The sequence below is a fragment of the Triturus cristatus genome, chromosome 8 (genome assembly GCF_964204655.1).
Source record: "Triturus cristatus chromosome 8, aTriCri1.1, whole genome shotgun sequence".
Classification (NCBI taxonomy): Eukaryota; Metazoa; Chordata; class Amphibia; order Caudata; family Salamandridae; genus Triturus; species Triturus cristatus.
This window is the reverse complement of record NC_140591.1, coordinates 1,662,267,019-1,662,411,197: the sequence shown is the minus strand read 5'-3', so window position 1 is coordinate 1,662,411,197 and position 144,179 is coordinate 1,662,267,019. Positions and strand designations below refer to the sequence as shown.

Here is a 144,179-nt window from a genome sequence, read left to right as displayed (position 1 = left end):
TGCTGTCACATGGTGCCTTTTTGCCTCCAGTATAGCATGTTGTGCGTGGTGTCATACCATCCCCTATCTGTGCTTCCGATGCCTACCCATTGTGAGTCTGCACTCCCTCTATTTGTGTATGGTACACTTCTGCCATGTCCCCTACTGACATGCAGTGGACTTCACTTTGATGTCAGCTCTCCCCTTGGTTTACATGTGTGTGTGCCTCCCCATCACTTCATTTGTGACACTGTGCTGTGTGGTGCAGTTCTTTGGCCAGGAGCAATGTGTCACTCAGGGCATTTCCCCAATGGGTTATATGTCATGATCTTGTGCTGTTTGGCAGTCATGATTGCTCATATGCAGTTCAACTGTGTGTGCTGCCCAGTCCTCTGGTCAAGTTGTTTCCACCTTTCTGTCCCAGACTTGTGCATCTGTTGGTGTTGTGTTGGATGTATGTGTGTTGGCTGTGGTACTGCTTCACTTCCTAGGTGTGATGTTGTCTTTGTGCTGTGGTGATTGGTGTTGTGTGGGTTAATGTTATGTCACTCATGTCTGTGTGGGGCTGGTATTCCTGGTGTGCACACACTGCTTGCTGTGCATGCAGTGCTGTGTGTGTATGTTGCCTTGTCATTGCCTGGTGTGCATCCCCTGATATCCTGCTGTGTTTGCTATGTGATGTATTTGCCTGTTCATCTGTTGTTTGTTTGATGTGGCTGTGTTGTTCTGTGATGGTGCACTTCTTGTCTGTGTTGTGGTATGTTGTCGGTGCATTGTTCTTGAGTGATGAGGTTGTGCCCTCCTGTTGTGTCTGTGCTCCCATTGCCTTTCCACAGTTTAGCTGCACAGGGCATGTCTGTTCTTGTTGTGGTTCTGTGTGTGTTTCTGTTGGATTATTTGTTTGTCTGTTGTTTTTGTGCAGACATTTGTTCTGGCATCCCTGTGTGTGTGTGTGATGTTTGTGGCTAACCCCAGGGTGTGTGATTGTTTGTTTGTGTATTGACTGTTTGTTTGTGTATTGACTGGCAAGTATTGCCAGCCTTCAGTGTGTTTGACACTGGGGTTGTGTGCTGCTGGTGTGAGGGGGGTATGTGTGCAGATTCCTACTAGTGTTTGGCAGTCATGGAGTGTGTCAATGGTCCCTGTGTGTTGTGCTGCTGGCGTACTCCTGTGAAGTAGTTGCATACATGTGTGGCTGTTCACAGTTTGACTTCAGGACCTTCCTTTCATCCTTGTGCCTATACATGGTTTGCCTTGCTGTCTCCCTGTGTTGTTGCACTGAGCTGTCTGTGGTTTGACTTCACTAACTGTGCCAGCCATATGTGCTTTGATGGGCTGAGGGTGTTGGTCTCTGTTCCTTGCCTTGCATGTGATGTACACATGCTTGTTGGTTGTCTCCATAGCCTTCCATTTGTGTGCACCCCACTTTGGCTTTCCTATTTGTTGTGCTCCATTGCTGTTGGCATGTGGTGTGTGTATGTGTCTATGTGTCAGTATGGGGTGTTTATGTGTGACTTGGCAGGCTGTTTGTCCAGTTGGATATTTGTTCCTTGTATGTGTGTGTGTTCATTTGGTGCTTCAACTAATTTTTATTGCCATGAGTGTGGTGGTGTTGTGGTGTGTGTGTTTCCTTGACCCTGTGCTTCTATGCTGTGTGTTCCTCTGCAGCCACTCCTGCTGTGGCTGTTTCCCTGGTTGTTTGTTGTGTGGTGCCGGGTGTTGATTCACCTGGCTTGTTGTTGGGCATGGGGGTGCACATGGCATGTGCCTTCAGGGGGGGTGCTAGTGTGTGGAGGGTAGAGGTGTGGCCCCTTGCTCTTTGTTCCCTGCCCATGCCTGGTGCTGTCCCTGCCTTCTGCATTGTGCGCATGTGTTCCATTGTCTTCACCGCTGCGGTGACGTGACCGGGACATAGCCGCATGATCGCGGAAAATGTTTGTCCAGGGTGCGGAGTGGTGACTTGGTGGCAGGTGGGTTATGTGTGGGTGCACTTGTGGATGTCTTCCTGTCCCCACCAGGGTGTCTGATGTTGATTTGGACCCTGTATTAGCCCATGAGTTGTGTTTTGTGGTTGTGTTATTGCGTACCTGCGGCGGCGTCCACGGCGGTCCATGAGTTGCTGGTGATGTAGCAGGTACAGCACCGGAAAAACGTGTAGGGCTGGGTCCATTGCGGTTGTGTCCGGGTGGTGTGGACCGGGACACTGGGTTCGCGCTCCGCTGTTGAGCTTCTGCCGTCTCTGGTTGGGCGGTTTCAACGCTGCGGTGCGACTGCTTGTTTGGGGCATCCTAATTTGTGGAGCGGGGCGGACATCATTCCGCATGGCAGTGAGTCTCCATTGGCTCCCACCGTCGCGGTGGCGGGTGCAGTTTGATGGCGGTTCGCGTCGCACCGCGGCGGACGGGAAATGGGCTATGTTTGGCCATACTAATAAGGCGGGCGTGGGGTCCGCTGCTTGCGGGCGGTAAAATGCATTTTTCCGCACCGCCATCCCCTTTGTTGTGTCTGTAGGTTGAGGCAAACAGGGAGAAGAAGTATAAATGTGTTGTTTTAATGGAGAAAAACTGCTATTCTAGAAGAGGAGGAGGTTCCGAAGGAGGCTAACAACTTTTCAGTATGAAAAGTAGTCCGTCTTGTACCTCAATATAAATCTCCCCCAACCACTGCATTTTGCACTTCAGCCCTAGCTCCGGGCTATCATTTCGGGGAGGAGAGGTGCGCTATATAAATTAATTAAACCAAATATATAAATAAAGTATGTCTTGTCTGTAGAATGGAATGTTGGACAGGGTCCTGAAGATGGCAAGAACATGGCACCTTATGGTAATTTGATCAATGGTGTTGCGCAGTAAGTAATGTCAGACTTTTAAAAATGTCTAGGTGACCATTAAAGAGAATCTAAGGTTACACCTTTCATATATGGGGGAAAAAGTAAATGTGGTGCGAGAATTTGAGGCTATGATAATATAGAAGCATAATAAAACTGATTTTTTCTGTCAAAGATTCATCTTAGATTGACAATAAACTGAGCTTTAGGGACCAGGTTAATCACGTTGCCTCTTCTACATCGTACATCCTCAAATCCTGCAAAAAAATAATTGCCTATTCTGCCGATGGACGCACAACAAACTGTAGTAACAGCTCTTATAATGTCCAGATTAGACTATTGCAACAGTCTGTACCTCATGATCAATAAAGGGTTGATGAATAAACTACGCTGACTCCTAACGGCCACACCGAGTCTATTTCAGCTAAAATTAAACAACTTGATTGGCTTACAGTCAGTAAACGGACTAAATTTAAGTCTCTTTGTCTGGTATTTAAAGTCCTTCATGGAACCGGAACAGAATTCTTAAAACACCGTTTCCACTGGTACCTACCAAAGAGAGCACTGCGGTCATCCAACGCAAAACTCGTAAATGTCCCGCGGGTGAAAAAAGCCAACTGGAGCGGCAGAAGTTTTACAGTCAACACGGCTAAATCATGGAATGCTTTACCACTAGCCCTTTGAAATATGTCCAATCCTTTGCCTTTTAGGTAAGCACTAAAAACATGGCTGTTTTCTAACTGATCCGGTGTCTCTTCCTTTCCACCTCCCAGCCATCAGCATGTATTCACATAGCGCCAGGACACCCTCGGGTATCAATTTGCGCTCTATAAGCATAACTAACATTAACATTAACATCTTGTCTTCAGAGATGGAGTGAGCACAAAGGTAACTGTATAATACAGGATCCCAGTCATCCTCATCAAGTATTGTGTAGCAATGTCCTAAGGAAGGTAGAACAAACAACAATTCCTTGCACACGCTAACAGTATGTATAGTATATCAATAACAGTGTAAAAAAAATGCTTGATTCTTTGCTGGAACAATCACTTCAGTTGAATCTCGAAAGCCTTAGCCAACACGTGTTTTGTCGCGCTTTACGGTTGTGACTTCTTCAGAGCTCAGAAACAGACAAATGTACAAAAATTGGAAATAAAATGTTTCCAGCAATAACATCTAATGTCAATTACCTTCTGTGACAGTAGCCTATTAAAGGATCTGCTCAAGTTGACTCCTTGAGCCTGTGGAAACCCATGCTGTTGTAAACATGTGACTTCTGCTGTCTAGTGACAGACTTGTGCGTTTAAAACTAATTCTTAGACAATGCAGTAAAGTCTGGAAAGAAAGACATGACTATTTCAATTGTGACATTCAATCTTAAACAGTCAATCGTGACTTTACTAAAGTGAGAAAAATGAAGCGACACCCCCTTAAATGTTGCCTAATAACCAATAAGTAGATATTCAAAGCCAAAAAACCTATAGTTTTTTCACATGAATCCTAGAAATGAAGAGAAGGGTAAAGAAAGAAAACAATGTCAAAGTTAAAACCCAGCACGGACTGGTAAAAAGTGCTAAAGGTAACCAAAGGCTGCAGGGAAATCAACCTTAATTCCGGTTGTATTTCTGTCCCAAAAGGGATTCAAGAAGTTCAGTATTGTGCACACAGTAAAATCTTTTAGGTATATTGTGCCCAAAAGTATTCACTACTATTCAGTGTAAATATGTCTCAGTAGTAATTCCTAGGGATAAATGAAAAGGAAGAGGTAAACGGCCCGATTATATTAGGAAAATACCCAAATCATGCAGGGACATATTCTGGCCTGATAGAGATTGTGGTCAGGATGCCCGACGTACCTTATATGTAAAATATGTGGTGTGCTAGTCACTCCTACATTAAGATAGAGAGTGGAGTGGTGCAGTAGAAACACTCCGGGGCCGATTCCGATCCGGGTCGGAAGGGCACCGAACGCGATCCGGCCAGAAAAACTACGCGCCATATGCATTTTTTCCGCCCGACTCGTACAGCTGTACGAGCGAGCAAGTACGATGCGAGCTACATGAAATTCACCGACCAACTCGTTTCCGAGTCCGAACCACTCCGTACGTCTCGGTTGTAAGCTAACCGTGGCGTTCAATGGATGCGATTCACGACCGAACCAGTACGATGCACGCGTCGGACAGCCTGTGCGAGCCGGAATGTCCGGCACGCAAATCGTCCAGGTGGTTGCCCACAGGGGGTTCGCGTCGGACCCCCTGTCACCCGCAGCCCTACGACTCGGACACAGGGGGAGACCCATGGGTCTCCCCAACACAGGCATGTACAGTGCAGATGGCACCGACGCTTACTCACTGTAGGGGGCGCACTTGTCCGCGACGTACCCATTCAGTCAATGGGAGCCCATGTACACGTCGTACGACCGGCTCCCATTGACTTCTATGGGAGTCCGACCGAACCGAGTCCGATAGCATACGGCCGCATCGTACTCGCTCGGTCGGACTGCAGGACTCCGGCTCGGTCGGAAAACACTCCGTATCCGGCTCGGTCGGAGTGCTTTCCAACCCGGATCGGAATCGGCCCCTCAGTAGGGGTTGGATCAGTCACATGTACCAGCGGTATAGAGTCATAATATTGATGTTTAAATATCGATATGCCATAATATCGATGTTTAAATATCGATGTGACACAATATCGACCTGCAGGATTATCGTCGACCAGAATATCGACATGCAGGTAAGAAATATTGTTTTTGTTAATTTCGAAGTTAGTAATATCGTTAGTCAAAATATCGTTGTTAATAATATCTAAATTTATTTTACTGTTCTGTGTTTTTGTATATGCGTTAAAAGTATAGTTTTTTTTTAATGTATGTAATTAATTAATTTTATGTTAAGTAATTTTTGCTTATTTTAGTTCCATAGCTGGTTTTGGGTTTATAGGGGAATAGGGTGGGAAGTAATTTAATTATAATATATTTATTATTACATTTTAGACGTTATCAATTTTATAAACATTAGATATTGCGTTTTAGTTCCGTAGAGGGTTGTGGGTTTATAGGGGAATAGGGTGGGAGGTAATTTAATTCTAATTAATTAATTAATAATTTAACTTCATTAATAGGTTTGCATTGAATAATTTATATTGTTAAGTGTGTTAATTAATTTGTTATTAATTCATTGTTAATTGGTTATTAATTATTAATTGGTAAATATGTTAATCGTGTCATTTTTTTAGGAGCGGGTTGTGGGTTTATGGGGGAGTAGGGTGGGAAGTAATTTAATTATAATTAAGTAATTCATAACTTTATTCATTAATATTTTTGTATGTAATAATTTATATTGTTAAGTGTGGTAATTAATTTGTTATTAATTGGTTATTGATTATTAATTATTAATTGATAAATGTGTTAATTGTGTCATTCTTATAGGAGCAGGTTGTAGGTTTATAGGGGAGTAGGGTGGGAAGTAATTTAATTATAATTAATTAAATAATTGTATTCATTAATATTTATGTGTTTACTATTTTATTTTGTTAAATGTGTTAAATAATTTGTTAATAATTAGTAATTAATTGGATATTAATTATTAATTATTAATGTTAATAGTCTTATTTTTTTAGCAGTGGGTTGTGTATTTATAAGGGAGTAGTGTGGGAAGTAATTGAAATTTAATATATTTTTTCATAATATTTAGTTATTGCTATTTTATAGTCTTAATAGTGCGAATTAATTTATTACTTATTGTTTTTAATTTTATTGTTCATTGTTATTAGTTAATTAGTTAACTGTTAAGCAATTCTGTTAATTGTGTCATATTTTACAATATTGGTGGTGTCATTTATAGAGGAATTTAGTGAGAGGTAAATAATTTTTTATTATTTAAGTATTATTATTATTATTATTAAGTTAATTAATGTTTATTATTTTGCTGAAGCGGGAATAGTAAATTATTCTACTCCGCTATCTAACACTTTCTCTACTGTTGCAATTGTTGGAGTGGGAATAGTAATTGTATCCCCTCCACTGTTCAACACTTTCCCTACTCTTGCACTCCATGGAGTGGGAATAGTTTAATTATTCCCCTCCGCTACACAACACTTTCCCTACTGTTGCACTTCCTGGAGTAGGAATAGTAATTTTATCCCCTCTGCTATTCAACACTTTCCCTACTTTTGGACTCTCTGGAGCGGGAATAGTAATTTTATCACCTCTGCTATCCAACACTTTCCCTAGTGTTGCACTTGCTGGAGTGGTAATAGTAATTTTATCCCCTCCGCTATCCGATACTTTCCCTACTGTTGCACTCCGTGGAGTGGGAATACTAAATTATTTCCCTCCGCTATCCAACACTTTCCCTACTCTTGCACTCCCTGGAGTGGGAATAGTATATTATTCCACTCCACTATCCAACACTTTCCCTACTGTTGCATTCCCTGGAGTGGGAATAGTATATTATTCCACTCTGCTATCCAACACTTTCCCTACTGTTGCACTCGCTGGAGTGGGAATAGTAATTTTATCCCCTTCGCTTTCCTACACTTTCCCTACTGTTGCACTTGCTGGAGTGGGAATAGTAAATTATTCCTCTCTGCCACCCAACACTTTTGTATAGTTGCACTTGCTGGAATGGGAATATTAAATTATTCCCCTCCGCTATCCAACACTTTCTTATTATTACACTTGCTGGAGTGGGAATAGTAATTTTATCCCCTCCACTATCCAACACTTTCCCTATTGTTGCACTCCGTGGAGTGGGAATAGTAAATTTTTATCCTCCGCTATCCAACACTTTCCCTACTGTTACTCTTGCTGGAGTGGGAATAGTAAATTATTCCCCTCCACTATCCAACACTTTCCCTAGTCTTGCACTTCCTGCAGTGGGAAAAGTAAATTATTCCACTCCGCTATCCAACACTTTCCCTACTTTTGCATTCCCTGGAGTGGGAATAGTAATTTCATCCTCTATGCTATCCAACATTTTCCCTACTGTTTTAGTTAATGTAGTGTAAAATTTTGTTTTTTAAATTAAATAAGTATTTTAATATTTTAATTTAATATGTATATATATTTTCTTTTTATATTTATGTTAGAGGTGTAAGTATATATATGTATTTATAGTTTTTATTATGTTTCTAACATTTTATAATGTAATAAAATAATTATTTATAATATTATTAAGTAAATATAAATATAATAATGTTTATATATGTATGTTTAATTGTTTTTATATTACATTTAATATTTTTTTATAATTCTAACTATGGGGTCTATTAGGATGGCGGTTGGAAAATCACCCCGACCACCATGGTAGTGGGAAAACACCGCCCGCTCGGACCGCGGCATAACCGCCGGTCCAATTAGTAAGCTCCACTGTCGAGATCCAATCGCGGCGGTACGATTGCGGCATTTAACATTGCGGCGGTTGCTGCTGCTAGCAGCAGCGCTGCGTTGTCAAAAGGAGCATGTCCTGCATATCCCTTCACTGCGTGGCAGGCACTGCACAGTGCCTGTCACCTGGTACAGGAACATGTAGGGGGGTACCATGGGTACGCTACAGTGCACCCACACACCCCCCTAACACATTGGGGGCCCGCAATGGGCCCCCGGAGAAATTCTCCGCATGCCTTTTCATAGCGGTTCCACCGCGGTGGAGAGGCTGGCTACCGCCGGTATCATAATCATGCTGGCGTAGCCTGGCCCTGCACCGGCACCATTGTAGCAGTCCAGTTCCGCACGCCAGGCAGGCGTGCAGACTGCTACCAGCGGAAAAGTGGCATCCTGAAAATCTCACCGCCGCGGTCATCACCGCCATGCTAATTTTCCGGGTTGCGGTATGTTTTTAATAATTTTGTTTATTACTTAATTTATTTTATATTATTTTTAAGAAATTGTTAAAAAACGATATTTTGAATAACGATATTTTAAACAATGATATTTTGGTTTCCATATTTTTGTACTTACCTTTGTAGAGAGAGGATGTTGATATTCTTGACATCGATATTCTGTACACAATATTTGTGTACCTCGATATTCCTGTCATCGATATTCTGTCAGTGATCTGTACCAGCAGCCAAATCCTTGCTGGCATCTGTGCAAGCTCTAAACGTAATACAGAGAACACAGGTAATTGTCAAAGTACATGTGTTAACAATCCCAGGGTGATATGTTGAAAACGTAGCCCCATAAGGAGGGGCTCGTTTCCAGAGTATTTAGTAATTTACAGCTAAGTGCTAAAGAGCGTCACGGGCGCTCAGTTTGGCCCGGTGGGGAACCCGCGTTAATAACGGCATGACTGAGGAAATAGTCATAGGACTTTTGCCCGCTTTGTCATAAAGAAACAGAGAAAGGGTGTCGGCCATCTCGAAATGGATACAGACCGCACACCGCTTCATCACAGAGATTTTTACAGGGGGCATAAAGTCATACTCAAGGCGTATTAAAAATTATACTATGGCCCACTGGGAATTGAAGGACATGAGGGCGAAAAGGCTGATAGGCCTTTGGCCAGATTTGTGTACATTGAAAGAAGACCATAACGGTATATTGACGGAGGTCGGCCATCTTGGAGTGGTGAATCTCTGTGTCCTGTTTCAAAACACAGTTTAGTAAAGGGGAGGAAATATTAAATGTTTGATAAGGTATCATGCTCTTGTCCATGCATGACACTGTATCCACATAATATAACGTTATGAGAAAGAAAGACTAATAGAAGGTACGAGGGGGCACCTACTATGATGGAAGGTACCGATCCAGAGAGGATTCAACAGTAACAGTGTACTAAGTTAATTAAAAACAATAGTAACCATTGATGAATAGAGGGGGCGGGATGAATCCCCTGCACGCAGAAGTGTAAGAAATGAATATAAAGAAAAAAGGGCAGGGGCCCATGTATCAAACCACACCGCCCCATGTAGTAACATGAACCATTTCGTAACATAGAATCTAAGACAACATTAAAGGAGAGTCGAGGGAAAAGACTCCACACTTCGGTGAGTGTGTGTCACACTTACAGCTGCCCTATGGCAAGGGTGCAGACAGTAGTTGTCATAAATCCAGATATCACATATTAGATACACACTGGATCTACAGACACAATCTTGTGAGTCGCGTTGAGAATGTAATTCTGTGCCAGAATAGAAGCAAAAGGTTATGACAGAATTAACATATACATATGGGACGTGTATTTGTAGATAGGTTCACACGTGTGAATGAGAGAGCAGATTCCAAGTTCTTTGTTTAGAACTTCAAAAGTGAGAAGTTGATAGTAAGAGAAAAAGGGTCGGTCAGCATGGGAGAGCCATAGTTGGAAATGGGAACACATCGAAGATTGTTGGGCCACCACAAGATTAATACAGTATTGAGTAGCTTAAGACTTTTTCTAAACTTGGTGACATTAACCCTCACATCTGGACCGTGAGTGCTAATCCCCCCAAAAATAATGTAATTTGTGGTCTGTGTTTAGGCCCCTTTCTACACTTCTCAAACGTATGACCCAAGTTGCCTCCCTTCTCCTCAACATAAGTTCTCTGTTGCCACCCCTTACGTCTCTGGGTACAGTATCAAATTCATAAAAGGAGAAGGATTTGTGGCTATCTTGAGCAGGACATTCTACTATGTGCACCGCTACGGGATATCTGGTGCCAGCCTGTTTGACCGCCCTGATGTGTTCCGCAATACAGTCTTTTAGAGCTCTGATGGTGCTGCCAATATATCTGCATTAGCATTTGCATACAACTGCTTAAACCACATAGTTGGTCTGGCAGTTAATGTTGGTATTTATCTTGTAGGTATGGTGATTTGTGTGTGTCAGAAACAGAGGGTTACCCCTAATTATTCTTCCTAAATCAGGGTAAGGCAAAATTCAATTGGAAAGAACATAGATTCAGGAATATAGATTAAATAAGAAATGTAAATTAAAGGACAGCGTAACTCTTGAATACAAAACTAGATAGTGCTAAAGTGCTTTTTATGCATTATTTTTATTTATATTTTTATAGATTTGTAGCAAAAATATATGTATATCACCTTATTTACAAATACATGTTTTGAATTTCATTTTCAATTGTAAATCAATTATAGGTAGTTTAACATGTTTTTTCACAAATGTTTAACAAAATTTACAAAAATTCTATTCAGTGTGACATAAAATACAGAAATAATAAACATAGTACACCGATATCTAAGCAATGATGTGCAGAGGATGAAGTATATATATGGCCTTAGGATGCTTCCACAATCCTACGCGCGTTTCGGCATGTGCCTTCATCAGGGGGCCATACAAAGGTTGTCACTGGAACCTGAATAAGAACATGTATAAAAAGTACTATCAAGAGTATGCTGTACAATGATGTGACCTATTACAGACCATAATTAACTATCGTGATTTCTATGGTCAGACAATTTACAACACTAGTCTATAACATCTTATTTGACATATTTGTGCTTGAAAATTGACTTTTCACCTTAATTAATCCCTTCACCAAAAGAGTGACTTTTTGCATTCTCGGAAATAACTTAATCAGGAAACGATTCTACGAACAACAATATTCACTGGGAGAAGGGAAGGGAAGAAAAAAGGGACAAGAGAAACTAGAAAACCTAATAGGATTTAACTGCTGGAAACCAAATTGTATGTGTTTGGCGTAAATTCTGATAACGGATAAAACGTGCTAACCTAGATGTTAATTACCTTCAAATAGGATTGCTAGGGGAACTGTGATGGAGAAGATCATTCCCCGATTACTCTATTGGGACTACAACTCTTTCAATAAAATGGAGATGACTACATGAAAGAGATTAGAGGGGGGTTCAGACAGATGTGCTAAAAAGAACCTGCAGATCTGTATTGCAACTGCATTTTGTTATATATAGCAGGACTCACATTATATTTGGTGGATCCGCTTTGTGCTGGATGTTACTTGTCCATAATTGGGGTCCAATGAAATCTGATAGTGTAAACAATAGGAAAATAGCTTTAAATTTATGTCAAGTAGTTAAGAAATTGGTGGCGAACAGCAACTAGAGTTGGCTAATGTCAGAACGCTTACTTTAAAATGTGTTTCCAGGTTCTCCCTGGTATTCGTAACGAAGGAAAACAAGAATGATTGCTCTTGTATCGTAAGCGTATTCGGCTGACGGTTTAAACTGTCGGCTAATTCGATGGACTTAAGCTGGTTGTCTGAAAAAAGTGGAAAATAGAACAGTTGCAGTGGAAACCAAATATGTTTCAACTGAATCAATCCACAGTTACGAATGCGATAATTATCTTACTTACATCTGTAGAAAAAATAAGAGTTCCACTAAATAATGTACTCTCAAGACCTCCGATCTTTGACTCGTGTCCGATCAAGGATGAACTAAAAAATGGAAGCGGAGTATGTGTGTTAATAATGACCTCTATCAAGTTAACTCTGTGATGGTAAGACTCGTGACTGAACGAGCGCGTACTTACTAAGCGTCCGAGGTGGTGTGTTTTCTACAGTGACGTCTTGATTATGCTGGATGTATCCTCATCGGAGCCTCGCCGTTCCTATTGTTAACTGGCGTATGGTTCCTTGAAAGTCTAACAAAGGAGGGAACAAGTATGATAATACCTGTCGTGGAGAAAACTGGTTAATTGTGATAAAACTAGTACACGAGTGTGGGCGTACTAACTCAGTGTCTTAAAGGTAGTTCATTCTAGCATAACGCCTCAAGCCGGCATGGCGTCCCCACGACGGCGTCTTGTTTCTCTCGTATTTTCGATCGGTTGAGGTTAGGGGTCATGACTACGACTTTTTGTATGGTTAACGTGTGTTTTGATTGGGCAGTCATTTGATTGAAGATGAAATTGAGAGTAATAGAAAGAGGACTGGCATTCACATGGCTTGTTGAAGACTGTGGGAATGGCGGCCATCTTAAAGTGGAGCTCAAGACCCAAGACTATTGGGTGTAGAGATCAAGTACACTGAAGGTGGAATCCATAGTATAGAATATTACATACTATGGGTGTTGATTTATTTAATGGCTTGTTCCCACGGTATTTCACTGTTCATACCTTTGAGATAAGTATTCAAATGGAAAATCCAAAACACTTCTCTTTTTTTGCGTATATTTGTACCTATATTTGTGGGATGATTTCTGATTTTTTCTAGAATAATCCACTTTATTTGATCAGGTGTATGATTGGATTCCACGTAGTGACGCACCATTGGGGCTTGAATTTTCTTGGTCCGTATTGCTGACCTGTGTTCAGTTAATCTAGTAGATAGCATGCGAGCTGTCTCTCCAACATAGCCTTGATTGCAAGGGCATATTAACAGATATACGACGTTGGTGGTCTTGCAATTAGTGAAACTTGTCAATGTAATATTCCTGTTATTAAAGGTGAATTCTTTGGTTTCTATTGCTAAATCGCATGCTGTACAGGACATGCATTTAAAGTTGCCTGCCAATCTGGTGAGACCTGTACTGCAGATTTGTGTTTGGATGTCTGTAGATATTGTTGTCAACCGCGATCTCACTACCAAATCTTTGAGGTTTTTATTTTTTCTGTATGCGTACAGAGGTTTTGGTAAGATTTGATCTCTTGGCTTGGTGGCATTTAGGATATGCCAATTCGAATTGATGACATGGCGTACTTTGGCATTCATTGTGGAATGTCTTGATATGAATACTAATCTAGAATTGGAAACTTTTTGGCGTGATGTTAACAGGTGTTGCCGGTCATAGAATCTTGCTCTCTTGTAGGAGTCTCGTATTAGGCGTTTGGGGTAGCCTCTTGTTAGAAATTTTTGTTTCATTTCATCCGCTCTTATGTCGAAATCTCTCAAATTCGTGCAATTCCGACGAAGACGCAAGAATTGACTAAACGGTATGCTGGTCTTTTGGGTAGATGGATGAAAGCTATCAAAGTGAAGAAGCGTGTTACGCGCTGTAGGTTTTACGTAAAGGTCCACTTCTAGATGATCGATGTTATTTTGAATTTGTATGTCTAAGAATTCTACTTTGGCATTACTGGAGTTAGCTGTAAAGAAAATATTATTGTCGCATAGATTCAACCAGGAGACAAATTGTGAAAGGTCTTCAGGTTCGGCTTCCCAGATGAAAAAAACATCATCTATATATCTAGACCATGTTGTTATGGACTCGCTGAAGGGTGCAACTTCGTTGTATATGAAACGTGTTTCATATAGGGCCATGTAGATGTTAGCTACTGTGGGAGCACATGATGCTCCCATGCTTACTCCCTTCGTTTGTTTGTACAGGGAGCCATTAAATTCAAAAGTGTTCTCTGTGAGTATCAGTTCTAAACATTCCAAGATGAATTGTCTGGGGCAGTCAATGTTAAACACCTCCATGAACCAAGCTGCTGCTTCTATAGCTCCTGTTTGTGGAATATTGGAGTATAGAGCTGTGATATCCATGGTAACCAAGCGTTGAGTATTTTCATTGAATGGTAGATTTTCTATTTTTCTGATGATGTCACTAGTGTCTCGAATGTGAGAAGGAATATGCGATACAAATGGTCTCAAGATGTTATCCACGTATTTCGAAAGCGGTTCCGTGACAGATCCTATGGTGGTCACTATTGGTCTATACGGTGGATTGGTGCTATCCTTGTGGATTTTTGGAATGCCATAGATGGCTGCCATTTTTGGTTCTTTGATGTTAAGAAATTCGTATTCTTTTTCACAGATGAGTTCTTGTTCAAGTGCTTGAGTGGTAAGTTGGAGTACGATATTTTGTACCCTTTTGGTGGGGTCCCTTGAGATCTTAGTATAATGACATGGGTCATTTAGCATTTGTTCCATTTTCTCAATATATTGGGATTTGTCAAAAATGACTATCCCTCCACCTTTATCACAGCTTTTGATAATGAGGTCTTTGTTGTGTTTTAGTGATTCCAAAGCTAGATGTTCTTCATACGTGATGTTGTATTGAGGTGGTGTAATGTATTTCGTAATAGCCGACAGTTTATTAAACACGACGTGTTCAAATACTGCAATTTCTGGGGCCACCTGTTCTAGAGATGGAAGGAAAGTTGAAATAGGTTTGAGGCCTGATCTATTTACTTCTGCTGTTTCTTCCTGATTGTCCTCAAAGTAATTTTGTAGTCTTATTTTGCGGAAGAAGACCATCATGTCTTTAAATAGTTCAAATTGGTTAGTCCTACTGTGTGGAACAAAAGAAAGACCCTTAGAAAGAAGAGTTTCAGTGATGTTGTCCAGGGGATGACTACTTAGGTTGAAAATTGGAATCTCTTTTAGTCGCGCCAGTACTGAGCATTTCTGGTAACCAGATACTGGTTCTGATTGTTGTATGTAGCAGGAGCTTGTTGGTAGTTCTGGGGCGGAGGATATTGTTGGTTTGGAAGTGAGGGGGCTTGTTGGTAATTTTGGGGTGTCGGGTATTGCTGATTCTGTGGTTGTTGGAAATTGCCCCTGTGTCTCGATTGGTATCGCGTTCTCCAACGGGGTTGGGAATTTCTGCGCCTGGATAAAAAAGGCGGAATATATGTACCTCTGCTATTAGTTGCTCTGTTTGGGCCCCCTGGTTGGTATTGATGAGGTGTCTCACTATCTGAATCTGTGGTGTCCGAGAAAGTTACTACTTTTTTGTGGGACCAGTTGGTGGTATATGATTCAAAAGAATCTCCACTTGGTTCTGGTTGGTAATAGTTCTCTGCCAGATAGGGGTATACTCTTTCTTGACTAAAGAACTTAATATCTCGATTAAGTTTATCTGTCTTTCTTTTGAGTAAATAGTCATTGTAGGAGTTCATTTCTTTTTCTACTTCCGTAAGTTTGGTTTTAGCCTCTTCTACAGCATAGCTGTCTTTTAATTTAGCTTCCAGGTCCGCGATTTCTGTAAGTAGTGTTTGGACTAGTTCTTTGGCTGTTTCTACGATTAAGATCATATAATCTCGTGAACATCTGTTAGAGATTAATGACCAACGTTCCAGAAATTTGCGTATTTGGACAAAAAGGCCTGGGATGTTGCGTACTCTGAGGCCCTGGGGTATGACCCCGGCCTTCAAATATTCTAGCATGAATCGTCCATGAAGTTCGATTCTCTTTGTTTTTTTCTTAAGTGCTAGGAGTTTTTGGGTATCTGTATTGCTCTGCCATGACGAAGTAGTAGAGGTCGTCATGTTTGATGTAGATTGTCCTACTAGAGACGCAAAATCATTGTCTGTGAAACCAAAGGTAGGTAGCTTATCCATATTGCTATAAGGAGTGAGGTCAATTAAAGATATGTGTTGTATGTAGCACACCAACCGTCTGAACAAAAGGGGGAGCTGGTATTTAAAAAGTGATAGAAGGAATTGATTTTTGGACGTTAAGACTAGTGTGAAGAAGTGCAGTAAATATTCAAAGAAAGATGTGGGTATGTTAAAAAAGAGACAAAAAATTCTTATGACAAGACCCTCGCACAGGCAGGCTGTGGAGTAAATGTGTGTGTCAGAAACAGAGGGTTACCCCTAATTATTCTTCCTAAATCAGGGTAAGGCAAAATTCAATTGGAAAGAACATAGATTCAGGAATATAGATTAAATAAGAAATGTAAATTAAAGAACAGCGTAACTCTTGAATACAAAACTAGATAGTGCTAAAGTGCTTTTTATGCATTATTTTTATTTATATTTTTATAGATTTGTAGCAAAAATATATGTATATCACCTTATTTACAAATACATGTTTTGAATTTCATTTTCAATTGTAAATCAATTATAGGTAGTTTAACATGTTTTTTCACAAATGTTTAACAAAATTTACAAAAATTCTATTCAGTGTGACATAAAATACAGAAATAATAAACATAGTACACCGATATCTAAGCAATGATGTGCAGAGGATGAAGTATATATATGGCCTTAGGATGCTTCCACAATCCTACGCGCGTTTCGGCATGTGCCTTCATCAGGGGGCCATACAAAGGTTGTCACTGGAACCTGAATAAGAACATGTATAAAAAGTACTATCAAGAGTATGCTGTACAATGATGTGACCTATTACAGACCATAATTAACTATCGTGATTTCTATGGTCAGACAATTTACAACACTAGTCTATAACATCTTATTTGACATATTTGTGCTTGAAAATTGACTTTTCACCTTAATTAATCCCTTCACCAAAAGAGTGACTTTTTGCATTCTCGGAAATAACTTAATCAGGAAACGATTCTACGAACTACAATATTCACTGGGAGAAGGGAAGGGAAGAAAAAAGGGACAAGAGAAACTAGAAAACCTAATAGGATTTAACTGCTGGAAACCAAATTGTATGTGTTTGGCGTAAATTCTGATAACGGATAAAACGTGCTAACCTAGATGTTAATTACCTTCAAATAGGATTGCTAGGGGAACTGTGATGGAGAAGATCATTCCCCGATTACTCTATTGGGACTACAACTCTTTCAATAAAATGGAGATGACTACATGAAAGAGATTAGAGGGGGGTTCAGACAGATGTGCTAAAAAGAACCTGCAGATCTGTATTGCAACTGCATTTTGTTATATATAGCAGGACTCACATTATATTTGGTGGATCCGCTTTGTGCTGGATGTTACTTGTCCATAATTGGGGTCCAATTAAATCTGATAGTGTAAACAATAGGAAAATAGCTTTAAATTTATGTCAAGTAGTTAAGAAATTGGTGGCGAACAGCAACTAGAGTTGGCTAATGTCAGAACGCTTACTTTAAAATGTGTTTCCAGGTTCTCCCTGGTATTCGTAACGAAGGAAAACAAGAATGATTGCTCTTGTATCGTAAGCGTATTCGGCTGACGGTTTAAACTGTCGGCTAATTCGATGGACTTAAGCTGGTTGTCTGAAAAAAGTGGAAAATAGAACAGTTGCAGTGGAAACCAAATATGTTTCAACTGAATCAATCCACAGTTACGAATGCGATAATTATCTTACTTACATCTGTAGAAAAAATAAGAGTTCCACTAAATAATGTACTCTCAAGACCTCCGATCTTTGACTCGTGTCCGATCAAGGATGAACTAAAAAATGGAAGCGGAGTATGTGTGTTAATAATGACCTCTATCAAGTTAACTCTGTGATGGTAAGACTTGTGACTGAACGAGCGCGTACTTACTAAGCGTCCGAGGTGGTGTGTTTTCTACAGTGACGTCTTGATTATGCTGGATGTATCCTCATCGGAGCCTCGCCGTTCCTATTGTTAACTGGCGTATGGTTCCTTGAAAGTCTAACAAAGGAGGGAACAAGTATGATAATACCTGTCGTGGAGAAAACTGGTTAATTGTGATAAAACTAGTACACGAGTGTGGGCGTACTTACTCAGTGTCTTAAAGGTAGTTCATTCTAGCATAACGCCTCGAGCCGGCATGGCGTCCCCACGACGGCGTCTTGTTTCTCTCGTATTTTCGATCGGTTGAGGTTAGGGGTCATGACTACGACTTTTTGTATGGTTAACGTGTGTTTTGATTGGGCAGTCATTTGATTGAAGATGAAATTGAGAGTAATAGAAAGAGGACTGGCATTCACATGGCTTGTTGAAGACTGTGGGAATGGCGGCCATCTTAAAGTGGAGCTCAAGACCCAAGACTATTGGGTGTAGAGATCAAGTACACTGAAGGTGGAATCCATAGTATAGAATATTACATACTATGGGTGTTGATTTATTTAATGGCTTGTTCCCACGGTATTTCACTGTTCATACCTTTGAGATAAGTATTCAAATGGAAAATCCAAAACACTTCTCTTTTTTTGCGTATATTTGTACCTATATTTGTGGGATGATTTCTGATTTTTTCTCGAATAATCCACTTTATTTGATCAGGTGTATGATTGGATTCCACGTAATGACGCACCATTGGGGCTTGAATTTTCTTGGTCCGTATTGCTGACCTGTGTTCAGTTAATCTAGTAGATAGCATGCGAGCTGTCTCTCCAACATAGCCTTGATTGCAAGGGCATATTAACAGATATACGACGTTGGTGGTCTTGCAATTAGTGAAACTTGTCAATGTAATATTCCTGTTATTAAAGGTGAATTCTTTGGTTTCTATTGCTAAATCGCATGCTGTACAGGACATGCATTTAAAGTTGCCTGCCAATCTGGTGAGACCTGTACTGCAGATTTGTGTTTGGATGTCTGTAGATATTGTTGTCAACCGCGATCTCACTACCAAATCTTTGAGGTTTTTATTTTTTCTGTATGCGTACAGAGGTTTTGGTAAGATTTGATCTCTTGGCTTGGTGGCATTTAGGATATGCCAATTCGAATTGATGACATGGCGTACTTTGGCATTCATTGTGGAATGTCTTGATATGAATACTAATCTAGAATTGGAAACTTTTTGGCGTGATGTTAACAGGTGTTGCCGGTCATAGAATCTTGCTCTCTTGTAGGAGTCTCGTATTAGGCGTTTGGGGTAGCCTCTTGTTAGAAATTTTTGTTTCATTTCATCCGCTCTTATGTCGAAATCTCTCAAATTCGTGCAATTCCGACGAAGACGCAAGAATTGACTAAACGGTATGCTGGTCTTTTGGGTAGATGGATGAAAGCTATCAAAGTGAAGAAGCGTGTTACGCGCTGTAGGTTTTACGTAAAGGTCCACTTCTAGATGATCGATGTTATTTTGAATTTGTATGTCTAAGAATTCTACTTTGGCATTACTGGAGTTAGCTGTAAAGAAAATATTATTGTCGCATAGATTCAACCAGGAGACAAATTGTGAAAAGTCTTCAGGTTCGGCTTCCCAGATGAAAAAAACATCATCTATATATCTAGACCATGTTGTTATGGACTCGCTGAAGGGTGCAACTTCGTTGTATATGAAACGTGTTTCATATAGGGCCATGTAGATGTTAGCTACTGTGGGAGCACATGATGCTCCCATGCTTACTCCCTTCGTTTGTTTGTACAGGGAGCCATTAAATTCAAAAGTGTTCTCTGTGAGTATCAGTTCTAAACATTCCAAGATGAATTGTCTGGGGCAGTCAATGTTAAACACCTCCATGAACCAAGCTGCTGCTTCTATAGCTCCTGTTTGTGGAATATTGGAGTATAGAGCTGTGATATCCATGGTAACCAAGCGTTGAGTATTTTCATTGAATGGTAGATTTTCTATTTTTCTGATGATGTCACTAGTGTCTCGAATGTGAGAAGGAATATGCGATACAAATGGTCTCAAGATGTTATCCACGTATTTCGAAAGCGGTTCCGTGACAGATCCTATGGTGGTCACTATTGGTCTATACGGTGGATTGGTGCTATCCTTGTGGATTTTTGGAATGCCATAGATGGCTGCCATTTTTGGTTCTTTGATGTTAAGAAATTCGTATTCTTTTTCACAGATGAGTTCTTGTTCAAGTGCTTGAGTGGTAAGTTGGAGTACGATATTTTGTACCCTTTTGGTGGGGTCCCTTGAGATCTTAGTATAATGACATGGGTCATTTAGCATTTGTTCCATTTTCTCAATATATTGGGATTTGTCAAAAATGACTATCCCTCCACCTTTATCACAGCTTTTGATAATGAGGTCTTTGTTGTGTTTTAGTGATTCCAAAGCTAGATGTTCTTCATACGTGATGTTGTATTGAGGTGGTGTAATGTATTTCGTAATAGCCGACAGTTTATTAAACACGACGTGTTCAAATACTGCAATTTCTGGGGCCACCTGTTCTAGAGATGGAAGGAAAGTTGAAATAGGTTTGAGGCCTGATCTATTTACTTCTGCTGTTTCTTCCTGATTGTCCTCAAAGTAATTTTGTAGTCTTATTTTGCGGAAGAAGACCATCATGTCTTTAAATAGTTCAAATTGGTTAGTCCTACTGTGTGGAACAAAAGAAAGACCCTTAGAAAGAAGAGTTTCAGTGATGTTGTCCAGGGGATGACTACTTAGGTTGAAAATTGGAATCTCTTTTAGTCGCGCCAGTACTGAGCATTTCTGGTAACCAGATACTGGTTCTGATTGTTGTATGTAGCAGGAGCTTGTTGGTAGTTCTGGGGCGGAGGATATTGTTGGTTTGGAAGTGAGGGGGCTTGTTGGTAATTTTGGGGTGTCGGGTATTGCTGATTCTGTGGTTGTTGGAAATTGCCCCTGTGTCTCGATTGGTATCGCGTTCTCCAACGGGGTTGGGAATTTCTGCGCCTGGATAAAAAAGGCGGAATATATGTACCTCTGCTATTAGTTGCTCTGTTTGGGCCCCCTGGTTGGTATTGATGAGGTGTCTCACTATCTGAATCTGTGGTGTCCGAGAAAGTTACTACTTTTTTGTGGGACCAGTTGGTGGTATATGATTCAAAAGAATCTCCACTTGGTTCTGGTTGGTAATAGTTCTCTGCCAGATAGGGGTATACTCTTTCTTGACTAAAGAACTTAATATCTCGATTAAGTTTATCTGTCTTTCTTTTGAGTAAATAGTCATTGTAGGAGTTCATTTCTTTTTCTACTTCCGTAAGTTTGGTTTTAGCCTCTTCTACAGCATAGCTGTCTTTTAATTTAGCTTCCAGGTCCGCGATTTCTGTAAGTAGTGTTTGGACTAGTTCTTTGGCTGTTTCTACGATTAAGATCATATAATCTCGTGAACATCTGTTAGAGATTAATGACCAACGTTCCAGAAATTTGCGTATTTGGACAAAAAGGCCTGGGATGTTGCGCACTCTGAGGCCCTGGGGTATGACCCCGGCCTTCAAATATTCTAGCATGAATCGTCCATGAAGTTCGATTCTCTTTGTTTTTTTCTTAAGTGCTAGGAGTTTTTGGGTATCTGTATTGCTCTGCCATGACGAAGTAGTAGAGGTCGTCATGTTTGATGTAGATTGTCCTACTAGAGACGCAAAATCATCGTCTGTGAAACCAAAGGTAGGTAGCTTATCCATATTGCTATAAGGAGTGAGGTCAATTAAAGATATGTGTTGTATGTAGCACACCAACCGTCTGAACAAAAGGGGGAGCTGGTATTTAAAAAGTGATAGAAGGAATCGATTTTTGGACGTTAAGACTAGTGTGAAGAAGTGCAGTAAATATTCAAAGAAAGATGTGGGTATGTTAAAAAAGAGACAAAAAATTCTTATGACAAGACCCTCGCACAGGCAGGCTGTGGAGTAAATGTGTGTGTCAGAAACAGAGGGTTACCCCTAATTATTCTTCCTAAATCAGGGTAAGGCAAAATTCAATTGGAAAGAACATAGATTCAGGAATATAGATTAAATAAGAAATGTAAATTAAAGAACAGCGTAACTCTTGAATACAAAACTAGATAGTGCTAAAGTGCTTTTTATGCATTATTTTTATTTATATTTTTATAGATTTGTAGCAAAAATATATGTATATCACCTTATTTACAAATACATGTTTTGAATTTCATTTTCAATTGTAAATCAATTATAGGTAGTTTAACATGTTTTTTCACAAATGTTTAACAAAATTTACAAAAATTCTATTCAGTGTGACATAAAATACAGAAATAATAAACATAGTACACCGATATCTAAGCAATGATGTGCAGAGGATGAAGTATATATATGGCCTTAGGATGCTTCCACAATCCTACGCGCGTTTCGGCATGTGCCTTCATCAGGGGGCCATACAAAGGTTGTCACTGGAACCTGAATAAGAACATGTATAAAAAGTACTATCAAGAGTATGCTGTACAATGATGTGACCTATTACAGACCATAATTAACTATCGTGATTTCTATGGTCAGACAATTTACAACACTAGTCTATAACATCTTATTTGACATATTTGTGCTTGAAAATTGACTTTTCACCTTAATTAATCCCTTCACCAAAAGAGTGACTTTTTGCATTCTCGGAAATAACTTAATCAGGAAACGATTCTACGAACTACAATATTCACTGGGAGAAGGGAAGGGAAGAAAAAAGGGACAAGAGAAACTAGAAAACCTAATAGGATTTAACTGCTGGAAACCAAATTGTATGTGTTTGGCGTAAATTCTGATAACGGATAAAACGTGCTAACCTAGATGTTAATTACCTTCAAATAGGATTGCTAGGGGAACTGTGATGGAGAAGATCATTCCCCGATTACTCTATTGGGACTACAACTCTTTCAATAAAATGGAGATGACTACATGAAAGAGATTAGAGGGGGGTTCAGACAGATGTGCTAAAAAGAACCTGCAGATCTGTATTGCAACTGCATTTTGTTATATATAGCAGGACTCACATTATATTTGGTGGATCCGCTTTGTGCTGGATGTTACTTGTCCATAATTGGGGTCCAATGAAATCTGATAGTGTAAACAATAGGAAAATAGCTTTAAATTTATGTCAAGTAGTTAAGAAATTGGTGGCGAACAGCAACTAGAGTTGGCTAATGTCAGAACGCTTACTTTAAAATGTGTTTCCAGGTTCTCCCTGGTATTCGTAACGAAGGAAAACAAGAATGATTGCTCTTGTATCGTAAGCGTATTCGGCTGACGGTTTAAACTGTCGGCTAATTCGATGGACTTAAGCTGGTTGTCTGAAAAAAGTGGAAAATAGAACAGTTGCAGTGGAAACCAAATATGTTTCAACTGAATCAATCCACAGTTACGAATGCGATAATTATCTTACTTACATCTGTAGAAAAAATAAGAGTTCCACTAAATAATGTACTCTCAAGACCTCCGATCTTTGACTCGTGTCCGATCAAGGATGAACTAAAAAATGGAAGCGGAGTATGTGTGTTAATAATGACCTCTATCAAGTTAACTCTGTGATGGTAAGACTCGTGACTGAACGAGCGCGTACTTACTAAGCGTCCGAGGTGGTGTGTTTTCTACAGTGACGTCTTGATTATGCTGGATGTATCCTCATCGGAGCCTCGCCGTTCCTATTGTTAACTGGCGTATGGTTCCTTGAAAGTCTAACAAAGGAGGGAACAAGTATGATAATACCTGTCGTGGAGAAAACTGGTTAATTGTGATAAAACTAGTACACGAGTGTGGGCGTACTTACTCAGTGTCTTAAAGGTAGTTCATTCTAGCATAACGCCTCGAGCCGGCATGGCGTCCCCACGACGGCGTCTTGTTTCTCTCGTATTTTCGATCGGTTGAGGTTAGGGGTCATGACTACGACTTTTTGTATGGTTAACGTGTGTTTTGATTGGGCAGTCATTTGATTGAAGATGAAATTGAGAGTAATAGAAAGAGGACTGGCATTCACATGGCTTGTTGAAGACTGTGGGAATGGCGGCCATCTTAAAGTGGAGCTCAAGACCCAAGACTATTGGGTGTAGAGATCAAGTACACTGAAGGTGGAATCCATAGTATAGAATATTACATACTATGGGTGTTGATTTATTTAATGGCTTGTTCCCACGGTATTTCACTGTTCATACCTTTGAGATAAGTATTCAAATGGAAAATCCAAAACACTTCTCTTTTTTTGCGTATATTTGTACCTATATTTGTGGGATGATTTCTGATTTTTTCTAGAATAATCCACTTTATTTGATCAGGTGTATGATTGGATTCCACGTAGTGACGCACCATTGGGGCTTGAATTTTCTTGGTCCGTATTGCTGACCTGTGTTCAGTTAATCTAGTAGATAGCATGCGAGCTGTCTCTCCAACATAGCCTTGATTGCAAGGGCATATTAACAGATATACGACGTTGGTGGTCTTGCAATTAGTGAAACTTGTCAATGTAATATTCCTGTTATTAAAGGTGAATTCTTTGGTTTCTATTGCTAAATCGCATGCTGTACAGGACATGCATTTAAAGTTGCCTGCCAATCTGGTGAGACCTGTACTGCAGATTTGTGTTTGGATGTCTGTAGATATTGTTGTCAACCGCGATCTCACTACCAAATCTTTGAGGTTTTTATTTTTTCTGTATGCGTACAGAGGTTTTGGTAAGATTTGATCTCTTGGCTTGGTGGCATTTAGGATATGCCAATTCGAATTGATGACATGGCGTACTTTGGCATTCATTGTGGAATGTCTTGATATGAATACTAATCTAGAATTGGAAACTTTTTGGCGTGATGTTAACAGGTGTTGCCGGTCATAGAATCTTGCTCTCTTGTAGGAGTCTCGTATTAGGCGTTTGGGGTAGCCTCTTGTTAGAAATTTTTGTTTCATTTCATCCGCTCTTATGTCGAAATCTCTCAAATTCGTGCAATTCCGACGAAGACGCAAGAATTGACTAAACGGTATGCTGGTCTTTTGGGTAAATGGATGAAAGCTATCAAAGTGAAGAAGCGTGTTACGCGCTGTAGGTTTTACGTAAAGGTCCACTTCTAGATGATCGATGTTATTTTGAATTTGTATGTCTAAGAATTCTACTTTGGCATTACTGGAGTTAGCTGTAAAGAAAATATTATTGTCGCATAGATTCAACCAGGAGACAAATTGTGAAAGGTCTTCAGGTTCGGCTTCCCAGATGAAAAAAACATCATCTATATATCTAGACCATGTTGTTATGGACTCGCTGAAGGGTGCAACTTCGTTGTATATGAAACGTGTTTCATATAGGGCCATGTAGATGTTAGCTACTGTGGGAGCACATGATGCTCCCATGCTTACTCCCTTCGTTTGTTTGTACAGGGAGCCATTAAATTCAAAAGTGTTCTCTGTGAGTATCAGTTCTAAACATTCCAAGATGAATTGTCTGGGGCAGTCAATGTTAAACACCTCCATGAACCAAGCTGCTGCTTCTATAGCTCCTGTTTGTGGAATATTGGAGTATAGAGCTGTGATATCCATGGTAACCAAGCGTTGAGTATTTTCATTGAATGGTAGATTTTCTATTTTTCTGATGATGTCACTAGTGTCTCGAATGTGAGAAGGAATATGCGATACAAATGGTCTCAAGATGTTATCCACGTATTTCGAAAGCGGTTCCGTGACAGATCCTATGGTGGTCACTATTGGTCTATACGGTGGATTGGTGCTATCCTTGTGGATTTTTGGAATGCCATAGATGGCTGCCATTTTTGGTTCTTTGATGTTAAGAAATTCGTATTCTTTTTCACAGATGAGTTCTTGTTCAAGTGCTTGAGTGGTAAGTTGGAGTACGATATTTTGTACCCTTTTGGTGGGGTCCCTTGAGATCTTAGTATAATGACATGGGTCATTTAGCATTTGTTCCATTTTCTCAATATATTGGGATTTGTCAAAAATGACTATCCCTCCACCTTTATCACAGCTTTTGATAATGAGGTCTTTGTTGTGTTTTAGTGATTCCAAAGCTAGATGTTCTTCATACGTGATGTTGTATTGAGGTGGTGTAATGTATTTCGTAATAGCCGACAGTTTATTAAACACGACGTGTTCAAATACTGCAATTTCTGGGGCCACCTGTTCTAGAGATGGAAGGAAAGTTGAAATAGGTTTGAGGCCTGATCTATTTACTTCTGCTGTTTCTTCCTGATTGTCCTCAAAGTAATTTTGTAGTCTTATTTTGCGGAAGAAGACCATCATGTCTTTAAATAGTTCAAATTGGTTAGTCCTACTGTGTGGAACAAAAGAAAGACCCTTAGAAAGAAGAGTTTCAGTGATGTTGTCCAGGGGATGACTACTTAGGTTGAAAATTGGAATCTCTTTTAGTCGCGCCAGTACTGAGCATTTCTGGTAACCAGATACTGGTTCTGATTGTTGTATGTAGCAGGAGCTTGTTGGTAGTTCTGGGGCGGAGGATATTGTTGGTTTGGAAGTGAGGGGGCTTGTTGGTAATTTTGGGGTGTCGGGTATTGCTGATTCTGTGGTTGTTGGAAATTGCCCCTGTGTCTCGATTGGTATCGCGTTCTCCAACGGGGTTGGGAATTTCTGCGCCTGGATAAAAAAGGCGGAATATATGTACCTCTGCTATTAGTTGCTCTGTTTGGGCCCCCTGGTTGGTATTGATGAGGTGTCTCACTATCTGAATCTGTGGTGTCCGAGAAAGTTACTACTTTTTTGTGGGACCAGTTGGTGGTATATGATTCAAAAGAATCTCCACTTGGTTCTGGTTGGTAATAGTTCTCTGCCAGATAGGGGTATACTCTTTCTTGACTAAAGAACTTAATATCTCGATTAAGTTTATCTGTCTTTCTTTTGAGTAAATAGTCATTGTAGGAGTTCATTTCTTTTTCTACTTCCGTAAGTTTGGTTTTAGCCTCTTCTACAGCATAGCTGTCTTTTAATTTAGCTTCCAGGTCCGCGATTTCTGTAAGTAGTGTTTGGACTAGTTCTTTGGCTGTTTCTACGATTAAGATCATATAATCTCGTGAACATCTGTTAGAGATTAATGACCAACGTTCCAGAAATTTGCGTATTTGGACAAAAAGGCCTGGGATGTTGCGTACTCTGAGGCCCTGGGGTATGACCCCGGCCTTCAAATATTCTAGCATGAATCGTCCATGAAGTTCGATTCTCTTAGTTTTTTTCATAAGTGCTAGGAGTTTTTGGGTATCTGTATTGCTCTGCCATGACGAAGTAGTAGAGGTCGTCATGTTTGATGTAGATTGTCCTACTAGAGACGCAAAATCATCGTCTGTGAAACCAAAGGTAGGTAGCTTATCCATATTGCTATAAGGAGTGAGGTTAATTAAAGATATGTGTTGTATGTAGCACACCAACCGTCTGAACAAAAGGGGGAGCTGGTATTTAAAAAGTGATAGAAGGAATCGATTTTTGGACGTTAAGACTAGTGTGAAGAAGTGCAGTAAATATTCAAAGAAAGATGTGGGTATGTTAAAAAAGAGACAAAAAATTCTTATGACAAGACCCTCGCACAGGCAGGCTGTGGAGTAAATGTGTGTGTCAGAAACAGAGGGTTACCCCTAATTATTCTTCCTAAATCAGGGTAAGGCAAAATTCAATTGGAAAGAACATAGATTCAGGAATATAGATTAAATAAGAAATGTAAATTAAAGAACAGCGTAACTCTTGAATACAAAACTAGATAGTGCTAAAGTGCTTTTTATGCATTATTTTTATTTATATTTTTATAGATTTGTAGCAAAAATATATGTATATCACCTTATTTACAAATACATGTTTTGAATTTCATTTTCAATTGTAAATCAATTATAGGTAGTTTAACATGTTTTTTCACAAATGTTTAACAAAATTTACAAAAATTCTATTCAGTGTGACATAAAATACAGAAATAATAAACATAGTACACCGATATCTAAGCAATGATGTGCAGAGGATGAAGTATATATATATGGCCTTAGGATGCTTCCACAATCCTACGCGCGTTTCGGCATGTGCCTTCATCAGGGGGCCATACAAAGGTTGTCACTGGAACCTGAATAAGAACATGTATAAAAAGTACTATCAAGAGTATGCTGTACAATGATGTGACCTATTACAGACCATAATTAACTATCGTGATTTCTATGGTCAGACAATTTACAACACTAGTCTATAACATCTTATTTGACATATTTGTGCTTGAAAATTGACTTTTCACCTTAATTAATCCCTTCACCAAAAGTGTGACTTTTTGCATTCTCGGAAATAACTTAATCAGGAAACGATTCTACGAACTACATGTGCTCCCACAGTAGCTAACATCTACATGGCCCTATATGAAACACGTTTCATATACAACGAAGTTGCACCCTTCAGCGAGTCCATAACAACATGGTCTAGATATATAGATGATGTTTTTTTCATCTGGGAAGCCGAACCTGAAGACCTTTCACAATTTGTCTCCTGGTTGAATCTATGCGACAATAATATTTTCTTTACAGCTAACTCCAGTAATGCCAAAGTAGAATTCTTAGACATACAAATTCAAAATAACATCGATCATCTAGAAGTGGACCTTTACGTAAAACCTACAGCGCGTAACACGCTTCTTCACTTTGATAGCTTTCATCCATCTACCCAAAAGACCAGCATACCGTTTAGTCAATTCTTGCGTCTTCGTCGGAATTGCACGAATTTGAGAGATTTCGACATAAGAGCGGATGAAATGAAACAAAAATTTCTAACAAGAGGCTACCCCAAACGCCTAATACGAGACTCCTACAAGAGAGCAAGATTCTATGACCGGCAACACCTGTTAACATCACGCCAAAAAGTTTCCAATTCTAGATTAGTATTCATATCAAGACATTCCACAATGAATGCCAAAGTACGCCATGTCATCAATTCGAATTGGCATATCCTAAATGCCACCAAGCCAAGAGATCAAATCTTACCAAAACCTCTGTACGCATACAGAAAAAATAAAAACCTCAAAGATTTGGTAGTGAGATCGCGGTTGACAACAATATCTACAGACATCCAAACACAAATCTGCAGTACAGGTCTCACCAGATTGGCAGGCAACTTTAAATGCATGTCCTGTACAGCATGCGATTTAGCAATAGAAACCAAAGAATTCACCTTTAATAACAGGAATATTACATTGACAAGTTTCACTAATTGCAAGACCACCAACGTCGTATATCTGTTAATATGCCCTTGCAATCAAGGCTATGTTGGAGAGACAGCTCGCATGCTATCTACTAGATTAACTGAACACAGGTCAGCAATACGGACCAAGAAAATTCAAGCCCCAATGGTGCGTCACTACGTGGAATCCAATCATACACCTGATCAAATAAAGTGGATTATTCTAGAAAAAATCAGAAATCATCCCACAAATATAGGTACAAATATACGCAAAAAAAGAGAAGTGTTTTGGATTTTCCATTTGAATACTTATCTCAAAGGTATGAACAGTGAAATACCGTGGGAACAAGCCATTAAATAAATCAACACCCATAGTATGTAATATTCTATACTATGGATTCCACCTTCAGTGTACTTGATCTCTACACCCAATAGTCTTGGGTCTTGAGCTCCACTTTAAGATGGCCGCCATTCCCACAGTCTTCAACAAGCCATGTGAATGCCAGTCCTCTTTCTATTACTCTCAATTTCATCTTCAATCAAATGACTGCCCAATCAAAACACACGTTAACCATACAAAAAGTCGTAGTCATGACCCCTAACCTCAACCGATCGAAAATACGAGAGAAACAAGACGCCGTCGTGGGGACGCCATGCCGGCTCGAGGCGTTATGCTAGAATGAACTACCTTTAAGACACTGAGTAAGTACGCCCACACTCGTGTACTAGTTTTATCACAATTAACCAGTTTTCTCCACGACAGGTATTATCATACTTGTTCCCTCCTTTGTTAGACTTTCAAGGAACCATACGCCAGTTAACAATAGGAACGGCGAGGCTCCGATGAGGATACATCCAGCATAATCAAGACGTCACTGTAGAAAACACACCACCTCGGACGCTTAGTAAGTACGCGCTCGTTCAGTCACGAGTCTTACCATCACAGAGTTAACTTGATAGAGGTCATTATTAACACACATACTCCGCTTCCATTTTTTAGTTCATCCTTGATCGGACACGAGTCAAAGATCGGAGGTCTTGAGAGTACATTATTTAGTGGAACTCTTATTTTTTCTACAGATGTAAGTAAGATAATTATCGCATTCGTAACTGTGGATTGATTCAGTTGAAACATATTTGGTTTCCACTGCAACTGTTCTATTTTCCACTTTTTTCAGACAACCAGCTTAAGTCCATCGAATTAGCCGACAGTTTAAACCGTCAGCCGAATACGCTTACGATACAAGAGCAATCATTCTTGTTTTCCTTCGTTACGAATACCAGGGAGAACCTGGAAACACATTTTAAAGTAAGCGTTCTGACATTAGCCAACTCTAGTTGCTGTTCGCCACCAATTTCTTAACTACTTGACATAAATTTAAAGCTATTTTCCTATTGTTTACACTATCAGATTTCATTGGACCCCAATTATGGATAAGTAACATCCAGCACAAAGCGGATCCACCAAATATAATGTGAGTCCTGCTATATATAACAAAATGCAGTTGCAATACAGATCTGCAGGTTCTTTTTAGCACATCTGTCTGAACCCCCCTCTAATCTCTTTCATGTAGTCATCTCCATTTTATTGAAAGAGTTGTAGTCCCAATAGAGTAATCGGGGAATGATCTTCTCCATCACAGTTCCCCTAGCAATCCTATTTGAAGGTAATTAACATCTAGGTTAGCACGTTTTATCCGTTATCAGAATTTACGCCAAACACATACAATTTGGTTTCCAGCAGTTAAATCCTATTAGGTTTTCTAGTTTCTCTTGTCCCTTTTTTCTTCCCTTCCCTTCTCCCAGTGAATATTGTAGTTCGTAGAATCGTTTCCTGATTAAGTTATTTCCGAGAATGCAAAAAGTCACTCTTTTGGTGAAGGGATTAATTAAGGTGAAAAGTCAATTTTCAAGCACAAATATGTCAAATAAGATGTTATAGACTAGTGTTGTAAATTGTCTGACCATAGAAATCACGATAGTTAATTATGGTCTGTAATAGGTCACATCATTGTACAGCATACTCTTGATAGTACTTTTTATACATGTTCTTATTCAGGTTCCAGTGACAACCTTTGTATGGCCCCCTGATGAAGGCACATGCCGAAACGCGCGTAGGATTGTGGAAGCATCCTAAGGCCATATATATACTTCATCCTCTGCACATCATTGCTTAGATATCGGTGTACTATGTTTATTATTTCTGTATTTTATGTCACACTGAATAGAATTTTTGTAAATTTTGTTAAACATTTGTGAAAAAACATGTTAAACTACCTATAATTGATTTACAATTGAAAATGAAATTCAAAACATGTATTTGTAAATAAGGTGATATACATATATTTTTGCTACAAATCTATAAAAATATAAATAAAAATAATGCATAAAAAGCACTTTAGCACTATCTAGTTTTGTATTCAAGAGTTACGCTGTTCTTTAATTTACATTTCTTATTTAATCTATATTCCTGAATCTATGTTCTTTCCAATTGGTATGGTGATTTGTGCCAGAAAATTCCTTCTTTTTAACCGTGGCCCATCTTCACACATCGTCCACATTTGAAAAAGCCCAGACCATGAGTCGAAAGCCAATGTGCCTGAGTACCCATATTTGGGTAACTAGGGCTCAATAGGTTTCTAAGGCTCTTGGCCTTACGAAATGTCACTTCTGGTCTGGATGAGATAAAAGGCTCCAATGTCTTATCAGCACATAGTAGGTGCCAAATGCTTCAGCTTGATTCTTGTGAGAGTCATATTAAGCACATTGTAGTCTGTGATAAGATGAATAGTGTTAGAATCCCCTCGTTTGCCTTTGTTCTGAAGAGTCTGTTGTCTCTCTACTCGTGAAATTCTGGTCAGTGCATTGTTTACCCCCTCCACTTAAATCTGTACCCCATGCTTTTGAGGCAACCAACAAAGTCTCTATCAGCACTGCAATTGTGCCGTGCACGTACAAATTCCACGTAGGTGATAGCATTAATCTGGTGTCTCGTGTGCGCACTTTTGGCATGTAACACACTATTGCACGCAGTGGTCTTCCTGTATAGCCTGCTTTCAATTTTGTTATTGGAGAGTTTCACATCTAAAAAAGTGACGGAGCTCTTGCTGTGACGGTGGGTGAACCTGATGTTGGCGTCATTACTATTGAGGTGTGTCACAAATTACGTCAATTTCTCAGTGTTGCCTGTCCAGATAAGGAGGCAGTCGTCTATGTACCTGCCCCAAAAAAGAATGGAATCACTGCCTTTGGTGCCCAATATCCAATTCTCCTCCAACAACCCCATGAATAGTTTGGCGTATGAAGGGGAAAATTTAGAGCCCATAGCTACTCCACATATCAGTCTTTACCATGTCCCTTTGAAAAGGAACTCATTGCTCTGCAGAATTATTTATGTCATTTCCAGTAACATGCCGGTATTTTCCCAGTGGCTAGCTGTGCGAGAGTTAAGTGTATGTCTTAATGCCTGTAAGCCCAAGTCAAGTTGGATGCTCGTATACAGAGCAGTAACATCCAGAGGGACCAGTGTCATAGTTTCGTACCAAGTGATGTCAATCAGCGTGCTAAGTATGTGTTTCGTGTCTCTGACATTGAAAGGTAGATTGACTACCAGCGGCTGGAGAAATATATCCACATACTCGGATAGTTTCTCAGTGGGTCCACCAGTTCCAGACAGTATAGGCCTGCCTGGTGGAAAGGGGAGATTCTTCTGCACCTTAGGTAGCGTATATGATCATGGCTGTCTAGGATGCTCTACTCTAAGGTAGGTGTAATCATTAAAGTGTAAGAGGCATAGATCGTGCCAACCTTTACATTTTTGAGATTAGTCAATGTCCAGATGGGATTCGAGGGTAGTTTCTCATAGTAGTCCATGTCACTCTGGGATCGATTCCGATCCGGGTTGGAAAGTACTCCGACCGAGCCGGATCCGGAGTGTTTTCCGACCGAGCCGGAGTCCTGCAGTCCGACCGAGCGAGTACGATGCGGCCGTATGCTGCCGGACTCGGTTCAGTCGGAAACCCATAGAAGTCAATGGGAGCCGGTCGTACGCCGTGTACATGGGCTTCCATTGACTGAATAGGTACGTCGCGGACGAGTGCGCCCCCTACAGTGGGTACGCGTCGGTGCCATCTGCACCGTACATGCCTGTGTTGGTGTCCGAGTCGTAGGGCTGGGGGTGACAGGGGGTCCGACGCAGACCTCCAAAGGCAACCACCCGGACGATTTGCGAGCCGGACACTCCAGCTCGCACAGGCTGTCCGACGCGTGCATCGTACTGGCTCAGTTGTGAATCGCGTCCAGTGCACGCCACGGTTAGCTTACGACCGAGACGTACGGAGCGGTTCGGACCCAGAAATGATTCGGTCAGTGAATTTCATGTAGCTCGCATTGTACTTCTCGCTCGTACAGCTGTATGAGTCGGCTGGAAAACACACGTACAGCTCGTAGTTTTTCTGGCCGGATCGCGTTCGGTGCCCTTCCGACCCAGATCGGAGTCGGCCCCTCAGTTGTGAGATAATCTCCCTGTCATAATGGACCTGGTTCATAAGCACCACATTACCACCCATGTCAGCCTTCCATATTGTAATGCTGTCATCTACCATCAATGGTCGTAGTGCTACCCTTTCTGTCTGGGTAAGGTTGTCTATCCACCTAAGATGTGAGTGTTGTGAGTCAACTGAGGCCCATAGGAATGAATGGGAACTGCATGCGCAATTTGTAAGTACCCTATAGGTACTCAATAATTGCGCATGCAATTTCAAGGGTGCAAGGGTGCCAAAAGGACACCCTGTTGCACCCCTAAAAAATGCATGTGTGCACATGTGGCGCACATACATGCCCTAAGGGCATGTATGTACTCCACATGGCACTTAGAAAATGCTGAAAAGTGCATTTTTCTAGGAATTTGCAAATTACCACCAACTAGAAGTTGGTGGTAATTTGCGATTCCTTAATGCTAAATCGCAATTTGCGATGGCCACAAGAATTGTGTTTAGGGAATCGCAAATTCTGATTCTCTAACTGTATTCGCAATTTAGGTAATCGCAAATAATTGTGAATACCCATATTGCGAAATCAAAATGTTTGATACATCGCAAAACACAATTTTGCAATCGCAAACGGGCCGATTCTATGAATCGGCCCGTTTGCAATCGCAAAAAGCGTTGATACATCTGGCCCTTATACCCTTCTGTAGTCATGATGTTGCAGCCAGGCTAATGTTTATCAGTAAGGTTGATAACTGTGGGGTCCTTTATTTTTTCTTGTTCCAAGATCTGGTTCTCATTCTGTCTTCCTCCCAAACCCCCTCTCTTTCCTCGCCTTGTCAGCCTGTGGTGGGAATGCATCCGTTTTGCTCCCGGTTCCCCTTCTTTATCCTTAAAACCTGCCTTAAAAATGGGTTATCTCTGCCTCCTGTCTCCTCCTGTTCACTCTCACTGGTCATCGGTGTGTCCAGTGAAGTAGAACTGGATCTGATCGAAGCAGCTGGTTCTTTAGTCTCTGTCTGTTGTTTAGGGATTAAATGGTCATATTTCTTGGCAAAGGTAAAGACCCTGCCATTGTTGTAGTCCTGTGTGTCCTTTTTAATTTCTTAGCTTTTCTTTGTTTTACCTCATTCAGGTGTCTCAATAGTACGCACCTCATTCAGGTGTCTCAATAGTATGCCCTCAAGAATTGCGTAATTCTTTTCGGTTGCCTCCGGTAGATTGAAATCTTTAATCTCTGCCTCCAGGGTGTCAATCTCCCTCAACAATTTGCTGACCTTCCTTTGAGAATTTTCAATCCGTATGTCCATCAGTTTATTTGAGTTTGCAGTCAATTCTCTCTCCCAAGCTACAAGTAAGTCATTCTCAAGGTCGTCGTAGGTGGGGATAATTTGCGACCTGAGGCCCATAGGAATTCTTCCTAATCTAAAGTCTTTCCAATCTAATGAATTTCTTTTGAGACTTTTGTTAGTAAGTGGGTTTCCACTCTTGGTTGCTAGTTCTACAGTCACTCTCTTAGCGAGTTTACTGAAGAGTTCCTCAGCTTCTTTGGCCCTATTCATCGTGTGCTACATTTGTGTTTTTAAATTACTGCGACCCGGGCAGCCCCCTGTAAACTCAATTGAAACTACTCAGTAGGTGGTTCTGTAGGGTTTTGGCACTCCTGGACAGTGCGCATGTGAGTATTTACTAATGATGTATTAGGACTGTGGTACAGAGTAGTTTCTACTGAGGAAGGTATCTCATGGAAGTGGCATTAATGATGAAAAAAGTACTAAAGATGGCAATAGCTCCATGGTGGGAGAAAAAAGTTCCCACAAGTTTTCAATGGAAAACCTAAAATAGCTCCAGCACAAGATTATGTTTAAGAAAAATGCATGCTCTGTGTTCACAAGGACTGGATGGTTCCATTTGGGCTGATGGGAGAACTCATGAAGGAGTTTGAAAAGTTATGTAAGTTAGGAATTTATGGGGAGATTGAAAGTTTAAAATGGCTGGTGCCCATTGTTCTGGTGTGCAAAGCCAATGGCATGCAGAGAATGTGTTTGAACTTGCATAACTTAAACATCAGAATCTGGCTGGACTGCCATGCGCTCCCAAAACATCGCAGAAATGCTGGATGGTATTGAAGGGTGCCAAGGTGTTTACAGTGCTGTAAATGTCTGTGGTGTACCATCGGATCAAACTTCAGAAGGATTCACAACACCTGACATTGGGTACAACACTAAAGGATGCCTACCATTTTAAGCTAATACAATTATTCTTAGCAGCAGCATCTGCTGTGTTTCTGAAAGAGATGGATAATCTAATTAAGGGAATTAGAGGTATAGTCTTTGCTCAAGATGACATCTTGTGTACATGGTCATGTGATGTGACTCTGAGGAAGGTACTCAAAATATTATGTATGGTGGAAAGACACTGAGAGGGAAGAAGAGGACTACTTGAGGCATCATTTCTCCACAGATTGGTAGAAACAAAAGGAAGCTATTAAAAAGCCCCATTTGGATGAGCACTAGGATCAACTGAGATACTTCCCTAGACTTGCCAAACTGTATTACTGAGTTGTGCATTATTTTGCCACCACTGGTGTTTTTTTTAAGAAGAATGAGAGTTTTAATTTGAGTGAAAAGTGTTTGAGCAAGTGAAGGCTGATATTATCAAGGCCAAACTGTTCGGAGGGTTATAAACTCATAATAGAAGCATCATAATGGAGATGGTGGATTTCAGTGGGTATGGCCAGGGTATGGCCTTTGCATCTAGGGCATTGAGAGGTACAGGAACCAGGCACTCAGTGATTTGTAGGATGTTTCATACTGATAGTGGGATGTACACAGTTTTAGAAAAAAATTCTGGGGCGCAGGGTTTAGACTGTCAATGAATCATAAGATATTAGCAGGTCATCTTAGCAATAAGGTTGCCAGGTGTACCACCAGGAGAATTACAAGATGGCAATATAGTTTGCAGGAGTACAATGAAAGGCTAGAGTATATTGTGGGTCTAACGAATGTACCTGCTGTACTGTACATGAATATTCCTGTACATTCTGATGATAGAATAGAACATTGGAACAGTGAAGATTATGAGTGTGTGTATACCTAGACTATTTTGGAGGGGCACCTCCTGAAGCATGGTGGGGAAATCGTTTGTAAGACGATCAAACAATTTTCAGGCTCAAGACATGCCTTAACAATGGCTGTCTTGGCTGTAATGTGTAAGATTAAAAGATTTGAAAGACTTGAACTTGGAAAATAGGTTGGTGAGAAACTGTATGTTTGTCATTGTCATGAGCCCAGTCCGTCAGATTAACCACCTATCTCTGCTACAGCAGTTGCCAGGACCATGACTCTTGCAACCACCTCAACCTCCCGACCCTTTCCTTGACACATCTTTCCAATGGAGTCTTAATTAACAGCCTCTGGGTGATCCTAGGTGATAGGATTTGAGAGTTTCCAGACCTCTCTTGGTTCTTTAAAGATGTAGTGGTACAGAACCGCAAACATAATTGTCATAAAGTTTCAATGTTCACACAGGATTCCTGGAAGTTGCTGAGAGATAGCGCTAGATATGTGGCTATTCCCATAGATCGTTTGTGATTTGTCAGTCATGTTGGACGCATCTGGCTTTTTAAGCCACACCAATTGTGGCATGCAGTGTTTATGTTTACGGACCTTTATAGAACCAGAAGCATCTGTTGGCATCAGCTGCTCTCTGTCTGCAGCACCACTGCATTGTCAGTTTGCCTATAATCTGGAACCAGCTATCCAGGGCTGCAGTTATCATCAAGTGTTTATTCATGTCCAGAAAAAAAAGGCAATATGTTTCTAAATTTGAACAAGTATCATGCTTGCACACACTTGACAACCTCCCTCCGCAGACAAGTTTTAAGGCATGGGCAAAGTGGCCAATTGATCAGGGTCCCCACCTTTTAAGGGGCTCCTGGTAAAGTGGTTTTTGAGTAAAGATGCTAATAGTTGTTTTTACTCATGTATTTTCTTCTACTTATACAGGATTGGCTCACATAGTGAATTTATCTTGTGTTATCTTTTATCATTGAGAGAATAGTCCCAGTGCCTTTCACTCAAAGTCTTGACTCAAAGTTAAGCGTGCACAAGTGCTGCTGATCTAAATCAAACTTTCTCACCAAGAGATTTAATCACTGTCTTATTTTGATCTAGCTTTAGTACCTCTGAAAGATCCATCATGTGACAAACCAGTCTTTCAAGCGACAAAATCATACTTAAGTAACAAAGTCAGTGGAATTGTTCTCTCTTTCTCGCTCTCATCACTTTCCCCAACTTGCATGAATCAATGATCACTCCCACTTGTGGTGAAGGGTTTAGGCAGGAGAGGATGCGGAAGAACTGCATTGGTAGTGCATGACCTCATGTAACCAATGGTACTGCATGACCTAGGGTAACCATCATTACTGCATGACCTCGGGTAACAATTGGTATTGATGACTTTGGGTATCCATTGGTACTGCATGATCTTGCATAACCATTGATAATACATGACCTCGGGTAACCATTGGTACTACATGACCTCGGGTAACCATTGGTACTGCATGAACTTGGATAACCATCAGTACTACATGACCTTGGATAACCATTGGTACTGCATGACCTCTGGTAACCATCGTTGTTGCATGACTTCGGGTAACCATTGTTACTGCATGAACTCGGGTAACCATCATTGTTGCATGCCCTTGGGTAACCATCATTACTGCATTCCCCGGGGTAATCATCGTTACTTCATGACTTGGGGCACTAAACAGTTTGGTTATATTCTGGAATACCTTCAAAAAAATATCGAGGGGCCTCAATATCGTGACCAAAATGTCAAAAGTCAAAATATTGGCAAGGTCATAGCACCAAGGAAGGTATGCATTTATAGTCATAATTCCACATCTTAAAGATATACGTATCACTTGCACCAGCCCCTGTGTCTTCATCCCTTGATGCACATGGCAACTCTGGCATTAGAATGTCTGTCTCTATCATTTAGTTCATGACAAATCTTGAATCAGCCTCAGAGTTTTCGTCCCTTGATGCTCAGCAATGTTTTTGTCTGCCTCTGTGTCTCCATCCCTTAGTTCTCAGCAACTCTTACACCAGTGGCTGTGTCTCCATCCCTTGGTGCTCTGCAACCATGGCATCAGCCCCTATGTCTTCATCCTTGCTTTGCAACATCCCTGGCAACACCCCGGTGTCTCCACTCTTAGTGCACTGCGACTCTGGCATCAGTCCCTGTGTCTCCACTCTTGGTTCACAGCAACTTTAGCATTAGCCTTTGTGTCTCCATCCCTTGGTGTGCAGCAATTCATTAGCCTGTGGTCTCCATCCCTTGGTGCACTGCAACCCTGGTATCAGCCCCGGGTCTCAAACCTTAGTTTGTGAAAAGTCTGGAAACAGCCTCTGTATCTCCATCTCTTGGTGCACTGCAACTTTGAAATCAGACCCTGTGTCTCTATCCCTTGCTTCATGACAACTCTGGCTTCAGCCTCTGTGTCTCCATCCGTTGGTGCGAGGCAATTCTGGGGCAGCCCCTGTATCTACACCCTTGGTTTGTGACAACTCTGGCATCGGCTTCTGTGTCTTCGCCCTTGGCTCGTGACAACTCTGGCATCAGCGTCTGTGTCTCTGCCCTTGGCTTGTGACAACTCTGGCATAAGCTTCTGTGTCTCCACCTTTGTTTTGGGACAACTCTGGCTTCATCCTCCCTGTCTCCATTCCTTGGTGCACATCAGCAAGGGGGGCATCAGCCTCTTTGTCACCATCCATTGGTGCACAACTCTGACATCAGAACTTGTGTTTCAATCCTTTGGTGCGTTGTCACTGTGGCATCAGAACTTGTGTTTCCATCCTTTGGTGAGCGGCCTTTGTGGCGTCAGACCTTGTGTTTCCATCCTTTGGTGCACGGCCACTGTGGTATCTGACCTTGTGTTTCCATCCTTTGGTGCACGGCCACTGTGGCATCAGACCTTTTGTTCCCATCCTTTGGTGTGCATCCACTGTGGCATCAGATCTTGTGTTTCCATCCTTTGGTGCACAGCCACTGTGGCATCAGACCTTGTGTTTCCATCCACTGGTGCATGGCCACTGTGGCATCAGCCTCTGTGTCTCCATCCTTTGGTGTGCTGCCACTGTGGCATCAGATCTTGTGTTTCCATCCTTTGGTGCGCCACCACTGTGGCATCAGCATACTTGCTGCTATCCCTTGGTGTGCAGCACCTCTTGCATAAGTCTCTGTGTCTCCCCATTGGTGTCTGACATCAGCCCTTGCCTTGTCCTGTGATAAAATTGGGTTGCAAGATGTCATTTAGAGTCTTCTACGTTGTTCTGCCTCCACTCTTCATGGCCGTGTTCAGTACAAACAATATCAGATCCTCCCAGTGTTAACAGTAGCACATTATTCCTATGTACTAAAAACACAAAATTAATATTCGTAAATAAAAACGTGTCATTACTATTAATTCACCCTATGTTGCCACGTACGTAAGAAAGACAACATGCTTGGTGTTGTGGTTGGGCATAATACCTGTGAGACTCCACTATATATTCATATATATTCACATTTCCAATAGATAATCTCTGTTCGTGGCCGCTGGAGACTGCTTGGAGACACCTGCCACCCTGCACCTCCCATCACGCATCACGTACCACGCATTACGGACTACGCGCAATGATCGGACGAGCGTTCAAGAGCACAAGCCGTGAAGCAGTAACGTGGTGAAAATGAGCTGCGAACTGCGAGTCGCGAATCTCGTGGTTTCGAAAGTGATTTAATTTCAGAAAAGCGGACTTTGCTCCAGAGTAGTGCTGTTTGCTGATTGTGGATTTTGGAGGACAGAGCACGGCCTTTGGGGCCCAACAGCCGAACGGCCCAATGGCGCAAATACTGTGTGACATCCTGTTTTGCCTGGCCCTCGTCTGGATGCTCGCATAAAGTGTTTGGCGGCAAAATGAGACGGGAGAGCAGTTTGAGAGCTGTTTGCTAGCAGGTCTCAGCTGGGTCTAAGAAGGTGCACTCACAAGTTGATGCCCTGGGAGTCACCGGTATAGTACCGGCATAGCAGGGACACAATAGTGGAACTGTAGCAGCAGGTGTACAGCAGTGGTGCAGCGGTGGTGGGGAGGGCGCACGTCCATTGAAACAGGGGTAAGTAGAATCAAGTTACCATGAGTTAAAAAGTTTAGGCAAGTGTACATGTAAGAGGAAGTAAAATAGTCTCAGACCCCAAATGGAGCTGTTGGTGTTAGCTATAAAGAGTTGCAAGGGAGGAAAAGGAAATTTGATGGTTTTGCTGCGTATCTGAAGAAAGGAGCCTTAGGGCGGTGGGTGCCTGTGGCAGAGGAAAAGAAGAAAGAAAAAAAAGTAAAGGTGATGGCTTTAGGGAAAGCTAAAGCTCGAAAAGCCCCAAGAAACACCAAAATGCCAGAAAATAAAGGACGGGGAACAGGATATGGCTGAAATGCAGAAAGAAAAGGGAGAGGTGAAAGGAGTTATAGGAGTATCTGCTGGAGAAACACCTAATCACTGAACTTAACCCCGCAGACAACAAAGACAGGAGGATTATCAGCCTCTAAGTCAATTAAGGACATCTTGGGGAAAAACTTCAAAGGGAAGGATGTGTCTGAAAAGGAGCTGAGTGTTGTCGAGATTCATCCAACTCCCGTTTATTCGGCAGCCCCGAGCTTGGACGCCCAATTCAAATAAATTTTAACATCTTAGGCATCTCCCTTGATCGACGGTTATCCTCTTCTCCAAGGCTATTTCAGCCCCTCGATTGACCACGAAATTGAGGCAGAGGAGGAAGAGGAAGTCTCATTTGGCAAGACTCAGTGTAAAGGGGACAATAGTTACACGAAAGACCACCTTAATGAGAAAGAAGGGTCGGAAAGTTCTTATGTAATAGGAAATCATTTAATGGATCCATCTATGCATAGCTTGGAAGTCACTGGAACCTCTAGTGCCTCTATGCTTGAAGATATGTTGAGCCTTCAAAAAACCCTGCAAGGTTTGAACAATGAAATTTTAAAAACTCAAAGTGTACAATTTAAAACTATGATTGGGGAGCTGGTACGAATTAAGGCCTAATGCCCACTTTAGTCAGGCCAGTCAGAGACCTTCAGGAAATGGATGGTGGTAGGGAGAAAGAAGTGGTTAGGGATATCCATTCACAGAAGGAGGAGCCTAGCGTATATATATATCTCGTCAGCTGATGATTGTAAAAAGACGGGGGGGAAAGGAGGAATTATAAGCAGCACAAAACCCTTGGCCAAGAAGGGGGGGAACCTTCCTAGCAAAGGCCAAACCCCAAGGCGTCAGGGTAGAGGGAAGGGTGTAGGGAAAGAACATGTGTCTATAGGTGAAAAAGTGCTCCCAGTAGCTAAAAAGCAAAGTATCCCTGAAAAAAGAATAACTGCCAGTAATCTTGAACAACAGAGTAGCCGGGTAAAAGGCAAAGGAGTCTCTAAGAGTAGCAAAGATAATTCTAGGAAAACCTTGGGGGAAGAAAATTGTGGTGATGAGGGAAGAGGGTTGGGAAAGATTATACTTGCAGGACTTAGTAACCTCAAAAGGAGTAGGGCCCTTAGAAAGAGATACAAGGAAGAGGAATACAGTGGAAGAAGGGAGGATGATATAGTGGGGGGCCCACCGGGAGGAGAGTTATAACGATATCAGGACCTATGGGTTTTTCTGGAGCCAACAGGGCAGGGTAAAGGTGGGAAAAAAACTAGGGAACTAAACCCCTTAAATCGCTCCCAACTCCTTTCCTCCTTATCAAAATGTGCAAGCCTACGTTATGTTAGTTCTGAGGACCTCAGAGAAGTAGGGTTTATGGTAAACAACAAAGGGGGCGGAGTAACTAAGGTCTTCCTCTACTCAGCATTAGTAAACGCAGCTTTAGAAAATGCAGAATATGAGCTGCTAAAGGAAGGCATTAGATTAATAAAAAGGGAGAAAATGCTGATTAATAAGCAGGGAAAGTAATTTCTTAGGAATCATGCTGGGCTGGGAGTACAACAAATAAGACTGATTAATTCCTGTTGGGATAATAAGGAAGAACTTGAAATGACTGTAGGAAATAGGGAGGGGTGAAGTAGATCTGTGAACCGGGAATAGATATAGAGCCCTAGCACATTAAGTGTATGAGGAAGATGGGTGCCTAAGTGATATTGACTAGGAGCAAGGGTCATCGCACAGCCTGTCTATACTGTCTTGGAATATAAATAGATATAATAGAATATCAACCCAAGAAAGCTTTAACAAGATTGAGAGCAATGACATCGTGTGCTTGCAGGAGACTTGGCTGTGCAACGAAACCCTAGTTATTGAAGGGTTTGCCCAACATCGGGAAATAGCTAGGAAGAATCCTTTCGGCAGACCCTCAGGAGGACAATTGACGTTGGTATCTACAAAAATTGCCAGGAAAATAGAACCCCTCGAATTTAAATTTAAATGGGCGCTAGGTAGTAGTGTTGCCACTGAATGTTCATCCATGCTTTGAAGGTATATGTATCATTAATGTGTATACCCAGAAGGGAAAGGAAGATTATTATAAGGTTGACCTGGGAAATTCAAAAAAGGATATGGAGACTATATGTGATACCTATCACAAGGATGTGTTCTTGTTGTTGGGCGACTTTAACCACAGATTAGATCCCCAAAGAATAGACCCATGGCGTAAGGAACAGCTAAGCACCTATAATATAGAGACAGCGATGTTTCCTAGAGGAGACATTTCATCCCAAGATCTGGCTCTTGGACAATTGTTGGGTTCCACAGGATTGCTATGTGCAAATGGTAGAATGGAAGCTGATCGGCCAGCTAGACATACATTTACAATAGGTCGGCAACCTTGCCCAATAGACTACGTGTTTACACATGCCTGGAGCTTTAAACTAATTAAGCACTTCGAGGTAGTAAGAGTGGAAGTAGCGATCACTACCCGTTCATGATATCATTATACGCAAAATGGGGTAATCCGAGAGAGATTGTTCTCCAAGTACATGTGGACTATCCAAAGCAGTTTACAACCCGTATTTCAGAAGAGCATGTTACAAAATTAAGTGCTGCCCAGCAGACTCTCTTCTTAGAAAAATCCACATTTGAGGACGACAATGCCTGGTATGAAAACACAATAAGTCAACTGGTAGAATTAAATGTGCAACACCTGGGGCAGCCAGCAATAATAGATCTCATACTAAAAACAAACCTTGGTTCGATGAAGAATGTCGCAAAGTAAAAGCTGTTATTAGGCAAAAGGAAAGAAGACTTAGAGTAAGGCATAACGATGAACTGTTATCTACCCTCCAAAACTAAGGATAAAATATAAAAGGATCATTAGGAATAAAAAGAGAGCCTATAAAGACAGTTGCTGGGCAAGTATGTTAGCGGTAATAGAAGCCAAAAATGTGAAAGGTGTCTGGAAATTGGTACAAGAAACCACCGGTAATGTATTAGGGTCTCTGTACTGTTCGGTCCCCGAAGATGATTGGGTGGATTACCTGGGCAAAATTTATTGGAAGTGGCCAATGTTAGATAAAGCAAGTACAATAGCATGGCCAGGAGTGAGGGAGGAGATAAAAGAACACTTTACCTCCAGCCATATTAGGAAATTAATATCTAGTCAAAACCTAACCCGTGCGGCAGGCCCAGATAATTTGCCAGCAGTGATTATAAAATGTAAGCCTGATTGGTGGTCAGAGTTTTTTGCGAAAATGTTTCAGGGGATCCTTAATACAGGGATAGTGCCAGATAACTGGTAAGGAGCTATCGTAAGGCCAATCCATGAAAAAGGAGATGTAAACATCTCAACAAAAAATTACAGATGAATAAATCTCCTGGATATAGGTGAAAAGGTTTTCGCCAAAGTAATACAGGGATTACTTAAGGAGTGGGTGACCGCTCAGCCCTCCACAGGGCTTGGTCGCCCCACTCACTGCTGCCGCTCCTGCCTGCCTTTGCGGCCTCCTGCCTGCAGATTCCTTCGCTCGCTGCCCGCTGCTCCTGGGAAGTTCCCGCTGCTCCTGGGAATTTCCCGCTGCCCGCTGCTTCTTGGAATTTCCCGCCGCTGCCTCCCTGTGGCCCTGCCCCCCTGTGATTCCATTCGCCGCCCCGCTCCCGCCACCCAGCTGCTCCTCCCTCCTGGCTCCTTACTTATGACGCCCCCAGAGTGACCGCGCAGCGGACGCGCGCAGCGGGAGCGCCGATTGAGCGCCGAAGGTGCGCCAAAGGTAAGCCCGTCTGCGCCCGTCCGCGCCTGGACCACGCCCAGCGCCAGACCCCCTGGTCCTCGCCCTCGCCAGCACACCCTGCACATCTATGACGCCAAAACCCTCCACGCACTCAACGCCGGCCGAAACACCGCCTGCTACCGAGCCACCCCAAGACGCACCCACGGACCCTTCACCTGCCTGACCTGCCGCTTCACCGGCCTCCAACCCAACACCGCACCGGCTAAACCGAGCCCCAGCAACAAACACCTGATGTGCATCCTGCTCAACACCCGCTCCGTTCACAGGCATGCCGTCGAACTCTGGAACCTCCTCGACTCGACAGCACCAGACATCGCCTTCCTGACGGAAACCTGGATGAACGCCTCCTCAGCGCCCGACGTCGCCATCGCCGTCCCGGAAGGCTACAAAATCACCAGGAAGGACCGCGTCAACCAGACAGGAGGAGGCATCGCCATCATCCACAAGAACACCATCCGCATCACGACCAACTCCGATGACACCTTCACCTCCGCCAAACACCTCCACTTCCAGATACACACCGACCCCAAGACCACGCTCAGAGGCACCCTCGTCTACAGACCACCGGGACCACGCACACAGTTCAGCGAAGACATCACAGACTTCGTCAGCCCGCACGCCATCAATTCCACCGACTACATCCTCCTGGGGGACCTCAACTTCCACCTGGAGGACAACAAGGACCGCAAAACCACTGCTCTGCTGGACAACCTGGCCAACCTCGGACTCAAGCAACTGGTAACCACCCCCACCCACTACGCCGGCCACACACTTGACCCAGTCTTCTCATCCAGCAAATACGTCACCTTCAGCCACTCCACCAATCTCCAGTGGACTGACCACAGCTGCGTCCACTTCAGCTTCAGTAAAATGACGACCCACCACCACCCTCAACAAGCCCCCCGCAGGAGCTGGAACAAGATCACCGGCGACCAGCTCACCACCTTCTTCAGCCAGAACCCCCCCACCAGCTCAACGGACCCCAACGAAGCCGCCAACAACCTCACACAGTGGATCTCCAACTGCGCAGACGCCCTCGCACCACTGAAGAAGAACCCCCCCAGCAGACGCGGCAGCAAGAAAGCCTCCTGGTTCACCGACGAGCTCATCACCTCCAAGAAGAACTGCCGCTCCCTGGAGAACACCTGGCGCACCAACCAGACCACAGACAACATGACGGCCCTCAAACACGCCACCCGCAAACACCACCAACTGATCCGTGCCACAAAGAAGACAGCCTTCAAGGAACGACTGGACAACAACACCCACAACAGCAAGGAACTCTTCAGCATCGTCAAAGAGCTCTCCAACCCCGACGCCGGAAACAATGACATCACTCCCTCGCAAGACCTCTGTGACTCCCTCGCAGCCTTCTTCCATGACAAGATCGCCAACATTCACAACAGCTTCGGCCCACCAACCACGAACCCCACCACCGAACCGATGCCCCCCACCGCCACCCTCCGCACCTGGACCCCAGTCAGCACCAAAGACACAACACGCACAATGAACACCATCCACTCCGGATCCCCTACGGACCCCTGCCCACACCACATCTTCAACACGGCCGACCACATCATCGCACCCCACCTCCGCGACATCATCAACACCTCCTTCAACACCGCCACCTTCCCAGAGTGCTGGAAACACGCCGAGATCAGTGCCCTGCTGAAGAAACCAACTGCAGACCCCTCCGACCTCAAGAACTACCGCCCCATCTCGCTCCTCCCGTTTCCTGCCAAAGTCATCGAGAAGACCGTCAACAGACAGCTAGCCGCCTTCCTCGAGACCAACGGATCCCTCGACCACTCGCAATCCGGCTTCCGAGCCAACCACAGCACGGAGACCGCCCTCATCGCAGCCACAGACGACATCAGATCCCTAATGGACAACGGGGAAACTGCGGCCCTCATCCTCCTGGACCTCTCCGCAGCGTTCAACACTGTCTGCCACCGCACCCTGGTACAGCGCCTGAACAACACCGGCATCCAGGAGAAGGCCCTGGAGTGGATCACCTCATTCCTCGCCGGAAGAACCCAGAGAGTCCGCCTCCCCCCGTTCCGGTCAGCGGCCACCGAAGTCATCTGCGGCGTTCCACAAGGGTCATCGCTCAGCCCCACCCTCTTCAACGTCTACATGAGCCCCCTCGCAACCATCGCACGTCAACACAACCTCAAGATCATCACCTACGCCGACGACACCCAGCTGATCCTCTCCCTCACCAGCGACCCGGACGCCGCCAGAGCCAGCCTACACGAAGGGATGAAAGACGTCGCCGAATGGATGAAGAACAGCCGCCTGAAACTGAACTCAGACAAGACGGAGGTCCTCATCCTGGGATCATCACCCTCCGCCTGGGACGACTCCTGGTGGCCCCCCGCCCTGGGAGCCACCCCCAAGCCAACGGACCACGCACGCAACCTAGGCTTCATCCTGGACTCCTCCCTCTCGATGACCAGACAAGTCAACGCCGTCTCGTCTTCATGCTTCAACACCCTGCGCATGCTTCGAAAGATCTTCCGGTGGATCCCCACCGAGACCAGGAAGACGGTCACCCAGGCCCTCGTCACCAGTCGGCTGGACTACGGGAACGCCCTCTACGCCAGCACCGCCGCCAAACTCCAGAAGAAACTCCAACAGATCCAGAACGCCTCAGCACGACTCATCCTGGACATCCCCCGACACAGCCACATCTCCGGACACCTGAGAGACCTGCACTGGCTCCTCGTCAACAAAAGAATCACGTTCCGACTCCTCACCCACGCACACAAGGCCCTCCACCACCTGGGCCCCAAGTTCCTCAACAGCCGCCTGACCTTCCACAAGCCCACCTGCCAGCTCTGCTCCGCCAGCCTCGCTCTCGCCACCGTCCCCCGCATCCGCAGAGCCACCGCCAGAAGAAGATCCTTCTCCTACCTGGCAGCCAAGACATGGAACTCCCTCCCCATCCACCTCCGGACAACGCAAGACCATCTCGCCTTCAGGAAGCAACTCAAGACCTGGCTGTTCGAGCAGTAGTGTTCCCCCCCCCCCCAGCGCCTTGAGACCCTCCGGGTGAGCAGTGCGCTATACAAATGCCTATGATTGATTGATTGATTGAAGAAAATCGAAATATGCCCCCAGAACAGGTAGGGTTTAAACGGGGACATTCAACTGTAGACCACTGTTTTGCACTCTAGTCCATTGCGCGGAAGTCAATCGGGCAGAGGGGAAGTCTGTTCTGCTGCTTCGTGGACTTCCATGCAGCATTTGATGTGGTGGACTGAGAGCAGCTGTGGGAGACCTTGCTTGGGTATAACATCCCAAGGGATTTATTAGGGCTGATTCAAGCACTGCGTACTGAAAAGTGGGCCCAGACAACCCCAGATGTAGGGGGAGCTTATCTAAAAAAAGTCAGATCGGTAATGGGCTGAGTCAGGGGTGCATATTGCCCCCCCCTGCTTTTTTCTCTGTTTATGACAGACTTGCCCTCAACCCTAGGTAAGGCAAGAGGGGCAAGCCCAAAGCAAGACGGGAAACATATCTCATATTTACTTTATGCGGATGGTAATTATGGACAAGCCGGAGATTGGCTTACAAAGAAAGTTAAACTGGTTCAATGAATGCTGTCAAGTCAAAAAACTTACTGTCAACATGGAAAAGACAAAGGTCTTATGTTTTGGTAGACGGAAAACAGGATTTACTTGGTTTCTGGGCACTGAGAAGTTGGAAAAGGTAACAGAATATAGATACCTGGGGATGTGGTTCGAGAGAAGCCTGCACTGGTATACTAATCTTGACACACTAAAACTGAGGGCATCTGCTTCAGTGAAGGGATTAAAAAGATTTAATAGTGCATATGGCGAAATGTCCGATAAACCGGTCTTAAATGCATACTTAGCAATGGTACCACCCCAATTTTTATATGGTGCAGAGGTACTTTATTTGAGTGGCAAAAACGGATGGGACGTGGAGGAGGGAAACACTTTGGAAAATCTATTCTCTTTGCCTAAATCGTCAATGACCCAGGCAGTGAGACTAGAATTGGGAATCACCTCATGGGGTATAACAGCTTGCATGGCTCTTCTACATTTCTGGCAACGTTTGGGATCGGGAGATGATTATAAAATCTCACAATGGTGCAGAAACAAGATTGTAAAGAGCAAGCTAACGTGGGCAAAAGGAATTAGAGCCACTATCAATAATGCATGTCGTATGATAAGGCTTCCGCTGTGCCCTCAATCCCTTGAAATTAAGATCGATAAAAGGGAACTGAGGATCCTAGGAAAATAAATTTCTCGAGCACAAGACCAAGATTACCTTTTGAGGAAAAGCTCAGTTCTCCATATGGCCCTAGCATGGCAAAATGAACAACATTTGCCTTATATTGACAGGCTTCATAGTTGTCTGTTAAGGCGAGAAGTGCTAAGGCTAAGAATTGGGGTAAACCCATGTTATGTGAATATTGGGGTAAAAACAAGAGCTATGATAAACAGTAAGGGAAAATGCACCTGCACTTTAGGGGCACCATGTGATATCCTATGTTAGAAAAACTCCACTCCCACACTGGAAGGGTGGTGGTGTTCTCCCAGACATACAGTGGTAGCTTGGCTCGAGTGGTCAGGAATCAGGCTCCGTGCTAAGCATACGACATACCCAAACAATAACCATGCGTGCATCCGTTCCAAAAACGACTCTACACCGTAAAAATTATGAAAATATCTTGCTTTATCTTCTTTTTCTCTTAGTTGCTGATTAGATAAATAAATAACAATCACAATATACAAACTTTTTAAATAGTGCAGGTCAAATAAACACTGGCTAAATGATTCAATAAATAGGTGTGATCATAAATAATGAAGGCATAAATATAGGTGCAAAACATACAGGCAATTAAATATTCTGAGGCAATAAATACTGTAAACCAATAAATATTGTGCATCGATAAATACTGTGGACCAATAAATACAGTGAAGCAATAAATAGGTTAAATACAATAAATACAGTGCCCCTAATAAATAATTAAAAGCTGACAGTGACACTCATATAATCAGATCACATTTGAATTCCTAAGGGCTGATTTGGCCCAGGCACAGCTTGTGGGGATGTGGAAGGCTTGAGGGTGTCTACTCCCTGGCTTGGACAAGGCTGAGGCCTAAACTGAGGTAGATCAAGGGGGGAATACCAGAGACCTGGCTCTCTCACTCCACACAACCCCTCTAAATTAGTCTCAGCTCACCCCCTGGCACAGTCAGGTTGGTTCCAGCACCTCCCTAGCCCCTTAGAGCAGTCTCTCAGGTCTCCACAGGGCCTTAGGCGCCCTCTACTCCACTTACTGCCCTTTTTCTGATGCTCCGACGCCGCTGGAGTCGTGTCGACGCCGTGAGGCGGTTCCGATTCGATGTCGGCGGCCTCGGCGCAATGTCAGTTCTTGACGACGCCGGTAGGCGGTTCTGGTTTCGATGTCGGCGGCCTCGGTTCGATCTCGACCTCCGATTCGATGACGTCGGGCAGTCTTGGCTCGGTGTCGACGTCGGGCGGCTCCGGTCCGATGGCGACCTCGGATTCGATGACGTCGGCCGGCCTTGGCTCGATGTCGACTTCCGGCGGCTCCGGAGTGCGATCTCCACTCCCGACCTCCGGTGCTCCTCTCCTCAGGTTCCGGCGACTCCGGAGTGCGACCTCCACTCCCGACCTCCGGCACGATTCTCTCAGGTTCCGGCGACTCCGGAGTGCGATCTCCACTCCCGACCTCCGGCACGCTTCACCTCGGTCTCCGGCGACTCCGGAGGGCGGACTTCACTCCCCCGTCGACGCCACTCACTCGACCTCGGGTGACTTCCTCCTCGACCTCTGGTACTCCTCACGACCTCTGACGGCGCCCTCTCTCGACCTCTGGCGGCTCCGGGTATGACGTCCGCTTTCCAGTCGGCGCCGCTTCTCCACCTCGGGCTCCAGGTCTCAGGCTACTCGACGTCGGACTCCAGGGAAACCAGTTTCCAGGTCAGGATCTTGCTGTTCTCTGTTTCTAAGGCCTGTTCCTGCTGTCCAGGTCCTTAGGAGGGTTTTTCTTGCTTCTTCCCACACAGGGCTCCAGGCTGGGCTCAGTCAGTAGGGACTAGTATCAAGCGTGGGTTTATGGACCCCACTCCAGGCACAAGTTTCCACCCCTGCTGCTTCACTCCTTCCTCCTTCAAGTTTCTGCTGCTCTCTCTTCACCAGTCAGGTGCCAACTGCCAGCTCCAACTGCCAACTCTCTGTCTTAGCTTCCCAACATTCTAAACCGCCTCCAACGGTCACAGGGTTCTGGAATGTTCTGGAAGGTGCTAGTAGGTTCCAGTGGATGCTGGTGATGTCACAGGTGGCCACCATTTTGTGCTCCAGGCCCTCAGACAGAAGTTTCAGGGGTAGCTAAAATGGCTCCCTGAATCTGCAGCAACACGAAAAAGTCTGGTGGTTCCCAAAAAGGAAAAATTCAAATAGGGTTTGAGGCAAAAGTGGGACAAAATAAATAATGATGAGGAGGGACCACCCAAAGGGCTGACAGGTCTAACACGCGTCCCCCCCAGCTGAAAGTGGGGAGAGCTACCCAACCCCTTGGGAGTTCTCATCACTAAGGCGGAAATACCTTGAGAGACCGTCTGCATTGGCGTGGTCCACTCCAGGCCGATGTTCCACCTGAAAGTCCATTCCCTGTAGGGAAATAGACCACCTCAACAACTTGGGATTCTCCCCCTTCATTTGCATCAGCCAACGAAGGGGTCTGTGGTCGGTCTGAACCAGGAAGTGCGAGCCAAACAGGTATGGCCGCAACTTCTTCAGAGCCCATACCACTGCAAAGGCTTCACGCTCTATTGCACTCCACTTCTGTTCCCTGGGAAGTAGTCTCCGGGATAGGAAGACCACGGGTTGATCCAGACCCTCTTCGTTGAGTTGCGATAACACTGCCCCAATGCCATGTTCTGATGCATCTGTCTGGACAATGAACTCCTTGGAAAAGTCTGGGGCCCTTAAGACCGGGGCCTCGCACATGGCTTTCTTCAATCTCACAAAGGCCTGCTGACAAGCCTCCGTCCAGACTACCCGTCGAGGTTGTTTCTTGGACGTGAGCTCCGTGAGGGGGGCTACGATGGTACCGTACCCCTTCACGAAGCGGCGGTAGAATCCCGTGAGGCCCAGAAAAGCTCGGACCTCAGTCTGTGTCTTGGGGGGTTCCCAGGCCATGATGGCCTCGATCTTCGCCTGGAGGGGTTGCACCGCTCCCCTACCCACCAAGTGTCCAAGGTACACTACCGACCCCTGCCCGATCTGGCACTTGCTGGCCTTGATCGTCAATCCAGCTTGTCTCAGGGCCTGGAGAACAGCTTGCAGGTGACGCAAGTGATCCTCCCAGCTGTTACTGAAGACGGCTATGTCATCCAGATAAGCAGCAGAGAAACTCTCCATTCCGGTGAGGATCTGGTTTACCAGGCGCTGAAACGTGGCAGGTGCGTTCTTGAGCCCAAAGGGCATCACACAGAACTGGTAGTGGCCATTGGGCGTGGAGAAGGCTGACCTTTCCCTTGCTCCATCAGTCAAAGAGATCTGCCAGTACCCTGAAGTAAGGTCAAAGGTACTTAGATATTGGGCAGCTCCCAGCCGGTCAATCAATTCATCCGCCCTAGGGATCGGATGAGCATCAGTTTTGGTCACTGAATTCAGTCCCCGATAGTCCACACAGAACCTCAGTTCTGGTTGGGCACCCGGTGGTGCAGCTTTTGGTACTAACACCACCGGACTGGACCAGGGGCTGCTAGAAGGTTCGATCACTCCTAGCTCCAGCATCTTAGTGACTTCACTATGAATGCTGGCCTTCACCTTGTCTGACATCCGGTAGATCTTGGACTTCACAGGTGGGCTGTCTCCTGTGCCCACGTCATGGACGCACAGGTGAGTCCTACCCGGGACAAGGGAGAACAACGAAGAGTACTGCCCCAGGACCTGGCGACAGTCCTCCTGCTGTTCAGGAGTTAGAGATGGGGAGAGATTCACTCCCTCCACCGACCCATCCTTCTCCTGAGATGCAAACAAATCAGGGAGAGGCTCGCTTTCCACGTCCTCTCCTCCGTCAGTCACCATCATCAAGATGACTTCGGGCCTCTCGTGGTGGGGTTTGAGGCGGTTGGCATGCAGCACCCGCAGGGGCTGACGAGGGGTCTTCAGGTCCACCAAGTAGGTAGCCTTACCCTTCTTCTCCAACACCTCAAAGGGTCCTGACCAGCGATCCTGGAGGGCACTAAGCTCTCCTGGTTCGATCACCCACACCTTCTGGCCAGGCTCCAACTCCACCGGGTGAGCACTGTGGTCATACCACGCCTTCATCACTGCTTGGCTGGCTTCCAAGTTGTCAGAAGCTTGCTTCCACAACTTAGCCATTTGGCTCCGGAAGGCCAGCATGTAGCTCACCACATCCTGGGGAAGCTTTCTGGGAGTTCTTTCCCATCCGTCTCTCACCAGGTTGAGAGGTCCACGTACAGGGTGCCCATACAGAAGCTCGAAGGGGCTGAAGCCCACTCCCTTCTGTGGCACTTCCCTGTAGGAAAAAAGTAAACAGGGTAGGAGGACGTCCCATTTCCTCCGCAGGCTTTCAGGCAGACTTCTGATCATGCCCTTCAAGGTTTTGTTAAACCTCTCCACCAGACCATTGGTCTGGGGGTGGTAAGGAGTGGTGAACCGGTAGGTCACTCCACACTCCTTCCACATGGCCCGCATGTACGCTGACATGAAGTTGGTCCCCCTGTCGGACACAACTTCCTTGGGAAAACCCACTCGGGTAAAGATTCCCATCAGGGCCCTAGCCACAACAGGTGCTGTTATGGTCCTCAGAGGTATTGCCTCTGGGTACCGTGTGGCATGATCCACCAGAACCAGGATAAACCTGTGACCAGCTGATGTTGGCGGATCTAACGGACCCACAATGTCGATGCCCACCCTTTCAAAGGGGGTGCTAACGACAGGAAGTGGTTCCAGGGGAGCTTTCAGCTTCACCCCTGTTTTCCCACTGGCTTGGCAAGACACACATGTCCGGCAGTAGGTATCGGACGACACTTTCATCTGAGGCCAATAAAAGTGTGGGACAAGACGGGCGAAGGTCTTGTCTTGCCCCAAGTGTCCTGCCAATGGTATCTCGTGAGCCAACTCCAGAAGGAAGGCTCGATAACGTTGAGGGACTACCAAGGCTCGTGACGATCCGTGTAGGGGTGCCTTGGGTTCACTGTAGAGGAGGCCATCCTCCCAGTAAACACTGTAGTTCCCTTCAACGTTCCCTGCTGCCTGGGCTTCGGCCTGTCGCCTCAGCCCCTCAAGGGTAGGGCACTCCCTCTGGCCCTGGCAGAATTCCTCCCTGGACGGGCCTCCCTCCACGTGCCACTCGGCCGGGATGGGTAGGTCCTCCAGTTTGGTAACGTCCCCCACCGCAGACTCCTGGTCCACCACCTCCGGTGGCCTATCCGTCCTACGGGGTGGGGACGCCGAGGCAGGCTCCTCCTGTCCTCGGTTCTTCCCTTGACTGGCAGCTGGCTGGGCCTTTTTTCCAGGCTCCAGCCGAAATGAACTCCCCCTTCGGGTAGTCGCGGACCTTGTGCTAACACAGGCCCAGTCAGGTGTACCCAGCATCTCAGTGTGAGTCCGGTATTCCACCTCCTTCCAAGCGTTGTGCTCCATGTCATTCCCCAGCAGACAATCGACTGGCACGGCAGGGCTTACGGCAACTCGAAGGGAACCTGCAACCCCCCCCCATTCAAAGGGAACCTCGGCCACTGGATAGTGGCCTGTTCTGCCGTCAGCCATCGCGGCTGGGTGGAGTACATCGGGAATTACCTGCTCTGGAGACACCAGTTGGCTACGCACCATAGTCATACTGGCTCCTGTGTCTCTCAGAGCCTCCCCTCTTTGGCCGTTGATGGTGACCCACTGCCCATACTTTACAGTATTTGCGGGCACCTGGATCTTAGGAACCATCTCCCGTTCTCCCAGGGACACTAAAGTGACACCCGCCCACTCCCTTCCCTTAGTTAAGGGCATCTCCTCCCCGAGCACTACACTAGCTACTCCGGGGGTCTTTCCTCCAATGGGAGGGGGTGGTCGTTTCAGGATCTTCGGATCTCCTTTGTAGTGTCCAACGCCACCGCACTCGTAGCAATGGACAACCCTTGGCTGCTGACTCTGGCCAGGATTAGGGTTTCTGGGTGGGTTAGCCCTAGGGGTGAATCCTGTTCCCTTTCCTTGGAAGTTATTTTGGGGGCCTTTGGAGAACTCCTTTTTCTTTTCCCCTCCCTCTTTCTTCTGGGGGGCGCCCTGTCCGGCCTTTTGAGTATCCCCTCCAGTCCCCCTTGTGGACACCCGGGTACTAGCCCAAATGTCCGCCTCCTCAGCAAGCTTCCGGGGACTGGTCAGCTTGCTATCCACCAGGTGTTGCCGCAGTTCAGGGAAACATTTCTCAAGCAGGTGTTCCTTCAGTACTAGGTCAAACAACCCCTCGTAGTTCCTCACTTCACTGCCCTGAATCCAACCCTCTAGTGCCTTCTTTGCATAGTCCAGGAAGTCCACCCAATTCTGTGTGCCCAGTTTGTGACTACCCCTGAACTTCTGTCTGTACTTTTCGGGTGTTAGTCCAAACTTCCTTATGAGCGCCAGTTTCATGGTGGGGTAGTGGGTCTGCTCATCCTCCTCGAGGGCCAATAAAGCATCCCTACCAGCTGGAGGCATGTACTTGTACAATCCCCCTCCCCAGTACTTCTCTGGAACCCCATGGGCCCTTAACGAGACCTCATAGGCCACTAGCCACTTGGCGATATCATCACCCACCCCATAGCTAGCTACTATGTCCTTTGGCAGGTAGGGTTTGGGTTCCCTGGTGTACTCTCGTTCTTCGCTGCCACCGTTAGGTACAGGGTGTGCCCCGATTCTCAGGATCTGAAGATCTATCTCTTTCAGCCTTATCTCATGAGCCATCCTCTGTTCCTCTTTCTCTTTCTCCAGCCTTGCTAAGTCCCATGTGAGCTGTCTTTTCTCCCTCCGGTCTGTTAACTCCACTTCAGACAAGCCACCGCTAGAGGCACTGCTGCCCTTCCTGGAAAGTGTCCTGGGCCCCGCTGACAGGTTCCCCACCTCCGGTTGGTACAAACCAGCTCCCTCACTGTCGGGCTCTCTATCCCTGTCCTCCTCCTCAGCCTTGCTTTCTCGGCGTGCCTCCCCCAAGCCCTTAAGCTGGTTTGGAGTGCACCCTTCTTTGCTCCTGGGGGACAATACACCCCCTCCCGCTGGCAAAACTCCCTGAGTTGGGCCACAGTGTACGTTTCTAAATTCTCCAGTACAAACTCCATCTTGCCCACTCAGGTCAGAGGACAGTTATTTGCAGTAACTATGCAGGGGGGTACCTTTAATAATACCTCCTCCCACCACCAGAGTAAATTTGGAAAAAACTAAAACCCACAATTAGGAAGGCCGCTTTGAGAAAACTCCCGGTGTAGGCCTATGGACTACCCACAGTTATTGTTGAGTATACGTAGGCACAGCTCTATCCCACCACTGAACACCAATTATGTTAGAAAAACTCCACTCCCACACTGGAAGGGTGGTGGTGTTCTCCCAGACATACAGTGGTAGCTTGGCTCGAGTGGTCAGGAATCAGGCTCCGTGCTAAGCATACGACATACCCAAACAATAACCATGCGTGCATCCGTTCCAAAAACGACTCTACACCGTAAAAATTATGAAAATATCTTGCTTTATCTTCTTTTTCTCTTAGTTGCTGATTAGATAAATAAATAACAATCACAATATACAAACTTTTTAAATAGTGCAGGTCAAATAAACACTGGCTTAATGATTCAATAAATAGGGGTGATCATAAATAATGAAGGCATAAATATAAGTGCAAAACATACAGGCAATTAAATATTCTGAGGCAATAAATACTGTAAACCAATAAATATTGTGCATCGATAAATACTGTGGACCAATAAATACAGTGAAGCAATAAATAGGTTAAATACAATAAATACAGTGCCCCTAATAAATAATTAAAAGCTGACAGTGACACTCAGAGAATCAGATCACATTTGAATTCCTAAGGGCTGATTTGGCCCAGGCACAGCTTGTGGGGATGTGGAAGGCTTGAGGGTGTCTACTCCCTGGCTTGGACAAGGCTGAGGCCTAAACTGAGGTAGATCAAGGGGGAATACCAGAGACCTGGCTCTCTCACTCCACACAACCCCTCTAAATTAGTCTCAGCTCACCCCCTGGCACAGTCAGGTTGGTTCCAGCACCTCCCTAGCCCCTTAGAGCAGTCTCTCAGGTCTCCACAGGGCCTTAGGTGCCCTCTACTCCACTTACTGCCCTTTTTCTGATGCTCCGACGCCGCTGGAGTCGTGTCGATGCCGTGAGGCGGTTCCGATTCGATGTCGGCGGCCTCGGCGCAATGTCAGTTCTTGACGACGCCGGTAGGCGGTTCTGGTTTCGATGTCGGCGGCCTCGGTTCGATCTCGACCTCCGATTCGATGACGTCGGGCAGTCTTGGCTCGGTGTCGACGTCGGGCGGCTCCGGTCCGATGGCGACCTCGGATTCGATGACGTCGGCCGGCCTTGGCTCGATGTCGACTTCCGGCGGCTCCGGAATGCGGTCTCCACTCCCGACCTCCGGTGCTCCTCTCCTCAGGTTCCGGCGACTCCGGAGTGCGACCTCCACTCCCGACCTCCGGCACGATTCTCTCAGGTTCCGGCGACTCCGGAGTGCGATCTCCACTCCCGACCTCCGGCACGCTTCACCTCGGTCTCCGGCGACTCCGGAGGGCGGACTTCACTCCCCCGTCGACGCCGCTCACTCGACCTCGGGTGACTTCCTCCTCGACCTCTGGTACTCCTCACGACCTCTGACGGCGCCCTCTCTCGACCTCTGGCGGCTCCGGGTATGACTTCCGCTTTCCAGTCGGCGCCGCTTCTCCACCTCGGGCTCCAGGTCTCAGGCTACTCGACGTCGGACTCCAGGGAAACCAGTTTCCAGGTCAGGATCTTGCTGTTCTCTGTTTCTAAGGCCTGTTCCTGCTGTCCAGGTCCTTAGGATGGTTTTTCTTGCTTCTTCCCACACAGGGCTCCAGGCTGGGCTCAGTCAGTAGGGACTAGTATCAAGGGTGGGTTTATGGACCCCACTCCAGGCACAAGTTTCCACCCCTGCTGCTTCACTCCTTCCTCCTTCAAGTTTCTGCTGCTCTCTCTTCACCAGTCAGGTGCCAACTGCCAGCTCCAACTGCCAACTCTCTGTCTTAGCTTCCCAACATTCTAAACCGCCTCCAACGGTCACAGGGTTCTGGAATGTTCTGGAAGGTGCTAGTAGGTTCCAGTGGATGCTGGTGATGTCACAGGTGGCCACCATTTTGTGCTCCAGGCCCTCAGACAGAAGTTTCAGGGGTAGCTAAAATGGCTCCCTGAATCTGCAGCAACACGAAAAAGTCTGGTGGTTCCCAAAAAGGAAAAATTCAAATAGGGTTTGAGGCAAAAGTGGGACAAAATTAATAATGATGAGGAGGGACCACCCAAAGGGCTGACAGGTCTAACATCCTACATATATTACTGGAATGCCAGAAGGTTTTAGAGAGCCAAAGAGAGTTTTTAGGTCTGATTTTTAAAAAGTATGATATTAAAAACAGGGCGCAAGCAGTAAACCTCTTAAAAGAAATGATTTATCTAGATATAGCTTGTGCCAAGGGGAAGTACATACAAGAGTTCCTCAAATGTGATGAGATTTGAGCTGCCTGTTGTTAGAGTTCTACGTGGCGAACGAGCCACGAATAGTTAAATGTAACGTGGAGGGTAATATATGAATTTTTATGCAATTAAAAATGAATTTTGCCTTTTAGAAGTTTTTAAGAATAATTTTAAAGCGTTATGGGGACTGTTGGCCCAATTCAATTTGTATTGATTGTGGAAATATTACCTTCTGCGTAGTATACAATCTGCATTTGCATTTTGCTGAACCTATTGGATTGTATTTGTGACAATTATGAACCAGAGGGTTGGATGTTATTTTATTATTTTTATCTACTTATGTTAACGAATGGTATGTTATCGATCTTGTATACTTTTATGGTATTAAAAGACCGAATAAAGTTTTTTTTTAACTGAAACTCTGAACAATAGATACACCTTCACATTAGGTAAGGCCATATCCACTGTCCATTTACACAGTTGCTGGAATGGGAAGTGTTGGCTGGTTCTGGATTTAAGATATGATCCAGATTATATTTATAAAATATTCTATAGGTGACTGGGTGTGGTGAGGTCATCTTGTGATCCCACTCTTAACATTATGAGACTTGATTGCAACTGAATGTATGGTGGATGTTAGCAGTGTAAACATTTAAACATTTTCCACACCGAGTTCATTTGGGCATCTTCCATAAGGGCTTGCATTAATAGTTGTTAACCACCCATGAGTGTAGAGCAATCTCAACATCTCAGAAAGTATCACAGACAGAAATTCACAACACTGGAGTTTTAATGACGTGAGATATCAAGAATAGAGAAAGAAGAAAGACTAAGCAGCAGTGACAACGGCCGTGGATGGTTGATGGGGATGTATGATATTACAACGCGGGTTTTTACCACGCGTGCAGTTACATCGCATGCGTTACAACGCATGCGATGTTACAACGCTATGCCATTAGAACGCAAGTCTTTACATCGACTTGCGCTAGATGGCGTGCTGACATTAAAAAAGTGTAATTTACTATTCCAACTCCAGTCCACTTAACAGTAGGGAAGGTGTTGGGATAGTAAACTACACTATTTGTAATGTTAGCACGCCATCTAGCGCAAGTCGATGTACAGACTTGCGTTCTAATGGCATAGCGTTGTAACATCGCATGCGTTGTAACGCATGCAATGTAACTGCACAGCGTGGTAATAACCGCGTTGTAATGGCTGTTCCCCGGTTGATGGAACTGCTTGTTCATCTGTGTAAGGCTTACCCCCCTTCCACGGCTCCACAAGATGGCGCCCATGTTGATGGTGATTTCTTTGCCTTCCGGAGCTGTAGTGTCAATTTTTCCAACCTTTACAAGTTCAAAATCCCCACTTTGGGATATTTGAATATTGAGGATATTGAAAGAGGTCTGAGCGTCTCCATTTACATCATTAAAGATTTCTTCCCCATTCCGATCTTTAAATGTGATATTTCTCAGGTAATGAAGTAACTAGAAAATGATACAAAATGAGGCAGTTACTAGAAATGACTGAATTCACTTGTACGTCTTTCCTTTGTCAAGCTTCTGCCTGGCCCCCACAGCTGTGTCCATCACCTCACTCTGCTCCCTGTGGAGTGGGAGAGGATCCCTGGGTGGGAGGGAAGCCATGGGTGGGAGGGTAGTCCTGGATTGGAGCCCTGGGTGGGAGGGGAGACCTGGGTGGGAGGGGAGCCCGGGTAGGAGAGGAGCCCGGGTAGGAGAGTAGCCCTGGGGGGAGAGGAGCCCTGGATGGGAGGGGAGCCCTTGGTGGGAGCCGTGGGTGGGAGAGGAGCCCTGGGTAGGAAGGGAGCCCTGGGTGGGAGGGAAGCCCTGGGTTGGAGGGGAACCATGGTGGGAGAGGAGCCCTGGGTAGTAGGGGAGCCCTGGGTAGAAGGGGAGCCCTGGGTAGGAGGGCGGACCTGGGTGGAAGAGGAGCCCTGAGTGGGAGGGGAGACCTGGGTGAGAGAGGAACCCTGGGTGGGAGCAGAGCCCTGTTCAAGCACCAGTAATAACTTCCAGCTCATGGGGTGGGCTCTTGCGTTCAAGGAAACCTAATGCTCTGCCTATCTGCACAAATATGACATAATATAATAACAATATGATCAGCCAATAGCGGGGACTGGTACAGGGTTATATTTCACAAAAGGAGGGTTCATGGTACTCGTAAGGACTTTCACTTTACTTTTTATTATGCCGATATTAAATTTGGGTTAAGTGAAATGGCATGAGTCATGCTGGTGAAGGTTGTGTGATTTATGAACTTCTATTTACTCCCTGTAAAGAGGACCAGGACTAATAGGTATGGTGATTTATTTCCATTTTTTAAATCTCTATGATCCAGGTGGTGGTCCTGTGCTAAGGACGTTTTTCATATAACATAGGCCAGGACCAATCAACGCTGTAAACACAATTGCCTTTTTACTGAAGTTAAATGTTTATGATTATTACAATCTTGATTTTGTTCTGAATTTGTAGTGATTTTAATTCATCATACAATCAACTGTTGCCCACAAGTTTATTTTTGATATAGAAATCCATTAGTGAATGATGAAACATGCATTTATCCTGCTCTTGACCAGCTCATAGGAGAGGCTCTGGACTCAAACTAAGATATCTGTGGTATTCTGCCAGATCCTATCCATGGTCATCTGGACTCAGAGGAGCCCTCAGTGGTCTCACCACATCCACTTTGGGACTGCTTTGGACCAGATGAAAGACGGGCAGAGAACAATTGCTTTTCTCTTGCTGTATGGGAAAATGTATAACAAAAACTCAATTTCTGGTTTCACCTTCCAAATAATGGAGCGCCCTGGATGGGTGAGTGTGGGATAGTTCCATTTTGTACTGTTAACTGGTGGCCTTCTTTCCTTCTAACTTAATGCTTCAGTGGATCGCATTTCACTTCCAGGGGCCATGTCCTTTTCACCATTAGATCCTGCAGCTAGTCTCATGTTTGCGTGTGTTTATGTGCCCCAAAGACCTTGGTTCCTGCAGTAAGCTTGTTCTGATCCAAACAAAGGAAAAACACACATCTGAGCTAGGGGGCTGGGCGGAAACCAGGAGTGGGTGACATTGAGGGAAGGACAAGAAGAGAGAGAGACTGTGAGGGAGGAAAGGGGCATGAAAGGTAGCAGGGGGAAGGGGAATAGTAGGGTCAAGAGGAGAGCAGGCAGGGATTACCAGGCATTCTTCGTAGTTTTTTAGCCGGGAGGTTACTTATCGGTTAGATGTTGCTTGAGGAGCAGCAGGGTTTGAGTTTTTTTCTGAGGAATAAAAGAGGTTTTGCTTATTGGCTCTCGGTTGGGATGCTGTTCCAAATTCATGGTTTGTAACCAGAGAAGGTCTGTCAAATGGTCATTTCTTCTCTGCAGATTTTGGACTCAAGACTAGAGATGCTACTTTTGCGTGTCTTGTGTTTTCTCATCCTTACATTGTGATTATCCTGCCTTCTTATAATGGATTTCCGTTGTTGGCATATTTACGCTAAACATAGTTTTCAATGTGAGGTGAGGTGGAGAGACAGTGGATTTCTCAGAGCATTTGCATTTTCATTCATTCTTTGATGCAGAATAGTCATTCATAAAGTTAGGAGGTTTCTGGGTCGTCAAGACTGTATATTGTTGCCTTCACAATAGGTGTGAGCCACAGGGAAAGTTGGTGTCAGATAGTCTTGCTTTTGTGTGAGATGTGAGCTTTCAAGTTGATGGTGACATGATTGTGGCAGCTTGGAATTTGGCACTGTTGACAACCTGGGAAGAAGTTGCTCAGGTTCATTTTGTCAAGGCATTGCTGGACCTAGCACTGCTACTTCGTTGTTGGTAATGAGGGCTTTTTGTGGTCCTAAGCTTGAGGTGGCACTGAATATCCTGTCTTGCATGATTGTAAGGCATGTCATTAACCAAACATTGGCTTGTTTGGAATTGTCCTTTACATAATATTGGGCATTGCTTGCATATCAGTTTATTCATACGCTAGCCTCCACATAGAGGTTAAAGCACACATCATGGTCTTCTAATGAACCCTCACATTTGTCTCAGGCCAAAACATAAAATGTGTTGGAATAACATGCCCAACTACATGTTGAAGTACGCTACCATAGATTTGAGTTATTAGCTCCATCTTATTATTCAATGTAATCTTAACCAATGGGACATTTTGCCCTTTCCCACCTGCCACGGTCGAAAGTCCTTGATGTTGGCACAAGATCCATCGATGAAAGGCCCCTGACCTGGTTTGCAGTCCATCAAGGTGTTCAAAGCATGAGCGAAGGCATAGACTGCAGTGTAACTGTGGTAAGTGTAGCTCATGTCATTCAGTTCAAACAGAGGCAAGGTTGCTGCATCAAAGGTTTCCTGTCGGGAACAAGGTGCCAATAGCTCTACCTCTGCGGCTGCATTTGTAGTACTGCTTCGGTTGACCCATGACAGTTGACAGCTGAAGATCTGCTCCCATAAGAGCTCAGTGAATACGTCATCTGGTTGAAGACGGTAGAGAAAGTCTGTAAAGCCGGGCATGATGCCTGCATAAAGGGTGAGTGCCAATGTCCCATTCAATATTTTCCATGCCTGGTCGGCAAATATGGCAGGAGAGATGACAAAGTATGCAGAGAATATCAAGGTTTTTCCAGTCACATTGTGTGAATACATAGTTTCCAGCAATGCCTTGACATAAGCTTCTGCGCTGTGAACAATAACAACCTTGACTGAATGCTGTTGGATCTGTTGAACAACTTGGAGGACCTGCGCCTTGGAGTACCGCAGGTGAATTCTTTCCACGAAGGCCACACAGCCGCCACTCTTCTCAATCTCTTGCTTGACGTGCTGACCACCCTGCAAACCAAGCTCATCATCAGAAACTATCATTCCCACCCACGTCCAACCAAAGTGAGCCATAATCTGTGCCAGCGCAATATTCTGGAGTGTGTTTACAGGAAGAGTCCGCAGGAAGGACGGGAACTGAAGCTTGTCACTCAGAGTGGCGAGAGAAGATGAGTGGCTGATCTGTCAGGTGTGAAAAAACAGTTCTATCTTTATCATGATCATTAATACATGTGCCCAACACACTGCACTCATGGATCCTTGTCAAACATGGCATTGAAATAAACATTAAAACATGAAATAATGCTTAAAAGGAATGAGTAAATGGCATAGTAGTCAAACAACACCAAACTTGCATGACCTGACACATAGGAGCCTCGCAATATTCTGCTTCTCTGAATGAGGAAGCTTCAGAATTCAGGAGTATAGGATCTGCCCAAGATAAGAGACTGTAATACTGGACTGGCTAAAGAAATTGACCATAACTGGTCTTTTTGAGAAGTCTAAAGTCTGTTGATGTGAGTTCTGGATAGAGATATTTCTAAATATTCACTTACAAGAAGATAGTCTAAAAAAGTCATTACCACGGTACAAGACATTGGAATATTGGTTCAAGAGGGAGAGAACACACTCCCAATCTTTGTCAGGGCGAAATTAAATAGTCATTTGAAACATGTGCTTAACCTTGTGGTAGCTAGGCACAAAAGCAGGCAGACTTAATTTAGAGTAAATGTGTAAAGCATTTATTTAGCACTCAAACAGTAATAAAGTGAAAACACAACACAAGAAAAATCCCAAACCAATTTAGAAACATAGAGAAAAGTTTAAAAAATAAAATGACACCAAAATGGCAAAATGCTAATAAGTAGAACCTGAGATATGAATTTTTAAATTTGTAGTAGAAATAGCGCCAAAAAGCACAATGTGCCATTTATAGTCATCTGTTTTGGTCACGATGGACTGGGTCACAGTCAGAAGTAAAGGCCAAACGCAAGGAAGTGAAGGTTGTATACAGAGACTGGGTACGTCCTGGTGGAAAGTTTACCTTCAAAACGTAGTCTTGCTCATGCGAGAATCTCTTGTCGATGAGGTTGTCGGAGGATGAGGTGTAGGCTAGATCTGGAGAGAGGCTTGCTGACAGTTGGACGCTGGGATCCAAGTCCTTGGTTGGAACTTCATGTTGCTCGGAGACAGCATAGATGTCATTGTTGGCATAAAGAGCAGATCAACGATCAGATCTTTGCCCTGTCAGGAAACACAGGGTGGTTGTTGACGTGAAGATCTCCGTGCGGCTGAACTTCAGGGTCTGTATCTGGGAAGGTCTTGTCAGAAGTCCAATGCAGTTTCCACATTGGCCTCAGTGAAGTCCACTCACATTCACGAGTAGACTTTGGATGGTCCTTTTCGACGCAAAGAGGTCAGAGCCTTTAGTTCTTCATCTGGAGCTCAGTTCTTGCAGTTTTAAGGTTGGATGAGTACACTGTAACGCACCCAGGGCCCAGGACATGGGGGAAACCTCTTGGGGGTCAGGACTTAATCCAGCAGTTGTCTGGAGCAGGGTCCAGGCAGATTGAGATCGTATTGGACAGCTGGCAGTTGCAGGGAATGGCTTGTTGTGTCCCTGCAGCTTACATAGGTCAGCCAACTGGCCCTTGGAGTCCCTTCTGGGCGCCTAGGTTCAAGGCAAAGAGGTGCAGTCTTCCTTCAGGCTTCCAACAGCAGTGCAGTCCTTCATCTAAGTCTTCACAGGTCCAAGAGTGTTCTTATTAGAGGTTCTGGGGTTGCCACTTTTAAGCCGAGTGCCACTCTGTGGGTAAGGGACACCCTATTTGTCTGAACTGGTTCAGGTCCATACTTCTCTTTCCCCTGGGTCTGGCTCCAGCCTGTGTAGTGAAACAAAGGGCAGACAGGTCCATGTGCGTGCTGCATTTGCCAGCACAGGGCAGGCATGGCATCTTCTGAAGTAAGGAAGGGGGTGGGCACAGCCCTCAGGGTATCCTTTGAAGCTCAGAAAGGGCTGGGTACAACCTCCCAGGCCATCCTGCTGAGGAGAGGAACACCCTTCCCAACACAAAAGACTATTTTGTCCACTGTCTAGAAGAAATACACATCACACCACAGGAGACCCATTAACAGTAATGTGACCTTGGATGAAGGCAGAAAGGAACATTTAGTTGAGGCAGCAAAATGCAATCTTTTTAAAAGTGGCATTTTGAAAATAGCATTTTAAAATCTGAATTTACTAATAAAGAGGATTTTAAATTAAGATTGAAGTGAGTGAAATAAGTATTTTCTAGCTGTTGCCAAACTGAAGACATCACTTATAAAATGTAATAAGGTAATCCAGTGTTAGTTATGGGAGGCCAACCCTGCCACAATGAATAATGGCTGGGGAGATTTCTTACTGCCAGAACATGTAAACCTTTAAATATACATGTCCTACTTTTTAAATACAAGACACCCTTCCCTATGAGCCATTGGGGTCTACATAAGGGATGAGTTATAACTATTACAAAGGAAGGTTTAGGCCCTTGGTACAATGTAGTACCATATACCAGGGACTGATAAGTAAATTAAATGTGCTGATTAGGTGTTGGCTAATGTTACCAAGTTTTAGGGAGAGAAGCAAGCATTTTAGCAATGATAAAGTGCACGGAGTCCTAATGCTAGCATAAACGACAAAATGTTTGGGGGTGACACTGCAGAGAGGGCCAGGACCAACACTTTTGAAATAAGTCCAGCACTCATATTGTGAACCACTGGTACTCCAACACCCTCCTATTGAAAATAATAGAGGTAGGGAATTGAAGTAAAACCCTCAGAGGAAACAATGTTAAATTACATTAGATCATTTAAAATAGTTAAAAATCTAAATAAATATATATTCATGTGAAAAAATATATGAAATAGCACATACAATAGTAAAAATATTTGATATTTATTATTTAATTATTATTGAATTTTGAATTTGAGACATAATTTAACATTATATTTTATTTAAAATATGTTGAAACATTTTAATTAATTACATACATTACTTTTAATAATTATTAATGCAAAAACCACTTCTTTTCTTCAGGTGGGAATCCATCTGTATTTTAATTTCAGAAAAATAATTGTGATTTATTTTGATATAAATCCATTAATTAAAGTTTTAATTCAAATGAAATGTTATAGTGCGGTAGACTTTTTCTACTTTTTGTGTTTACTTTTAAACAAAATACATACATTAATTTGCATTTATATTTATCTTAAAACTTTGTCTAATATTTACTTTTGAGTGGAATATTCTTTTTGAACTTTCCATTTACTTTACCATGCGGAGATCTCTGCCCTGACTGCGGAGTCTCCCATTCTTAAAGTACGGGGAAAATGTATTGCAAGAAACTCACATAGGCTGCTTTTGGTGCTAAGATTAGCTTAGTTAGAGGCAAGATGGGTGAGGTTAAAGGAATAAATACATGGAAACTGTAAAATACTATAATAATGTTCCAATTTGCTCTTATCTGTGTATTAGTTGTTATTGTTGCCTATATTATGTTTGCTTTTATAGTTACAACTATAAAAATTCTATGTACTAGAATGAGATTTTAATTTTAATAAAAGTCTTAAAGGTATATTCTTGGTGTGTATTATTGAGTCTGTATATACATGGTGGAAGGAGGTTTGGAATCCACTAACAACAAATACTCCTAGAAGTCTTACAGAACTCACCAGTGCCCAGAACACACCATACTCATGTAATGCTCAGGTGGTTTGTGGGTTACTGTCCACCGGGTTCTCTCTCTTATCGTGGCATATTGACTAAGTCTGCACTGCAAGAAAGTCTGGAGATCCCAAAACGCCGGCCGTATTCTAGATACATTTCAGAAAATGTATCACTAACATATTTACCATGCATCACACATCGCTGGTGACATTGAAGACACAAAAACAAATGACATGCTCATGTGACACAAAATGTGATGCAGCATTATGCCATGACACAAAGGCTATTGGACAATGTCTTGCAAGCTTTTCTACTCAAAGCAACAACTTGCATACAGGTAGCTTCCTACAGATGATTGCACAAGATTACATTAAGTAATACATGAACTTTTCACAAATGTTGCATGTATAACTCATTGAACAATAATGCAGTGTTAACCCACCCCCACTTATGTTCATTGTTGGTGTTGAACCTGGGTCTCTATGGTAGGGTCACCCCCAAATGTTTTGTCTTTTTCCCTCCACTTTTTGCTGAATTCATTTGTGTTGGTCATTGAATTGTGTGCACTTTACCACTGCTAACCAATGCTAAAGTGCTTGTGCTCACTTTACTAAACATGGTTTGATTGGCATATACCTAATTGTCATATTTAATTTACTTATAAGTCCCTTGTAGAGTGGTATACTGTATAACCAGGTCCTGTAAATTAAATTTTGCGAGTGGGCCTGCAGCATTTATTGTGTCACCCACTTAAGTAGCACCATAAAACATGCCTCAGACACGCCACTGCAGCCTGAATGCGGTTTTAAACTGCCATGTCGACTTAGCATTTAAACCCCTTTGCAAACACAAGAAGATGATTTCAGACTCTCACCCCCAGTCACAGATTTGGGTTGCATCCATCATCATTCTTTAGCTCACATCGCCACCCCAGTTCAGACCCAGTTATATGGAAATCAGTCTTGACCCTGAGCCTCATGGGAACAGTCCAGCCCGAACTGCCAAGACCAGGTCTTCACTGGATCGGAAACATGCATCCTGGGACCAGTTTCAGGGTAACAATCCTTGTGTTTGATTTAAATCCCTTGGCTAAGCCTTAAACTCCCCTTTTATTGTGTATGTAACCTCAAAGGTACACATAGGAAGCCTGTGGGGCAGGGTATTGTGTAATTAAAAGGTTGGACATGCACTTTTAAGTTTTACATGTCCTGGCAGTAAAAAATGCCTATATTAGTTTTTCACTACAGAGAGGCAAACCCCTTCCATAGGAATTCCTTATTACATTTATTAAGCTGTAATTCCTATTTGGATCAGGTAGATATATCATGCTTAGTATCTATGAAATTGTAGTGCTTAACCGTCTTTAAAAAGTCTGATTTTTAATTATAATTTTGAAAATGCTACTTTTGGAAAGTTGGCATTTTCCTGCTCTTAGCCCTTAGTGCCTGCACCCTGTCTTGGGTCACATAACTGAGCACAGCTGACAGTTGGACTTTGTGAATTCATCCCAGACAGTCACACAATAGAGGGATTAGGTATGCCTCAATAGGCCCACTGCTGGCAGGCGGAAGGGCGGAGCTGAACACAGCCCTACTTACATCAGAATAGCGTGTGCTCCACCTTTCCACAAATGGCATTACAAAACTGTATTGTCACTGCAGTCAGCATTTAGCTTGGGCAGGGGAGTCAGAAAATTCCATGCACTTTAAAGAATCTTTCCAGAAGCTTCTCCAATCTTCCAGAAGATGGGCACCAGGGTATAAAAATAGGACCTTCAGACCCACACTTCAGTTCACTGCTGGACCTTTAGAAGGACTCTCAGAGAACTGCTGTGACCTGCTTTGCACTCTGCCAGACTGTTGCTCTACCTGGAAGGACTGCTTTGCTGCTTGGAGCCTGCCTTGAACCCCCAGAGGCCAGGCCTGGTGTTGAGCCCTAAATCTTCGCCTGCACCCAGAGCTAACAGAAGTGACTCCAAGGGCTAGTTTGATGGACTCCTGTTCGGAGCTACAGGGACATAAAAGGCTCCTGCTATATTCAACCTCCACTTAGAACCAGCCTAAATGAGTCCTGAAACCCCAAGAGGTCTCCCTCCAGTCCTGGACCCTTGATTGTGGTGCTAAAGGTGCCTAGATGGCCAAAAACCAAAACTAAGGATTTAGATAAATTGTGGCCCAAAAGTGCTCTGAGAATCAGGAGCAGACCATGACCAACCTGCTTGTTTATATGCCCGAGGTGCATTAACGGTTGGATTGACTTTGCATTTTCTACCACTTCGTTCAGCAGCAAATCCCATTCAGTGGTCCTTTGCCAAATGTGGAACTGTCTTTGGCTATATCCCTGTCCCTTGTCCTATTCATGTTTTCCACCGCTCACCAAAGATTCATCCCAAAGACACCCAACGACAACACTCCCTCTTTGGACACCATCTGCAGCCTTGTCTCGCTGAACTTTACCCTCTCAGACACTTTTTCCAGAATTTCCTTTTAGTTCGAAGCGCTGACCAGGCCCAATCCACATTGTGTATCTGAACCGTGCTTCATCGAGGTCAGCCGTATTTGTTTACTTTGACTCGGTCTCACACAACTAGATGCCTGTGATTGGCACTCTGAAAGTTTTGGTGCTAGTTTTCACTAAAAAAATTTAAAATTCATAATGCCTGTTATATTGATTGGATTTTTGTTGTTTTGGTGTCAAATAATGTATTAAAATGCACTCTATTTTTCTAAATTTGTTTGATATTTTCTTCTGTTGTGTTTTCATTTTATTACAGTTTGAGTGATGCATAAATACTTTACATTTCTGCCTCTAAGTTAAGCCTGACTGCTTTTTGTGCCAAGCTGCACTGGGTTAAGCACAGATTAATTTAGTGGCTTTTTGTGGTTCACCCTGCAAGGGATTGTGACTGTTGCTTGACCAGGGCTCACACCCCGGTCAACCAACTACCCATTCACAGTTTGGACTTGTTTTCATTTGGTGTTAGTATTCATGACAATGCTACGTCACACTGTTTTCCAGCATTTTAGCACTTATGGGTTTTCATTGACCCCTCTAGAAATTTGTGCAGCTCCCAGCCCATAGCACCCACTTTGTATACATTATGAATATGTTCACACTGTGCATCAAAATGCCATTTAGCAATGTGCTCACAGAGTCTTATTGCAAAATAAAATTCTACGTAAACAAGTAGATTAACTGTTTCATTCACACTGCTTTATGCCACACGAATAGCTGCACATAGCTTTCATAAATCTTGGACTAAATGGGAAAACCTTCATTCAATCACAAAAGCCACTATTGTCAGTCAATACCACTGTCATGGATTCTCACTTGAATAGACATTAACTTTCAGTAGAAATGTGCATATTGCTTATCACATTCTTTGTTAAACCCACCTGGCTGGTGACAGAAGCTAAAGCACATAAATGCACCTGTTTTGTTGTCTGGGTGTCAGCCATTGGTCACCCCATCTGATAAGCAATGTTGCATGATCAGTTGAAAAAAAATCAGACCTTCTGCATTTCACTCAGGTTTCAAGGAACTATTGTGTAGTGGAAAATGTAAAATCTTTTTCTTTCTATTGCTTTTACGATCCAGATGGCAATACCCAGCGCTCACCTTCCTTTATATTGATTAATATCGAACAATTTGTGTTTGTGCAGGGACAAAGAGGTCCCTCAATTCTCTGCCTAAGTCAGTAACTGAGAGAATTATAAGCAGTATAAAATAAAGTCATACTAGTGGCTTAAGTAAGCCCTAGAAGTAAAGATCCGATACCTGAAGGGTCAGAGTTCCAGTTGATTAAATGTCAACAGATTGCTGGAAAATGAGCCCTTCAGGAAAATTCAATAGAAGCAGGCCCACCAGAAGTCAGCGCTGCAATCCACCACTGGGTACAATCATATCACGTGTAGTGCAACAGAACCAAAAACTGAAAGACACCCCTACCAGCAGCAGTAATGAGCTACAAGCAGGGCAGGTGCACTATAACAAGCATTCTGAAATTTAAAAACAGGCTCATAAAACAGTATTTGGAGTTAGAACACCAGGAAAAAGACTTAGATGATCAGGGAACACAATGGTTAGGGATATTTGGGAATTCTGCAGTATCATAGGACGTGTGCACTTCAAAGGGGCATCAGAGAGCCCAACCAGGAAGAGCGGGAGCCATAAGATGACACAAAAATGCTAGAATACATTTTAAAACATAGAGAGGTGGCAAACAGTGAAGTAATAAATCATAGGGAAATATTAGGCATTGCTTGCAAGAGGTATATCTGGTAAAGTCTCAAGAGTATATCAACAAAGAACAAAGTGAGAGAGCAGATTCCAGCAGATGAGACAAAGAGGATCTCTGATACATCACCACCTTCTAGATAGCATAAAATAAATGCAGGGGAAGTAAAGATTAGATGATGACCAGAGTGAATGGGTGGCTCCTTGCAGATTACCTAAACAAAAATAATTTAGGAAAGAATGGTGTATTCTTTTGTGCAAGAGGCATAGAAGGGCCTCAAATCCAAACACAATGAATGGATTCAATTTGGCACCTCGGAAAGATCTACAAACCGTCCTTAAAAAACTGGAGCAGCATTGGGCAGTCCTGAGAGATACAGGGATGCTGTTCTAGTTCCTGGGTGCATACATGGAAAAGCCTGTTCTCGTATGCTTCGTAGCCTGTACTCTGATGGTGTCCTGGCTGTTGTGGGCTGGGAACCACCAGAGATGTCAAGCTTTTCTGCAACATATGCGGAGTGCTGGTCATGATAGCCTTGTAAATGATGCCCCTGGGTTTGAACATTTTGCAAGCTGGCAAGAGGAGCCTATGAAGTTCCTTTATGATGGGGTGAAGTGGTCATAATTCTTCAGTCCCTAGATAAGACATGAATGGCTTATAAAATGCCCTTATGGGCGTGCCAATGTGGAGTCTGGGTGGCCACGGAGATGGGCATTACCAGCATATAGATAAGAAAGCACAAGGCCTTGAACAGCAGTTCTGAAGTCGCCTTCAGGGAGAAATTGCTTGGCTTTCTTTAGAAGAGAAATCTGGTACAGCTGCACATGAATGCCAGGTGAGAAAATGCACTAATCACAGCTGTTGACTATAAAGACAGCATATTTGAACACATTCACACAGATCTTCAAGACGTTGGCATTTCACTTCCCACCCTGCAGTACAGAACATTCTTGTCTCCCTTGAGGCAGCTAATTATTAAATTCCCATTGCATACCATTAGATCTGTCAGCCTTAGGGTGGTCTTTCCCCAAACTATTTGCCTTCACCCCTCCTATATTTGCTGATCTCATTTTTGGCGGCCTTGGGACTCTGTGCACTTTACAACTGCTAACCTGTGCTAAAGTGCTTGTGCTGTGTCTTCTAAACATGACAAAATTGGCCTACAACCTATTACACATGTAATTTACTCATAGGTCCCTAGTAAAATGGTACATGTACTCAGGGCCTGTAAATTAAATGCTACTAGTGGGCCTACAGAACTGATTGTGCCACCCAATTAAATAGCCCTGAAAAACATGTCTCAGGACTGCCATTGCATCCCGTGTGTGCAGTTTTGAACTGTCATGTCACCCTGGCAAACTAAACCATTTGCCAGGCACAAACCTTCCTTTTTAATGCATAAAAGTCACACATAAGATAGACCCTGAACAGCCCAGAGGGTAGCGCGCAGTGTATTTAAATAGCTGGACTTGTGCTTTTAAAGTTTACATGTCCTGGTAGTGAACTACTCTTAATTTATTTTTCACTACAGCAAGGCCTAGCTCTCCTGTAGGATAACAATGGGTTTCTTTATTACATATAGTTAGTGATAACTTTTAATTGAGAGCAGGTAGACCGTTTGAGTTTGGTGTCTAAAGAATTGTAACTAAAAGCCCTATTTAATGATAAAGATGGATTTTTAGTCAGAAGTCTGAAAATGTCACTTTTAGAAAGTTGGTATCTTCTTTATCCTAACCATTTGGTACCTGCGGCCTGTCCCTGGATCACATGACTAGGTATAGCTGGCCATTGGTCTTCCTGTATTGCTCCCAGAGAGTGAGACAAAAGGCAATAGGCATTGGGAGGATGGGCCATATCTGACTTGATGAGGGGGAGGAGCTGTCAACTAGCACACTTGCACATCACAAAAGGTTCTGCCTGAGCACACTCACAAAGGCTTTTACACGAATCTATTGTGACCCCAGACATTCTGGGGTCAGGGCACGGAGGCAGGAAACTCCAAACACCTCTGGGGATGAAAATGTCCAGAACCTTCTCCTACTTCTCCTACCAGGTATAAATATTGGACCCTCAGACCAAACTCTTCATTACACATCTGGACATGTGTAAGACTCAGAAGGACTGGTATGCTGCTGCTTTGCTGCAAGTAGGACTGGCACTCTGATGCCCTGCTGCCCTCATGCCTGAGTGCAAAAGACGGTACCTGCATCTTGAACCCAGGACCACCAGAGTGACTCCAAGGGCTAGTTGGCTGGCCTCCTGATCCGAGGTTCAGGGAGAGAACAGGCTCCAACAACTATGAAGCCAGCACCTGGACTCTGCTAGCTGTGAGTCCTGACTTCCCCAGTGGTGCCACCCAGTGCTTTATTTTTGGAAGAGGGCCTGAAGGTGGTTCTACTGATTAGATTGTTGTTGTTTTGGTCCTAATAAATTATTAATTCAGTTTTACTCTATTTTCCTAAATTGGTGTTGTGCTTTTCATGTGTTGGGTACTAATGTGTCAATTTCTACATAAATAATTTACACATTGCCTCTGAGTTAAGTCTGACCGCTCTATGCCAAGCTAACAGAGCGTTGAGCACAGGTTATTTGGGATGGCTAGTGAATTCACCCTGACAATGATTGTGGTAGCTGCTTAAGTAGCGTTTCACTCTCTTAACCAGCAACCAAATTACTTTTTTTTAAATTTGTTTTTAGGTTGAGCGTGAGCCAGCGCACAAGCGCTACTCGACGAAGATCTGCGGTAGTTCAGAGAAGCTTTGCCCAGCCCCGCCCTTATTTTTCATTGGCTTGTGTGTTTGCCGTTTGTAAATGCTGTACTCTTATTCATTATGAGGCTTGTTAGTCCCTCCTTAGTATTGCCATGTCGTCATTTGTATCCTCACACGGCTACTGGCCCCTTTACTTCGCTTGTTACAAGGCACTGGATATTTTACACTGTGAGCACTATTTTCTTTAATGAGGGTCTCCTCCTCTGGCATGACATGCTTTGGTGCCTTCTTTAACTCCTGTTTTCTCTCCTGTTGCTGGTGCATTCTTTCCCCGCCTGCCCTCCCGTTGTCCGTGCCTCCCCCCACCCGCCCTCCTGTTGTCTGTGCGTTCTCACCCCCCTGCCCTCCCTTTGTCCGTGCCTTCTCCCCCACCCCCTCCTTTGTCCGTGCCTTCTCAAACCCGTCCTCCCTCCCACCCATTGTCATGATGCCTACCATTTACAATGCAATAGGACTCGCGTACATGCGACACCTATTGCATTGTAAATGCTTGTTTTTTTAGGTCACCCGCTCTCAATGAGTGCGCATGAGCCCCGCGCGGGATTTGCAAGCCCTCCCACATGGAGCTCAAACCAGTGCTTTAAATGGGCCGGTACTCACTGGTACTGAGTACCTGCACTTCCGAATTTTCTGGCCCTCAGTACCGGCACTTTTCTTAGGTCAGGGAGAGTACCGGTACCCTCATTGAGAGCACAGCAGGCTCCGGTTAGGTTTGTCCTCCAGCTCAGGGCAGACGCTGCTCTGCTTCGGAGGAGCTTGCAAGTCACTGAGCCCCTCAGTAGCCTTTTGCAGAGTCGCTGTTGGAGATTTCAGCAGCGCTCACTTGAATGGCCCCAGACTGCAGGGGTCTGAGAGGGCTTGCATTGTGTCATGCTGTGATCAAAAGTGAAGGGTCTAGACCAGGGGTCTTCAAACTGTGGGGCGCGACCCCCAGGGGGGCCGTGGAGTGATGCAAAGGGGGTCGCGCCTTCCCAGTCACACTTCTGCTCAGGCCCAAGGGCTTCAGCCCCCCCCCCCCACACTTCCCCGTACTGTGTCTCAGCCCGGCCTGCTGCAGTGAAACTTGAGCTGCTGGGGGCTCAGGTGGGCAGTGTCTGGATTCCTATCTCCGGCACCCCCGTGTTTTTTCACAGGTCTTTAAAGACCATTTAACATGCCTTTGTAAACTGCTTACAGAGGCTTAGGTTTTTTTGCTGGTTCCAGTACCCCCTGGGTCCCCACTGTGCCTATTCCTTACATTTGGATTTTACATTCACTGCTGTAGTGTGAGAATGCATTTCATGGAAAGGAATACAAAGTTGGCTTCCTGGGGGCGCCGTGTGTGAAAGTTTATTGTGCTTTTGAAGCACCTGCTGCAGCGTTTCTTTCCCCAGCAATGACCAGGCCTCACATAAATGTCAAGATAACTCGTGTGATTAATTATCTCCCTGGAGAGAGGTCAGCATTTTGTATAGTTGAGGTTTGGACTTAGGTGAAGTTAGTGCAGAGGGTTAATATGCCTGCTGCAAAGAACGTGTACCAAGTAGATTACAGAGTGCGTATGATGTGAAGAGATCAGCAGGTTACTGCTTTCAAAAGAGACATCCTTTTGTTACTTGCAATTTATAACTTAAAGTCCTAATATAGAATAGTGAGCTATTAACTTTCATCCTAGAACAGCATGCACACTACAAAGAATACATTATTAGACCATTGATTAATGTTGCAAAAAGGGTTAATTTGGCTAGAAATCAATTCTTATTATTAAAGGAAACTCCCAACTATGCTGTTTCTTTTTCGACTCTGCGTTTGTGCTTCTCCACACCAAGCACTCTTGAACTATACTGCCTACCAGTATGGATGACATGTGACTCCTATACTTTTAGTCCTTTGGCTTATGTAACATTTCCTATACACCCTACACTGGTATGAGTGGCACTATATAACTAGTGGAGGAGTGTGGCTCAATGGTTAGAGCGGCAGACCCTGAAGCAGAGTTCTGGCCAGGGACCAGGGTTTGATTCCAGCCTCGGCGGGGCTCGGGCTCAATTTCCTCGGACCTGTCTATTCTCGCCTCGGTGCCTATTCTAATCACGGGTCCCACGCTGCAACTCTGGGCAATAGCTTGCTTAGCCTCCACACTGGCCCCAACAGCGCTAAGGATGCCTGGCTTCACCCTGGGGGTGCCCAGGAGTGGACACTTCACAGGGAAAGCCAGGAGGGGTTCCACAGCGGTAGGAGTATCAGCGCCAGGAAACCGCAAAGGCGACACCGCAAGGTGTCCGTCTGGTGACAGTGCGCTCTATAAGTACCCTGACATTTACATTTAACTAATTCAATGCATCTGAGAGTGTGGGGTTATGGAGACTTGGTCACTGTTAAAGGGTGCTAGTGAGAGAATCCGTGGTGGGGGTGGTCATTGTGGGGGGCACCAACAAACATTGTCGCACAGGGCACCACCAGCACTAAAGCCGGCCCTGGGAAGTATGCACAGATAAGCGCTGAAAATGCCGCTTTAGGTGACTGCTTTTTTTTGTACCGACTGGGCCACCAAAATAATCTGCTGGCAACCCTAACCATACGACTGGAAGTTTGTTGCAGGATCAGCACATTATTTATTTCCTTCACCCTCGATCCCCGATTAATGCCGCAATAGTTTATGCACCCTGCATTCAGACAACTCATTCCTCATTCTCGCCCTTCATTGTCACGCTCACCTTGCACTCACAGCGATCACAATGCACTCACACTGATCACCATGCACTTGCACCATTCACCCGCTCACCTTGCACTCACAGTGATCACAATGCACTCACACTGATCACCATGCACTTGCACCATTCACCCGCTCACCTTGCACTCACAGTGATCACAATGCACTCACACTGATCACCATGCACTTGCACCATTCACCCACTCACCTTGCACTCAGTGATCACAATGCACTCACACTGATCACCATGCACTTGCACCATTCACCCGCTCACCCTGCACTCACAGCGATCACAATGCACTCACACTGATCACCATGCACTTGCACCATTCACCCGCTCACCTTGCACTCACAGTGATCACAATGCACTCACACTGATCACCATGCACTTGCACCATTCACCCGCTCACCTTGCACTCACAGTGATCACAATGCACTCACACTGATCACCATGCACTTGCACCATTCACCCGCTCACCTTGCACTCACAGTGATCACAATGCACTCACACTGATCACCATGCACTTGCACCATTCACCCGCACACCTTGCACTCACAGTGATCACTCTGCTCTCAAAATGCACTTGTCCTGCTCACACTATACCTCAACCTGCAGTCACACGAGTACACTACTCATCCTGCACTTATGTGACACTTCACTCACCTGTCCCCCTCACTACTCAATATGCAACTCACTCAAACAAGCCCATCAGTAATCATACATTCATTCATCCCATTCTGAACTTGCATCCGCACCCAAAATGAGAGAGGACAGCAAGGGAGTGAGAGAATTTGATTGAAGAGGTCAGGGATGAGGAGAAATGTGAATTGCCGCAGAGAAGTGTGGACACGCAAGAAGTGAGTGTGATCCAAAGGTGAGGGCTTCTGTTAGAACAAATGGGAGATGTGGAAGAGGAATGGGGGGACTGGAGAGGTGTAAGATACAAATAGACAAAAATTTGAATGAAGAGACGAGGTGAATGAGAAGTGCTGAGGGGCACGGGAGGTGACAGGGCCAGAGAGGCCATGAGATACATGTGAGAGACTGTTAGAGATGAGGGCAGTGAAAGGACAGAATGGCAAGAGGTGATTAAAGGTGAAGTGAGAGGTTGAATGGGGAGAGTTCAGAAGTTGTAAAAAGGGGTGAAAGAAAATGACCTGCAAAGTGAGAGAGGGATCCGGGGTTAGGAGAGGAGAGAGGGATGGAAGGGAGGGGGTGAGAGGAAAGCTGCATGGGTAAAAGGCTTAACTCTACACAAAACCGCCAGGGTTTTAAGGGACCCCTGCTTCTTCCGGTCAGGGCCAGGTGAGCTTCTAATGTGGCAGCACGTATTGCTGCAGAGTGGAAGGCCCTTCACAAAGGTTGACTTGAAATCTTTCTGATGATAATTGCTGTATTTTGGTTATAAATGGGTACTGATTGGGTGAAATCTTTCCTCAGCGTTACTGTGTGTAACAAATATCAAAATAATGAAGCAATGCTATCCCAAAATACGCGGCATCACATAACCTCATTTACATTTTCATCCCACGCAATTTAGTCAACAGGTTTAGACATTTTTGTCAAGAGGGGGTCCTTACGCCTCAAAATGTTGACAAGGGGGTCTCGGCATCCAAAAGTTTGAAGACCTCTGGTCTAGACAGACCCTGCACTGTTGATCAGGTGCGCAAAGGCTATTAGCCTTAAAGTGTTAAGTCCCCCCCACCCCCTTCCTCCATCAGGCGTGTGAAATGGGCGGGAGCTGCCAGTCAGTAATCCTGTCCCATTTAGGGAAATGCACTGGCCGTACTAAAGTGAGCGGCAGCGCCACACAATCCTCTACCTTCCCCAAAGCCGTTTTTTCCCGTCATTTTGTTCAGCACAGAGGCTGCTTTCCTTTGTGTGCCTCTCCAACACTAATCACTGCCTTTGCATGACAACATGACTGACCTGGGTTCTGGCTCCATGGGTGTAAAGTTAGCCCTTCAGTGCTTAATTTGTGTCTGTGGTTTCCAGTGCTCAGCACCGGCACTTATTTTCCAGGGCCGGCACTATAGCTATCTTTTATGCGGGCAACTGTGGTGCAGATACATTTTAAAAGAGAAATGCACGCAGCAGGTTTGCTGTATTTTCCTAAATCATCTTCCGAGCTGCTTTCACTTTTACCCTTTTCGTCAAACGGCCTGCACCCTGCCCGAGTCTCTAATTGTGAATAATTATTGCAAGGGGCTGGCTCGTGACTCAGCTGGGGCGAGGCAAGCTTGGAAACAGCAAGCCCAGGACGATGAAGGAACGTGACAAACGCACACAAATGTGTACATTACACTAGCCTGTGTGCTTAGCGCCTAGCAATAAAATATTGCACAGAGGCCTAGGACTGTGTCTCCCCAGCTAAGCCGGCAGTAGGGCGGAGCCCACAGTTCTCACCCCTCAGACTGCCTGTGTCATGAGTGCTACAGAAATGTATGTAGTGGGTGTGGGTAGGTAGGCGGATAAATATCACTGTGCCTTCTTTTTTCAATTACGAATAGTGCCTTAACTTTGGACCTCTTGTTTCCTTCACCGTGTTGTGCAGTGGTGACCTGCCATTGCATATATGTAATCACTGGGACAGCCTTGTGGGCACTTTGTTGCCGGAGCTGGGGTGGATGGGCCCGCTGGGATGCACTTCACTGTGAATCTGCCAGTGAATGTCTGTTTCTGCCTCCTCCTTGTTGAACATGCTCGGCTACACAGAAAGAGAGAAGCCTTTCAATAACTGATTATTATCAACTTAGCCTCGGTAATAAATACGTGCGGGTTTTTTTACATTTAAAAATCAAGACAGGCCCAGAGAGCCAACGTCTAGGCCCACACTACCACCACAAATCCTATTTCCAGTGCTTAATTTTAACTGGTGTTTGCAGGTGATGCGCAGTAGCAATTATTTTTAGGGATTGGTTCAGAACGAGAGAGAAAGGCAAAAATGGGTAAAGATGCAAGAAGGTAACAACTAGTAAATAGAGACAAGGGGAAAAAGTAGGACTGAAAAGTACCTGCAAAACTGAGATAAAGAGGATGGGAGTTTCTGGTGGTAGATGAAACAAGTGTCAACCTCGCATTCAGCAGCGCTGGAAACGAGGTTCTGAGATAAAAATGTGAGCCCTGGCACTTATGTCTTTTACAAATTAAGTACTGGCCCTTCCCATAGAGAAATGAGCACCAGGGAACGCCGCAGCCCTCCAGGAATGAGCTCCAGGACAACTGGCAAATGGGTTTGGTTGAGGATAAGTTAAGATGAACATAGAAGGAAGGGGGAGGGATGAATGTATAGAAGCGAGGTGACAGCTGAAGTTAGGATTGCCACTTTTTTCACATAAAAATACCAGGTATTTGTTGAGTTCTGAAACCATGAATGGCCTTTGAAATGGTATTTTAACACAAATTTGTGTACAGTCTAATATCCTGTGAATTTCTTGTTAAATGTAATAATTTTTTTAACATACATATTTCTATGTCTGTGTGCTTGCCGACCTGTGTGTGCCTATTTTTGTGTGAGAGAAAAGAGAGAGAAAGAGTGAGAGAATCAGGATACTCTCAGGAGATCTCTTAAAGGGAATGGGTGGAATGCTTTTGTGTTCATCTCAGCTTGTTCCGCTCTCTGTGTGTGTGCACGCTTGAGAATATATAGTATTGTGCAAAACAACAACAAATAACACATGGTCTTAAGAAGCAGCAAATATTACAAAACAAGGAAATGTTAACATATCGTCCTGTTTGGCTTTCATTGTGTGTAATGAGTTAACCTGATTTGTTTACATAATCGCATTTCTCATGCGTTTTGATATATGCTACAACTGGTACAGAAGTCATGACATGTATCATCATATCTTGCCCTTAGCCCCGCCCGAGCCCCGCCCCTAGCCCCGCCCATTTGCCACACTTTGAAATCATTTTTAATGAGTACCTGCACTTATTTTTTCCCCTTTACAGCTCTGGCTCAAACCTTGGCGCTGATTCGGAGGAGACCTGTTGAAATCCGCGAGCCCGGAAACAAAGACGCTGGGATCCTTTGATGTTCGTGAGCTCAGCCTTCACTCTCAGTGCCATTTGCATCTGGACATTCATAAAAAAATGATGTCTGCTTCCTCTGCCCCAGGCAATTTAGGAGCAACATATAGCTTCTATTTAAAGAAACACATTGAGATGAGGCTCGGAAAACAAATGTCGCACAATCTCCCGACAGAAAAATACAGCTGCATTTAATATTAAACACGAGCTCAACGCCTCTGAGCATGTATCCGATTTCCGTCGGATGTGGCCGGCTTTACGCACGAGAGCGAAAAGAGAGCCGTTGGCAGCCGGCACTTTAAATGCAGTAACCTTCCAAGGGAGACAGACACCCTTACGTCACTTTTCCCATATTAAAAATGACGCAAAAGTGGCGCAAGGGGCTTGTAAATCTGCCCCATACAATTCGTTCTTTGTTTTTTACAAACATCTTCACAAACCGAGTTCTATTTGCAATGTTCCCATTCATTAGTGTGGATGTAATAACCAAACAATTTCACATTTTTAAAATCCATGGGGCAGATTTATGACGACTGGCGCATCCTTGCATATCAGCAGGGATGCGCCAGTTATTATGCGCCACAGCTGCGCCACCATGGATGCGCCGCATTTATAATGCGGCGCACCATGGGGCAAAAACGGCACAGATGCGTGACGCATCTGTGCCGAAAAGTGGCGCATTGCTGGAGTTGCGTCGCAAGCGCGACGCAGCTCCAGCAAGGCTCTGGGGGGCCCTATCTGCACAATGCTGCGTCAATCCTTACGCCTGCTTCAAGCAGGTGCAGGGTTTTGACGCAGCATGGGCTCAAAAGTGACTGAGTGAAATCTTGTAGATTTCACTCAGCCACTTTTAGGAGGCGTTCCTGCACCGGAACGCCCCCACCTGCCCTGGAACGCCTACATGTGGCGCAGGGCTTTACAACGTGACGCATCTGGGAGATGCGTCACGTTTGTAAATACCCCGCACCATGGCGCAGGATTTGCGCCGCTGCTGCGTCACAAAAGTGACGCAACGGCGGCGTAAATGAGGCGCAAGTCAAACATAAATCTGCCCCCATATCTATTTGCTACGTTTATGAAAAAAAGTAGAAGCTTTTCATTTTGACCACTTCTTTTTGTTCGTGCCCCAAAAGAAGGCAGGGAGTGTGAACCCCTCAACATGCACACTGCTCTTAGCCCCCTCGAACGCATGCCAAGTGCTGAACACTTAAAATAAGAAGTTCCGGGGCCTAAACCTTTGCACAGAAGCTGCCGCGCTAAAGGAGGTTGTGGTGTCGAACACCAAAACTGCGTTGTCTCGATTCCACCAGAGAGGAAGGTATGCAATACAGGTGGGGACTGCTGGGGAGATGAAACGGACGGTAGTCGGGTCAGGTTCTCAGATGAAAAGTTCATTTTCTTTGCCAACTATATTGTCGAAACATAGAACATAAGCATGAGCCAGGGTGAAAGAGACAACCAGAGTTTTGGCGCAGCCCCAGTGAAAGCTTGATTCTTTGTCATTCATCTCAAGAGGTTGATTCCCTGTTTCCTGCTAGGTAGGGCAGTTTTTAGGGCAAGCCTAGCAGTGGTGCACATGCGCTGCGCGCTCTGTGATGCTGCTGTAGTAGATATGGGAGAGAAGCTGCTCCCACACTCCGCCCATATTTTTCATTGGCTTCTGTCATTGTCTTTCGCAGACTCTGCCTTCAGATTCGTTAATAGGCTTGTTAGTCCCTCCTTAGCACGGTCTTGGCTTCATTTGTACCCTCCCATGGCGACTGACCCTTTTACTTCGGTTGTTACACGGGACCTGTTATTTAGTCTGTAGCACTATTTACTTTATTGAGTTTCTCTTACTGCAGGCCGGACATGCGCTGCTTCAGCTGAAACCGTGTGTTTTATTTTAAGCAGCACGGCCGCCCCGTAACACAGGCGCCTGCTTTCAATCACCTTAACCCGGCATTATCTTGTGTCTGTTTCAAGCCCCCAAGTAAAATGGATTTTGAAATGATTAGCGAATTAAGTCATGTGAATTCCAGGTAGCACATAATCCTGTGTTAATGGGCTGAAGCTGACAACAGCACATCTGTTACATGTCATCTGGGCTAAGGCCACCTGACAGGGTGTTTTCAAAAGCCTGTTTTATTAACACCACCACAAATACCACCAATACCACCACCACCTATTCCACCACCGTCAATACCACCACCTCCAATACCACCACCACCACCACCAATACCACCACCAACACCACCACCACCAATACCTACACTACCACCACCAATACCACCACCACCAATACCACCACCATCAATACCACCACCACCAATACCACCACCACCAATACCATCACCAATACCACCACCACCTCCACCACCACTATTAACACCATCAATACCACCACCACAAATACCACCACAACCAATACAACCACCAATACCACCAGCAGTACCACCACCACCAATACCACTGCCAATACCAACAATACTACCACCACCACTAATACCACCAATATCACCAATACCACCACCATCAATACCACCACCACCAATATCACCACCATTACTACCATCACCACCATTGCCACCACCAATACCACCACCACCACCACCAATACCACCACCACCACTACCACCACCAATGCCACCACCAATACCACGACCACCAATACCACCACCGCCAATACCTCCACCACCAATACCACCACCACCAATGCCACCACCACCAATACCAGCACCACCAATACCACTTTCACCAATACCACCACCACCAATACAAATATTATTACCACTACCACCACCTCCAATACCAATACAACCACCTCAGTGCCTCTCGCTCACTAGTAATGGCAGGGGCACTGTATGAGGCCGGAGCTGCAGCCGAGGCCATTCCTCCCTCCCGTCATGCCTTCCATAAAGCACAGCCCACCCTGCACCAGGAGGTGAAGCCAGGGCCCTACTACAGCTGGAGTGTTTTATTATTAGGCCAAAGATAGCAATGACATTATACAATGCCGCATGGCACACTCAAATCACAGAGAGGGCAAGAAATAGGACCCCTCCTCCTCTTCCTCCTGAGCCGCGACAGTGTAATCACAGAGCGAAAGGTGTTGGAGCGCTTTGTTAATGCTTATAGCTCGCTTCACACTTTGTGTCTGTGTAATTTACAACACTTCACATCTTCTTCACTGCACTATTTATCACTACTTTGAAGACATCGCAGGCCGGTCTCTTCCTCCGATATTTACAATCTAACAAGCGGTTGAGAAGGCCTTTTATTGCAATGCAATAGGTCTCGCATTTGCAAGAGTTTAAGCTATTAGTATTGTAAATGACAATGCCTTTTGTTTATGTTTTAACACCCAAAACATAAATAAAAGGCATTGTCCTTTTCAATGCCAATAGCTCAAACTCACTTGAATGCGAGACCTGTTGCAGTGCAAATGCTTGTTCTTTAAGTGCTTTCCCCCAGCAACAGCGATGTGCTGTTTGGGTGCCTATGGCAGGGCAGGGTCAATCCTGTTGACTGGAAGGCCTAAAGGATAAAGTCAAGTGTGCATGTCAGGGTGGACAGGTCTGTTGCTGTGGTCAGCCAGAAATGTGAACTTTAGGGATCTTGAAACCACGCTGTGTCAGGATGTCAGGTTCACCTGCCCCCAACTTATCCGTTCATTGCTCGCTATCTGTTTAGTACTATAAATAGGATGATACCAAAGTTTGGATTGGTTGTGGCCATGGAGGATCAGGATGGCCTGTTCCGAGGCCTCCACACGCACAAGGTAATGAGAGGACAGGAGGGTTACAGGACATGCTAACAGTGGCGGCTCCTCCGCTAAGGCAGAAGAGCATTGCCCCACTATGCAAAAAGGAAAAATAAAATGACAATAACTATCGTTATTATCATTGTATTTTGGGTCGAGCTTTCAAGACCTCTTGCATATACGTATGTGTGTAAGTACTTTGTGGGCTCTGGAGATCAGCCCTAGGACTTTTCTGCTTAGAATAAGGGACTTTTTGTCTGTTCAACTGCCTCTATTTAACTGTCTTAATAGAAAATGACCAGTAGAGGTCAGTAAAATACCAGAATTGCTTTCTGCTGAGAGGCTTTCTTTCTTTTATTTTTCTGGCAACTGCCTCTATTTGACTTTCTTGATAGAAATAGACCAACATAGGTCAATAAAATACCAGAATCAGTTTAGCATTCTCCAGATTCCAGTCCATAGAAATTGTCTTCCACGAGCACCCGCAGACAATAATATTTTTTTCAAACCTTGTATTTTCAGTGATATGACCAAGAAAGGCCCTTATTTTATATTAAAAACAGAGCTTTGGACTACACCATTTCCCACTGAAAGGCAATATTTCTCTCCATGTATTCCCATACATGGCATGTCACGCAGTTTGGTGCTTACTTTCCCTCCATGTTAAAAAAACAGTGTTGTTTCAGCACCCAGGGTAATGTGCTGCATAGCTAATACATATAAGGTCCCAAATGGCGAGAACAATTGCATTGCAAATGCTTGTTTAATATTTACTCCAGCATGAATCAGTGATACTAGGGAATGGAGAAGATTGATACCAGCATATGAGCTACCACGCAATAGGCATAGTAATTGATTACAGCAATGATGAATTGGAGCAAATGTATTTTGTGAGTGTGAGCACGTTCACAGTGTCTCTTGAAATGTCTCCGCACCATCAGCAGATAGGTTGTTAGAGGGGCCCATATTTGTTTAGAGCAGGACCTCACTTGTAGTTCCTCTGCGTGCATTTCAAGTGTGTTTATTTTTATGGTGAATTTGCTGTCCAGGATGATGCCGAGGTTGCAAGCATGGTCTGTTGGCATGGATGGGGATCCTAGTTCAGGTGACCACCAGGAGTCATTCCACAGGGAGTTGTTATTCCCAAAGATCAGTGCTTCTGTTTTTTTCTGTGTTGAGTTTATGGCAGTTGTCTTTCAGGCAGTTGTCTTTCATTCAATCTGCGATGCTCGCCATAAACCTGTGAAAGTTTGCCCTCGGGCGGAAGGCTCTTCTGACAGTGAGAGGATGAGCTGGATGTCCTGTCCATCAGGGAGAGGATGAGTTGAGTGTCATCAGCGTAGGAGATGATGGTGATATCCTGTAATCAAATATTGTTGGTGAGCGGCTTCATGGATATGTTGGGAAGAGGAGCTGGGGGACAATACCTGTGGGACACTGCATATCAGTTTCTTGGTCTCTGATGTGAAGGGTGGCCACCAGACCCTATGGGTTCTTCCCATGAGGAAGGAACCGATACATTTGAAAGTAAATCCTTGTATTCCAATGATGTGGAGTCTACTGATGAAAAGAATAGAGCAGGAATGCACTGTACTACCAAGATAAGGCGCATTCCTGTCCTTTTCCCCTGCACTGGAGCACAATGGGCTGCCATTCGCCAACTCGGGCACCCTTGTGCCATGGTGCAAGTGTGTCTGCATTGTAGGGATGATTGTTCTTGCGCAGGAAAGGACACCTTCCTGCACGAAAACAACCATGAGAGGTGTTTTCCTGTTTCTTTGTGTGCTGCAGTATGCAGCACACATAGAAAAAGGAAAAACTAGGAGAAATAAAGGTATTTCTCCTCATTCCACCTCCCTTATGCCTCCCCAGGCGTAGGAATCTGATGCATTCCCAGGTTTACGAAAACTCGTAAATCTGGGAATGCGTAAGGTTCCATGGATGTTGCGTGGGAACACCCACACAGCAACACCCATGGAATGCCCCTTTCACGTAGAATAGTGCATGAAAGGGGGTCATATTTAAAAGCCAAGCAGGTTGGCTTTACGTGGCCTTGTAAATTAGGGCAGGCATACAGTGCTGCTGGTGCTTCAAAGAAAGTGATGTACCGGTGGTGCAATGGGCTTGTAAATAAGCCCCTTAGTGACCCCCTCGGTCCCAGACCACTGAGGTTATTGATATAACACTTGCATTTTTATGTGATGTTTGTGTCTACTGGTACTAGCAAATGACTGTAGGGAGGAGTTCAATCTACGCTTTTGATGGTCAACAGGGGAAAGACACCATGAACATGTAGACAACTAAAATATCAACATTTGGAGCTTGAAACCACAATCCCATAGAGCTCTTTTTTTTAATTTTTTTTTTTTTATTGAAACTGAAAGGTGTCATACAACATTTAAGTACAATACAGAAAAAAATATAAAGATACAAAAACCAGAACATCTCAGAAACAATGAACCAAGATCCTTCTAAAATAACGGAAACAATTAAGAAAATAACCTTAATACAAAGAGAGTCAAAAAAAAATTCCCCAAATGTTTTCGAATTTTCTCCCCCCTTCAATCCTCGCCGCATAGTTGCGCTCACTGATCTTAACTCTGCGCATTTTACGTAGCCATTCATAAAAAGATGGTATCTGGGTTGATCGCCAATTCTGAAGTAACAATGATCTGGCCACTACCATGCAAATGAATAGAAGTTTGGCAAGTGAGACAGAGAGATTAAGATTCTGATCAAAGCCATGAAGCATCAAAATAGAATTTACAGATATCTGGATATGAAAAATCGAAGATAAAAAAGCAAAAATATCTCCCCAGAACTCTTTGACCATGCAACATTCAGCTATGACATGTGTCCAGTTAGCGGGGGCGAAGCTTTGACAACGAAAGCAGATCGGTGTATAATTACTAAACATTTTGGCAATTACCGCCGGGGTATAGTAGAGGAGCCATTTCCCAAAAAATATCATTCTGCGCCAATTGGCTCCCCGTAAAGTGGAAAAATTATATTTATTAATGGTCCGCCACGTCGTTAAAGATAAAACCTGTTTTTCATGTTCCCACCATTTTTTAACTACTTTGGATCCTAAATCGTCTTGTTTAATCTGAGCAAGATGACGTTTCCACTCACCAGGTTTCCTTATTAAAGTACTATTGAAAAAAAGATCATTGTTAAAAGGGGAAATCTGATAAAAGGAGGTGGGTGCAAATGGCTGCAAAAGTTTATAAATTATATTATAAGACCCGGCTAACAAAAAATTGCCGGAAAGTAGTAGGCGCATCTCGGACGGAGTTAACCACCTGGAATGATGTAAAAAATCGCCCACTTTGCTAAAGCCGGCCTTAGTCCAATAGCACATTAAATGCGAGCTTACCCCCTGCCCTCTTGAGGAGAGTAAATTAGTCAGCAAAGAGGAGGTATTAAAAAGAGAGAGAGAATATCTGCTAGATATGGCCGAACGCTTCATGAAAAACCAAGCTAATATTTTATACCGAACCAATTTTGGGGATTTAGGTATTTGAAGAGGGGAGGATATTTGACTCTCTGAAAAAATTAAATCGAAGAAAAAACTAATATAGTGATTTGGGTTCGGAGTAGGGACCTTGAAACGAGTTAAATACTGAGCAAAGTAGGCGAAATAATAATCTCTAATGTTTGGAAGTGCTAGGCCACCATTATCTAAACCGTCATAAAGAGTAGTCATCGCAATCCGGGGCTTTTTATGTGCCCAGAGAAAACTTGAAAATAAGGATTCTATTTTCGAGAAAAAAGACCCTGGGAGAAAACACGGAATTGTTGAAAACAGGAAATTAAATAATGGTAAAATAGACATTTTAATCAGGGCGACTCTACCCAGTAATGATAAAGGTAATTTATTCCAGCGGGTTAGCATTGAGCGAACCCTTTGAAGAAGGGGAACAAAGTTCAAACCGAAAAGATCTGTAACTGAAGAGGAAAAAAACACCCCCAGATATCTTTTAGGTTTATTATTTATACAGCCACGTAAATCGGGATATAATTCTGGAATATGATTGCCACAAATCAAAATTTCAGTCTTTTTTTTATTGATCCGGTAGCCCCCAAAAGACTCAAATTGCTCAAAAATCTGAAATGCCTGAGCTTGAGACTGCAGATTGGAATTAATCAGTAACATGATATCGTCCGCATAAAGTTTAATCTTAGACATAGATGGAATTGGGGGTGAAATCTCTGCAGACTTTCGAATAACTATTGCGAGAGGTTCGATAAAAAAAGCAAAAAGAATAGGTGATAAAGGACACCCCTGACGGGTTCCACGATTAACTGAAACAGATCCAACCGAGTGTGAATTAATGATAATATTAGCACTAGCACCCGAATAAAGATTACGAATGAAATTAATAACGTTACATGGGATATGAAAGTGCTGCAAAATAATAAAAAGTGTCTCCCAAACCACCAAATCAAAAGCTTTTTCTGCATCAAATAACAAAATAAGTGCAGGGATCCCCCGTGTCTCCAAGTAATCCAAAGCTTCTGCCAAATAGTGAGTATTAGTCATGAGCTGTCTACCGGTAATAAAACCGTTTTGGTCTTTATGAATCAGATCAGAAGAAATTCGGTTAAATCGAATAGCCAGTAATTTAGTGACGATCTTGTAATCCGAATTTAAAAGAGTAATAGGACGATATGAGTTAGGATCGGTAGCATCTTTCCCCTTCTTCAAAAAGCTGACCACAGTGCCCTCGCGGAAAGAGTCAGGAATTGAGGCTCCAGACAGCATGGAGTTAAGCAAAAGTAGAAACAGATTAGAAAAAGAGGGAAAAAAAACCTTGAAAAACTCTGCGGGTAGTCCATACGGACCTGCGGCTTTCCCTGATGGAAGATCTTTTACCACCGCCTCTATCTCTTCCAGAGAAAATTCATCTGCCATAATTAATTCTTCGGAATGGGAAAGAGAAGGGATCTCAGCCTGCCGTAAAAAGGAGTTTAATTTAGACTGATTGATTTTAAGCTGATGAGAATATATATTTTGATAATGACGATGCATTATCGCACCTATTTTATCTGGATCGATTGTAGATTGATGCGAAACCGGGCATTTTAACTCCCGAATTAAATTAGATGCTGCTTGTTCTTTGGCCTGCCAGGCCAAGAATCTCCCAGTAAAATTACTTTCTTCATATATTTTTTGATATTGAGTACGATAAAAAACCTCGCCCTGCTCATATAAAAAAGTGGTATATTTTTGTTTAGCTTCATTTAATTGTTCTTTAACCGATCGTGAGGGATTTTGTTGCCTTAGAACGCTAAGTGTATGTATACGGGATTCCAGTAGTTTGATTTGAGCCCTGGATACAATTGAAATGGCCGCATCTTTCCCTATGATGATTCCGCGAATAAAGGCCTTTAGGGCGTCCCAAATAATACTTATGGGGGCGGTGCCCATATTAAGAGTTATAAAGTCTTTAATCATGTTTTTTAATTCAGAGACCCATTTATCGTCATTAAGATGAGCTCTATTAAGAACCCATCTTTTGGGGGATCTTCTAAAATCCCCAAAAGTGAACTCCCTAATAAGCAAAGCATGGTCTGAGAATACGTTGAACAGCGTATTGCAAAAGCCGAGCTTAAGATTACGAGAAGCTATGAAAAAATCGATGCGGGATGAGGATTTGAATCTACCCGACCAGCAGGTATAATCTCTTTTAGAGGGATTATCAGCCCGCCAATGATCAGAAAGATCGAATAATTTGATATAATGTGAAATGGTTTGAAAGACTTTCGGTTTAAGTTGTTTGGATGATTGAGATGATGTATCCAAATGCGGGTCCATTAACACATTAAAATCCCCACCAATGACAATATCACCTGAGACCATCAAAAGAGATTGGAACAAGTCTTCATAGAAACTGGCATCGTCTATTAGAGGTCCATAGCAACATACAAAGATAAAAGGTCTCTGCCTGGTTTTAACTCTGCATGAGACCCAGCACCAACGTCCTGAGCCTCCCTGTTGTGATTGAATGATATCAGCACATAAGTTCTTATTCAAAAATATTGCCACCCCTCGCTGAGATACATCGCATGATGCGAAACACCGAAACGAAGCCCAGGATTTGAGCATTGAAAACCCATCAAGCTTGGAAGAGGGAATATGAGTCTCCTGTAACAAAATAACGGAGGGATTCTCGGCCTTTAACCAAACTTCCATAGCGCGCTTTTTCTTAATATTGTTTAAGCCATTAACATTGAGAGAAAGGAACTTCAAACTATCCTTGTTAGACATTGAGATCAGAATTAAATTGACTAAGGAGAATTATCACCGAACCGCTATTGCCCCCTGGATACAATAAATACATATTGACAAATGAAAAAAATAAAGAAAGATAGACAGACACCATCAGTTTCCTTTTTGTTTCGAACCACCCACCACCCACCACCACCCACAACCCCAGCGACCCCACCCCCCCGGAGCCCTCCCATACCCAAACAACCCCAACCACACCTTCGTGACCCCCATCCCCACCACTGGCCAAGATTCCCCAGCCCACGTGGACCAACGGTTCCAACCCCCTGCCATTCGGGTGACATCTTGCACCCCCTGGGCCCCCTGGATTCCGCACTCCACCCTGCTCAACTGATCCTCCCCTCCCCCTACTCATACCCGCCAGGGAGAAAGACAGGACAGTTTTCCCAGCTAAGCACATCCGTCACATCTATCAACCTATATCTTTGAAAAAAAACACAAAACAGAGTCCATAGAGTCCATAGATTGCCCAAATTTAACCTCATGAAGAGTTGGAAATGTCCCGGAGCAATTCCTGTGCTGCTGCAATATCAGATAACATAAAGAATTTGCCTTTCACTAAAACTTTAAGTTTGGATTGCTGCGCTATCGTGGCTTGAGCTCCTTTAGCTTTAAATAATTGTAGCATCTGGACAAACTCTTTTCTTCTCCGAGCAGCAGACGCAGACATGTCTGAAAAAATGCGACATTTCACAGTTTCATTGACAAAAAATTGTCTTTTCTGAATTGCCGTTGAGAGAATAGTCTCCTTAATCCGTGTGTCAGAGAAATTCAATAGAATTGTTCGAGGAAGAGAAGAATTTGGGAAAGGTTGAGCGGGAACGCGATGTGCTCGCGTGATAGTCAGGTCGCCCTCATGATTAGGGATCACTTTAGATTTTAAGAAAGAGGTGACCCACTGCAGCGTGCTGGACCCTTCAAGACCCTCCGGAACCCCCACTATGCGTAGGTTAGATCGACGATTATAGTTCTCTAAATCGTCCAATTTAGATTCAAGTGCACGTGAAGTGAGGGAGAGCTGATTTGTGTCCTCTTTAACCTTGATCATTTGATCCTCCAAACTAGAAATGCGGGTTTTAGCTTCTTGCAATCGAGCAGGGAATGTAGAAAAGAGATCCTCCATTTTGTCCAGACGTTGATGGATTAAAGCAAGCTCAGATTTCTGAAACCTCTTCAGCTCTCTAACCTCATCGAGGATTAAATTTAACATATCCTTGACTGACATCTTAATCTCCCCCACAGTCTCAGTATCTAAATCAAGCAAAGGACTGAAGTGGTCCACATTGGAGACATTAGAGACAAATTTAGCGGGGGGAATTAAAGACTTGTCAATAGATAGAGTCCCTGTATCCATCCCTCCCAAAGTCAATGCATCCGCCGTAGTTGTTGGGGAATGTACTAAGGGATTATCTCTAGACAAAGGCGTAGAAGGCATAGATGGTGTAGGGGGTGCCCCTATGTTAGATTTAGGCAAAGAATTAGGAGGGTGAATAATTGAAGGAGAAAGAGCAGGAGAAGCTTGGGCGGGCGCGACATTTTTCTTTTCAAAGAGAGGAAATGATTTAGTACCTTTAAGCCCCTCCACTGGGCTCGCCTGCGTAGATGACCCATCCTTGATGTGCGAGGAGCCTGCGATTTCTGTGCAGTGAGAGGCTTTCAAGACTGGAGATGGAGTCTCACAGATAGATTCCTCGAGCTCTTCCAAACTTCCCGCACTATTACTTCTCTCCTTTGCCTTGCCATCACCGAGGCACCCCTTATTTAATAATTTGGCGGCGTTCCGCGCCTCTTTAGCCTGGATACGTGAAGCCTTCGCCTTGCGTGTATTCAATAACTTCCCCATCCCAAAAGTCTCTGAGCGTCCAGCATTCAGCGTGTGGTGAAGCAGATAGAGGCTTTGATCGTTGTCACCGAGTATTGCTACGATAAGCAAATACTGAAAAGAGAAAGCTGAAAAAAGAATTTAATGTTTTTTCCGGTGCGCCCCTGCTGCTTGCAGCTCAGCTTACTCTCACCGCGACTGCCGCATCCATAGACCCTCAGGCATAAGCGTCAATACGAGACACAGGCACTGGGCTGAAATAATGCTGAAAACGCTGCAATGCTGAAATGCTGAAAACGCCCAAGGAACAGCAATGTATGAGAGGCAACATCTCTCAAGTTGGATGGGCCGAACTGCTTTCCGCCCGGAACAGAATGATGAAAACTAGCTTTCCGTCAAGCTAATAACGGAGTACTGCACCCCGCCATCGTATCTTCGACACCAAACACCAAACACCAAAACGCCAACCGCTTCACGCCATCAACTGCCGCCGAAACCTGCACTGCCTCGAGGAGAAAGGGAGGAGCCAGGAGCCGGGAATCCTCAGGTGTGCGTGGAGGCGTGGATCTCCATCGCGCCGGCCATCTCGCCTCGCCCCACAATCCCATAGAGCTCAATAGAAATGAATGTTTAAATTTAAGTGCACTAGTCTATGACCAGTCATGGATGTTGCGTGGGAACATCCACAGCAAAATCCATGGAATGCCCTTTTCACGGAGAGTAATGTAATTTCCCAAGCAAGAAGAGCATGCCTCATAGCGGACAATTTACAGCCAAGTCAATTCTTTAGAGATTTTTAATCTTTTTTTCCATAATAATTCTTTTTTGAAATTTTAGGCACTGAGCGCACTTATCAATGCAATGAACAATAAACGCTTTACAGAAAGCATAGGAGTGAGACAGGTCATCAGCCTCACAGCTGCGCAGAAGTATATGGACTCATAACCGCGGCCCTCTGAGCCAAGGACATTCCACCCAAAAAAGCGTCAACATGCATATTGCCGACTAAATGATGAAACGATTCAAGTATGAGCCTACAACAGACAGGCATTCCCTAAAGTATGTGTTAGGACCAGGGTCGGCCTTTCCTCAGCCAAAACCCCTGGCGAAACATCATTTGGCGCCCCAGCTGCTCCTCATTCTCCACCCTCACCCTAAATCCCCCGTCCCACTGGCAATCCTGGTGGGGAGCCCTTTTGTAATCTGGGCTGAATACCTCAGACCAGTGAATGGCGTGTTAACGCACATCTGCCACTTGACCCTCACTTTAATCACCTATTCAGATGTGAAACTGGAGGTGAGAGTCCATCGGTGGGGGCGAGGGACAATGAAGGGGGAGTGGGGGAAAGGTAATGGGAGGGAGGATAGCGAATGTATACAGCTTTCAATCTAAAAGTATTAACCTCATGGGCGGCATGGAGTTAAAGCAGTATTCATGCCAGCTTGGGAGGTGATCAACATGTAAGCCCCTCCAACTGTAGACGCCCGGGGCCTGGGCCAAGCTTGCCCATGCCAAAAGCCGGCCCTGGTTAGGACTAATGACACAGTCACAGAATTCTTGTTTTCTGAAGGGAACAGTGGTAGGAGTACACAGAATTATTATTTTATTATGTTTTTGCAAGTATTATGTAACTACAACCTGTTAAGATACTTTGGAGTCCTCAAGTAAACACAGTTTTGGACAAATTTGCCAGCTTAAGTACAAAGAGTGGACAAGTTACCACCCGTGCACCCCCCTCAACTTACCTGGACATAATGTGTATTGGGCATGTGCCAATGTCAGAGGCTGTCAGACATCTTTGAGTAATAGTTGTTGAGTGTTCTGGCAGTATTTTGACACAAGTGTGCACACACAGGGAATCCATAAAGTTATAGTAAAAGGCTTGATTGCAATGCAGGTTTAGTGCAGAATAAATTAAACTATATAATTTCAGAAATCAAAAATATTGTAGGAAGGGCAAAGAACAGACAGTAAATATTATGAATATTATGAAAGCTGGCAACATATCATACAGTGCATTTTTAAGGACCCTATATGCCAAAATTGCAACCACTGACTTACGTCGGCTTCCCTGTGCCACCACACTCTAAATGGTCCCCTATGAATGCAATCTTTGCTGGCCACTGGGGGGTAATTGAAATAAAAACTCTGCGAGTGGGTGGGATTTTGCATATTGCGCTGTTAGTGCTGAGTTTTTAGTGCTAGGAACGTGTTCTGTGCTGTAAGATCACCGTGAACGGCACCATGCGACATGCCAGAGGGTGCTGCTTGTTTCTGCTGCTTGAGTAGATTATCTACTCGAGCTGCAGCTTTCTCAACACAAACTGTGGTGCCGAGAGGCATTCTAACACCTGAAAACCGCACTACGGGACACAAATTTTCTCTAACGCTCACCAACTTAACATTGGTAAGCCACGCACGAGAAAAAACTCTGCCGCACAGTGCTTGGCGGAGTTTTGCCAGAACTCAGCTATACTCCCATAGCACAGAGTGGGCAAAACTCAGCGCATTCTGCTGGTGGAGTCACATAGGTCACCCACACTGTACCATCCTTGTGTACTGGACCCAGTCTGCAATGTAGCAAGGCTGTGAGGAAGTGGTAGTAAATTTTCTGCATACTGTCACAGTGGAATGGAAACACAGGGCCTCTGGTCAAGCCTCATACCTAAGAACAGCCAAAATCCTTAGCAGTGGAGAAGTTACCCTGCAAAAGAATACATCAATTAGGAACCATGGTTGGGTAGAGGAATGTGTCTTCACCCAAATACTAAAATCTGTAACCATGAAGAAATAAGCTACAACGCGCAAAGGCATTAGTGTATAAAATAGAATGATTTTGGTTTCCTCAGGGATGTTTATACTTTACCAGTGGGTACTGTAGAATCCCCAGAATCCGGGCCATTGGTACTGTTAAGGATGACATGGTCTCCCCGATGATTCCAGCCAGCAGCTGATGGTTCAGGGACTTGTACCCAGGAATCGGATCCTTCCTCCTTGAAAGTATCTCCAGGGTGCCCCTGATGGCTCTGATCTCAGACATGCAGGAATCAAAGATCTGAAAGCCCAGGGTGATGTTCGGCAAAAACCCTGGAATTTGGTTAATTTCTTCAATGGCGTAAATCATCCCCAGAACGTCCCTGTAATACCGAATTACAAACCTACAAAATAAATTGACACATATATTGGAAGATCAGTTCTTCAAGTAAATATGTCCATTGTTCTGAATAGATATAATCAATACCGCTAGGCCTACAACACAGTATTGTAGGTTATAGGGCCAATCGTTTTCTGTTATTTTAAGGCAGGATGGACACAGATGTTATTACATGAGTCTAGGGTCTTAAGTGTATCTAATAAAGGAAGGCGAGGGCAGCAGAAGTGGCCTCTCACCAGTGCATCTTGTGGTGCATTTTTCTTCTGGAAGGACCCTGCGGTTCTCCTCTCTGCTCTGCTGATTTTAGGAAACTACAGCATCCAACGCCATGGTGAACTGAACAAGGTGGGAGGAGTATTAGCAGTCACACATCGATCATTGGGCCCTGTTACCAAAGTCATAGACAAACTTAAGATCATTTAAAATCCTTTGCAACCACTTGTTCTTGGTAGAACCGCAGACTGTCTCAGCCCATCTCATCTACTGACCCAATGCAACAAACCCCCACTACCTCATTGCCATGTCTAACCTGTGTACGAAAGCTTCACCTCCTACACCATCTCCCTCTGCAGCTTCAACCTACCAGGGTACACCACAGGCAGCACCAAGAAAACCTCCTTACATTCTAAGGTGAGGACCGCAAATATCACTCAATATGTTACACTTCTGATATACACCAATGGACACACCCTGGGCTTCATTTGGTATAACATGACCAACCTCACATGTCAAGTTTCTACCCACCCCTTTGATCTCAATCCAGCAGTGGCTCCTTACCAGGGGCTAAGTGGAGAGCCCTCCTCCTGTCAGACACACCTGCCTCTGCTGCTAACAATCAAAGTGAACAGCATAGCTGTCAAGTATCCCCGGTCCATGCATGATGAGCTGCTCCAGGTCAGGTGTTTCGCTCTGAATTGTGGGATTTGTAGTCCTATTTTATAATGCGATAAACAAGACTTCAAGTCCTAGAACTCAAAGAAAAAACACAGTCTGGAGCACCACAACACGCATGGACCTGTGAAACTTGGCAGGGCTGGAGCAGGGTTAGTGAAAACACTGTCAGTGTGCAGGTCAGCCCTCTCGGCCTCTTCTCCTGGCTCCTGATGACAGGAGGTGGAGGGGGGCAGAAGCATGATCCTGCTGCAGAGTGTTGTTTCAAAATACAGCAGTCTTCAGCAGGATGTCTGGGTTGTCCATGTCTGAGGGGCATAGTTTAATTAGGTAAGAAACTGGTTTATGGTTAACTGAAGGAGCAACTACAATTCTTGTCAGAGTGAGGCACACGCCAACCCTAAATTAACCTGTGCTCAATGCTCTGGTAGCTCGGCACAGAGCAGTTAGGCTTAACTTAGAGACAACACTTCAAACAGTAATAAAGTGAAAACACCACAGAATAAGCATTTGCAATGCAAATAGGTCTCGCATTTGTGAGTTAGAGCTATTGACATTGTAAATGGCAATGTTTTTTACCTGCACGTTTTATTTTTGAAGTGAATGTATGTAGTGTGCAAAATCCCTTGGAAAGGTCCTGCACTTCGTAATAAATATATTGAAAAAGATGCAAAGTTTAGATTGTGTCAACAATTGCTTGGCACGTACCTCATGGGTGAAGTGTCGCCACACATGCACACTGTGGTGCTTTACTAATGCGAAACTCATTAATAAAAGTAGTGCTTACAGACTAACCAATGCGATCGGGATCGGAGCATGTGAATCCGAATCCCGGCTTCTCTTTCATTTTCTAGACTATTTGACTCACTCTCCTGCATGTTGGTTATCCCCCAAACACTGGGAGGCAATGAAGTTTGCCAAGGGGGCGGGGGGGCTTCCGAGGTACATGAAAATGTATTCATTGACTAGTTGTCAAAGGTCGCCCGGTGCGATTAGTTAAAAGTGAGCAGATTTCATTAAGGTATTAAGAGTACTTTACTCGCATCTATGAGAAAATCAACATTAACTAAACAAAATACCAGAATGCGTGTCAGTTTTCACAGTGTTTTAGACAGTACTGGTTGCTTAGTTTCATTGCATTAATTTTTGTATTTACTCATTTACACAGCATCCAAAGTAGGTTACCTAACCCCAAAGCCCCGAGTTGTTAAATGACCCATAGAAGGGAGTGTTTTACAGTTGATCAAATGTGTCCAAATGTAATTTTGGTAGTGCCATGGAATGATCAGCCAATGAGGTACTCGATGAGCAGGTATTTAACTACACGTTCAAAACGTGCGGTATTGTGGCTCTTGTTTGTTTGTTTGTTTGTACACAACCACCTCTCTGAATGTGTTTATTAACACAGAGCTTCACCTACCAGACCGTGCTCACAGAGGGGCGACTAAAGCACAGAACAAAATGTGAAGGCATCCGGAAGGCTTGGGCGCCCGCCCGCAGAGGCTAGGGATCCCAGCTCTTCTACAGACTCTGCTCCTCTGCACCAGTAGGGCACAGCTCAGAATCTGCAGCTCCTGCTAAGAATAGGTGAGGGGGTGAGGTTGGGGCATGAGGGAGTTGCCGGCAGATTTCCAGGATATTGAAAGTGATGATTCTGACATGAGTCAATGGAGACAGACTTTCTCTGTTTGTCTGCACCAGTCTATTTCTCTACCATCTACCGGGCTCACTGTCATGTATCCATTCATCTCTCTTTGTTAGAGGTGTGCAAGCCAATATATTAATTAACAAGTAGAGCCAGCCGGAGACGAGCCAAGCATATACAAGCCAGTGGGCAAGCCGTTAAAATTATCGGCATGTTAATCATACAGTAACTATGATGTAAATGTGCGATAATGTCTCTTCAGAATTCAAAACATTGCATTTCTTTAGCGCGTCACCTCAGTACACTAGATTATAGCACTGAATTGAGAGGAAGTTATTAAAAGTGCTTGTTTTAAACATGAGTTAAAACACTGCCGCTCCTCCCGCCCGACTACAATGCCATTTGTGAACTAAGAGGCGTCAGTTGCCATGCATACCCCGAATGTTGCCTAGAGTCTTATTATATTTAGAGTAACATTAAAATCCAGTTAATTAAACACAAGAAGTTTTGTACAGCACGCATCTTGAACTCGCATATTTCAAGGTGGCAATAATAAAGATGAAAATGGAAGTGCCGGCAGGCAAGAAAACACGAGTGGGGGCGGGAGAGGGTAAGAAGTCCAAGACTGAGGGAGGGGTCGGTGGGGTGGGGAGACTGGGAAGAAAATAGTGTCAGGAGTAAAGGGGATAATAGCCATGGAAGGATACAAATGAAGAATGAGGACGGACTAACAAAGCTCAAACCAATCGGAAGGCAGCATTTAAGACAAAAGCCAATGGGCAGAGAGTGGGCGGAGCTTCCACAAAGCTTGCACACTACAGTATATACTACATGCCTCGCAAAGCAATGACAGCAAATTTTTTCACACGGAATTTAATATTAACATGGAACTTTTATTGTTGTCACTTTTTGGTCAATTTTGTGTTTGGGTGGGTGAGATTGCAACAAGGGGATATATTAATTCAGGGACGGGTTGGATCAGTGTCTTTTTTTCTTATTTAGGGTGTGTACTATCACAGTGAGGGGTTGGAGAACGTATTCCTTTAAGGTTTACAGATCGCACTGTGACTGGGTCACGGGGTCACGGTTACTCCTCCTAGTCTGATGAAAAACCAGATGGCCTTCACGTGGGACAGTTTAGTAGTGGATTTGAAGGCAGAGGAACACGCATTGAGGACAGTTGGAGAAAACGTGGAGGAGGCGATTGTGGTGTCTTGGGCCACTAGGCCCACATGCTGCTAAAGGACCACACAGACTCAGCAGTGTTGTACCGGAACTGGCCACGAGCACGTGCACTCGGGCCCCTTTATTAGCCGGGTCACGTCACTCGTAACACCGGTGATGGATGGGTGTGGGGTGTATGTGTGCCCACTCCCATAGGGGGAGTGGCTACTAACTCTGTGCCTATCAAGACACTAGAACATGTCTCGCAGGACACAACAGCGATCAGTTTACCGGTCACGGTATTAGAGGTATTTTTCAAAGGTTTACATTATGGGTTACGTAATGGGTTGTGCAGCGGTAGGTATGAGGTTGGGAGTGGTGATGATGGCGGGCACGGTAATAGTATAGAAATTGACAAAGGGTTTCAGGTGCACTGAAATAAAGGGGTTCGTTTTCATCATAAGCCCGGCACGTTTGTCTTCACTACGTTTTGGGTTAGGAGCAGAAACGGCTTTTAAAGTTGGGAAGTTATGTTGAGCATTTTTGTGGTAGGTAAGGGGCATCAACACTAGGTTTTCATATTAACACTAGGGTCTCATAAGGATGTTTTCATGTGGGTGCACACACATTGAGGTTGGGATTGGGCAGGGTAAATCACAGGGGTATCATTTACACATAGACGATAAGGAAAGTTTGCTTTGAACAGTTAATTTAGATGTCTTTGCTTTATTTTTACCATTTCAGTGACCCCTGACGAAGGGCTTTATAGCCCAAAATGCATTGGGTGGAAGTACATGAGGCGACTCAGCATGAATTGTTTATTCCCACATGTCGCTGTTAAGGCCTGGATGGACATGCAGTGGGCACTTGGAAAATTGAAAGAATTGTGAATGACGCTGCCTTCATAGTGATTGTAAACCAATGGATGAAGTTTGGAATCAACACTACAATAAAAAGTCGGATTAATACATGGACTAAATGCGGAGTACAATTTGTACGTTTTGTTAATTGAGAGGATTAATTCCCGCACAACACAGTGCGACTGATTGCCACGTAAGATACATACCTTTTTGCATTGCGAGTTTTCTAAAAGTGGCATTTTCAAATTTGTGACTTCAAATCTGACTTTACCATAACTTAAAAATTTTTCATTACAATTCGAAAGATATAAACTGGTTAAGTTCCAATTTGGAATTACAGCTTATTGGATGTGATTAGTGAAAAAAATACTTGACATAAAGGGGAAACTATGGCAAAACACTGGTCCTGACAAAATGGAGACAATCCTTTGCCTTGGAGATGGCAGTCATGGCATATTAGGGCCGAGGGGTGGGTTGGGGGAAGCAAACCATGATAAAATGCTGCCTCTGGATTCCTGGTACATGGGAAACATTCTGGCACAGGAATATTGTATCCCATCCCCTCTCTTAACAGCCATAATGTTCCTTTACTCTGGCAGTGAGAACAGGCCCAACATCTCTTTCAGCTAAAATCTGTACCACCGTAGGTCTGAAACAAGGATGTGTGCTGGCACCCTTACTGTTTAATTTGTACACTGCAGAACTGGGGAAAGCCTGGTCCAACAGCTGTCTGGTTCTGCCCCGCCTAGGCCATCTTCTCCTTCACATCCTTCAATATGCGAATGATATAGTCATCATGGACCAAGTGGGACTCCAACGCGCCTTGACCAGTTTACATAAATACAGTGCAATGAACCACCTTTCCATCAATCCAGACAAGATGAAAATCCTTCTACTCTTGACGGCAAAAGAACAAAAAACAAATTGCATGCACCATAGGTTCAATCACCATCATGTCAGTTCACAAATATAAGTACCTGGGGGTCTGGTTCACGAATCTGCCCAATCATCCGCTCATAAAACAAATTATCTGACAAAGAAATCAACTGCCATTACTTATGGTTTAATCAAACTCAAAAACAATCTAAAGAGTCCATCAGCAGAGGGACTAATGAAAGTCATTCAAGCATCCCTCCTGCCAGCACTTTCATATGGTCACCAAACATTCCCTGGTCACTGCTCGGAAATCCTGGAGTGGGCACAGTGTGTGGGCTACAAAAAGATCTTCCGACTACCAAGACACCTCTTTAGGGCAAGACTCAGGCTGGAAATTGGACGGGTTAAATAAGCATTAACCCTTGAGGCCGAGTTCCTCAAATTCTACATTCGTAGTCTGAAATCTCAGGAACAATCCTTAAAGAGCTGTCTCAGAGACACATTTGAAAAAACAGGCTCCCCGTGGAACATCCAGCTCCAGAGAGCCCTTGTCACCACAGAGATAGATCTATCAGCAATCACCCTGCCTTCTATCTCATATGCAACCTGGAAAAAGACCATCAACAAACAAGTGCAATTAGCTTCATTCCAGGACGACCAGGCGACACTAAAAACCCCACCTGTCTTGACCCCGCTAAATGTCTCATACTTGGCAACTAAACCCCAGCTTTACCTCTCAGCTTCTCTCAACCCTAAAACCAGAATAGAGATCATGTACATGCAATTGCTGGCCTTACTGATAGTGGATTTCAGCCGGGCTTGGACAAACTAAAAAACTGGAGGAGCATGCAGACTATGCAACTATAAATGTGAATCATGGCTGCACCTTTTGTGTTGTTGTTCCACCATAGCGTAGGAAAGGAGAAACTTACTCAGGGAACTATACCTGAGGGAAAAAGCAAGCACCTGCACAGAGGCTTCAGCAATATATTTTTCACAAAAGGAGCCCTCCATCCTGGCCCGTTGCAGGAGATTTATACAAACCCTCAGGGACTCTCTCCAGCCTCTTTCCGGTCCCCTATCATGCCCAAATTTAGTCCAAAAGCTAATTTCGAACAACTTTAAACAGAAACCAGGAGATGGACATCTCGCCGGACAGAAATGAAACCATGAGGTCATTTTCTTGCATCATTAAATACATGTCCGCGGATCAAGCACATAGTATTTTGAGAGGATTCAGAACCACTTGAATCAAGCATATTAGTGATAGGCGATTTCCAACTACCTCATCCAACAAAAGACTGTTTTATACTCTACGAGCATTTTACCAGAGAATTGGGATTAAGGATTGAACATGTGGCACTAAAGGGAAAGGGAAAGAGAGTAAGAACCGGAAAACTGACGAGTCACAGGTAGGCGATAAGTTTCAGTGGGGCCGTTCCGTAGAGTAATGGGCAGTTGTCAACACGAAACTCAAGTTCCGGACTACACGATGGCACAGAGCACTTGCACTTTACTAGAGAGTCGAGTCCATAGGTAAAATATGCGCCGCTGAAAGGAGAGGGCTGCATAGATGGAGAACTGACGGGTCAGAAAACTGGTGACTCTATTTACTGGCCATGGTCCGATGAGCTATGCGCACTTTCTTGCATATAACCAAAAGTCACCTCGTCAATTTCAAAACTCGCCACAAGGGCCAGGAGCACTGCTTGATGTAAAAAAACTCTTTTCTTTAACAGGTCCCGAAAGAAACGGCGATAATGTTATCGCCTGGCTTGATAATATGCCCCCTGGTATCTTTTAAATGCATTCAAGATCCTAGCCAGTCTACTCTTTTATTCCCCATTATGGCTTCCATTTTATAATGTCCTTTTATTGCAAAGCAATGGTTTTAATTAACTTATGCAAATACACTTCATTTATTCATTCATTCATTTTGTATGTAATTATTGGCATGGGGTACCCATAACAAAATTGCCATTATGTAGGTAATTCTTAACATAGGGGCAACACTCAAGTCAATTTTAGGGAAAAAATGGGGTGAACTCCTGGCAAGTATTACGCTCACCACTGTTAAAGATCATCAGCCGCCACTGAAAAACAGCGGTTATGGTTTGTGCCCCGTTACAGTACAGTTTTCCAATGTACTGCAAACGAAAAACAATTGCACCATGAGGGGTTATTCCAGACCACCTACCTAGGAAGCATCACAGAGGGGGTTTCATCATCAACCTCGCTGAGCTCTGCAGTTTCCAAGTCCATGCGTGAGTATCACAGTGAGCCCCAAGGATCTCTAGTCCTGGCAAAGTTAGGGGCATATCAGCAACAACCGGCGATAATTATCGCTCAGCGCTCTTAGCGCGAGGATAATTATCGCCGGCTAACGTGGATTTTTATCGCTGAGATAGCGTGCTATTAGCAACGCTTATCTCAAAAACGATAAAAATCCTAGCGCTAACTGCCTAACGTGAGATTATCGCTGGAAACCCAGCGATAATCTCATGCAATGTGGCGTTAGCTTGATGATAGGGACTCACAAACTTAGCCATGATATCCACCCTCCATAGGATATCATGGCTAAGTCAGTCCTGAAGCAGGCGTAAGGAAAGTAGCGATAACAGGGGTTATCGCTACTTTTCCTGCCGCTATGCTTCATAGCGTGGGGCTTGATGATAGGAGAAATGTCGCTTAGCGACATTTCTCCTGTCATGTTAGGTCAGAAACACCCACTTTGCATCTCATTAGAGATGCAAAGCTGGGCGTTAGGAATCCCCACGCTAAAGCAAGGTTTTACGCGTTAGCGTGGCCTTGCTAATTAGGCGATAAAATTATCGCCGCTTTTCGGCTGGAAAAGGCCGCAAAAGCGGCGATAATTTTTTATCGCCAGCTTGTAAATATGCCCCCCAGTTCTAGTTTAAGATGGTATAAACCAGACCTTAAGCCCCATCGAGCAATGACCTGGATAAAATGATTTAAATCAGCTGTTGAAAGTTCTATTTTGGACAAGGCATGACCATCAGGTCACAACTACTATTCAACCATGGAGGGAGGAACACACTGACTGTCAAAGGCAGAGGGCATCAGAGCGACTGAGACTTCTTGTAAGTAACTGAACATGAATATTGGGTGATAGCATGTGAAGCTGCTCCAACACTGAAGAGTGAACACTGAACCCACGAGGGATAGCGCTGCTATTTGTGGCCAATGCGTGTAGCTCTCTGGGTCTGAAGATGCTGTCAAGGATTTCAGGGTATCAGATTTGAATTACCTCCATCATAGCATCCCCTATGCCTGCATGTGTGCCTCATTGGTGCAACGAGTCATATACCTCACCATCTACAGTCATTGCAACCAAGAGCACATCCACCTTAAAGAGCCCAGACCTAGTGTTTTTATCAGTGCTTGGTCAAAGGATGGTGTGGGGTTGGGGCTAAGGCTCACAGAGAGAAAGACACACCCCGCACAGCACAAACATGCTTTCAAAACCTGAACAAGCAAAAACCTGACCAACTGCTGTTCGCCTCGAGCTGAGCTGCATTAAAAGATGGCGACTGCAGTGTCAGGCATCCAGGTATAATGTTCCCAAACACCAGACCTGGCTCATAGCCAGAAGTAAATATTTTGGGGGGCAGGGCCCAAAGTAATGACCCAACATTAGTGATAGGCACTGAGGCTAGATTGTTGCCCTAATATTTGACTGGGAAAATGGTGCATTGGTGTTTTTATCTTTATTAATCATGTTCTCAAGGAAGGAAGAGGTGTAAATGTTTCTTTAAATGATATATTTTAAAATATACTTGACCAATACATCTCTTCACAAACTGACCCCAGCTGGCCGCCATCCCTGTGATTTTTGCGATTTCCAGTTGGTCACAAACTGAGACCAACCTCAATAATATTCATACGGTAGGTATATTTGCAACCCTCTGAGAATCGCAGGAAGTGTAAAACACACTTTCGTACATTAGTGTTTGCAATTACCAAATAGAGAATTGCAAAATTGTGCAATCTGGTAATCGCAAACTTTAAACTTCATACATCTGGCCCTAAGCACTTTAAACCACATCACATGTCAATAGTTGTCCTAAACAATCTTTGGTAAGAGCTTCTGTACTCCAAATAAAATATAATTCCATGTAGTTGTTCTCTAATGCACAACAGCCCAGTCTGTGTTAGTTCCACCATCTTATCAGCAGCCTGCTCCTGCACCAAGCACTACTGGGCACATGGCAGGGGTGTAATACTGGCACGGCCCCACCCTCCAGAAGGCCCCCATTTATCCTAGGGCCATGAATAGCTCTGAGATATGCCAGTCTCAGATGCCCTTCACCACATTCTGAAGGTGGGTCCAACATTTAGCGATGCACCACTGATGGCATGTGTTCGGTCAGTGACATTGTATATAACACTGTATGTATCTTTCATGAGATTGGAAGGACTTCAACAGTACCTATGTGTGCCCTGCAGGGGGCGCACTGGCTTTGCTCAGTCTGGGGTGACCCTATGTCAACTTGTTTTATTCTTATATTGAGCTACTTGTTGAAAAAATTCTAATCAACATATTTAAAAAGTGCTCTCATTAATAATCGATTATTGTGAAGTTATACACTATGCCTTTTTGACCTTTTGAGGGAATTAGTGTAGACACACCAACTCAAAGAGGATAGTGAAGAAAGTGCTTTTTTTCAACCTGGCAATTTTATTTAAAATGCATCCTTGCGCGGTTATGTGACCTTTTGGATGAATAAAAGGTATTTCTACAGCTGAAGTTCAATCAATCAAAAATAAAGTTTATTTAGACCAATTGATCTATAAACCACAATACATATTTTATCATCTAAAATCAACATAACACAAATTCTTTCCAATTGCTATAAAAATTCTACTATCATAAAACTACATTTATACAATTAAAACCAAAATTCATTAAAATTTTTAAAAAAATTGGCCTTTTCATAGGTCTCTACTCAGTTTAGAGATTTATAAACCCCCTGCATAAATTTCCCAATGGCTATCGCAATGTCAAGATTTTCCATTTCCACTAAGAGATCACGTGCTTGCGAGCGCTCATTGACATCATATTTTAAAAATATCGGGCGAAGAAACACTTTACGTAGATTTAAAAACAGATAACAGTCCAATAAAAGGTGCAAAATATCACACTTCATTCCTATTTTACACACACATTTACCATCCGGATGTGAAAGGGCAGCTTTTATTCCGCTATTTGTAAATAGCGGGTTAGTTCCTATTCTTAACTTAAAGACTTCATTCCTTAGCCAATGGTTAGGTAGCAAATCCATATATGGAAAACTGGAGTCTTTCTCCCATCCTGCGCTCATAAACTTTACAGAATCTTTTTCTCTCAGATGCTTTAGATCTATTGCCCTCGAACATACCTTACCCTGCACTTTAAGCACTTTCTTTATCACATTAATTTGGAGTGTTATAGGGTCAATGTCCACCATCAGGAGATCACAAATGGTCAGGAGTTTCCTTCTTGTTGTCTTCGCCCACTTTAACTCACTGGATTGAATTTCCTTCATACACCATTGTGATACCTTGGTGACTTCCCCCAGGCCCAGGCGGTTCCAGAATCTAAGCAAGCTTGACTGGACCTGGACATTCCATGAAGGTTGGTCCAATTCCAATCTAATTGCCTGAATCATCGCCGACCCTGGAAGGGACAGCAGGAATTTTAGACATTTACCCTCCTCTTTGTCCCATGAGCTTTTCCCATCGATGCATAGAACCTCTGCCCCATATTGGAATTGTGGCGGAACCATAGCTTTAAAGGCGGTCAGTAGAGGTTTATGTGACATATCACCATAGCTATAGTCAAATCTTTTCAACCCACATACCGCTAGATGCGCTTTTAGTTTTTAGCTTCCAGATGGGTATCCCATTTCAAAGACCTTGTAAACCATATTCCGAGGTATTTATATTCATTTACAGTATCTAACTTGGTTTGCCCAAGTACCAGCTAAACTTCTTAATCTTCTTCCCAAAACACAAGATTTTTGTTTTATCCATATTTACTGTAAGGCGCTTTGCAATGGTGTATTCATTAAATACATTCAACTTTCTCTGCAACCCTACCTCTGTTTGGTCCATTATTACAAGGTCATCAGCATACAGCAGGCCGGGCAGATGTTTACCATTTATTTTCGGGCTTGCACCTCTGGCTGTATCCAGGAGAAGGAGCAAGTCTGCTAAAAATATGGCGAAGAGTAACGGGGCCAGTACAGAGCCTTGCCTCAACCCATTGTTTATAGGAATTTCCCTTGTAAGCCCACCAGAAGTATCTTTGATTACACGTGCCCAGTTATGGCTATGCAGTTCTTGAATTACCAATAAGAGATCAGCAGGCACCTCATACTTCCTCAATGCTTCCCACAGACAATCCCTATCCACCAAGTCAAAGGCTGCACGAAAGTCCACGAAGCAGCAAAACAATTTGCCCTGCTGCTCCATGGACTTCCTCGCCACCGCCCACAGTGCAAAACAGTGATCAATAGTTGAGTGCCCCTCCTTAAAGCCTCCCTGCTCAATTGGAACTATTGACCGCTGCTCTACCCATTCCTTCAACTTGCCCAGGATTATTTTCGAAAACACCTTTACCCCAATATCTAATAGGTTAATTAACCTATAGTTCTTGGGGTCCTTTTTTTCCCCTTTTTTGTGCAAGGGTCTAATTATGGCACCTTTCCAGGTCTTGGGAAAAGCTGAAGTTATTTGTCTTTTCTAAAGAATTGTCTCAGGATGTGAAATACAATAACACCAGGGCCTGATTCACAAAGGTAAAGTTAGACCAAAAGTCCAAGTTTAGACCAAAAGTCTAACTTTAATACTTTTCTGTATTCACAAAGGTAAGTGACAAGTAGTATTTTTATGACTGTGGAAGTTCTGCACTCAGAGCAGAGGTTTCACACTCAGGGCGGAGGTTCCACACTTGGGGGGTGGGGAATCTCTGCACGCGGGCGGAATCGCCGCACTCAGGACGGAATTCTACCTCGAGTGCAGAACCTCTGCCCCAAGTGTGGAACCCCCGCAGTCATAAGGATACTACTCGTAACTTACCTTTGTGAATACCTAAAACTAGTAAAGTTAGACTTTTGGTCTCAATTTAGACTTTTGGCCTAACTTTACCTTTGATAATCGGGCCCTTGGTTTGACATGATTCTATTAATTGTAAAGGTTCTTTCCCCTCACACGATGGTATGCTACCAGAATTTCACTCCTAAATATAATGCTCAAAAATATTGTAACCAACCTAACATCTACAAAAAATGTTGTGGTCCCGTTGAGACCTAGCTATTTGACTGATGACCGGTGGAGCTACCTGATAGATATAGAGGAGATGGGCTGTGGACTTCCCCCTCGGCCATCACCTCCCCAGCCGGACTCTGGGCAGACGCTCCTTCGTCTCTCCATTCTATTTCCCTCCTACCCCTTTACCCTACACCCTTTCCCTTCTAAGCTCCACTTATCTCATCTTCTACGTTCGTGAAATGTTTTTCTAGTAACTGATGTAACTTGTAACTTATGTAATTTTGTAACTTTGTGGAACCTTATGTAGGGCGCTCTGATACCTCCGGGTCTAGCCAGTGCTATATAAAACTCAAATAAATAAATGACAGGGAGGGGCCCTGCACTCCTGATGCTCTCCTGATTGATTCCGACAGGGAGGGGCCCTGGAATCCTGATGCTCTCCTGATTGCTTCCGACAGGGAGAGGCCCTGCAGTCCTGATGCTCTCCTGATTGATTCCGACAGGTAGGGGCCCTGGAATCCTGATGCTCTCCCGATTGATTCCGACATGGAGGGGCCCTGGAATCCTGATGCTCTCCCGATTGATTCCGACATGGAGGGGCCCTGGAATCCTGATGCTCTCCTGATTGATTCCGACATGGAGGGGCCCTGCAGTCCTGATGCTCTCCTGATTGATTCCGACAGGTAGGGGCCCTGGAATCCTCATGCTCTCCTGATTGATTCTGACAGGGAGGGGCCCTGCAGTCCTGATGCTCTCCTGTTTGATTCCGACATGGAGGGGCCCTGGAATCCTGATGCTCTCCTGATTGATTTTGACAGGGAGGGGCCCTGCTATCCTGATGCTCTCCTGATTGATTCTGACAGGGAGGGGCCCTGCAATCCTGATGCTTTCCTGATTGATTCCGACAGGGAGGGGCCCTGGAATCCTGATGCTCTGCTGATTGATTCCGACAGGGAGGGGCCCTGGAATCCTGATGCTCTCCTGATTGATTTCGGCAGGAAGGGGCCCTGCAATCCTGATGCTCTCCTGATTGATTCTGACAGGGAGGGGCCCTGCAATCCTGATGCTCTCCTGATTGATTCCGACAGGGAGGGGCCCTGCAGTCCTGATGCTCTCCTGATTGATTCCGACAGCTGTGTCACAAAAGTGACGCAACGGCGGTGTAAAAGTGGCGCAAGTCCAACATAAATCTGCCCCATAATCTTTCCGGTTTATTTCTCGAAAGATCCGGGGATAATTCAAAAGCTGGTTTCCGACAGTACTAGCAGTCGACGTTGATGTATGTGAGAACACTGCGCCGGCCTCGGTCCACTTGTGAGAATAATAAATAGTGCGAGTCAGCTGAGACTGTGACACTTCGGTCTGTAACTTCCTCATGGTGGGGCCTAGCACATCCTTCCTGTTGGACCCGGTCCCACCTGGACAGAGAGAGGCCCTGCACTCCTGATGCTCTCCCGATTGATTCCGACAGGGAGGGGCCCTGGAATCCTGATGCTCTCCTGATTGATTCCGACATGGAGGGGCCCTGGAATCCTGATGCTCTCCTGATTGATTCCGACATGGAGGGGCCCTGCAATCCTGATGCTCTCCTGTTTGATTCCGACAGGGAGGGGCCCTGGAATCCTCATGCTCTCCTGATTGATTCCGACATGGAGGGGCCCTGGAATCCTGATGCTCTCCTGATTGATTCCGACATGGAGGGGCCCTGGAATCCTGATGCTCTCCTGATTGATTCCGACATGGAGGGGCCCTGCAATCCTGATGCTCTCCTGTTTGATTCCGACAGGGAGGGGCCCTGGAATCCTCATGCTCTCCTGATTGATTCCCACAGGGAGGGGCCCTGGAATCCTGATGCTCTCCCGATTGATTTCGACAGGGAGGGGCCCTGCAGTCCTAATGCTCTCCTGATTGATTCCGACATGGAGGGGCCCTGGAATCCTGATGCTCTCCCGATTGATTCCGACAGGGAGGGGCCCTGGAATCCTGATGCTCTCCTCATTGATTCCGACATGGAGGGGCCCTGGAATCCTGATGCTCTCCTGATTGATTCCGACATGGAGGGGCCCTGCAATCCTGATGCTCTCCTGTTTGATTCCGACAGGGAGGGGCCCTGGAATCCTCATGCTCTCCTGATTGATTCCCACAGGGAGGGGCCCTGCAATCCTGATGCTCTCCTGATTGATTCTGACAGGGAGGGGCCCTGCAGTCCTAATGCTCTCCTGATTGATTCCGACATGGAGGGGCCCTGCAGTCCTGATGCTCTCCTGTTTGATTCCGACAGGGAGGGGCCCTGGAATCCTGATGCTCTCCTGATTGATTTTGACAGGGAGGGGCCCTGCAATCCTGATGCTCTCCTGATTGATTCTGACAGGGAGGGGCCCTGCAATCCTGATGCTCTCCTGATTGATTCCGACAGGGAGGGGCCCTGCAGTCCTGATGCTCTCCTGATTGATTTCGACAGCTGTGTCACAAAAGTGACGCAACGGCGGTGTAAAAGTGGCGCAAGTCCAACATAAATCTGCCCCATAATCTTTCCGGTTTATTTCTCGAAAGATCCGGGGATAATTCAAAAGCTGGTTTCCGACAGTACTAGCAGTCGACGTTGTTGTATGTGAGAACACTGCGCCGGCCTCGGTCCACTTGTGAGAATAATAAATAGTGCGAGTCAGCTGAGACTGTGACACTTCGGTCTGTAACTTCCTCATGGTGGGGCCTAGCACATCCTTCCTGTTGGACCCGGTCCCACCTGGACAGAGAGAGGCCCTGCACTCCTGATGCTCTCCCGATTGATTCCGACAGGGAGGGGCCCTGGAATCCTGATGCTCTCCTGATTGATTCCGACATGGAGGGGCCCTGGAATCCTGATGCTCTCCTGATTGATTCCGACATGGAGGGGCCCTGCAATCCTGATGCTCTCCTGTTTGATTCCGACAGGGAGGGGCCCTGGAATCCTCATGCTCTCCTGATTGATTCCCACAGGGAGGGGCCCTGGAATCCTGATGCTCTCCCGATTGATTCCGACAGGGAGGGGCCCTGCAGTCCTGATGCTCTCCTGATTGATTTTGACAGGGAGGGGCCCTGCAGTCCTGATGCTCTCCTGATTGATTTTGACAGGGAGGGGCCCTGCAATCCTGATGCTCTCCTGATTGATTCCCACAGGGAGGGGCCCTGGAATCCTGATGCTCTCCCGATTGATTCCGACAGGGAGGGGCCCTGCAGTCCTAATGCTCTCCTGATTGATTCCGACATGGAGGGGCCCTGCAGTCCTGATGCTCTCCTGATTGATTCCGACAGGGAGGGGCCCTGGAATCCTGATGCTCTCCTGATTGATTTTGACAGGGAGGGGCCCTGCAATCCTGATGCTCTCCTGATTGATTCCGACAGGGAGGGGCCCTGGAATCCTGATGCTCTCCTGATTGATTCCGACAGGGAGGGGCCCTGGAATCCTGATGCTCTCCTGATTGATTCCGACACGGAGGGGCCCTGGAATCCTGATGCTCTCCTGATTGATTCCGACAGGTAGGGGCCCTGCAGTCCTGATGCTCTCCTGATTGATTTTGACAGGGAGGGGCCCTGCAATCCTGATGCTCTCCTGATTGATTCTGACAGGGAGGGGCCCTGCTCAGTAAGCAGGCAAAGGCTGGCAATCTCTTTGATTTTTAGGTTTCGCATAGCATTGCAGTGCAACGCACTGTTCGCTTTGCGAAACATGCAGTATACAGTAGTGTGGGGGGAAGCTCCACCCACTTTCCGTCCATGTTTTTCATTGGCTTTAATCAGAAATGCTGCTTTCTGATTTGTTTTTGGCATGTTTGTCCCTCCTTCTCATGGCCATGTCGTCATGTTAATCCTTCCATGGCTATCGGCCCCTTTACTTTACAAACTCTTTTGTTCCTTTGCCCCCTCCCTTCCCTCCCGCAGTCTGTAACTTTTCTGCCCCCCCTACCCCTCCCCCCTCCACTCCCGATCATGCCTTCTTGGAGGCAGGCACTTTTGTTTATAATGCAATAGGGCTCGCGTAATAAGAGTCCTATTGCATTTAGAAATGCTTGTTTTCTCATCGGATTGGCTGGCTGAGTCGCGCACTTTATTTTGCCTGACCTGTCCAGCCGGCTATACTGCGCATGCGTCGTCCAGCAGCCGCTAAAGAGACGCTCCTGCGCATGAAGCACTATTTTTTCAAGCTGGGAGAGAAAGAAGTGAACAACAACCGAGTGGAGGGAGTGCACAAGAGCTCGGGTTTGTTTTTAGGTCTCGCCTGAGACAGCGCTTTAGCGCTGTTCTGGCGAGACTTATAGTAGGCACTTTTGGAAGTGGAAACGAGTGCATTTCAGGCCGCCAACTACAGTGCATGTGCTCCGGGCGCGCGCACCATTTGGCAGCCTGAAAGCATTCGTTTTCTTTCACTTTCGCGGCCGCACGGCCGCCCGTGAAAAGTGCTCACTATTTGCCAGCCTGCATTGCCTCTCTCCCCTACCCTCTCCCTTATCACACTCTGTAGTGTTCCAAAGAATGTAAACAGGACCCCGCTTCCCGGAGCCTAATTGAAGTCATGCCGATTTTTAGAGCCACTGCCCTTTCCCTTCCCCTGTATCACTGCACTCGCTCTTCCTGTTTCCACTCACTGCACGCTCCTTTGTCTGTGCACTGCACTCTCTCTTCCTGTTTTCACTCACTGCACGCTTCTTTATCTGTGCACTGCGTTCTCTCTTCCTCTGTTCATTTGTTCACTCGCTGCACTCTCTCTTCCTCTGCTTCACTGCTCTTTCCCTTCCCCTGTATCACTGCGCTCTCTCTTCCTCTTTTCACTCACTGCACGCTCCGTTCTCTGTCACTGCATTCTCTCTTCCTCAGTGCACTGCACTCTCCCTTCTTCTGTTCACTCACTGCACTCTCTCTACCCCTGTGCCACGTGCACTCTCTCTTCCTCTTTTCACTCACTGCACACTCCTTTCTCTGTCACTGCGTTCTCTCTTCCTCAGTGCACTGCACTTCTCTGTTCACTCCTTGCACTCTCTCTTCCTATGCGCCACTGCTCTCTGAGCCTCTCTCACTTCCCTTCTACCACTGCACGGTACTCTCGACCTCTCCTCTTGCCCCCAGTGCACCCACCAGCCCCCCAGGACGGACATCCTGTAGAAAGCTCTCTGATTGCATGGATTAGAGTCAGACGCGGTGGCGTCCAGCAGGGTCGTTGGGGGGTGAGTGAACATTTTTCATGGAGCACTACATAGAGTGCTCACTGTTTGCCGTTTAAAAAATACATTTAACGTCAGAAGTCATTTGATGCGCAAACTTGTAAGGTTTGGTTTAGGGTTTGAAAGCTGGCATCGCATGGCAGTGTTTCCTCCCCCCTCTCTCTCACACGCTCCTAACCCTCCCTTACAGTACGGAAAAGTTCTAACAGACAACAGACAACAGGCGCCCCTAAGATCGAAACCAGACAGAGCCTTCTGCCTTGGTTAATAGCCCATTCGTAAGTGTTACAATTAGAGACAACGCGGGCGCCAGGAGAAAACAATGCCACACATCCTTACGATTTGTAGGTGCTAAGCCGTGTCCTGTTCTGCTTATAACACAGGATACAGTGGGCAGATTGAAGCCTTTAATTAAAAATATATATCACTAGAGCAGTGAACATTTTTCATGGAGCACTACATAGAGTGCTCACTGTTTGCCGTTTAAAAAGTCCATACAAAAGCACTTTGGATTGGAGGCACTTTTGTAACAAAAGGAACACTTCATTGAACTATTAATACAAGGTTTTATATGCCCATCCCATATTTTACACACTATGTGTTCATTTTCCTGAGTGACATTAAGGATCAGCGAGTTGATTAACAGCACAGCCTCCTGTGTCCATGCAAAGACACAAAGACATTTAAAATTGCGTGCAGTTATGTGTCTGTAGAAAGCACGTGAAACAAACATTGAAGGCTCGTGGGGTGGTAGTTTACGCTACTGACATTGTAAATGACAATGCGTTTTATTTGTATTAAAACCAAAACATAAATAAAAGGCATTGTAATTTTACAATGCCAACAGCTCAAATTAATTTAAATCGGAGTTGTATTTTGATTATAACTCAGAGCAGTCTTTAGTTGTTAATTTGTATTATAACTCAGAGCAGTCTTTAGTTGTTTTATAGTTGTAGTCTTGTTGCACAGTGCATTTTATATACGTTTTTCCTTCCAGCAAGATACCAATTTCGACAACGCCCGTAGATTTTCATTGAAAACCCCAGGCATTGAAGTAACTAGGCTGACAATTTACCCCTCCTAGTTTTGTGGGTATTAAGCCCCTTACATATTTATTTTTTTTGTCCCCCTTTAGCTCTGTTCGCGGTGTACATTGTAATGACCAGGAAATCAGATTGGCTTTTAGCGGACCGCTGCAAACGGACAGGAAGGGGGTCTTTCAGGAGCTTGGGATACACAGCCTTTCCTGCCATTGTTTGTTCTGTGAAATGTTTGGGATTGTCTCTGAGCCGTGCACTGTTTTGCTCTTGGTTGCCTTCCGCTCTTATATTTGGGTAGAGGATTGTTTGCTGTCACACACCTACCTGAGGTGAAGATTTTGGAGTTGGATGTCTGTGAAGTTATTACTGGAATGTGCATGGCACGGCCAAATTATGGAGGTCTGATGTATTTTTATTTTATTTCACGGCATATTTCACACAATGGATTAGTGCCCAACAGGTTCCATTAAAGACTAAGTGCCACACACACATTTTCGACATTTTGCAGAAATGTCTCTTTACGCGACTTAGAAGCACTCTGTGATTGCTTGGCATGCACACTGGTGCACGCCGCACAATGCTACACAAAACACTGCTGCACGCCACACACTGCTGCACGCCACACACTACTGTACGCCGCACACTGCTACACGCCCCACACTGCTGCACACTGCTGCATTACTCACTGCTGCATGCTGCACGACACTGATGCACGCAGCACACTGCTGCACGACGCACACTGCTGCACACCGCACACTGCTGCACGCCACTGCACGGCACACAGTACTGCATGCCTCACACTGCTACACGAAACACTGCTGCACGCCACACACTGCTGCACGCCGCACACTGCTGCACGCCGCACACTGCTGCACGCCACACACTGGTGCACGCCACACACTGCTGCACGCCACACACTGCTGGACGCCACACACTGCTACACAAAACAATGCTTCACGGGACACACTGCTGCACGACACACAGTGCTGCACGCCACACACTGCTGCACGCCACACACTGCTGCACACTACTGCATTACTCACTGCTGCATGCGACACGACACTGCTGCACGCCACACACTGATACACGCCGCACACTGCTGCACGCCGCTCCACGCCACACAGTGCTGCATGCCTCACACTGCTACACAAAACACTGCTGCATGCCGCACACTGCTGCATGCCGCACACTGCTGCACGCCGCACACTGCTGCACGCCGCACACTGCTGCATGCCGCACACTGCTTTTACACAAGTTTACGCTACTGACATTGTAAATGACAATGCCTTTTATTTGTAATAAAACCAAAACATAAATAAAAGTCATTGTAATTTTACAATGCCAATAGCTCAAACTCTTATAAATGCGAGACCTATTGCATTGCAAATGCTTGTTTAAAATGTTTCAGCGCCGCCCACACATGGGGGTCCTGTGCAACCACCATTGTGCACCATGCACCTCCTGTGACATGCAGCAGAGCCCACAGCTAAACAATAACCCAGGACCGAGCGCCCCAAGGTTTCCCTTGAAAGTCCAACACCGCCCCTCGTTCCTGCGCCACACCCCGCGGTGAAAGGCAAAATAACGTTACTCCATTTTGCGCAATTTAAGTAAATAATGCTGTACATGATCATTAGGGAAACGTGACGCCGAACGAACTTGCTCCATTTTGAAGATTTAGCGTAAACTCTCACGCTTTTTTACTAGTGCTTCTTGCGTGGGATATTCTACAACCCCCAAATATACTCAATTATGCAGATCAACAATTCGCAAAAAGAAGAACTCTATCTACAACCAGTGCCTTCTTATTTTTAGTATTTACACCGAGGTGTTCGTGGTGACGCCCTTTGTCTGGAGCCGGGGGGCCTCGCAGCGCCCCTTCCTTTGCCATTTACCGTGCGCGCATTCAGTCTTCCGAGGTTTTTCAAATAATTTGGAACACTTGCTTGATTTTCCGTTCTTTATCTTTTGTGACATTTTGGGTAACGAAAGATGAACATGTGCTCTTTAATTTACTATGTTGAACGTCGTGGATCAATGTATTTTTAATATTTCAAAGAAGTGAAATACATTTTAAAAAGTTGAATTTTAAGTCTCTGAACCTGGACACATCCCTAACCACGGAGAGCTGTGGAGTTCGAACTCGTGTCATTTCACTGTAAAGGGGCGAGTAGCAGTTGCACAACAGCCTGTTCTCTCTGTAAAACTGCACATTGCTTCGTTTCAGGTACAATGACGTCGGGTTCAAAAGTTTTCGAAGTTTCACACACACACCTTGATTCACTGTGTCGGAAAGCTTTATTTTCAGAACCAGGGAGGCAATTTATGATGCTGTACGTTAACACATTGAATTAAAATGGAATATGCCATTCCCTTCCTACTGGAAGGCTGCTGCAACGTTGAAATCATATCTGTTTCTATTTCTGTGGGGTTGTTACTGCGTGGAGCTGAGCAAAATGTCTTACTTTGTTTTTAGAACTGTTTCTCTGGGACACGAAAATCAAATTTTGCTCTGTTTTCTAATCTCTTTGAAACAGTAGTGTACTCTATACCTCAAACGGGCATAATCCATTTCTACTTTAAATATAAAACAACGTGACGATGCACTTTTGTTTCCAGTTTGACCTCTGATTTAAGACATTTTCCATAGACCAAAGAAGCGATAAGCAATTTGTTTGCGGTTACTTACCAAGGGGCATATCAACAACAACCGGCGATAATTATCTCTAAGCGCACTTAGCGCTAGGATAATTATCGCCGGCTAGCGTGAATTTTTATCGCAGAGATAGCGTGCTATTAGCAACGCTTATCTCAATAGCGATAAAAATCCTCACGCTAACAGGCTAACGTGTGATTATCGCTGGAAACCCAGCAATAATCTCACGTTTCCTTGTTGATAGGGACAGGCAAACTTAGCCATGATATCCTCCTTCCATAGGATATCATGGCTAGGACAGAAAAATACCAGACGTAAAAAAGCAGCGTTAACCGCGGTTAGCGCTGCTTTATTTGTCTCTAACAGGGTTAGGTGAAATGGTTATTTAAACAAAAGCAATCCAAGTGACCTGCAGAATGTTTACTTTACCATTTACTACCGCTGGCGTTATGAGGGTTTGTTCTAAAAAATAAAAGGCAGTGATGACAGTTTATACAGAGTATTTTGCCAACTGCCTCATTACCCAGTGGCCTGAGGAAAATTACGTCTTTACCCCGAGCTTCCTGTGACCACAGACCTCCTTAATTAACAAATACTGCAGACTGGACCCCTGAATCTTCCTGAGTAATGAGCACTTACCAGTGGAATCTGTAATTCCAGGGCCAATATTTCATCATTCTTCTTTCTAATTTCCCCTGCAAATTTCGGCTGCTTTCATCAAGGAGAACTAGTCCATGCAGATTCCGTGCGCCACTGCGCCTAGTAACTTCCAAAGGGGCCACTAACTCTATTAAACCACCAATACAGCAAGACAGTTGTCAATCATTAATACTGTGTCCTGAAAGCTCCATTGTTACACAAACGTTTTGGCAATGCTAAGGGGCCTTATGTAAGTTGTGGTACAACAACTATAGGGTGGAATGCTTGAATTAATCTCAGCCACTGGCATTAAATCTGGGCCACATTCCGTCATCATTTTAGGCTTCCTGTATTTATACAGACTGGGACCATTCATATGCAAATTAGTTACAGTGAGTTAGGGACTTGTATATAGACACGCACCTTCTGTTTAGAGAGTTTCGCATAGCACAAAAAGTGGTGAATGGACTCCGCCTTGCAGGATGTAGCCAAGACTCATTTGTATATGTCCAGTGCCTGTCTATAATGGCATAGAGAAGCTAAAAAGTGATGGATTGGAATGCTCGGTTTTTGTGCCTGCTGTGTGCTATTTATCAAAGAACAACTCTCACTTAATGTGGGCGTAGCAGGTTGGCAGTCCTACACCTGCTGCTAGCGTGCCAACCAGGCCATGCAGGGATTCACTAGTTACGGACAGAGCAGCCACAAGGTAAGAGCGGAGGCTCTATCCTACTAGCAAGGTGAATAAATAAGTTGGACTGAATCACACACAACATTGTACCATTGGCACAAATTCACCACAGTTCATAGACTGTGGATAGAGTAAAGGAGCAGCGTGCATAATGGTCACGGTTTTCAGAAATGGGGTTTTAAGCTTCAGATAGTTGCTATCTGGTTTAATAGTCCAATTAGTTCAGGGGAAACAACCCAAGACAACAATACCCAGAATGCATTAAGCTGTCACCTGAAGGTCCAGTACTGATAACCGGTTCTGTGATGAGTAAGAGGCTTGATACCTGAAAGTGCATTCTGCAAGGAACTTTATCATTTGCACATCTGGGTAACCAGTTGTTTGAATAACAGTGGGCCAGTGAATATCTAGTCTTGTTCAGGGAGCAGGGTGCCTTACGTACCTGAGGTGTTAGCGGCACCTGTTGGATTCTGTAGAATGCCCTCGGTTACCCTGGTGTCTCTACTCGTGGATGCTTGTAAATAGTCTTAAATCGCAATGCATAAGAGTTGCCCCGAAGTCTGCAACCCTTGGTTTGACAGACTTATTTTGAAGCTGTGTGCTTCTGTAGCATCTCCACATTTGAGTGCTTTTAAAACGACCCATCTTGCCTCCATTCGACCATCCCGACTGCGATGCTTGTGGTACTTTATTTTGTTTCAATTATATTGAATTAATTATGCCCCCACTCCTTCGAGCCTTGAAACCCAATTGCACCTTTTGAAGCAAGTGACCCCTGTTTTCTGCTACGATTGATGTTTATTTCTGTTTACTGCTTTTGATGTTTTTTCTGTTATTGATTTTTAATAAACTAATTCAATAAGCTTTCCTGTCTCCTGCATCATTTTAATGTCACCTTACTTGCTTGGAAGCACTACTTCAGGTGTCACAGCTTACAAGGCATAGTAAGTTTGAAAGAGAGATTCGTTGCCTGCAACTTAGGCAGCTGACTGCCATCCATCTTTCTAAAACTTTCACTGCTAATTGAGCAGACTGGTTTTAGAACCAGTGCCAGTACATACCCTCGGAGCATCACATGCATTTCAACCAGCCTAATACAGGCAGCCTTATGCATACTTCCACTTCCAGCCCTGCATACAGATAGTAGAGAGTCTGGCTGGTACACATGCAGCACCATCCTAATGGAGACAGCCATCTTTCACAGGGTCAGATGGATAAAGAGGCTTTGGAAAAAGCATTAAGGTGGCCTGCCTCTCTCCACTGCTCACCAATGGCAATTTTCACACCTGGCACTATTTTCTCAAATACCTTTCTCCTGCCTGCTGTTGCAGGCAGGGCATGCTCTCTCCTAATGCTTTTTTTTAAACATCTTTATACCACGGGTGCTAAATGCATTTGCAATACAATAGGTCTCGCATTTACGAGAGTTTAAGCTATTGGCATTTTAAATAACAATGCCTTTTATTTATCTTTTTTTTTTAATACTCAATAAATAAAAGGCATTGTCATTTACAATGCCAATAGCTCAAATGCTTGTAAATGCGAAACCGATTGCATTGCAAATGCTTGTTTTTTTCTGCTGCCCCACCTGCCAACACTAGGCACCAGTGAGAATGAAGAGTGTTGTTGGGGCCTCACATCCTGTTTGGAATTGGGCCGGGCTCCACCTGGGACAGAGAGGCCCTGGAGTGATGTTCTAAGCAGCATCACATAATTGCGAAAGTAGGGTCCGAGGGAGGGGCAGTAAAGCTGGGAAAATTAAAACAGAAGAGGGCAGCTTGTCACTGACAGATCCGGCAGGATTTCAAACATCTGCACAAGGTCACAGGCTGGTCGGCCTATTAAAGAGGTAACACGTGGAGCAGATGTTAATAGGGTTTTTTTTTTTAAGTACTGTGTTAGTATTTATGTAGCACGTTCCATATGATAGACCTGAGCCCCTTTTGAATTGTTGAGTACCTAGGTGCCCCTTCGTGTTCGTCCATTATATAGCGCTTATACTCACAGCGAGGTTTCTCAGCGTGCTTGATTGGTTTATTGTCTATCCGGCCACGCGCTGCTTGCTACAGAGGCGTCACTGGTACCTTCTCCAATCCTTGCTGTGGGCGCGTCATGCTCATGCGCAGAAGTAAACTTGGCAGCTGTGCTGGTCAGGGTGGTACACCATTAAACACACTCACTGCAGCGTTTGATTGGTTTATTGTCTATCCGGCCACGCGCTGCTTGCTACAGAGGCGTCACTGGTACCTTCTCCAATCCTTGCTGTGGGCGCGTCATGCTCATGCGCAGAAGTAAACTTGGCAGCTGTGCTGGTCAGGGTGGTACACCATTAAACACACTCACTGCAGCGTTTGATTGGTTTATTGTCTATCCGGCCACGCGCTGCTCGCTACAGAGGCGTCACTGGTACCTTCTCCAATCCTTGCTTTGGGCGCGTCATGCTCATGCGCAGAAGTAAACTTGGCAGCTGTGCTGGTCAGGGTGGTACACCATTAAACACACTCACTGCAGCGTTTGATTGGTTTAGTGTCTATGCCGCCACGCGCTGCTTGCTACAGAGGCATCACTGGTACCTTCTCCAATCCTTGCTGTGGGCGCGTCATGCTCATGCGCAGAAGTAAACTTGGCAGCTGTGCTGGTCAGGGTGGTATAACATTAAACACACTCACTGCAGCGTTTGATTGGTTTAGTGTCTATCCGGCCACGCGCTGCTTGCTACAGAGGCGTCACTGGTACCTTCTCCAATCCTTGCTTTGGGCGCGTCAAGCTCATGAGCATACGTAGACCTGGCACGAGGCTGGTTCCCTTCCGTTCCCGCTGTTTGGCAGCAGATTTACGGTATTCTTTGGGTTTCTCGTTGCTCAAATGGGAGCAATTCTTGAGGTTTGTGTTTCCCTCTTCATTGCTTTGTTTTGCTCGCGAGAAAGTGTCACTCATACTCGTTGAAATGTCACTCATAATTACACTGATGGCGAAATGTCACAAAGAGCAGTCTGAAACCTTGGCAGCTATGCAAAACAGCTTCACCCAAAGTAATTCAATGCGGAAAATAGTCCAATAACTGCTCAAAGTGCGTGCACATAAAGTGCATGGTACTGACTGAGGCTATCATGTTAGAGATGTACCATCGAGCCCTGTGCCCGTCCTGTGGCCCAGGCTACTTGTCGAAAACTGTTTAAAGTGTAACCGAACCATGCACGGTGCGATGGGGCATCAGACAGACGGGTGTGAGACTTGCATTCAGTGAAACACATGGGTTAGATCTTATCCACCGGTGCGTTTGAATTTCTATACAGGCAGATCCTTCTTATTCAGAACTTTATAAGCGTCCTTCAGGAACGTAAGAAATGTAGCAGCTAACTGGACATGGGGCACCTTTCTATTGCAGCTTGGCATTGCCTAATTCGAAATTGACAAAATACTGGGATAAACCAAACTTGCCTTCAGTTTGTTCCAGGTACAAACTGCCTGCGGCACTGATTCATGTCTGTAATCAGAGGCTCCGGTTCACGCCTCTGGCCCTATCAGTCTTCAGAATGTGTCAGCTTTAGAGGGGCAATGACACATCTTAGCCTGATTAGATACTTTTTAATTTCAAAGCTAGTTAAATGTGCGGTCCTCTCTTTGGGCTGGAAGCGGGCGATGCTCAATTTTGTAAATCAGTCTCCATGAAATGTTACATATGACAAAGAGGACTACGAGGTGCAGGCGTCACATGTCACCGATACTAGTGAGCAGTATATTTTAAGAATGTTCGGAGAAGCACAAACTCAGGCTTTACTATTAGGAATGTATTTCTACCCAAATGAACCCTTTTTAGCAACATCAGAATAATTAAAGACTGGCATCCCATTCTTACCTATACCATGCAGTTTGCATGCTGCACTTTGGTGAGAGTTCATAGCTCACTGTGCTATATTAGGGTTCTAACTTATGAACTGCAAGTAACAAAAGCAATGCTGTGACAATAGCAATAACCCACTGAGCTAGCCTCATAAAATACAAATGAATGCTCTGCATGGCACATGTTCATAGCAGCAGGCACATTAACCCTGTTTGCTAGTTTATCATGAGCGCAAATTGCCATTAAATAAAACTCTGATCTCTCTCATGCAGGCACAATAATCAGCAGTTATCTTATCATTTTTTTGTTGCCTGAAAACTGTTGATCACACAAGGAGCTTTGCAGCTCGAGCTCTTTGAACCCCGGAGCCTGCGCTGCTCGCATGTGTATACCCCTGGAGCCTGCGCTGCACACATGTTTATACCCTGGAGCCTGCGCTGTTCGCATGTGTATACCCTGGCGGCGCGCGTATTCAGGGTAAGAAGATGCAGCGTTAAGAGTAGTAACTCGATACTCGCCTGTTCATAGGGAGCGTCACAATGTTTCGGTTGTTAATATTTTTGTTGCAAAACATTTTTGTGGCCGAGAGTCTGACACACAACCCACATGATATGAGCTGTGACACTTCTTTTCATGCTGCAATACACTGGTCTCACTCCTCACATGATATGAGCTGTGACACTTCTTTTCATGCTGTAATACACTGGTCTCACTCCTCACATGATATGAGCTGTGACACTTCTTTTCATGCTGTAATACACTGGTCTCACTCCTCATAGTATATCAGTTGTGACACTTCTATACATTTTGAAATAAAGTGTTCATACCTCTCACAGGGTATGAGCTGTGACACTTCTATATCTTCCATGATAAACTGGTCTTACCCCCCACGGATCTTACCCCCACGGAATATCCAGAAGTGGCCTTCTGTACCTGCAAGTGATTCTTACCCCTGACATGATATGGCCTCTGGCTCTTCCTCAAAGGTTGGTTCAGGGGATGAAGGTTTGGAACGAATGCCAAATGATCCCCCGATGATGATGTCCCCATCTCTGGAATAGGATTCTTGCTTCCAGACCGGAAGCGCGCACGCCGCCGGCAGCGACCCCTCCACGACAGGCAAGAGCAGGAGAAGAAACGCAAGGACTAAAGGAATCAAGGATGCTGCTCTGTGGAAAACGAGGTACATTTTCACAAGAATCAATGCGCATGAATTCCAATCAAACATCAATATCAGCTTTCAGAATCAAAGATGTAGTGAGGCACAATTAGAGAGCTGGTCTCTTCCAAAGGCATTGCTGATACTGTAGAGTGAGGCTCTCTTCTGATGCAGCCCCCGCTGTGACCCCTGCTCCAAAGGCACCAGGGTTTTAAAGGTATCATCCAAAGGGCACTGGTGCACGGATGCGTCCCCGCGGATGTTTGCATCTGTGCGCGTACTTATAATACCGGTACTTCAGTGTAATTATAAGTGCTCCCTTTTCTATGATCATGATTATTCTACAATAATTGTGTCCCAAGAGATGTGTTAAGCAGAAATCAAACTTGGTGGCTAATTAGGAGTGAGCTCTGCTCTGTAGAATCCTCCATGCCTTGTTGACAATGTTCAGGTGCTTTAAACAATCGTGTAACACTATTGTGGTTTGAAACCAGTGGCACAAAGACAGGGTTTTCAACATAGGGAGAGAGTGTTACAAACTCAAAGAAACTTATTGAAATCACCATTGGCTCCCGCTAGACACCCGGTTTAAATGTAGGGTTCTCAATCCATCCCTAAAGCGCATTGAGGCATGGGCGTACAGCACCTCACCATGCCCCAACCATTCATTCACAAACTGCCCTTCTGATTAACCAAAGATCCTACAAGAGCTTGGAAGATCAAGGCAGGTGCCTGGGTTTACAAGGCCCAGGCAATGAAACACTCTCTTGACTTTGGGATCATCATTCCCTCAATGTGCTCCACGGTCCACTGGTGCTTCATCATCCTTGCCCGCTCGTGGGGCAGAATAGCAGGATCTGTTAATATTTCATTATGGGCTGAAAATCAATCGAAGATTCCAGGGTATCTACCTCATACCTGCATTCACAGCAGAATAAAGTGGGGATAATTAGGACATTGCCTTTTATTCTATACAGTCCTTTCTCCTATTTAACATCATTAGATATTTTGTAAGGTATCACATCCCTTTGGAACGTTTAAGACAGATCCTCATATTTCTGCAGAAGTAACAAAGACTCCCAACCTCCCTAGGCAAGGTCTCCATAGTCCTTTTCCCCTATTGTATGGGAAACCCACCACATTGTCTCCTATAGACTATTCCATCCCTCCCCTACATACACCCAGGGTGACACTCTTTTAAGTAGGCACCTGACTGAGATTTCTCCACAAGCCTAGTGCCACAACCTCTGCCATCCACTCTACTTTTTTTCCTACTCCAGAACTAAGATTCTTTGCCCCAACCCATTTAAAATCAACCTCCACCTGCCTTCGCTTGCGTGAAAACACCCTGGCGGTGTTGTTGTTGGAGTGGCTTCCATGGTGCTGGGCTTGTAGGCCTGGTTGGCCACCTCGTGATTGGAACAAGGCTGCCATGTCTGCCATTGGTAGACTGACACAAGGACATGAAGGCAGACTGCACCACAAACTACTCTCTGACCTCCACATCTCTGATAAGGGTAGTAAACTCAGGGCATTGTAGGGAACTGAGCTGGCCTTCCTGCTGGTCAAGTTGGTCCTCCTTGTGAGCTTCCAATCCCCGGTGGGTGGCTGACTTGCTCTTGAACCCTTCTCTGCTGCTGGTCTCTACTTCAACTTGTAACAGTGCTCTTGATAAAATGTATGTTAAGTTTGTTCTCATTAATCACTTGTATACAACACTTGTAGCATTGTTGTGCAACATGCAAGTTATTACCACCATTCAACACACCTGTTTTACATTAGTGCACCCCCAGTGTGGTGCAGCCACGCGAAATGAAGGAGAAATGCACACTCATGTGCATTTGATAGTATTTGTAAAGAGGGCACTCAGTTCACGTCATGTGGACATCGCTACTCTGCCAATAATACAGCACATCATTTCCATCCAAGATTATATGAATCGGACAGCATTGAAGCCAATCTGTGTTAGATGCCCACGTGCAAAACTATCTTTCATGTTCAACACACTCATAAAGCATAAGCAGTGGGTAAATCATTTCACTGTATGAAAGCAAAGCCCATTATTCACCAAATGTTAAGTCACTTGGATTAATCCTGGACATTGACCTCACCCACAAGGAAAACAATGATGAAAAAAACCAGCTCTCTCTTCTAAAGAAAGTCAAACCATTTCTTCTGCTGTTGAAGCCTGCATGCTTTCATATTAAGATGCGGGTAACACCTTACTCCACGGCCTCCCAGAGTATACATTGCCACCCCTTAATAGGATCCAGCATGCCGTAGTACGTCTTGTCCTGGGCCTGAGGACACGATAGCACATCACCCCCTTCCCGATGGAACTCCATTGTCTTACCTTGCCAGGCTGCAACATCTTCAAAACCAGTTGCATCATTTATGAAACCATCACATCCAGCACCCCGCTTAACTTTCATGGAAGCTCACCAACCCTGGTGGTTCTTTGCACTCCTACAGCCAGGACACCGTCAGACTGCAGACTGAGAGGCATATTTACTAGATTCTGATACAGAACTGTGCGCAAGTCACCTTGCTGTGCTGTGCCAGAGGGAAAGGGTAGAGATGTGCATTTAAGAAATATACGACACATTCCTGACCTTTGCCTATGTGCTGCCTCCAATTTGGCAGCCTAGCTCCAATGCGGGCACCCTGGCACTATGGTGCAAGGGTGCCTTTGTTGCATGCAGGATTGTTTTTGTGCAGAAAGGGACACCTTCCTTCACAGAAACAATCCTAAGAGTCATTTTCCTCTTTCTATGTGTGCTGCTGAATAAGTAGTAGGTTTCTGAGAAGCCCTTGTAGCAACAAAGCGTTTTCAGTTGCAGATTTTCATTAATGTAAGGATGCGGCCATCTGCATGAGATTATGACGTTGTTCTTTAGATACTTGCGTCTTCACTCACTCATGGTGTGAATGATCGTCCTTCTGTTCCTGGGTAGCTGGTAACACCTCTTTAAGTCATATTTATTATACTGCAGCTTCCTCGTGTGCTTTCCAAGCGAGGATTGCTTTGACGTTAGCCACCACCAGCTGTTTGCTTTGTTTGTGGTGCAATGCTCCTGTTACTGAAAATGCTTATTGTTAAAATGGTAGGTGTGGGCTTTTTTAATGAGGCGTCTAAGTCTGTGATGCAATTTTTCAAAAGGAGATACCGCTATCCCACGGAATTGAGTGAAGTCTATTAGTTTCATCCTTCATGAAAAAGAGTGACGTTTTCTAATTTCTCCTGAGACAAAGTTGCTTCTGACCTGACCCATTCCCTCCAATCGGATACCCCATCCGAGATGGACAGGACTTCAGGAATTGTGGTTCCCTGTTGTCAGTCAGCTATACCACAGCCCTAAGTTGCCTTACCAACAAGCATTTGCAATGCAATAGGTCTCGCATTAGTAAAAGTTTGAGCTTTTGGCGTTGCAAATAATAATGCAACACCAATAGCTCAAATTTTTAGTAATGCGAGGCCTATTGCCAACAGACAGCTACACAAAAATAACGATGAACACAAAAATCACTCTCAATAGAAAGCAACAAGCTCCAGACTCCAATGCCAAACAATTGCTTAACCTCAGGGTGACGGGGTGCCAGGTCGAACATTCGCAAAATGTTTCAGTTACTCTCTCCATCTCGACGGCAGGATACAGTATTGTTGCATAATAACAAAATAATTAATCATAAATAATTTGTAAAACGTGAAAACTTGTGCCGTGGTTGCGTTGAAAGGTGGGCCAGGCGTTCCTCCAGTGATTGCGGCCTTCAAATGCACAGGATGTCTTTTTAATTCAACTGCTGATTAATATATTTAAATTCAATTAAAGAAACAAAACAAAAAGCTGAATGCTGGCAGTACTGACCCAGCCTGAATCGCCCGGGGACGCTTATAGGTTTCCAAGAAATTTTTGTTCCATTTACTGCTGCGCTGTGAAAGGCGTTAACGAAGGGGTTGTGTGGTGCCCGAGGCGGATTCTTAGATCTTAATCATAAAAGCCTTACGCACGCACACCCAGATTGACTTAGATAGAGTGGCACAGACATCCATGCCCATGCACTTTTAAAGAAATACAGAAACCCGCACACTCAGCTAGAAGGGAATTCACACACAAAGGCGGCCAAAAAGATTACATTATGGACTTGGCCCATTTAGAGGTGCTGGCAATGGTAAAATCGACCGAAAATTATGTTTTTACTAAATGTAAATGCAGGTACGTAGCTTCAGATGGGCTGTTTGGGCGGGACACCCCCTTATGATTTCTCAGTCCGGTCATGCTGCGAATTGCCATGCCAGGGTGCAAGGAGAGCGATCAATGGGCAGGTACCGCCGCCATGGCACCTCATTTACGAAGAGTCAAGAGAACAGTTAATGCAATTTACAACCAGCTCTGATAATATGAAAAGACAAGCGTGACCAAGGCGGACCGCACTGAAAGCGGACCACGCTGAAAATAAAGATACACAATACCATCACAAAACACATGCCAGCAGGGGGAGGAGAGGCTGTCAGGCCGGGGGCACCCACCTTCCTGCGCAGCCGCAGCTGGCCGGTAAGGATCTCCAGCAAGCTGGGGTCAGGCTCCTTCACACTCATGCACACATGCCAGCACGGGGTGTCAGGCCGATCACGTGCACATGCCAGCAGGGGGTGTCAGGCTTGTCCACACTCACTCACACATGCCAGCAGGGGGGGTGTCAGGCTCGTTCCAACTCACTCACACATGCCAGCAAGGGGGTGCCAGGCTCGTTCACACTCACTCACTCACACATGCCAGCAGGGGTGTGCCAGGCTCGTTCACACTCACACATGCCAGCAGGGGGTGTCCGGCCGATCACTCTCACATGCCAGGAGGGGGTGGGGAGGGTGTCTGCCGGGGGCACCCACCTTCCTGCGCAGCCTCAGCTGGCCGGTAAGGATCGCCAGCAGGAGCATCTTGAGCAGCAGTGTGTTCTCCATCCTCGTGGCCGTGCGAGGGCTGCTCTCTGCCGAGGGTCACCGAGCAGTGCGTGGCTGCGCTGGGAAGAGGCACTAGGTAGTCAAAGGGGGGAGGAAGGTGACTCAAAGGGCAGGGAGTAAGACAAAAGGGGGTCGAAGACGAGGCAGGGAGAGGAGGGGAGAGAGCTGCGAGGGAGGAAGAGAGGGGGCCTCAACGGGCGGGAGAACCTGAGCGTGGGCTGAAACGCCGGAGGGAGGGAAAGCGAAAGCACGCCATGCGCGCGTTGAGGGATACGCATGCACTGGCTGAGGGCGGCTGGTGTGTGTGTGTTTGTTGGCGCAGGGGGCGTAGAACTCGGCGAAGCAGGCGCTGCAGGAGTTCAGCAGGTGAGAGCAGGCCGAGTCGGAGTACAAGATGACCAGCGGGTCTTCCCGGGAGTACATGCCGGCCCAGCGACTGCGAAATATTCGTTGTTGCTTTGAATTGCGCTTGCATTAGTGGTTTGCCTACCAGGCACTAGGACCGGGGGCTCATGCCGATATGTTTAGCTGCCCGGAGACTATCCCAGGGTAGCCAGCGATGGGGGTGGCTGGCCCGCTTTGGATTACACTCGGGCAAGACTGCCCGCGAGTTCTCTCCTCGCTTCCCCCTTCAGCCAGACCGGGTTTCCTGACAGCCGGGATCACAGATCCTTTATCCTGTCCCTAGGGGGGGTGATAGCGCGACGGCCTAGGGGTGCAAGGCACACTACACGCGTTGTGTAGAGCAACACAACATAATGGCTAGAGTGTGGGACTTTGAAGCTGGGGAATCCAGTTCGAGTCTCGGCACCGACCCTCAAACATCCGGTGATTCTGGGCAAATCGCCTAGCTCCCAGCGCTAAAAAGGAATGGGCCCGCTTGTTTACGCTTGAATGAAGAAGGCAGTATAGGGCGCCCTGAGCACCAACCCTCCCGTTCGCTATTAGCGGATGTAGCGCGGCATGTAGTATGACGGAGCGCGCATAAGGCTCGAACCTGTTAATATGTACACATTGAAATGGCGCAAGGGGCGCGAGCACTGGAGTTCGAGGGCTAGGTAATTACCGCAGCATGTGGGTACCAAGGTACAGGTGGCGCAGGTCCATCGTACCTCTCTGGTGTGGTTCTTGTATTTTTACCGCTGCGCCATAGCCATAGTTCAGGAATTGAGAGGGGCCCGAGTCTTTATGAGCGCGTTCACAAAGAAACTACTGCCTCGAGCCTAATTAACACGGCACCAAGCACCAGCTGTACACGCTACATGCAAGCGCCAAAAGCCCTGCGGATGCCCAAATGCTGCGTTTTTAACGAGTGAATGTTCACGAAAGTGAAACTGCATGCTGACTTGCGAGGGAAGGGGGACAGGAGATGTGCACGCCGCGTGGCTGTAAGCGCGTACACCAACTCAAATCCGCCAAGAGCCTGCGCGTGCCCATCTCCTGTCCCACTTCTGAGGCAAGTCAGCAACAATAGATCTCGCTGGCGACAGCGCTTCGCGCTACGTTCGCCAGGCGAGACCTAAAAACACAGTAGCAACTCTACATGTTCAGTTCTAATGGCCTATAGTTCCTGGGGCTTCCAACATCAGTGAGAGAGATGTTTCCAGCAGTGTCACAGACTTAAAGTAGAATGACAGGCATAGTATTCAGTGTGGAGATTTTCCTTTTGTCTAATACTGAGGTAGGTGCCTTTAATTTCATAGATATTATATTTGCATGATGTGATGGATGCTTCACGCCAATATCCGATATTGACCTTCTTATGTTTGTTCACACAAGCCTCAGCCCTTTCTACCCTAGCATCCACACAATGAGACGGTCCTTGGTGTCCCTAGGGTTTGGGTCTAGGGTCGGAGTAATTCCACTTTTAAAATTCCTCCTGATATGAGACCATCTTCTGCAGGGGCAGACAAGAAAGAGCAGCCATCAGTTGACGTCTTTCTAATTCCAGGTGTCCCTTCTCCCTCTGTCTCAGACCATTGATCCTACTTCCCCCCTCCCTATGAGGACTAGACTGAAGAGGTAGGAGAGAATGAGAGCAGCCACCAGTTGAGGTCCTTCTACTCCCAGGCATCCTTGAGGGCTATTCTCTTTCTTCACCTTTTATATCCCCATGGAAGCTCAAACGTTATTGTTCATGGATTGCTAGGGGAGAGGATCTGTGGCACCTTCTTAAAACATGCCCCCCCCCTTCGTTCCTCATCAGGCATCTTGCATGGCAGTTTTTATGTTGGCAATGGTATCTCTACTTCTCCCTCCTGAAAGGAGGATTGGTTTGACTCCTCATCAACCAAAGAGATGCTACTGCACCTGCTGCGGGTCCCCCTTAAGGCAGGGAACCCAGCTTTACGTAGAAGCTGTCTTACTCACTGATTGAACAGTGCTGTTCCTGCAGACAACTTCATAGTCTTCATGCTATCATGGGCTAGGAAGGTTAAGAGGATACGTAAGGGCACTCCCTGTTCGGTTCCTGTCCCTCACAATGACCTCTCTCTATCTTGTCACAGTACAGTAAAGTTTCCTTCATGCACAAGGCGCATGTGCTGTAATGTGAGTTTAACATGAAAGACTGGTTTTCAACAAGGCTGGATAACTATACTGAGCATTTGCGGAAGAGTGCATAGGCATGCATATGCCAAGCAACACCACATTTGCACAGTCGATAAGCCAGAATAGCACAACATTGACCCTTATTCCCCACTACTAACACACACTGGAATAGAGGAACTGTGGCTCTGGGGAAGCCTGGTAGTTGTCAAAGCATTGCTCAATTAATTCACTGCTGTGGGAGAGGCAGGGAACACACTAAAGTAGTTCAACCATTTGTTTACTGCTACATGCAGATGTACGATGGAACAATGCATACATATGCGACGCATCTCTTTAAAAATGCATCATTTACCATGCAATGCCTTTACGACATAATGCCTTTACGAAGCAATGCCTTTACCACACATGCTTTTACCATGCATATACCTTTACCATGCATAAACCTTTACTGTGCATGCCTTTACAACGCAAGGTCAGTATATAGTAAGTGAAACCCACATCTATCTATCGGTATACCTATATATATGAAAAAAACAAAGGTCACCGGATTGTTATAGTTAGGTTCAGATTTTACACACACAAAATCAGAGAAATTCAGCAGTTATAGTTACCTGAGCTAACTATAACTTACTCCCACGCAATAAACTGCTTACGACCTCATATTACATAACTTATGACATGGTCAGTGACATTGCATATGACATGGTCAGTAACATCACTTATGACATCTCAAATGACATCACTGAAGACATCATACAATAAAAGTTTCTGACTGAAAGATATATTCGGAGCTACTGCATAAGTTAAATTACTATTCTTTCTGTACTACTAATCAGGGAAAGTGTTTTTCTACCATATAATATCTGAGCTATAATGCTGTTTTTAAAGTGGGTGTGCTATTTATGAGCGAACAACCCTCTACACTGACACATGTCTCCTGCTGATGTATGTGTATGGTAGTGCTTTGAGACAGCTGTTCATGGAGACTGCACTCCACAGTGATGGCTGAGTAAAGTTGTGTTTTATGACATACTGACCACTTTGCTTAGACCTCTCTCCTTTGTGGAGAATGAGAGTAGTAGTAACTTGCAATAAATTCATCTGTTCACATAGACCGCTATCAAGGGTGATGGCTCAGTGTATTTGTGGTTTGCAACAGACTGACCTCTCTGCTAACACTTTTCTCCAGGATGAAGAACAATTTTACTAGTGGTTTGTTGCACAGATATTTGATCGAATAGAAACTATCCCTGATTCTGGAGAAAATTTCCAAATAATAACAATGGGTGACCTTGCTGCGTGAGCAGCCCACACAAACATGGAATTGAAAGAAGCTTTGTCCATTCCCGATCCAGTCTTTCTGCCAAGTTAAAGGCTGATAAATGTGGAAGAATGTCACTGTAATAGTTGTACAAAATAAATGGTGTGACACTATGTGGAAGAACTGATGGGTATGTTCTGGCTGCCTTCACCAGAAAGGGGGTTACTGGCTCCTCTATTGATTAATTACACCATAACCAGTCATGATCTATATCAGAAATATTTGCTCTTTAAAATGGAATTTGCTCCAGGTAGTGACCATGCTATATAGTACTACGAACTTGAACTATAAGTACAACTAATATCGTCTTGGTATCTGACAGAAGGAAACTATGATTCTTTTATAGCCTGTAAGCAAGGTTGAATTATTTAGAACCCCAACAACATAACCACGATGAATGCAGTAGTCATATAACCACGTCCTCACTAATCTCTTGAAGAAACTAATCCCATTTAGACTTACGAAGAGATAATCACAGATGCTGTCCATGAGATTCAAAGGAGGTGTGTAACTCATAAGAAATAGGTACTTCAAAAAAAGAGTTAAAGGAAGAGGATTTTTCTCGGAAGTTGAATAAGCTAGTTTGTCACCAATTCATTGCCCCCTCAGTCACAAGGCACAAAGAAATTTAAGGCCTGCAAAGAAATAAGAGGAACATTCACTCTGTAAATAGTAAAAGTACCATGGATAAGAACTGGGTAGAGTTGCATCAACCAGCCCTACAAAAACAATAGTAAAACATTTTGACAGCTCATTTCTAAGTTTATGGGCAGTAGAAAAAACTGCTGCAATTCCAATGACAGAGAAGTAATGGATCAACTATTTTTCTGACCTTTATGTGACCAACTCCCCCTTGATGAGTTGTAAGAATTTTTCCAAGCCAACACCCAAGCCTGATCCACACATAACTTCCCCTACAGAGAAGCAAATATATATGGAGGGCAAGATCTTCAGCTGTGATGCGTTTTGATAAAATTCACACAAAAAGTCCTGCAGGGCGACCCAGAAGGTTGCAGTAGGCTTCTCAGTCCCTTGTTCTCTTACTGTTGTGCAACTGGACTAATTCCAAGCTAATGAACAGGAAGAATAGTAGTCTCTCTTCACAAAATAGGTTCCTGCCTTACTCCATGTAATTATCGTCAAATTGCATTACTTGATGGAACTGGGAAGATGGTTGCATCAAGTGTTTTGGACCATCTAAGGGACTGGGCATATTTGAAAGGCGTGATACCGTTAGTCCAAGCAGGCTTCAGAGCCAAATGCTCTGTGACTGATAACATTGCAATCATGCAAACTGATATTGGCAAGTATTTGGTGACTAATTTCCAAATTATTTACTGCATGTTTATTGACTTCTCTACCTCTTTTGGAAGAGTTGATAGACCCACCCTCCGGAGGAAGCTAGTAAGACTGGGGATACCCTGTGACTTATTAAGAAATATTACTGCACTTCATACATCCACTTGATGCTGAGTCCTAATGTGGGGGGAAATTAGGGATTGACTCCTAAAATCTTTCCTCAAAATGCCCTGAAGCAGGGTTGTGGCCTAGCCCCATGTTTTCCTTATTTCTTAGTGATTTACCTGCCTGTTTAAAAATGTTCCTCCTAATATTGCACTTCAAAATATGCATGCTTTAATGTACACAGATGATGTGGTCATTTTTGTCCTCACTCCCATTGACCTCCAATGTAATCTGGATGTGCTATTTGAATATGCAGTGGTACATTTCTTGAAAATAAAGGTTACCAAAACCAAGGTGGTCCCTTTCAGAGGGAAGAAACGGTACCGACCTTTTGATTGAAAGTTGTGCTGTAGGCACGTGGAAGTAGTAACAACATTTACATATTTAGGAAGGGTGTTCTCCCCCACCTTAGAAAACACCTTGCATTTTACTCACATAGGGCTCATGGCATCAGCGCACATAGGCGATTTAAAAGGTTTTTATTGCTCTTCTGGTAAGAGACATTTATAAATTCTTGTAGATACTTATCAGGCATAGATACCACCTATCCTTTCCTATGCACTTGAATATATCCAAATAAGTAGGTGGTGCATTCTAACCTATTCAAAGCAAGGCTCCTTCGGAAGATAGTATCCCTGAGTCAAATAATCCCCATCCAGGCATTACATTTAGAGTTTTTCCTCCTCAGTGCCTATTCTAGATCCTTGGCTAACGTGATCAGACGGGCATATAACCATCTTCATGCAATTCCACTCTGTACCGAGAGTGTAATCACCACACTCAAGAAGGAGATTTCGGCCCGAGTGCTGACGTAAAGATACAACTCGTAACTTACCTTTGTGAATATTGAAAGTCGTTAACTTAGACTTTTGTTCTATTTTAACCTTTGTGAATACCAAAAGTCGCAAGGGCTTTCACCAAACAGACAACAATCCATAACATGGCTTGTGTAGAGTACCAGGGACCTTGTACAGTGTTCCCAGAGAAGATAATGTGTCTACGAAGAAATGTACATGTAAGCAAATATTTTCTGACTATGCTGATGTGTAAGAAAAATGTGTTACAAAGGTCACTGTTTAAATATATGTCAACTTTAGATGTGAATATGTAAAATGGAAGTGTTTGTGCCCAGGGCCTTTGCAACTACATGACACCCTCTCCTTCTCTGTAAGGTCACTAAATATTTAGGCTAAATATAAAAATGCATCTGTAAACTAACACAATATATATTATAAAACTTACAGCCTACAAATGTATGTATCACTTCATTAAGAAAAAAGCCTAAATAAAGCCAAGTTGCTAAAAAGCCAATAAAAATATGCAATGCATTTCTGCATAATAAAAAATAAAATTTTGCATTTTAAAAGGTACTTGAACTTTCATGATTGATCAAAAGTTCTGACAGTCAGTAGGAATACTATTGGTCTCAGCATTCTCAAATGATGTTTGCGTTGGCATCCCAGAGACAATTTCCAAAGAACAAACATGGTTGTGTCCAACCCACACAGCAGCCGCTGAAGTTGTGGCAGTCAGTACTGTTCCCAATGATGATGGTTCTGCACCTTGGATGGCTCATAAGATGCATTCTGTAACAAAGGTAATCTTCCAGGATATCTGTGCAGGTGGACTCTTAACGGACCCATCAGCAACACTACAGCCATAGATTGGACCAGTTGTTTAACCAGGCATAAATCCATTTCACACTCGAAGGTGCACAATATGCAGTGGGACACAGGGTGTACACAATGTAACCATATAGGTTGAAAGGACAGTGACCAATGCTCATTCAGTTCCTGAAGCAAGGGTGTGCCAAAATACTGTCTGTTTCTATCCCGACACAGCAGCACCAGTGGAAGTGGCATTCTCATTTCCCTGTGAAGTGGAACATCCATTGTGGAGCAGCAAATATAGAACCAAAATGCCAACAATCAGAAATAGGGTGAGAGGCAAACCTATGAACACCCTGGACACAACAGAGTGTATAAAAGATGGAATTTATCAGAAGATAGTCTAGAACATACCGGCAAACCAAGACCCAATTGCTTTAAAGAAAATATACTACTCCCACAGTATTCACTGCATTAAATATGGGGTGCAGAAGTTCTCCAAAATGTTGTGGTAGGTTGGTGTGTAGTAGTGACTGCATTTCAGTGGAAGATCTTGCAACTTGGAGATCAAACGCCTTTCTTGCAGATGGTAGCGAAATTTCTTTCAGAAACAATAAGGTTTTAGGTCGCTTTTGAACTATCAAAGTTCATAACAGAAATGGCAAATCATGGCCAAATTGTCACTCTCCTATCTGTGCAGCTGGGGGCAAATGACTCATTGTCACAACATGTCACTATCCAGGAAACAGTAACCTAATAACTTCCATTAGAAAGCAATCTAAATGTTGGACAAATTACGGCAGCTGGATGACTTTTGAGATAATAGGCTAAGTTTCCCTTGGGCCCATTACAAACTCCATGAAGTGTCAACTCCCTGCAAGTTAATGAATGGCCAAAAGTGTTCTGTTAGTCTGTACCACTGAGAAATACCTCATATTTCCCATTTCTACATCAGTACTGAAAAGGTAGGACCCATTTCTCATGCACCAATCTCTCCCCTAATGCCTCATATCTGCCAGTCTGAAAATGTTTCAAACAGCTTGTGAAATGAAATTTTGGTATCAATAGCAATATAAAGCGATATATATATATATATATATATATATATATATATATATATATATATATTATCTACTGGCGGTCGCCAGTAGATAGTTATAGTTAGGACCGAGTTCCCATAGGAAATCTGAAAATTCTATTTTGAATAACTTTGGCGCCGGTTGACTTATCTTCGTGAAATTTTCAAAACTAATGGGGCGCTCCGCTCAGCTCCTACCCTGAAAGTCTTGGGTAATTCGTCAAGCGGGGGCTGAGAAAAAAGTGGAGTCCCAAAACGCTTTTTCCCCATGCATTTTCCCATAGGACCTTTAGTCGAAGGTACAGCCCGAACGGCTGAACAGAATTACTTGAAATTTGGCAAAGAGGTAGTTCTCAGGTCAGGCATGTGGCTTTTGCATATATGGTGTCAATCTGTTCAGTAGTTCCTGAGAAAAATGCAGTTAAAAGTACATAAATATCTATATGCGCGCACCATGCGCGCACGGTGCTCGCACGGGGCGCGCACCAAATGTCCGCGAGCGTAATTCTGATTGGTGGTTAGATGTCAGTCAACATTCCAATTGGTCGAAATCAGGAAGTGTCGGATGCCATTTTGTGTGTGACAGTGAAAAAGAAAGGTAGAGAAAGTGAAAAAGGGGGCAGGGTAGAGAGTTCCTGACCCCCTAGCCTTTGTCAGGGGGTCCCTGAAGGACCCCGAAGGGTGAAAAAAACATTTTATTTTTTTTCAAAAAATCGCGGGGTGCGCGCATGGTGCGCGCACCCCCCAGCCGCCATTTTGAGTTTCAGAGGCAGAAGAGAGCTAAAAACACAAGTGGAGAACGTGAAAAGGGGGCAGGGTAGAGAGTCCCTGACCCCCTAGGCCTTCCCAGGGGGACCATGAAAGACCCCTAAGGTCCCAAAAAAAAAACATTTATAAATATTGCGCGGGGCGCGCACGGTGCGCGCATGGTGCACGCACGCATCACAAATGAATTACTTTAACACGATTTCTAAAACATGAAAAGGAGGCAGGGAAGACACTCCCTGACCCCCTAGACCTTCTCTGGGGTCCCTAAAGGACCTCGTAAATCAAAAAAAAACATTTTGTTTAATAAAAATAATTGCCGGTGCGCGCACGGTGCGCGCACCGTGAAAAACCCTTAAAAAAAAAATATCCATTTTAAACTGAGCTGAGCCATTCCATATCACAGGATACAGTCAATCTATAACTATATATATAGGTAGTTTATTGTAAAATAAATATATAAAAAATATAATAATACATACATAAATTAGCATTTAAAAAACCTTACAAATTCACTAAAAAAAACATAGGTTTCACACACGTTATAGTTAGAAATTAGCATTTAAAAACCTTGCAAATTCACTTAAAAAACCATAGGTTTCACACACGTTATAGTTAGGAATTAGCATTTAAAAAACCTTGCAAATTCACTGAAAAAACCATAGGTTTCACACACGTTATAGTTAGGAATTAGCATTTAAAAAACCTTGCAAATTCACTGAAAAAACCATAGGTTTCACACATGTTATAGTTAGGAATTAGCATTTAAAAAACCTTGCAAATTCACTGAAAAAACCATAGGTTTCACACATGTTATAGTTAGCTGGACATTTCACTCCTACAAAACCATTGAAATTCCCCCGTTATAGTTAGTTCAGCTAACCATAACTCGCGCGACCGCAATCCACTCTACAGTAATGTCATCAGTGATGTCGTTTGAGATGTCATCAGTGATGTCATGAGTGATGTCACTGACCATATCATGAGTGATGTAATATGTGACGTCATCAGCAGTGCATTGCGGGCGCGCGAGTTATGGTTAGCTGAACTAACTATAACGGGGGAATTTCAATGGTTTTGTACGAGTGAAATGTCCAGCTAACTATAACATGTGTGAAACCTATGGTTTTTTCAGTGAATTTACAAGGTTTTTTAAATGCTAATTCCTAACTATAACGTGTGTGAAACCTATGGTTTTTTCAGTGAATATATATAGATATATATATTCACCGGAAAAACCATAGGTTTCAGGCACGTTATAGTTAGGAATTAGCATTTAAAAAACCTTAGAAATTCCCTGAAAAAACCATAGGTTTCAGGGGCGTTATAGTTAGCTGGACTTTTCACTCATACAAAACCATTGAAATTCCCCCGTTATAGTTAGTTCAGCTAACTATATCTCGCGCGCCCACAGTGAGTTTCAAAGATTTTTTAAATGCTAATTTCTAACTATGCCTACAGAGATAGGACATGTGAAGAAAGAATGAAAAACGCACAGAAAGAAAAAAAAGAAATACAGAAAGAAGCAACAGAAGTCCTCAAAGACGAAGAAAAGTGCAGGAAGAAGGATAACTTGCAGAAAGAACAAACAGAAGAGCAGAAAGAAGCCTTGTTGCAAAATCATCCTGTACCCTCAACTTTTTCGGACGGATACTGGTGGTAACTGAGTCTGACTAACCAGTCCTAGAGCCAGTGCTATGTTAAAAGACACTCAGAATACAGTGAAAACACGTACATACACTAGAGTACACTATGTGTTGGGGTCCCCCTGTGATTAGCATGACCTCCTCTGTAAGCCCCTAGTATATAATAGGGCAGGGGGATTAAAACTACCTCTTAAAATGCACCACAGTGTGTGTTTGCACACGTCACTTCAGGCCCCGTCCCCTCCCTACCCCACTGTGTAAACACGCCCTGTGGCCGTTTTAAGTTGGGAGATTAAGTCCCCTTGAATCTTGAGGGTCCCTAGGGGCAAAGTAGCCCACTAGGTACGTCCAGTAAGCGCCATTGCAGAGAGGTGTAAAAAGGGGCACTGCCTGCACAACCTCTCTGCAACGCAGAGCAGTGGCGCTTACTGGAAGGACCTGGTGGGCTAGTTGGCCCCCAGGGTCCCTCAGGATTGAAAGGGAATTATTTCCCCAACTTAAAACGCGCCACAGGGCGTGTTTGCACACGTCACATCAGGCCCTGTCCCCTCCCTTCACCACTGTGTAAACGCACCCTGTGGCCGTTCTAAGTTGAGAGATTAAGTCCTCTCGAATCCTAAGGGTCTCTAGGGTCAAACTAGCCCACTAGGTACCTCCAGTAAGCTCCACAGAGCTGCGATGCAGAGAGGTGTAAAAAGGGGCGTGGCCTCAGAACACCTGTCTGCAACGCTACTCCCTGGCGCATACTGGAGATACCTGTTGGGCTAGTTGGCCCTCAGGGACCCTCAGTATTGAAGGGGAATTAATTCCCCAACTTACAACTGGCCAGGGGGGCATTTGCAGAGTGCTGCAAGGAGGGGGGCGTGGCCTCCGGCACGATGCCGGTCTTTTATTTATTTTATTTTTTTAAGAAGGGGGGCTGTGTGGCCCCCCTTCTTTTTCTAATTTATTGGCCATGGGCACCCCATCCCCCAGGGCCTGCCCCCTAATTTTTTTATTTATTTTAATAAATTTGGAAGGGGGCCGCATGGCCTCCCTCCCAAGGCCTTAATCGGCCCCGGGGACCCCAACCCCTGGGGCATGGCCTTTTTTTAAAATTCCTTAGGAGGGGGGCTGCATTGCCCCCCTCCTCAGGCCACTTATGGCCCCGGGGACCCCATCCCCCAGGGCCGGCCTTTGTTGTTTATTATTTTAAAAAAATATATATTTATAGAAACACCTAGGACATGCTGGACAAACCGTATGTACCTATCACCATGACGATTTGCGTGATATTCATTAAAAGGCGACTATGCATTCAATGAATCCACGTGGAATGTATTTACACTGCTAGCGAAGCTCTGTTGTGTCTGATGCCCTACCGTGCCTAATCCCGGCGCCCCCGCCGGTGGGTACTCTCCAAGTAGACACCCTTGTCGTTTATTTATAAAAACATGGATAGCTATTGACGAGCACATTTAATACACATGCACACCAAGCCATTCAAAGGGGATTCAACAAAAATTTGACCAAAACTATGCAAGAAACCCCCCTCACGGTTAATAAAACACACATCCACCGCCGGATGTGTAATACTATTTATTTTACTCTCTGGAAAGGAGACGAACCTCACTTGAGAGTCACAGCACGCTCCTGGCTGATCCCAATGCTGTGTTACACCCACCAGTGCCCACAGAGTGCCACACACCTCTGTGTTGTATTCCACCAGCTAGTGCGTATGCTATGACACTCTCTAGCCCATGTGCACTGTAACACCACCCGTGAATATGTCATGCCACACTTGCCTTCGTATGGGTTATATTGCCCCATCTAACGTGCCTTCCTCGATGCCTATGTTATAATGCACAGCGCTATGCCATACATATTACAATCTGGGATCCATATCTTTGTCACAGTGCATATGCAACGTTACACTCCCCAGCACATATTTTATATTACAACTTTAGAAACTATTTAGGTTACACAACACTGCCCTGTGCATATTACACTCCAAGGCGCATATCGCATAGCACACGCTAGTGCCTGTGCCATCTTGTGCTCTCCAATGAATCTGTCATTGCGCACAATGTATTGCATATTATATTTCACGCCCCGGTTCAACTTATATCACACTTTTTGGTGCGTAGTTTATACCATGCACTATATCTAGTTTTCATTTTCAATCGTGCTTTCAGGACTATGTTCTATATAACACTGCGTTCACCTACCCTTTTCACAGGCATTACATTTTGCGATGGGGGGTGGAGGGTCAGGGGGTGTTTCTACCAAGTGAGCCCGGAGTCACGGTCACAAACGTCCACTTCTTCCTGAATAAAAGTAAGATTATGCTGCATACTTGTTCATATTTTAAGTAGTTTGCACAGACACACATTTTAAAAACAATAATGTTCCTAATACCCACCTTCTCTGAACAGTTAGCTTGCTGCCCCATCCGCCTCTTCTCTATCCTCTGTTGTCTGAATCCATGGACTAGCCTCCTCCCTTCTGCCATGCATGGTCTGATGTGCTGCCACTGCCCTCCATTTAGCATGATGTATCAGTCCACTCCTCCTGCCCTCCATTGCCCAATTATATGCCCCATCATTGACCTCGTGCTTAGCCTCTGTGCTTAGCTTGCTGCCCCTAATCTCCTTCCCCCTGCCCTCCGATGTCTTTGTGCATGCCCCTGCTCCATCCTTTTTGCCCACCATGTTCCATGGACCTGCCACTCCTATCTACTCTGAGTGTTCTGTTGAGCTGCCACCCCCCTCCCACTTGCCTAGCATTGTCAGATGACTGTAACCTGTCCCTGCCACCTCCACCCTGCCTGTCCGCATGCCATGCCCCTATCCCCTTCCTCCTGTCCTCCATGGGACATTTTACTGCCACACCCTTCTGCCCTCCCTGGTCTGTTGTGCTGCAACTGCTCCTCCTGCCTGCCCCGTGCGGTCTGTTGTGAGGTCCCTTCCCCTGAACTCTCTTGTCTGTGTCCAGGTCCTGACCCCATCCCTTCTATCCTCCATGGTCCTTTGTGCATGCCCCTACACCCTCCTTCTTGCCCATCATAGCCATTGTGCTGCCACTAACGCTCCCACTTGCCATGCATGGTCTTTTGTGCTGCCATAGCCCCTCCCACCTTCCCTGTGTGGTCAGCTAGCTGCCCCTGACCCCCTCTCACCTTCCCTCCATGGTCTGTGTGTATGCCATCATAGTCTCACTGTTGCTCTCCATGGTGTGTCGTGTTTCTAGTGCCCATCCTGCCTGACCTCCATGGTCATCTCGCTACTCCTGCCCGGCCCCCTTGCCCCCAGCCCTCTGTTTCCATGTGCAGACCCCTATTCCCTCCCTCCTGTCTGTTCCATTGTAATGCCCCTGATCTGTTCCTCCTGCCCTTTATGGTCTGTTATGCTGCAGCTTTCTCTCCTGTCTGTCCATTATGGTCAGCTAGCTACCATTACCTCTTTCCCCTCTGTTCTCTGTTGTCCATGTGCATGGTCCTGTCCCCTCCCTATTGCTTTCTATGGATTGTTGTGCTGCACTCCCGCCCCGCATGCCCTGTGTGGTGTATTGTGCTGCTGCAAACCCTTATGCCTCCCCTGTAGGGTCAGTTTGGTGATCTCTCCATGTCCCTCCTGTCCTCTGTTATCCGAGTCCATGTCCCTACGCCAATTCTTCCTGCCTTCCATGATCCAATGTACCATACTTGCGAACATTTTGAACTTGGTAAGAGGGAGATTTTGAAAAAAAACTGGGGTATTGATTTTCCCCTTTGAGTTACATTGAAAAAGAGGAGATTGTAGACAGGAGACAGATCAAATAAAGCACATTTGAGCTTAAAAACATTGGACGTTTCCTGGCTGAATTGGGTCTGTTGGCATGTATGGTTGTACTACCACTGCCTCTTCCTTCTGCCCACAAGGGTCTATTATATTGCCACAGCCTCTCTTGCCAGTCCTGTATTGTTGGTTTGTTGCCCCTGCCCCCCTTTCCACTGCCCTCCATAGTCTGTTGTGCTGCCACTGCCCTCCCTGCCTGCCCAGTGTGGTCAAATGGTTACCTGTGCACCCTCCTAATTGCCTTCAATTTTCAGAGTCCTTGCCCCTGGCCTCTGCCTCTCAACAGTATCCTAATGAACAACTAGATTGCTAACATTCTATATTTATTACAAAAGTGTGGAACGCCTGACGTCATCTTGATGTAATCAAAACTGTAATACCTAGAGCATTTCCTTTAGAAATTACATAAATGAGAGGTTCTTATTAGCATCAAAATTATGGTTAGTGCTCTAGAAAACTAAAATGAGGACATATTTTCTGAGTTTTCAAATAGTGACAAAGCACTTTTAAATAATTTGTAATATATTTTTTTTCTTCCAGTTGACCGATTGATTAAATGTTGCACTTAGGGGAGAGGATGTGGTGTTACTTCCAGAGCTGCCGACTTTTCAACTGGGGAACCAGGTTGGAGTTTCTTCTTCAGCTCAACATTCTGTGATTGTGGTCAAATCACTTAATCTCCCCATGTCTACAACCAAAATGAAGTTGATCTTGTGTGATGTAACCAATGCTCATGTAAAGCACTCCAATACCTGACAAGTCTACACTATATTAAACTGCAAAAACACAAAAAATAAGTGTTTGGCACACTTCTGTCATTGGGTTACATGTGGGCTACATCTGGGTGATATTTTTGCTGCATTTGGGCTCTTTTGTCTCTGGTGGCCATCTTGGGAGATTTATTTGTTATGAAGTTTCCTAATTTCCTCATTTACTGCAGTCTCCTCTGTAGGTAATGCTTTCAGTTTTTTACTTTGATTCCATCAAGAAGGTATTCAGATATGTCACACATTTGCCACACATTCTGAATGTTAGCACTCTAGTTGCTCATTAGATCACTGTAGTAAAGCTACTGGTCACCACAGAAGTCTGCTGCTGGTATTAAAAGTGCATGTTTCAGTCTGCATGTCAGAATTTTTTTATGAAATAGAAGAGGATTTGAGGAGTCAAAATGTG

At 44.6% G+C, this 144,179-nt stretch overlaps 1 protein-coding gene across 1 annotated transcript; it reads right to left on the bottom strand.

The window, feature by feature from the left end:
- Positions 1-36,533: 36,533 nt before the first annotated feature.
- LOC146808511 (vomeronasal type-2 receptor 1-like) lies at positions 36,534-123,630 on the bottom strand. Its single transcript, XM_085623966.1, has 6 exons — positions 123,589-123,630; positions 95,575-95,866; positions 62,765-63,595; positions 61,275-61,340; positions 59,841-60,065; positions 36,534-36,638 (listed from the first exon to the last, which is right to left on the bottom strand). Exons 2-6 carry the CDS (start codon positions 95,830-95,832, stop codon positions 36,534-36,536), a joined length of 1,485 nt encoding a protein of 494 aa, XP_085480092.1. The 5' UTR covers positions 95,833-95,866; positions 123,589-123,630.
- Positions 123,631-144,179: the final 20,549 nt, after the last annotated feature.

Excerpts from the sequence above, each read along its gene's own strand:
- LOC146808511 (XM_085623966.1), bottom strand. The coding sequence starts at position 95,832 with ATGATTTACGCCATTGAAGAAATTAACCAAATTCCAGGGTTTTTGCCG. Across the intron at positions 61,341-62,764 it reads AGGACTTTCGACCGTGGCAG|CAAGAGAAAAGCAATTGTTC; the intron begins GTGGGAAAGGGC and ends TTTCCCATACAG. Across the intron at positions 36,639-59,840 it reads TGTGGAGCCGTGGAAGGGGG|AATGTACAGGAATATTCATG; the intron begins GTAAGCCTTACA and ends TTCTATCATCAG.